Source organism: Sminthopsis crassicaudata, chromosome 2, assembly GCF_048593235.1.
Source record: "Sminthopsis crassicaudata isolate SCR6 chromosome 2, ASM4859323v1, whole genome shotgun sequence".
In the NCBI taxonomy this organism is placed as follows: domain Eukaryota; kingdom Metazoa; phylum Chordata; class Mammalia; order Dasyuromorphia; family Dasyuridae; genus Sminthopsis; species Sminthopsis crassicaudata.
Genome location: NC_133618.1, coordinates 144,963,167 through 145,107,345, shown reverse-complemented (window position 1 = coordinate 145,107,345; position 144,179 = coordinate 144,963,167). Strand labels below are relative to the sequence as shown.

Sequence of the window (144,179 nt, the reverse complement as noted above, 5' to 3'; positions counted from 1 at the left end):
AGTTTAGTATTTCATAATTGATCATTGTATAACATTGATATTATACACTGTTATACATGAGTACACGGTTCTCATGATTGTGATCACTTCACTTTGTATCAGTTTTTTAAATCTTCCTAAGTTTTTCTCAAAGCATCCTGCTCCTGGCTTCTTATAGCACAGTTGTATTCCATTACAATCAGATACACAACTTGTTTAGCCATAACCCAAATGATGGGCATTTCTTCAATTTCCAATTCTTTGCCACCACAAAAAGAGCTAGTATGAATATTTTGTATTTTCTATGAGTATTTGTATAAATAGGTCTTTTTCCTTTTTTTGTTTTGTTAACTTTTCTGGGATACAGATCTCATGGTGGCATTAGTGGGTCAAAGGGCATGCATAGTTTCACAACTCTTTGGGCATAGTTCCAAATGGTTGGAGCAGTTCACCCCTCACAGAACAGTGCATCAATGTTCTAATTTTTCCACATCCCTCCAAATTTTGCCATTTTCCTTTTATGTCATATTAGCAAAAGTAATTGACAAATTTGCATGCCATTCTTGTGCTGGAGCCATACTAATCAGTAATTCCCTTTGGTAAACAGGGTAGGGTCCTACTTTCTCTTTTCCTTAGATATCTATGATCTTGTGAACTGGGCTGGAGATTTTGGCCTGATTTTGCCTGTCCTTTTCAGTTCTAAGCACAAGGAACCAGGAGATTGCACCATTGAGACCTTGGAAGTAAGAGTTTCAGGACAGATGTTGCTATAGCTCATCAGGGATGGCCTGACAAGTCAGGACGCTGAGATACAGACCAAGGGAAAATGTGGTCTTAGAATTTGGTGGGACTAATGCCATGTAGCTAACATAGTAAGTTAATGTAGGAACATAATCTTCCTTCCTTCCCAAAGACTGAAATGGCATGGGAGGAGTATGTCCTGAGGAATCGAGGTGGGAAATGTTTGTATATTAATTCTTACTATCAGTGACTTGAAATATATCTATAACTCACATGGACTTACAAGGATTCAGGCTCAGTTGATATTTTTCACATAGAATTGTAATATAATAATTTACCTTTGAAGTAAGCATCCTTTGTCAAAGTAATCTGGCTGATCAAATGAAACTGGAAGGCTTAGAGTTCACAAATTGAGAGGAACACAATTGGCAGAGATTGGTAGAGATGACAGCATCCTATTCCCCCCAACCACCAGGCCCTCCACACACATACACTCAAAGTTATCCAAGAATCCTGGGTGGAAATGTAATATCAAGCCTTCAGGCAATAGGGGCCAGAGTAAGAATTATTATGACTCTATGTATGAAATGACTTTATAATCCTCTCTCACTTAAGTACAAGGTGTATATTCAATTTATTTAATCTCTTCCTCTGTCAATTAATCCTCCAAAATTGTTCTTCCTGGAACATTATAGTAGAAAGAACACAAGATTTAAGTATAATGGGAGGGAGTTTGTTTCTACCCTCTTTCCCCAGCCTGGTTGATGTAATCACATAAAGTAGAGGTATATGACAGAAAAGAGGAAGAGTAAATGTGTTTAAGTATAAAAATGAATCTGTGCCTGTTATCCCTTCATGAGCTGTGAAAAAGCTTTCTTTGAAGGAATTACAGAACAGCTAGCTATTGTTTGACCAAGGATAAGCCTTGCCACTGGCAACCTTTAAAAAAAAAAAAAACAGTGCACAGTCTAGAGACAGATGCAGAGAATTGGGAATAGGAAGCAGCTTCAAGGGAAAATGAACTCTAGCAGCAGAGTCTGTGGATTCAAGACAGAACTAGCCTAATTAGTGGAGAGTCAGGAGAGGAGCAGACCCAAAGAGTGCCATCAGCAACCTTCCCAGCAGACACTACACCCAGCAGGGAACTGTGTGAGAACATCCCAAAAGAAGAAAAGGTAACAGAGACCTGTGATACTTCCAGTCTATATGACTTAGCCTTATGTGTTTCATCTTGTTTCACCTTTAAAATGATCTAGGTATGTTCTTTCCTTTACCCACTCCAGGAGGTACACTAAACCCCAGCTAGCCAATTACACACATTCACAGGGGCGGGCCATGGAAATTCCCTCCAGTGAAAAATCACAATTTATTTCTAACTTAGTTTTAGACACTTGCCTGATCCAGTAGAATTAAATAATTTTGCTTTTTAAAAAAATAGTATAGAGATGGGATTGTATGGAAGGTCTTTCTGCCTCAGGTCTAAGACCAATATTCTAATCCCCCTAAATCTTAATCCCTCATCTTGGCAAAGAAAAAGAATCAAGTGTGTTTATCTTAGTTATTTGTATGTTGTCTTCCCCTATTAGAATGTAATCTCCTTAAAATCAGGAACAATGTTTTTGTCTTTGAATTCCCATAGCTTAGTGTTTGACTAAATGCTTTATGATTGGCTTATATACTGTGCAAAGACTTTCCTCAAAACCACTTTGTGAGGTAGGTAATGCATGTGTCTTCATTTTATAGTCCAGGAAATAACTTGTCCAATGTCCAACAGCTAGCAAGTGATGGAGATGGGACAGAAAGCCAGATGTTCTCAACCTTGGTCCACAAAACCATGGGGCTCAGACAACAAGAGTTTTAATCAGTTGGACCCACAATATTGGATTTCAGTGTAGGTGCCGTAGAGGAGCACCCAACACAGTAAGAAGAGGAGTTGTCAGGAAGAAACAGAGGAAGAAAGAGAGGAGGAGAATTCCAGCTGGTGGGGAATGGAAAGGGAAGCCAGAGAAAAAGAGATAAAAGAGCAAAAGGAGAAAAATAGAAGCAGCAGGAAATCCTCCAAGAGGTGACCACCCCAATGAGGAAAGGAGACTGGGTGGGTCGGCTGCAGAGGAAACTGCTTTGTGTGGGGTCTTGTAACTGGAATTTGAGACAGGAGAAAAGGCAAACATCAAGAGTGAGTGATTACTAGAGAATAAGGGTAAAGCAGAAGGAGAAAAGTATGTATGGCGAAGAGAAAAAACAAGACCCATACAAGGGACAAAGGGACAAACATGATCTAATGGAGCAAGCCAAATCAGTCAAGAAGTGGAAGAACATTGAAAGAAATATTGAAAGACTGATTTTATTCACAAACATCTGGATACACTGTGATAACAGTCACAGTTTAAGAACAGAACAGGCATAGGGAGAAAAGAAAAATTGGCTGACGGTAACAAGAGTAAAATTGAGTTGCGGCATCATTAGGGCTGAGAGAGACCTAGGCATACTGGTCCAAAAGAAGAAATAGTAAGAAAAAAAATCCCTTTCCTCCTAGAATCCCTATTTTCCTTCAAGGATTAGCTCAAGTGCTAACTCCTACAAGAGATCTTTCTTAATTTTTCCTAGTTATTAATACTGCTCCATGCCCTCTTACAGTATTTTTATGTATCTCATATTATTTTTGTATCTATATTTGTCTTTTTAAAAAAATTATCTTAGAATAATATGCTATTTTATATCTGTGCACATAATTTTCTCTTGAGAATAATGTAAGGTCCTTGGTAGTAATGACTTTTGGAAGCCAGGCTCAGAAGAGACACTTACTAAATGCTTGTAGAATTGAAGGAAGCAGGATAATATGGCAGAGATGATGAGGTAGGATATACATGTAGAAGGGTTTGCTTTGGCTAGCAGAAGAACCACCTCATTATGTGAAATCGGAGTGACAGAGGAGATAGTGGCAGAAGGTGTCTGAGCGATGTGAAATAAAGAAGAGGAAGAAGAGAGAGCTTTTGGGGAATGGCCTCATTGTTTTTTAGTGAAATGTAAGGCAAGGTCTTCAGCTAAGAGGATGGAGAAGGGGAAACTATGGGAGATTTTACAAATGATGAAAAGGTTTAGATTAAATGAATCTCAATGGGGGAAAGATTTCTAAGTGATGATGGTAATAGGAGAGTTAAAAATGGCAATGGAGAACTAAGAATATTCCAAATCCCTCAACTCAAACTGTGATTTGAGGAAATGAATAAAAGTGTAACCATTTCTGGAAAAGATGGCTAGACAGTAAAATTAATCAGGAGAGGGACTAGCAGTTTTACTGAGAATCAGAATATGAAAAGAGTAGGAAATAAAAATAATTCAAGATGATAACAAGTTTGTTAACTACAGAGCAAGTATTTAGGAAAGCACAATGGAAGGAATGATAGCTTTAGAGTGGGACGGTAATGGACAGTGGAGGGGTCAGGTAAAGAGGAATAGGGACATGAGAGTGGGTAGTAGGAAATGGAGAACGGGATGTTGAATAATGACAGAGGCTCAGAATAACTGTTATGGGCAGGCTATGACTGGATGGGAATTGTAAGACATTGAGGAATAAGTCCAGGTAAGTTGTCAACATCCCTCTAGAATGACCTTCTTAGGGCATTGGGAAAATCAATTGAGGCACAGCAGGGAGAACGGATTGAAACTTCCTCCTCTGAGGGCAATAGCTGGCCAGGTGAAGAGATTGGCAGGTGATAAAATGACCTGTATGTATGTGTATGTCATTTCCTGGAAACAGGAAGTAATTGAAATGTCTGTGCCCTATAACAGATAAAAATAAAAGCCCTATAATCCAGAATATTTATAGCAGCATTTGTGGATGGAAAGCAACTAGAAACAAAGCAGATGTATACTAGTTGGGATACAGCTAAACAAATTGAATATGATGACTAAGTTAAAATATTACTTTGCTTGTAAGAAATCACAAAAATGATGAATATAATTAAGTCTTGGAAAACTCATGAACTGATGCAAAGGAAAGTAAGCAGAAGAGGCAAGGGCTAGATCTAGTGATTACAATGTAACTGGAAAGAATACCAACAAAACAGTTTAAATGATGCTGAAAAATTATATTGACTAAGCTTATCCCTTTAAAAAATAGGAAAAAATATCTCTTATTCTACTTTATGTAGATGTGGTATCCTGCATATAATGTCAGACTTTTGGAATATGCTTTTGAAGAACTTTATTTTTGTCTTCCTTTTTAAAATTTGTCTCATCACCTAAGATGAGAGATTGCTGTCTAAGGTAAAAGGGAGAAAACTGAAAAATACAGGTAATGCAAATATAAATATCTATTTAAAACCTTTAAAAATTTTAGTATCACCTAGAGGACAATAGGAAGGTATATGGTGATTGGGAGCTGTAATATTTAGCTATGAAAAGACTGGTAATAAAAGATACTATAGGGGAAACACATGCTAGAAAGAAAATATGGGCTGGTCACGTGGCAAGGACAAATATCGATAGCTAAATAGTCCAAGTGTACCACTGATAACCTCATGGTATGAGGAGAAAGTAGAGAAAGTTTCTAGTATATTAAATAGAACTCCTGGAGCAGACTCATGGGGAAAACCAGGTACCATGGTCCCACAGGATGGGCAGGATGAATGAATTGCAATTTGCATCACTGGAAGAACATATAAATTAATAAGATCACAACCATTTTGAGTATTTGAATAGATAAAAGATGAAAGAAAAGTAGACAGTGGAGAAAAAATATAAAGAACAGCACTGATTCATAAGAATGGTGAGAAGAGAGTTCAAACTCATTCTGAGACTTGCCATGGATGCTAAGGTAAACAAAGAACTGCTTTTGTTATGTAGAAGGCAAAAGAAAAAAAAAACAATTGGTTAAACTATTGCTATGGGTGGATAAAGCAATATCAAGTGATGGAAATTCAATTCTCATACTGATCCTGTGGACAAGATGGTGATATATGGGCTAGATGGTCTCTTACCTATCAATAAAAATAGCTTCTTAGTTGTCAACATCCTCAAACTTTCTGTAGCCTTTGATGCTATTACCTGCCCTCTCCTCCCAAAATAAGTTCTTCGCTCTGGGTTTTGTAACCACGCACTATCCTCTATCTCCTCTTATAAGCCAGACCTTCTTAGCCTTCTTTGAGAATCACCCTTCATATACTACCCCCTAATTGTGGATCTTCCAATATGCTTATTCTGGGGTTTCTTCACTTTTCTCCCAGTGACAGTACATATCGGATCTCTAGACCTAGGTCACCAACTATCTTTTGGACACATCAACCTAGATTTCTTCTAAGTAGTTCAAACTCAACATTTCTAAAATTCACTTTCTTCCCCCCCAAAACCCCACATTTCCACTTCTATCCAAGGCACCATCATCAGGTTCCCAAGCTCAGTGCCATCTCTGACACCTCAGACTTCCTCACTATGAATATTGAATCAGTTACCAGACCTTGTCAGTCCTTTTCTTTACATCTCTCATTTGTGTTCCTTTCTCTTCACCCACACTACTATCCTGGTTCAGGCCTTTCACCTTTCACCTGGACTACTGCAATCATTTTCTAATTGATCCCCTTCCTTCGAGTCTCTCATCTCCAATTCCTCTGTCACCCAGCTACCCAAGGAAGCTTGCTTTAAGCCTAAATCGCTTTTCTACTCAATAAGCTCCAGTGGCTCCCTAATGTTTGGCATTTGAAGGCATTCAGAACCTGACCCTGACCTACTTTTTCTTCCTTAACATATACATACTCTTTGGGGTAGCTAGGTGATTCGACAACATGTCCAAAACAGAAGACAAGATTTGAACTCAGATCCTCTTGACTCCATGTCTAGCACTGTATATATACTCTGTATTATCACTCTAGCTACCTAACCTAAAGAAAGATAGTAAAGGAACCTTAGAAAACGACATGCTCCCCCAAAGGCAGCAACAAAAAGATGGCCAGAACTTGGTGCTGGGATGGCAGAGACAGGAGAGCAAAGCCCCACGGCCAAGCCCCGAATGCAGAAACCAGTCAGCTGGAATATTTTGTCTTTTGTTGTGAAAAGGGCAAATCTCTCACAAAAGGGATGTTCTGACATGCTAGAGAACTGGATTTAAGGGAGACAGAACTGTGCAGAGTGTGCAGAGCTGGGACCAAAGGTTCTGGAGAGCAGAGCATGCCCCATCCCAATGCCATACTTCTTCAGCATCTCCTACAGGGCTGGCAAGTCTATGCAATACTGATAGGCATTACCTTGGGGAGAATAGGACCTCACCTATGTCCCCCTTCTCTTGCCCCCAATGAAAGCCCATAGAAGAACAAAAGAGGTTGCCAGGTTCCTGATCAAGGCTAGATTCTGCTCTAGGGCAGCTTGAGGGTGCTGTGGAGCCACTGAATACAGAGAAGTGGCCACCTGCCCAGAGCCTCCTCCCTCCTCCACTTCCTCCATTGCTCTCAAGTGTCCTGAGTTTTTAAGTTCCTTTTCCCTGACATTCCTAAATGAAGTGTGAAGGGATTACACAGGTCTGAGTGTCTTTAAGAAATGGCAGGAGGAAATGGGAAAGGGTCGACTTCCCAGGAAAGGCAGAAGAGGTTGATCTTCTGGATTTGTTGTTGACTATAGATTCTCCTCATCCAGGAAGTGGGTTGTTCTGTCAATCAGTCACAGTGGAGAGAAAGGATGTGCCCTCGTGAGGGTCCTCCCCTAGCCCAGACAAGGGAGAAGCTTCAGGGGCAGCCTGTGCTGTTCTCACTCTGGACTGGAGCCGATTTCCTGTTTCCCCCAGAAAAACGAAGGAAGAGAGGCAAGGGGAAATCACCTTTGGTGTCAGACACCTGTTCTGTGTCAAGGAAAAATCAGAACATTGTGGGCTGGTGGAAACTCTATTGGGGGGGGGGGGGTAGCATTTATAATGGAAAGAGCAGCTTAAAACATTGTGTCTTGTATTTGTTCACATTTGAGCCAAAGGTATGAATTCCAATAGGCAAGTCAGATGTGAGACTTGGGATACACTGTGGAGAAATCCCCACATTCTACCTGCATACATATGCAAGGATATGCACATATATATGTGGAGATAGATGCACATAGGTATATATCTGTGTGTGTGTATGTATATCTGCATGCACACGTACCTACAAACACTGACCTTTCCTTCCACTCTCTCCAGGTAGCATACTTGCCCACACATGGACCTTCTAATGGCAGGAAACCTGAACCCAAGTTACTCCAGTGGTAGAAGTTTCATGCATGTGGAGCTTTTGGTGCTTTTCAAAGTCATTCCACGTGAGCATAGAAACTTTACCTACATAGAGGATCTGTCTAAAGACGCTTCATAACAAGGTCCTTGGAGGAGAAAAAAAAAAAAAAAAACCAAAACACTAGTACAACAGGAAATATTGTTGTTTTAACTGCTTTCAGCTTCCCCCCTTTGTCTTCAGTGTTATAAACAAGACAATTCCCCAAAGCCACATCTAATCACCGGGCTACAGAGGTCTTGGGTCAAGCAATCAGAAATGGCTCTTGCTTGAGATTAGGTAATTCAGGAGCTGGGATTTGGCATATGCTGTTGAATGGCTCCCACTAAAGAACTCTGGCTCTGAGACAACAGGTGTCCAGATGCACCATGAGAAAGCTGCCCACATCCTGTGTGGAAGGGGGAGAGTCCTTTCCATATTACAGCAAGATGCAGGTGAGTTAAGAGAGGCTCAAAAACACCCAGTGAGACAGTCTAATGCCCCAAATAAACCCCAGGACCTGACTTTTAGTCATCCGCTTACCTACAAATTCTTACAACACCTCATTAGCATCATACAAGCTTAAATTGCTATCATTTTGCAAGCATTTTCATAGATTTGATAGTCTATGAACTTGGATGGAACAAACTAGCAGGAAATAGTAAGATTCAAACTCAGGTGCTTTGACCCCAAATCCAGCACTAGGAGGTGAAGTGTATGGAGGGCCATGACCTAGAGTTGAGAAGATCAGAATTGAAATCAGGGTCAGACCCTCGCTGTATGAGCAAATCATTTAATAACCTCTCTCTGCCTCAGTCTCCTCATATATACTCTTAAAACAGGAATTATAACAGCAGTTAAGTTTCATGACTGTTGCAAGGACAAAATGAGGTAATACTTATAAAGTATGTTGTCAGTCTTAAAGCTATGAATAAATGTCATTTAATGATGATAAACATATGGACAGCTTGATGGTGCAATGGATAAAGCACTGGAAGCCAGGGGGACCTGGATTCAAATGTGAAGACAGCTACTTACCACTTCCTAGCTGTGTAATCCTAGGCAAGTCGCTTAACCCCAACTGCCTTGAGGGGAAAATAATAATTAACATTATTTAATATTACATATGATTCAATTTAAAATTAACTAATATTTGGTTATTATAATTAATAAAATATTATTTTTCATCATTCAGATAAAATGAAATTTAAGCTATTCTGCTTTAGTCCATTTTCCTTATGCATAGAGAAGGAAATGTAATCCTTCAATGAATCATTTTTGTGCTTCAGAATAAGACTGTGCGTATTTCCCAATCCCCTGCTGCTATGAAAGGGTTAATGTTGATCACATAAATCACTCCTTGTCTCCTAGGATATAGTATACTTCCTAAAGCTCAGTTACAATGTACATAGTGATATATAGAACAGGGATGGAAAGAGAGGAAAAGAATGAGGAAAAAAGAAGGAAAAGTGTGCCCCTTTAGAAGTTATTCAAGGACTTGCGGGACTTTCCAATACTCTGCATCCTTCTGATAAGCAACCATTTCTTGGAGATGACTTATCATAACTTTCAAGAGTACTATCTGCTGAGATAGGGACAATGTGTATATTATAGCTAAAGACCAGACCAAACATGCTTAAGTTCCACGACAGGAAAGGACAATTAGAAAATCCATGAATTGCAGCTTTGCTTATATTTCCTTTGTCAAGATTAATCCTTGTTAGTTTAAGAAATGGCTTGTGTTGGCCACAGGTGTCATGAAAATTTTAGTTAACCTTGTCTCCCTAAAGCAAACTATAATGTGTGTGAAATGAAAACATATTGGCAGGAAATTCAAACATAATTTCCATTTGTTCATGATTATTTCTGACCTGCATCAAAACATAATTCCTTAAAACAAATAACTAATATTGAAAATAAAAGTGCAAGTAGAATCATAATACCTCCTAGAACAGGAACTACATCTTATCATTCATATTCTGTATCTTGCCCAGTGACAAGCACAGTTGTGTAAACATAAGACATTTCTTTTTTTTCCTTTGGGATTTTGAAGCTATTATTAGCTTTTATCCATATTTTGCCACAGATGTGAAAGCACTTCTTGGGTTGTTCCTAAGTCATCAGTAACAGTAGGACTAACTGATACTATAGTGATCTGAAGCTGACAAACATTTTTAGGAATAAGTAAACATTCTTTGTTATTGTTGGTTATGACTTTTGTTGTTATTCAATCATTCTCAGTTATATCCTAACCCCAATTGGGGTTTTCTTGGCAAAGATCCTACAGTAGTTTATCTTTGCATTCTCTGGCTCATTTTACAAATGAGAAAACTGAGGCAAATAGAATCAAGTGGCTTGGACAAGATTATGACTACTTGAAAAAAAGTTTTATTAAGAACTTATGTTTGAGCATTAATACCAGCAATTAAATTTGCTTGATACTTATATTTTAATTAGTTTTAAAACATAAAGTCTTAATTAATGTTAAATCAAATCTGTTGAATTTATGAATTTTCCAATTGTTCTTCTTGTTATAAACATTAATTGCCATAGAGACAGTTTCATGTCAAAATGAAGCAGAGAATTAAAGCACTTCTCCTTTCCAAAATCAAACACTTTTTTTTTTCTTAATCATCTGGATATTTTGGCTAAAAATATTTCAACTATAGCATCATCAGAATAATGATAGTCTATAGATTAATTACATCTTGCAAAGAATGCTGGGCTCTGGAGCCAAAAGAATGAGTTCAAATCTCACCTCTGATACTTAACTACCTATGAGGTCTTAGGCAGTCTACTTAAGCTTCCTGGATCTCAATTTCCTTTTCTGTAAAATGAGTAAATCTGTAAATCTAAATGAGTAAAAATTAAATCAGATGGGCTCTAAGGTCCCTTCCCTTTCTAAAAATTGTGATGCTATGATTTTAACTACTTAGTCTGCTGACTCAAAACACCAAACAGATTTCCTGTAGCTCAGTGATGAACAACTGGTCTTCAGATGATTTTCATTAAATATTAAGTTTTCTTCAATGGCTGATAAAAATACTGGCTCCATATTCGGAAGACCTGAGTTCAGTCCAATCTCTGACATTGCCTTTGTGACCATGGGCATGTAATTTAATAACCATGGGCCTCAGTTTACACATCTATAAAATGTGTAATTGGAATTGGAATATAATTTCTTCTGACATTTGATCTGTTTCTGAATGACTATCATTTATTTCTATAATTAAATCTACATGATCCAACCATGTGTCCAATGACATTCTTGTAGACATATTATTGGTTGATTTCATGTATATATTGCCCATATAGATCTTTTTGAATTCCACCCTTCAGTCACAGCCATTTCCAAGGTTTCGTCTAGAAGTATCGTTTATAGTCACTCTTTAGTACTACAGTGAAATGATGTTCATTGTTCCAAAAGTATTTCTATAAATCTGTTTATGTTCCTAGAATAGCTATCTCTGCTCTTCTACCTTTTTGATGAGAAAGTAGTATTGCTGTTATTACTATTACTATTGCAATTATTATTATCTATTTTGCTGCATATTCCTCTGTTAGGGGTAAGAAAATATTTTTTTAAAATAAAAATTTCATCATTTTGGCTAAGATGACAGGAACAAATAATGACAAATGTTGGAGGAGATGTGGGGAAATTGGGACACTAATACATTGCTGGTGGAGTTGTGAAAGAATCCAGCCATTCTGGAGAGCAATCTGGAATTATGCCCAAAAAGTTATCAAACTGTGCATACCCTTTGACCCAGCAGCGCTACTACTGGGATTATATCCCAAAGAAATACTAAAGAGCGGAAAGAGACATATATGTGCCAAAATGTTTGTGGCAGCTCTTTTTGTTGTAGCTAGAAACTGGAAGATGAATGGATGTCCATCAGTTGGAGAATGGTTGGGTAAATTGTGGTATATGAAGGTTATGGAATATTATTGCTCGGTAAGAAATGACCAGCAGGAGGAATATAGAGAGGCCTGGAGAGACTTAAATCAACTGATGCTGAGTGAAATGAGCAGAACCAGAAGATCACTGTACACTTCAACAACGATACTGTATGAGGATGTATTCTGATGGAAGTGGAAATCTTCAACATAAAGAAGATCCAACTCACTTCCAGTTGATCAATGATGGACAGAGGTAGCTACACCCAGAGAAGAAACACTGGGAGGGGAATGAAAATTGTTAGCACTAATATCTGTCTGCCCAGGTTGCATGTACCTTCGGATTCTAATGTTTATTGTGCAACAAGAAAATGATATTCGCACACATGTATTGTACCTAGACTATATTGTAACACATGTAAAATGTATGGTATTGCCTGTCGTCGGGGGGAGGGAATAGAGGGAGGGGGGTAATTTGGAAAAATGAATACAAGGGATAATATTATAAAATATATATATATATAATAAATTAAAAAAAAAAAAAAAAAAAAAAGAAAGCCCTAAATGGGATCAACAGGAGTTGGACAGGATGGAAATGACAGAAAAATATAAATACATATGAGTATATGTGCGTGTGATATAAATGTTATAGGTATAAATGTAATTATAGATGTAGATGTAGAAATAGCATCTGGTGTTCAACCTTCTGGTGATGGATCTCCCTCAATTTGGTGGGGCTAAGTTTCAGATCAAGGGTACAAGTGATGTTGTCATCTAGTGAAAATAATTTTGTAGTTAAAAGATATGGATATGGATTTCAGCTCTGCTATTACTATTATTAAATATTATTTGAAAATCAAAAAAAAATTTCATCATTTAAAGGTTAATGGCTTTTTAAAATTCCATCTAGTATCAAGTAACATTAGTAAGAAAACAAAATAACTTGAGAAATAGTACCCAATTTACAGTGGATAAAAAAATCATTTTAATTTCATAGCAACACAGATCTAAAATTTTGCATCACATATTTTTTAAACACCAATATAACTTTTAAAAAATAATACTACATCTCTATAATGAACATTTGGTCAAAGAAACCCAGTCACTAGATTTTAATAGTAACATTGCATTTTTCCCCAAGATTGCACTTTGTAACATATTATGACAAGCAATCCCTTATTCAAGTAGGGAAATCTTTTCTTAACTTTTGAATGGCCTATGAGTGCACCATTTCATTCTATCATCAATCTAAAACTACTAGGGGACAAGCCTGAATCAAACAAGCCACAATTCCCTGACATATCCCCTCATGAAATGTACTATCTATCCCTACAGTTATTTTTATCCATATTTATCTCCTGTATAAGTGTAAAGAAACTTGAAAGAAACTGTCTAGCCTTTGATGGTTCTCCAAAAGGGAAAATAATCATCACAAAGAAGGGACTTTAGAAACCATCTAGTCCCACGTTTTTATGTTATAATTGAAGAAAGTGAAACTCAAAGAGAATGGATGGTATAACCACAATCACTCAACTAAATTGTGACAAGCAGAATTAAATTACTTCCCTCTAAAATACCTCTCTGCATCAACATTTTATGATCCTATTCCATATATTTGAAAGGGCAACTAGAATAGTTGTTAAAAAATAATAATACATGCTGAATTTAGAGCACTGAAAAGTGTATGTTCCAAAAATTCCCCTAGATTAGGCATTCAATGCTTACCATGGTGAGAATGCAAGAAACTGGATGCCTTTAAGCGGCAAAGACAGCAGTAGAAAATCCTACCTGAAGAAATCATGATGTTAACAAGATAATCAGCCTAAGATAATCAGAAAGCAAATATATTTCTAACAGAAAAACACAAGAGATAGAAGAAAAATATTAAACAGCAAACATTTAACATTCAAGTAGCTTATGAGGAACACAGGGATGGAAAGATTGATGGTAAGACATCAACCAAAAACTGTAACAAAAAATAACAGCTCACACATTCATTAGAGTTATAAAGCATTGCGTGCAAAATCTGAAGAAGAAATTATTTACCCATAGGGGAGACTTCATGAAGGACAAGGACACTTAGTTGAACTTTTAAAAATGGATAGAAATTTGATAGCCAAAAAGGGGGAGAAATAATATTCCAGGTTTAGGAACAATCTGAGAAAAGGTAAGAAAGCATGAGACCGTGGACCATATTTGAGGTCAGAGAGTCAAAGAAGATTGGAATCATAGATCTGTAGCTGAAAGGCACCTTAGAGGCTACCTAATTCAGTCTCCACATTTTAAACTTCACCAGGCAGGTGAAATAATTGGTTTGAGACCACATGGGAAATTAGCATCATTGGTGGAATTTGAACTCAGAAAGTATTTTTTTTTAGTTTGGCTGAATGTTAGACTTCATGGATGAAGAGTAATATGAGATATAGCAGATAATACAGTATAATGCTTGGGGAAGGGGAAAGTAAATATCTATGGAGTTTTCATTAAATCTTGTTTTTTGGGTTGTTTTTGTTGTTGTTGTTGTTGGTCTAGAGATAAAAAAAAAGGCTTAAAAATATGCAATCCACTTGTGTGCTAAGTCACTGTCCTCAAAACGCTTACATACTTCCTAGCAAGACAACAGATGAAAGTGATTTCTCTTTCCTTAAATTTCTTACAGCATTTTTTCATCACCCCTTTGCATTTATCATACTTTCTCCAATTAAAGGTGAACAAGCAGGGGTGTGCCAGGTGTGCCAGAATACACCATAATTGTTTTTAAAAAACTGCTACTTTGTATCTCACTCTGTATTGTTTAGTTATAAATTTTTTTCTAAATTAGATTTGGTTATATTTTAGTTTCTTTAGTTTGCCTACTGAATATAAACTCCTTTATAATTGACTCTGATTAATGTTCATCTTTAAATAACATAAAATTCTCTGATATACACCCTAATGAAATGTACTGTCTATCCCTATAATTATTTGTATCCACATCCATCCCCCATAAAACTTTTCTTGAAAGCAACTATCTTTATTCCACAGCTGCCTGTGATTCCCCATCACATTTTGCACATCATTCTAATATCATATTTTGCACATTACAGATGCTTGATAATTTTGGAAGCCGAATGAAATTGAATTCCTAAAGAAAAAGAAAGGTACAATGCAATGAAAGCTGGGTGTGGCATCAGAACACCTGAGTTTAAATTCCAGCTCTTTTGCTTACTGCCTGTGTGACCTTAAGCAAGTCATTTAACTTCTGGGCCTCAGTTTCCTTATCTGTAAACTAAAGCCATTGAAAAGTTAACTATCTAATGTCTTCTCTAACTCTATATCGACAATCTTCTATTAAACCCAAGAAAGGTACTTCCTAATGAGACACTTTTTTCCCCAGTAGTCCTGCCTTCCTTCTCTGGGAAAAATTTGGGGAGTCTCTTCTTTCTTCAGTGGCTGCTGGCTGCCCCTCACCTGAGCATCAAGGGTGTACATGTTAAACAATTTATTGTAAGAACACGTTGACAGATCAGAGGAAGCTCAGGGGAAGCTCAGAGAACGGCTGCAACAGAAATGTCTTAAGGGGTTGTGATAGACTGATTTATGAGATTCGAGTAATAAAACTGAGTACAGAATGTTACAGCTTGGGCAAACATGTTGTAGATTGGGCGGGAAGGGGGTGGGAGATGGGTAGGAAGAGAAGAAAACTCTTCCAACTTATGTAGACATGAGTACCGCCTTTTAATTGCTCTAGAGGGTGAAGAGGGCACATAGTTGGGGGAAGGGATTTGCAGTTTTAAAAATATTCAGCCCTCTTCCCCTCAGTATCCTGAATAACAGAGAATGTTCTTCCTCTACTCATTCTTGCACGTTTTCTTCTCAAGAGACCCAGTTCCAGAAGCTAAGGATTGGATGCTTAGCCTTGGGGGAAAAAAAGAAGATTTAAGAAGAATATAGTAGATAGAAATATTCAAATATTTGAAAGATTCTCATATGGATAAAGGTTTGGGCTGATTCTGCTTGGCCCCCAATGAGTGAAAATTATAGATAAAAAAAAGGGAATGATGTGTTCCAAACATATTTCCAGGAGTTCTTGAAATGGAAAGAGGTGCAATTTCTGGTGAAATTTCTGAAAAAAAAATAATCATGGTACATTTATTTAATTGAATATTATCATTCCTTTAAAAGTGACAGAAAGGAATATCAAAAATTTATATGGAACTTATATGATTGAAGTGAGCAGAACCTGGAAAACAGCAACAATGAAAAAAAAAGACAAGAAAGATTTGAAAAACCTAAGAATTCTCATCTATGTAATGGCTATCCATGATTCCAGAGAAATGATTATGAATCACCTCCTACATAAAAGTGCTACCCACCTGCTGACAGAGAAGTGATGGATTCAAAATATAGAAGAATACGTAAGCTAAGGGTTGAGTTTTTTTTTAAGAAGAGAATTGAACAAAGACTAGGAAGAATCACAGAAAAACAGGAAAGTTTGAAGGTTACTTGTTGAAATTATTCTGTGCTTGGACATATAAGCAAGCTTTACAAGGTAGAGAGTCATTTTCATGTATAAGCCCCTCTTTCTGATCTGTTAAATGTGTAGAAATAATCATCATCTGTTTATTTATTTGCATGTTTGTCAAATGCAGGATTGAATAAGATTTAAGAAGAAGAAAAAAGAATCAATCTGTTTAAGAAGCATCATGACTAAGTTGTCTAAATAAGGGTCAAACTCCTCTGCCTTGCATTCAAGGCCCCTTCCTCAGTATGATTCCAGTCCTATCTCTTTCCCAATAGTTTTCATATCAAATAATGTAGAGGTCTGCTAGTTCCTTGCAAATCTTAAAAGTTCTATAGAAATATCAAAAATGATTATGATAAAATTCCTCTCCATGTTCTCTGTGCTCCAATCAAACTGAAATAATCCCTATTAATTCAATATTCCATGATATTTCCTTCTTCCTTGACTATCTCTTTTCTCCAAGTCTCTGTTGCTCCATACCTGCACCTAAAATGGCCTCCTTTCTCTTTTTACCTATTGAATACGTACCTGTTCTTTAAGTTCTAACTCAAGTACCACATTGTCCCTGATCCCCTATTGTCAGGAGTGACTTTCCCCATGAAATTCATATAGCCCTTTGTCTCATACTTCTTAGCTCACACACTCCAGTGGATCCATGAATCTCTTTGATGTGGCCACTTCCCAGTCATACTTTCCTTTCCCGTGTGATTCCTATCCCTGTCTTCCCACCAATGTTCTGATCTTTTTTCTTTTGCTCCTTTAATATTGGGAGATTGCCAATGCAGAATTTAGCTATCCATTTGTTATCTCTTTCTGTTGAGACATGATTAGCGCATGTCTTTTTTTTTTCCTAGTCATACATCTCAATCAGCCAATTAATAAGCAAACCTACTATATGTCAGGTAGATGGTGCAATGGATAGAGCACAGGGCCTGGAGTTAGGAAGAATATTCCTTAGTTTGAATCTGGCTTTGGACTCTTATGAGCTAGGCAAGTCATTTAATCCAATTTAATCCAAGCCTCAGTTCTATCATATGTAAAATGTGTTGGAGAAAGAAATGGCAAACCATTCCAGTATCTTTGCCAGGAAAACCTCAAATGGAGGCATGAAGAAATGGTCTCAACTGAAATGAATGACTAACAACAGTTATGTGTCAGGCACTGTGTGAAGTGCAGGAATATAAAGAAAGGTAAGAAAGTAATCATTCTTAAAAAACTCAAAATCTAATGGGAGTGACAACATGGAACTAAGGATATGCAAACAAGATTCAAGATAAATTGGAAATAATCAATAGAAGAAAGGCATTAGAATTAAGAAGAGGTTTTTATAGAAGATGGGTTTTTAGCAGAAATTGAAGAGAACAAGAGGCAGAAATGAGGAAATGGAGTATTCCAGGCAAGGTGGGGGGCAGTCAGTGAAAATGCCTGACGTTAAGAAGGTTGGAAGGCCTGGTGCAAAGAACAGCAAGGAAGCCACTATCATTGGAGTAAAGAATATTGGAGATGGGGAGAGCTTTATAAGGTGTAAGAAAACTGTAAGAGGCTAGTATTAGGACTGTATATTTAATTCTAGAAATCTTTGATGAACTCTTTTTAAAAAATCATTTTCATTTAAAGTCAACGCTGGTAAAATGCTGAAATTTACTTCTATCCTCTGTGCATTTTTCCATTCCCTTATAAGAGAATTTATATCCTCCAGAGATCTTGAAGCTAAGAGTAGCAAAAGTTCCAGAGAGTCATCAATTTACTAAACAAGGATGCTATTTTCCAGGTATCCATCTTAGAATGAAGCTACTTATGAAGCAAACACAGTCATGAGTTCAATTTAACCTTCCCAATGCTCCAATTACCATCTCTTGCTCCCTTATATTTAGGTGATTCAAAATTGCTTTCTCCTGAAGCAAAAATCCTCTTCCCAACTACCTGTTTCTGCCTTCTCATTATCTCCTCTATAATCCATACCCTATTCTGCCCTCATATTCTATTGTGCTTTTTGGTATCTCAACTCACTTGCTGAATTAGATTAGATTAAATTGTTCATTAGAGTTAAATTTGTTTCTGAACTAGTAGACCTTTATTCTAGATCTTTTCATCTCACACTCTTTCTATCTTTAGCAGAACCCAAATCATACATATTGACTCATACACAAATTCAATAGAAGTTCTTGTCCAAACAAAATCAATGCAACTAAAATAAGGAAGTTACGGTAAGAAGGGGAGGGATCTCTTTTTATCACCAATAGAATTCTCACATCTCTATTTGTTAAGGAACTGACACAAATTTATAAGACAAAGATTAAAATGACATAATTCTAAAGCATTTAATCAGTGGTTAGCATTTAGTTCCCTTCCTTTCTTTCATTCCCCAATTTAAAAAAAGTTGTTAAAGAATATCAACAAACTTTTTGAATTAATTACAAACTATCAACAATCATTTGAAAATTTCTTCAAACTGCAAATTTAAAGAAAAATACAAATTGAAATGACACTGAGCTATTTTCATCTTTTGTCTATTAAATTGAACAAGATAACAGGTAGAAATCAATATTGAAGGGGCCATGGAAAAATAAATAAACACTATTTACTCTGTTGGTAAAGCTTTGAATAAAATTAATCATTCTGGAAAACAGTTTAGAATTTTACAAAAAAGGTGACATGGTTTTGATTTATCAATCCAGCTACTAGGTTTATGCAGTTGAAGAGTCTACAACAGAAAGGAACCATATATGCCAAAATATTCATCACAGCATTATTTGTAGTGGCCCCAAACTGATAATGTCCAGAAGTAATATGCACTGAAAGGAATGATATGAAGAATTTGAAGAAACCTTGGAAGGCATGAGTTGCAGAAGGGTGTCATGAACAACAGGATGGACCTAAAGTCAGTGGGACCTACAAATATTATCAGACTCTTATTATTATGTGACCTTGCATTAGTCACATAACCCTCTAAGACTTAACTTTCTCCTCTATAAAAGGGAGCTATTTATATATGTAGTATCTATATCACAGGATTGCTGTGAGATTTAAATGAGAAAGTGTGTATAAAGCACTTTAGAAGCTTACAATTCTATGTAATTGGGGCAGCAAGGTAGCACCAATGGATAGGATACCAGGTCTTGGCTTCAGAAAGACCTGAGTACAAATCCAACCTCAGATACTTACTAGCTGTGTGACTGCACAAATCACTTAACATTAAACAACAATAAGATTCAAATGGAATAAAAATGCTGAATGGCAATTTGATACCCAATGTAAAGGAAGATTTCTAAGAAGCCCTGATCAATTCAAGTCTCCTTGCCTTAATATACCGAATATGATTGCCACTGTCAGCTCTCTGAAACATCCTGAAGAATGGAAGAGGTATAACACAGATGGAGAAGGGCAAGTATTTTGATTCTTTATTCCCCAACCTCAAAAAGGAGCCTGTAAAACTACTGGCCAGGAAACCTGATTGGCAATTTTGGAAAAAAATTGGAACATATTAAAGAGATGGCTAGTGAACCATCTAGAAAGGCAGATGATGATCACAAAAAGCCAATTGGTTTCAGCAAGAATATATCATGCCTGTCTAATTTCTTTCTTTCTTTCTTTCTTTCTTTCTTTCTTTCTTTCTTTCTTTCTTTCTTTCTTTCTTTCTTTCTTTCTTTCTTTCTTTCTTTCTTTCTTTCTTTCTTTCTTTCTTTCTCTTTTTTTTTGACAAGGTTTAGCAACTGGTGAGGAGAATGGTATTAACATAGTTTAACTAGACTTTAGCAAAGGATTTGTGGTATTCTTTTGAAAAAGTGGAGCAATATGGGCTAGATGATAATTAAATTCAGAATGCATTGAATGGTAAAACCAAAAATGTAATTGTTAGTGGGTTTGATATTAACTTGGAAGAAAATATCTAATTTTTGTATGTGTGTGTGTGTGTTGTGCGCGTGCGTGACCCAGAGAAACTAAACATTTTCATCAATGACTTGAAAAAAGACATAGACAATACAGATAACATATCTGCAGTACTCTAAAATGTTTTAGGATAGCAAGTGCACTGAGAGAATCTAAAAAGATCTTGACAGATTAGAATTGGGATGAATCTAACAAAGAAATAGTTAATAGAGGAAAATTCTAAATTTCCCATTTGGGTTCCAAAAATCCTTTTCACAAATATAGGATGGTGAAGAGATATCCCATCAGTTGTCCTGAAAAAGATCTGGAGGTTTTAGGGAGCTGCTAGCCTAGTATAAGCTTATTATGGATATACCAGTTAAGTAGCTAATACTGCATTAAATGACTGCATTAAAAGAGGCATAACTCCTTCGAATAAGTTCCTGCCCTAGTTAAATCTCATTTGTAATATTGTATCAATTTACACACTATATTTTAGGAAGAACAATCATGAGCTGGAAGATTTACAGAGGAGGCCAATCAGAATCACAAAGAGCTTCAGGATCATCTCATATAAAAATGAATTTAAAAAATTATTATGTTTGCCCAGAAGAAGACTCATAGGGTTACCTAATATCTGTTTTCAAGTAGTTGAAGTCCATCATGAGGAAGGAGAATTAGGCTTTTCTAGTTAGTCCAGGAGTCAGAACTAAGAGAAGGGGGTGGTAGTAGTAAAGAGACATATTTAGGCTTGCCATAAGGAAAAGCTTGAGACTGCCTCTGAGGATCAGGGATTCTCTCTCAATGGCGTTCTTCAGTCAACCAACATCTATTAAGCATATGGATACAAAGAATAGAACCATCCCTACTCTAGAAAGACTTCATTCTAATGGAGGAGATGAGCATATATAATAGTATATAGACAATAAATATAAAGAATAATCACAAAATAGAAGAGTGGGTAATAGCAGTTACCTGGATCAGGAATTCCTTATATGTTTGTGTAGGTATATACACACATATATATATAGACATGCATATATAATACATTTCAATTCAATATATGTGCCTTGTATGTATATATAATGTATATAGATACAATATATACACAGAATGTTTAAGTCTATATATATACACACAAAAAGTTTTATCTATATACATCTTTCTCTGTATACATATATAATAATAACACATATACATATATAAAATATACATATATATATAATATACATGTGACATACATATACAAAATACATAAGGAATAGAAAAAAAGATCACTTTAGAGGGGAAGGCTCAAGGAGCTAGGAGCACCAGAAAAGATCTCTTGCAGAAGGTAGTGTTGGTATTGAATCTCTATACAGAAGCAAAGGATATCAACAGATAGAGTTTAAAAGAGAAAATAGTCCCAGCATGACATAGCCAGTCAGTATAAAAAGCACAGAAATAGGAGGTAGCATGACCTATGCAAGATAAAGCAGACAGGGCTGTGCTACTAGACCATACAGATCCAGGTTATAAAGAGTTTTAAATGTAAAAACAAACAAACAAACAAACAAAAAAACGTAATATTTCATTCTGGAGGTAATAAGGAACCAGTGCTGTTTATTGAAGGGGATGAGAGTGGTCAGATCTACATTTGGAGAAAATCACTAAAACAGTTTTGTGGAGGAAGGATTGGAATATTTGAGTCAGAGAGACCAATTAGAAAGTGACTACAATGTTCTGGGCAAGGAAGAAATAGGAGCCTGAACTAAGGTAATGGCTTTATGAGTGGAGATAAGAGAACACATAAGAAAGTTATTGTAAAGATAGAAGCACAAGATTTGGCAGCTCATTTGATATGTGGGGTTAAGAACACAGAATCAAAGATACTAAGATTGTCTGTAAAGTGCTTAGCAGAGTACTTGGCACATAGAAGGTGCTTAATGAAGGTTATTACAGAGGTGGCTATTGTAACACATTAGAGCACTAGATTATGAGTGCGAAAGATCTGAGTTCAATTCTAGTCTCAAGACACTTACCAGCTATCTGTGTGATTCTTGGTGAGTTGCTTAATTTCTGTCTGCCTCAATTTTCTCAGCTGTAAAGTGGATGTGATTATTAATAACACCTACCTCCCAGAGTTGCTGTAAGAACAGGACTTAGTATAGTGCCTGTACATAATAGGTGCTTAATAAATGCTTCCTTCCTTCCTTGTGAACCTTGATTAATGTTAGTTTAAAATAATTAATATCAAAACATACCTCCTTTCTGTTAAAGAAAAGTAAAACTATAAGACTGAACTTTTACATGTCAATTGCTATATTAGATGGGTGTGCTCAAGTGCTTATTTAAGTTTGGGAATTTGTTTATTCAAAAGTAACATTAAAAAAAGAAGCCATTAGAATATATTTAATGACTTTTTCTCAGGCCTCATTCTTTTTTTTTCTTCTAATCTTTCTGTTGTTTTGTGTACTATTGACCAACCCTTCCTCCTGATACTTGATTTCCTCAATTATCTCTTTTCTTGGTTCCCCTGCTACTTCTGTAGCCTCTTCTCTTTATTCTCTTTCCATCCCCATCCATCCCCAAAACCTTAAGCATCTGGTGTATATCAAGGATGTTTACCAATACTTCTCACTCTAAGTTTTCTCCCTTTGAAGATGTCATCCAATTCTTTGATTCAACTATCATTTCTAAGTGGATGACTCCCATATATATATATATATATATATATATATATATATATATATATATATATATATATAATTTATATAACCAGCCCTCTCTTTTGTGAATTCTAGGTCCAATTGACAGTGCCTCCTGGACTTCTTTCCAGTTGGAAACCTCATCAGCATTTCAAAATTAACATGTTCAAAATAAAACTCATCATTTTTTCCCCTAAGCCAAAGCTTCCTCCAAACTTCCTTGTTTCTACAAAGGGCACTACTATGCTTTAAAGCATCCAAGCTCATAACCTCAGAGGCATCCTTGACGCTTCCTACTTCCTTACACCTGATGTTCAATCAGGTGCAAAGTCCTGCTAATTCTGCCTCTATCATATCTCTCACATCTAACTCCTCGTTTCAGCATACATGGCCATAACCTTAATTTAGGCTTTCTTTCTCTCTCACCTGGACTCCTCTTTTTTTTTGTTTGTTCCCAGTGTCTTTTTGTTCTAATTCATCTTCTACACGATTGCCCCTCACATTTCCATCCCAAAAAATCTTCCTAAGACAGAAGTCTGACTATGTTACTCCCTTAATTCAAAAATCTTCATTAGCTCCCTATTGTCTCTGGGATAAAATATAAGATTCTCATTCTGATATTTAAAGCCACCATGTTCTATCTCCAAACTGCCTATATCAGATTATTTCTTTTCACAAACACAATGATTCTGCCCAGTTGGACTGTTAGATCTTCCTTGAGCAAGATAGCCCATCTCCTGCCTTCAGAAATTTTCCTGTACCTGGAATACACTCCCTCTTCCTCTTTACCTCTCAGAATCCTACTTTTCATTTTAGGCTCTATGCATGTGCCACTTCCTCCCTGAAGCCTTTCCTGATCCCCCAATTATTAATATTCTCCCATTTCTCAAATGGACTTGCACTCATTTATCTGAATCCATCTCAAATTCCTCTGGGTACAATATAAATACCCTAAGGGCAGAGGCAATTTCTTCTACTATCTCTACTCCCCAGTACACGATGTTCCTTTTGTTCATAGTTTGGGTTTTTAAATGTAGAATTAAACCTCTCAGAGAGAGAACTGATGAACTCTGAATAAAAATTGAAGCTTTATTTTCTGCTGTTTTTCTTGCTTATTTTTTTTGGGGGGGAGGAGAGCAACATGGCTAATATGGAAATGCTTTATATGACTTAGATTTATAATGGATATCACATTGCTAACTCTTTCAATGAGTGAGAAAATACTAGAGAGAGGGAGAGAAATTGAAATTGGAAATAAAAATGAATGAATGGATGGATGAATAAAATGTTGGATTGAATTATTAAATAAACCACAATTATCTTTATGGTGTTCTTTTTTTTTTCTTTCTTTTTTTTTTTCTTTTTGCTTATGTGCATTGTGAATATCCTGAGTCAAATCAACTACATTTCCCGTGAAATGATGTTTTTGAATCTTTTTAGGCACATGAAGAAACTGACCCTGCCAACTTCTTTATTTGTCCTACCAATCTTCTGAGTCACCTACTTAGCTGAAAATGCTTTAGTTTTTTCTTTTATAATAGCAGTAGTAACAAAGACATTGTGATATAGTGCCCCAAAAGTCTTAGTGCAATTTAAAGCTTTTAAAAGTCTGTATTTAAGAAAATTTATAACTATGTAAAATGCACTGAAGAAGGAAATGACAAATTGCTCTAATACCTTTGCCAAGAAAACCTCAAATGGAGTCGCAAAGATCTTACTGAATCAACTGAAAAATAGCAACAAATTTTTTTACAAAATATTACAATTTGCGAAACAGTTTTCAGATAGGACCTCATTTGGTTCAGTTCTTCTAGGAGCTAAGTAAACAATACACTGGTCTTTGGACAAAGACCTCACACTCAGAAAGGTGAGAATTAAGTTAATATGAGTAGATGATCTAAGAATTATGTTATTCTTACTATTTTCTTTCAGAGATACATTGGTAAATATAATGGATATATTGTATATACCAGCTCTTGGGGGAGGGGAAGATAATATAGATAAGATAGATGTTAAAGTTGAATCTGTGTTATTAAGCTTTGCGGCCATCACTTTTAAGTTCTCCAGAAGGGCAGGAGGCATCTCTCACTAAGCCAATGATGGTGTCAGAGTCTCAGGCAGTATGATCTTGAGGCCAGGACAAGAGGAAGAGAATCAATGATTATTAGAGCAAATCTCTCCAAACTCAGCAGCCAGGTTCATGCCAGGCTCCACTCCTTCCTCCCAATTCTGTGTGAGCACATCTGAGTTGTCCCATGGAATCAGGAAGATTGGCAGTGTGGGATGGAAGCCAGGTGTTTCACAGGGAGGAGTAGGGTTGATCTGAAACATGTCTGGTTGGTTTCTTGATCCTGGTGTAGCAGCTAGGTGCCAATAACAAGGAAGCAGGAAGTTTCTAGTGAGGAAGATTCCAGAGATGCAGAAGTCCAGAGAAGGGGCAGCAAGGTGATGGTGGCAGGCAGGAGAAGAGAGAGTGTTTAAATCAGAGACCAGTTGTTGCAAGAAAGGCTAGGTCCAGAACCACAGACCATATCTGTCTCTTTCCATGTATATCCCCAGAGCCCAAGTTTCTTCCACCTCATAATGAAGCATAAGACTTCTGTCTTAAAGAACTTATCCTAGTCCTAGTCATCTTTTCTGTATTCACATGGCCTCCCCTCTGGTTCAATTCCTAATAATTTCTCAGTTTGATTTTTATAATGGCCTAATTGATTTCCTTATTTCCATTTTCTCCTTCCTCCCATCCATACTTTACACAACTGCCAAACTGACATTCTTAAAACAGAAATCTGACCATGTAATTCTCCAGTTCAAAAAAGTCCTGCAATTTCTAATTGTTTCTAGGATAAGTTAAAAACTCCTCCATTTGATTTATAAGGACCTTCACAATCTACCTTTGTAGGATTACTGTACATTACTCGGCCTTGTTCATTCTAGGTTCTAGCCAACTGGCCTGCCTGCTCTTCTCCTTAAACAGTGTTCCACAGCCCAGGACTTTATTTCCCATTCTTATAAATCCTTCTCACCTCACCTTCACTTCAGGCAACGAATTCCTAACATCCTTAAAAATGTAGGTCAAGGGCTACCTTCTGTAAGAACCATATTAGAATTCCCTGGGTCCTACTGCCCTTCCTAACCAAAATAAATTTGCTTTTACTTTGCATTAATTTATACATACACATGTTATTTCCATTAATTGCATGACCCAGAGTCATACAGCTAGTGCATGAGGCTAGATTTGAACTCATGATCTCATGATTCCAAGACTAGGGCTCTATCCACTGTGCTACCTAGTTGCCCTTAGAATAAGGTTGTTGAGAGCAAGGATTGTTTTATTTTTTTTAATATCTCCAGCTCCTTAGCTGTCATATCAATCATTAAGTATTTAAGTGCCTGCAATGTTCCAGACATACAAAAATATCTTAGGTACTTAATAAGAGTTTGTAGAATGAATGAATGAATGAATGAGAATTATATCTGTCTTATTTTTTTATTAGACCATAACCTGCAAGGTACAAAACCATATCCTATCTAAAACCTTCCCTAAAACTTGTATGTGCTCTATCCGTAAGAATGTTTTACAGATGTTGAATTGAAAAACAATGATTCCTTTCTTAGAAGTAAACAAAGAGTCCTAAATGCCTTATAATTTAAACTAAAACTCCAAAATAATATTGACTTTTAAGAGTCATTTAGCAATTGCCTCTTTATCTAACGAAGTTGTTAGAACCTTATTTAAAAATCTCCAAACCCATTGCCCTTTCAACAGTACAATGCTGTTTTCTCTCTATGAACTTCTATTAAAGTTGAAGTTTTATCCTGATTTTGGCATTTAATTATATAATGTATTTCCTGAGTATGTACATTAGTGCCATTAGACTCTAAGGTCCTTGAGGACACAACCATATTTTTTGCTACTTGAAAACCTATATAATGCATCCCAGAATACAATTCTTTCCTTCAAACACTGAATTCTTCCATCTATCTTTCCTCCAACCTGAAATTTGTCCAGTCAAGCTAATCATATTTAAAAATCACTTCCATCACGTCCTTCCTCTCACTCAAAAATCACCTGTCCAATATGCCAACTCCTCTGCCTGGCTTTCTAATCCCTCTACAACCTGGCTCCACCTTATCTATCATGCCTTAGTTCTCACTAATCTTCAATGCTACCTCTCTGGTAGCCCTACAAGTCTCCTCCCCATCTCACAAACTTGCTACACTCATTCCTGCCTTCATGCCTTTGCTTGTGCGTGTGCGCGCACGCACACACACACACACGATATGATCTCTCTTCTCCACTTATTCCAAGTCTACTGTTTTTCAAGGAGGGGGGAAGAGATCAAGTCCCACATTTTACAGGTAGGAAACTGAAGTCCATGGAAATTGTGACTTTTTCCTTAACTCTGTCTCCTGACTTCAGTACTCAGCTCAAAAATCATCTTCCACAGGAGACCTTCTATCTCAATCCTCCATCCTTCCTCTCCTCCTCTAGACACATATAAATATAGTACTGGTGCTTTATTCTGAGATCATCTTCCATTTCCGCTGTACTTATTAAATAGCTAGCTGGCACAATACATTGAGTTCTAAATTTAGACATTGCAGTTAGGAAGACCTGAGTTCAAATTCTGTCTTGGCTACTGTAGCTCTGTGACTCTGAGCACTTAATGTTTCAGCCTAGTTTCTGCAGTTGTAAAGTGGGAGCAATAATAGCACTTATCTCATAGAAATGTTATAAGGATTAAATGAGATAAAGTACTTTGTTAAGCTTAAAGTGTTACATAAGAGTTAGCTATTATTATATAGCTTTCATGTATATATATATTTTTTTTTTGCATGCCGTATCCCTTATTAGAATGTTAGTCCCTAAGGGTAAGGATCATGTTTTTGTTGGGTTTTTTTCCTTTCTTTGTACCCCCCAGGACTTAGGACAGTGCTCAGCATACAGTTAGTATTTAATAAGTACCTAGTGACTGACTAACTCCTTAAGGTTACATAGATTATAAACATCAGGATTTGAACCCAATTCATCATGGTTTGACTGTCCTGACTTGTAAAGGGCTGAAACTCTTGAGTCAATGCACTGAGGTTGGACAATCGAGCATTGAAGCCAATTACTGATTGGGCAATACTCTATTAGAATATGCTTGGAAAATGGCCCTTCCCACTATCCTGTGCTGGCCCATTAGTTTGGTGTGTACAGAGAATTGTGGGAGGGACTAGGAGGTTCAGAGAGACTAGCCAGGGTCACTTCTTTGAGAGACGAGAAGGTAAGGTCACAGAGATCCTACACCTCGGCTCTCTTCATTTCTATCTCTAAAGACCAAGAATAGATTTTTGCTTATCCTGACTCCGGCTGATTCTAGGTATCCAGGGTGCTAACGTGGTTACCACACAAACCCATTATTTTTTCAACAATATCACGTTGCTTTTCTTTCCCCTTTTTGAACTTCTACTAAAGTTGAATCTATGTCCTCATTTTGGCAGTTAATCATGTAATTAACCTACAACAAATTTCCTGAGTATGTGCATTAGTGTCACTAGACTCTAGGATCCTTGAGGTCATGGCTATATTTCTTGCTTTTTCTACCTGTCCCACAGTGCTCAGCAATAATAAGAATCATTATTCAGTGCACAGCCTCCTCAGAAATACTCACTGAGTTAATCTCCCTTTTTCTTCCTTCTTGTGAAGCATTAATCAATCAACAAGCATTTATTAAGCACTTACTATGTGCTTAGGTGTTGAGAATCCAAAAACAAAACAAAACAAAATCAGTCTGCCCTTCAAGAGACGTTAGACAAGTTACTGGTTTCATGACTCTGGACAAGTCACTTAATTCTGTTTGCCTCATTTTCCTCATCTGTAAAATTAAATGGAGAAGAAAACAGCAAACCACTAATATCTCTGTCAAGAAACCCCAAAATAAGGTCACGAAGAGTAGAACACAACTGAAATGACTGAACAACAACATAAGTTTGGGTATTTAGACCTGCTAACATGAAAGTGGGTAGTAAGGGCTAACCAAATCCAGAGAGAAGTCGAGTCATTCATACATCTAAATAAGAAAGATAAGGCTCCTTAATAGTGTGTTAATTCTACACATTATAGTGACTGGAACTCTCCAGTAGTACATCTAAAGTGTGACATAATAAAGGTATGTGCCATTGAGACATTTTGCTGTTATCCCTTCAGATAAGATGCACGTCATTTTTTATGGTTATTGCATAACCACTCCTATATCTTTCTCTTCCTCTTCCCCTCCCTTCCTACTATATCTAATTCTAGGAACCAGAATAAAACCAACCCCAAATATTCTTGGAAAGGAGTTGTAGATTAATTAATTGCCTTATGGCTCTATTCAGCATCCATATGATTTCCTGGACCAACCTACCCTTCTCTGAACACTACTCTCTTGTAGTATTGATTTTCCTATTAGAATATAAGCTTCTCAAGGGCAGGAACTATCTTGTTTTCTGTATTCATCTTCCCAACACAGTACCTGGAAATAGTAAACACTAAACAAATAGTTTTTCATCCATTCATATTAGATATGTGATTTTGGACAATTTATTTCATTTCCTTAGTGGGATGGGAGTGTCCATTACAGGGTATGAAGCACAACACGAACAAAGATATGAAAATGGAAGACCACCGAACCAGAGTATAGTAAATAATCTAGTATGTCTAGACTATAGTCATTCAATCAGACAACAAATTACTTATTAAGCATATTATTTGCTAGATGTGCTAAATATTGGATTTACAAAGAGAGATAAAAATGCAGTTCCTCCTTTCAAGAAGTTTACATTATAATGGGAAAGACAATATAAAAAGTAACTATGTATATACAAGATATACACAGTATAAATGGGAGATCATTTCATAGGAGGGATCCAACAAAAGATTGAACCAAGAAAGATCTCCTACAGAAGATTGGATTTGAGCTGAGACTTGACAAAAGCCAAGGAAACTCTGGAGATGGCATCCAAGCCTGAGGGACTGCTAGTGCAGCAGTATGGAGCTAGGAGATGGAACATTACTGATGAGGCCATTAAATTATAGGTGCTTGAAAGGGAATAAAGTTTAAGAAGACTGGAAAGATAAGAAGGGGCCATGTTATGAAAGGTTTTAAATGTCAAAAACATGACATTAATCCTTAAAGATCCTTAAAGTAAGAGTGAGTTAATGGCATTCATTGCATTGGTTGGTGACACTCTCAGATATGAGCTTTAGAAAAATCACTTTTGCAGCTGAGCAGACATTGTATTGGAAAAGAAAGATTTGAGATGGAGAAAAGTTTGAAGGCTAGTTCAATAGTCTAATCTTGATGAGGGCCTGTATCACAGTGATGGCTATATGAGAGAGGTTTGGCCAGTTGCTTTTCAGTCATGTCTGACTCTTTATGACCCAATTTGGGAATTTCTTGGAAAAGATACTAGAGTGATTTGCCATTTCCTTCTCCAGCTTATTTCACCAGTGAGGCAAATAGGATATCGTAAAGGTAGAAAGAGGACAGATATGTGGCAAAGTAGATAGAATCCTAGACCTGAAGTCAGGAAAACTCACCTTCCTGAATTCAAAATGAGCCTCTAGCTACTGGGCAAGTCATTTAACCTTGTTTACCTCAGTTTCCTCATCTGTAAAATGAACTGGAAACCAAAAGGGCAAACCATTCCCCTGTCTTTGCCAAGAAAGCCCCAAAGATTCAGACATGACTGAAAAAAAACAACTGTACAACAACAAAAAAGGTAGAAATGACAAACCACAAAAGAACTGAAGATAAATGTAGCAAAATTACCCCCCCCAAAAAAAGCTTGGTAGTAGAAAAACAAATATGAAAAAATACCTCATCCCCTTCCTTTGCAGAAGTCTGTGGATGTAAGTGGGGAGGAATATAATACATATTGGTCATTTTTTTCAATATGTAGATTAGTCAATGATTTCTTCTCTACTTTTTCTTTTAAAATATTTATAAGAATAGCTTGTGAGGAGAGGAAACAAAGGGAAATTTAATCAATGTAAAAACAAAAGATACCAATTAAATTTTCTTTTAAAAAAGGACTATACAGCCCTTTTCGTAGTGGCAAGGAACTAGAAACTGAGTGGATGCCCATTAGTTGGGGAAGAACTGAATAAGTTTTAGTATGTGATGATATGGAATATTATTGTTCTGTGAGAAACGACCAGCAGAATGATTTCACAAAGGCCTGGAGACACTTACATGAACTGATGCTAAGTGAAGTGAGTAGAACCAAGAGAACATTATACACCGCAACAATAAGATTATGTGATGATCTTATACATGACAACAACAAAACTATACAATGATCAATTCTGATGGATGTGGCTCTCTTCAGCAATGAGATGATTCAAATCAGTTCTAATTTTCAGTGATGAAGAGAGCCATCTACACCCAGAGAAAGGACTGTGGGAGCTGAGTATGGACCACAGCATGGCATTTTCACTCTGTTGTTGTTTGCTTGCATTTTGTTTTCTTTTTCAGGTTTTTTTTTCCTTCTTGATCTGATTTTTCTCATGCAGCACAATGACTGTAGAGATGTCTATATATATATATATATATATATGTTGGATTTAACATATATTTTGGCATGTTTAATATGTATTGGACTTCCTGACATCTGGGGGAGGGGTTGTGGAGGAGGGAGAAATTTGCAACAGAAGGTTTTGCAAGGGTCACTGTTGAAAGATTATCTATACATATGCTTTGTAAATAAAAAGCTTTAATAAAAATAAATAATGTGATGATAAACATGGCTCTTTTCTTTCTTTCTTTCTTTCTTTTTTCCTTTCTTTCTTTCTTTCTTTCTTTCTTTCTTTCTTTCCTTCTTTCTTTCCTTCTTTCTTTCTTTCTTTCTTTCTTTCTTTCTTTCTTTCTTTCTTTCTTTCTTTCTTTCTTTCTTTCTTTCTTCCTTCCTTCCTTCCTTCCTTCCTTCCTTCCTTCCTTCCTTCCTTTCTTTCTTTCTTTCTTTCTTTCTTTCTTTCTTTCTTTCTTTCTTTCTTTCTTTCTTTCTTTCTTTCTTTCTTTCTTTCTTTCTTTCTTTCTTTCTTTCTTTCTTTCTTTCTTTCTTTCTTTCTTTCTTTTTTTTCTCAGGCAATTGGGGTTAAGTGACTCGCCCAGTTAGGACGTATTACATGTCTGAGGCTGGATTTGAAGTCAAGTCCTCCTGATTTCAGGGCTGGTGCTCTATCCACTGTGCCACCTAGTTGCCGCGACATGACTCTTTTCCACAATGAAGTGAATCAGACCAATTCCAATAGGTTTGCGATGGAGACATCCATACCCAGAAAGAGGGCTATGGAGACTGAGTGTGGATCACAAGATAGAATTTTCACCTTTTTTGTTGTTTGCTTGCTTTTTTTTTTCTTTCTCATTTTTTCTCTCTTTGATTTAATTTTTCTTGTGTAACATGATAAATGTAGAAATATGTATAGAAGAATTGCACATGTTTCACATATATTGGAATACTTGTTATTTAGAAAATGGTAGAAAGGAAGGGAGAAAAATTGGAACATAAAATTTTGCAAGGGTGAATGTTGAAAACTATTTTTGCACATATTTTGAAAATAAAAAGCTATTATTTTAAAAAGGACTATATTATGGAGGTTTTATGATGTAATAGATAGCTGTCTCTGCATTCAAGTTTCACCTCCACCACATCTTGGCTTATATCACCTCCCAGAAGATACTTAGCTTCTCAGGACCCAAGAAAGTCTCTTTTAAGACTATAAATTGCAGAAGAAGATACCAAAATACATTAGTAAAAAAAAGTTCTTCATCTTCTGTTACCTACACCCATTTAGATTCAATTAAAAATAGATTATGCCAGACTAGTCTCTTTTTTTGACAGCTTACTAGATTAGGAAGATCAGGAAAGTATGGCATAGATTAACTAGATAATAGTTGAAGTTTTGGTCAAAATTGGTGATCCAAAGCATATTCGGAAGACAGCCTCTAGGAAAGAGAAATAGTAGTCTCGATATTTTATTCATTGAAGGAAATAGGAATGTTAAGCCCAAAGAGCAAGCTGGGCAAAGATAGATAATAGCCTTCAATGATTTTAGGGATTGTCATGTGGTTCCAAAATATAGAATTTGCCCTAAGAGAGTAGAAGCTAGAGAGAGGCCAATTTCAGGGTAATGCAAGAAAATTTTGCATGAACTAGACCATTCAGTATTTAATAATGAGCATGATTAATGGTTATCATGATATCTAGCATTTATGTAGCACTTTAACGTTTGCAAAATAATTTACAAATCCATTTGATCATCATAACAATACAGAAAGACAGATGTGATTATTCCCTTTTCTCTCCATTTCACAGATGAGAAAACTGTTAAGTGACTTGTCTAGTGTCACATAGCTAATAGGCATTAAGATTACAGTCTTCCTAATACTGTGTAACTTCTGATAAATTTCCCATCCAAGGAGATTAAGCTTAGGCTGGTTGTCCATTTCTCAGGACTATTGTACAGAGGTCTGCTGCTCATGAGCAGCTGGAACAAGGAGTCTCTAAGATCTTTTTCCATCACTAAGGCTCTGTAATATTTCTGAACATTGTAGTGTCGAGGACAAATTATATATTAAAAAGATGAATACTGATTAACTATTTGTCTTTCACCTGAGAAGTGACAAGCCTCTCTCTAGATTGGCCATAAAATGATTAAACAAGATTGTCTTCTAAGTGTTAAGATGGAATGAGAAGTGGATTTCAGAAAAATCTGGAAAGGGTTTCATTAGCTGATGCTGAGAAAAGTGAGCAGAATTAAGAGAACATTGTACACAGTAACAACATTGTGCAATGATTAATTTTGATAATCTTAATTCTTCTCAGTAGAATAGTGATCTAAGACAATTCCAAGACTCATAATGGAAACTGCTATTCACATCCAAAGAAAGAACTATGGAATTTGATTGCAGATCAAAGTATACTGTTTCACTTTTTTGTTGTTGTTGTTGTTTTTTCCTTGTCATTTTTTTCGTTTTGTTCTGAGTCTGTTTTCACAATATGAGTAATGTGGAAATATGTTTAATATGATTGTAAATGCATAACTTCTATCTGATTGCTATCTTGGAAGGGAAAGAGGGGAGAGGGAAGGGAAGTGGGAGTGAGAAAAATGTAAATAAAATATTATAATAATAAACAATTTTTTAAGAAATGGAATGAGTACTTGAAACAACCCTGGGATGCCCCCTACAAAAGGAAAGAATTTGGTATTACTGGAGAAGCAGATGAACCATTCCAAGTGCAAGACTATCTGATCTCAAGGACTGCCCTACAAACTTATAAAACTATTCTAAGTTTTATTCATTCATCCATCCATTCATTTGTTTATTGTAGAACTACCAGCACTATCCTGCAAAGGGACACCCTGATGCATAGCCCCCAAATTCAAAGTACTAGTGGAAATAATCTGGACTTGATCTTCCACATCATGATTTTGACCTTAGATACAGTTTTAACTTGGTTCAACAACTCCTCTATTTGGTCCAGGGAAAAGAGAATCATAGAGTTGGAAATAACATTGGAAAGCATCAAGTCTAACCCTCTCATTTTATGGATGAGGATTTGAATTCAGATCTTCCTGACTCCAAGTCTAGTGCTCTATTTACTATGTCAGCTAGCTCCCTTTATTTGAAACTGAGCTAGGCCTGTTGCTGGTTCCCTCCATCTGGTTATTGGTACCTCAATATATAGAGTTCCCTGACCCACTTGCTTCTCTAAAGCACAAGGCTTCTCAGAGAGGTTGTACAGTTCACCGGCTTATCTCCAGAGAGCTGAGTCTCAGTGTGGGAAACCCGCTTCCCCCAATCCAACCTTTCACCCTCTGATTAGAAATCAGAAGGCTCCTTCCTAGAATTTTCATTTAAGGAGGGCACCTAAGCCAGTCACATCTTTATTTCGCACTTCTATGCTCTGCATCATACCTGAGAGATCTCTTTATCCTGGAAGATCACTCATATCTCAAAAGTAGCCTCTGTCCTCTGACTGGAGGATGAAATTACTCCTCCCAGAATCTCCATTTAAGAAGGATGCTCACATCAGTCATCTCTTCATTTCCTTCCATCTCTGGACTTGTCTAAAATTCTCTCCATCCTTTTCAGCTTCCTTTTATGCTTTCTTCCTAATTAGAATGTAAGATCCTTGAAAGCAGGAACAATCTTTCTTTTCACTTGTATTTTCATTCCCTTTATCACTTAATCTAGTTCCTAACAAAGGCTAAGAATAAGAATGTAGTGCACAATATATGAAATGGTCATGATTCATCAGTAATTAGCTGAGTATCTTCAGTGTGGTTTCAGTAGAATTAACACGTACTTTTTATATCAAAGTGGCATTAATGCTGCAATATCATCCTCATTAGTAGGGTGACAAGGTGGGAATGGGGAGAACATTTTCATCAAACCAAAAAAGTATTAGCCTTCTTTCGTCTCTATCATCTGATACTCTGTGAACTTTTCCTATCACTAATCCCCAAGGATGATATAATTGTGTTGGAAAAGATCCAAAGAATCACAACTAAAAGTATCATAGAGATAGAAGGGTTTCCAAATGAAGATGAATATAATTTTTTAAAACTTAGAAATCTTCAGTCTAAATAAGTAAGGATTGCTGAGAAGGAAATTGATCAAAATCTCTATATTTATGAAATATGCAAAGAGTAACTATGGGTTTGTTTACCAGATTCCAAGAAACTAGTTGCCTCCCATCGTGCTTGTAAGAGGTGGTTTTAGGCAAATACAATTCAGTATCATTTGAAAATGTGGAAATTGATGCAATGGTGTAAACTAATGAAATTTACTGTTCCTCTATCATAGGTTCATAGAGCTGAAAAGGGCCTGAAAGTCTGCTTATTTAATTCCTCTTTTTTTTTTTTTTTTACAGATGAGATAACTGAGGTCCAAAGATCACATATACATACATACATACATACATATATACATATATATATATATGAAACATCAGAGTAAATATCTGAATAAAGATCCTTTGATTCTAGACACTCTTCAGGGTCCTAACTAAAAACATGCATCTCTATGATATGTGTGTGTGTGTGTGTGTGTGTGTGTGTGTGTGTAGAGAGAGAGAGAGAGTCAGAGACAGAAACAGAGACAGAGAGACAGAGAAGAGAAAGAGAGAGAGAGAGACAGAGAGACAGAGAGAGAGAGAGAGAGACAGAGACAGAGAGACAGAGAGAGAGAGAGAGAGAGAGAGAGAGAGAGAGAGAGAGAGAGAGAGAGAGAGAGAGAGGAGAGAGAGAGAGACACAGAGAGAGAGAGAGAGAGAGAGAGAGAGAGAGAGAGAGAGAGAGAGAGAGAGAGAGAGAGAGAGAGAGATGGGGAAAGGGAGGGAAAGAGTGGGGAGGGAGGGAGAGAGGGAGAAAACAGACACAGACAAAAACAAAAACAGAAAGACAGAGGCAGAGACAAACAGAGACAGCAGAGAGATATGATTGTAGAGAGAAATGTAGGTAGATAGATAGATATAAATGTAGATAGAAAACTGTATTTGAATATAATTGCTTTGCTTTGTAATCCTATATGTTTTTGTTACATGCATTAAACAATATGGTTTTGAAAATGGGTCCATAAGTTTCACCAGAATGTAAAAGGAGTATGACACCCCCCCCCAAAAAAAACAACTAAAATCTAGTCCACACTTCTTCCCATTGTCAGATAAGAAACTAAGGGTAAATGATTTGCCCCAATTCATACTCTTGTTATTGGTAGACGACACAAGAATTTCTGGCTCTTATCTCTGTAGCCTTTTTATGATACCAGTCTGACTTTCAATAACCATCTCTAAGCATAAGAGAGGCACATTGATGGATAACAAGCAGCCATTCTCTTTCCTTTTTGCAATCATAACAAGAGGAGAAAAACTAAAGGATTGCTATGGATGGAAGAATTTCCTGAGAATGACAATTGCTAGTGAATGGAGAGAACTCCATTCACTAAAAATAGTGAAGTTAAAATCTTCATAGTGGGAGCAAAAGGACCTAGATCAGTTCCATTTGTGACCCTGATCAAATGATCTGGAGTAAAAATCTCTAAAATTTCAATCTTTTAAAATGAGAACAATACTGCCATCACTCATTACACAGACTAGTATACACACACACACACACACACACACACACACACACACATGTTGTTTCATAGAATGTAGGCTTGTTTAAGTCTGGGACAGTTTAGTTCCTAGCAAATACAATTTATTTAATAAATACTTATAAAAGCACTTTATAAATTTCAGTGTCATGTAAATGCAAACTTCTTGAAGGAATGAACTAGAAACCATAGTACCCAACACAGTCCCTTAAATATAGCTAACTGAAATTGAATTGAATGTATTATTATTGTATTTCATGAAGTATTTTGAAATAAGATCAATTATTCTTCTGTGATATTATCCAGCTGTCCATTTTGGGCAGCTTGCCATCTCCCTTAGCTGGAACAGCAGCCTACAGATAGGATTTCTACAGACCATCCTTGCCCTTGACTCCCAAAGGAGTTAATCCCTTCTGCTTTGGTACTGTAATCTGGAGCTGAGCTGTTCTGATTGGTGAGGGAGTGAATACAAACTCATTCAATGTACTAGGATATGTAGCTAGTCAACTACAGACCATGTTTCATGTTCTATTTAGCCAATCTACTCCTACCATCTTGCTGTCTATCCTGACCATAAATGGGTTCCCCTATCTCTTGCTTTGCAAATAGTGGTCAAATCAATAGTATCGTTGCTTCAGGAAAGGGCTTGACAATTGATTGCCTTATGATTCATTCACCATTCCTGGGACTCTCCTTTTCTAGACACCATTCCCGTGTGTGTGTGTGTGTGTGTGTGTGTGTAATATATTTCCATTTCCTATTAAAAAATAAGCCACTAGTTCTGAAATGATCCAACCATTCAGAAGAACAATTTGGAACTCTGCCCAAAAGGCTTTGATCCAGCAGTATCACTACTGGATCTGTATCCCAAAGAAATCAGAAAAGAGGGAAAGGCATTCACATGTTCAAAAATCTTTGTAATGGCTCTTTTTGTAGTGGCAAGGAACTGGAAACTGAGTGAACGCCCATTATTTGGAGAATAGATAATTACGTTTTGATATCTGATTGCAATGGAATATTACTATTCTATAAGAAATGATGATCAGGCTGATTTGAGAAAAGCCTGGATGAACTGATGCTGAGTGAAGTGAGCAGAACCAAAAGAACACTGTAAATAGTAACAATAAGATTATGTGATCATCAACTGCCATGGTCTTGGCTCTTCTCAGCAATGCAGTGATTTAAGGCAAATCCAATAGATTTGTGATTGAAAATGCCATCCACATAAAGAGAGAGAACTATGTGGATCGAAGTATACTATTTTTACTTTTTTTGTTTGCTTACTTTTTCTTTCTCAAGGTTTTTTTCATTTTGGACTGATTTTTCCTACATGACATGAGATATGGGGAAATAGGTTTAAAAGGATTGAACATATTTAACCTTTATCAGATTGCTTACTGTCTTAGGGATAGGGAAAGTAAGGACAGAAGGGAGAAAAATCTGGAACACAAAGTCTTACAAATGAATGTAAAAAACTATTGTTACATGTAATTGGAAAAATAAAATACTATTGAGAAAAAATGTTTAACATTGTTTTAACATATAACTGGAAAGATCAAATATAAAAAGTGAAGTATAATTGTTAAAAAAATATATATAAGTCCATTGAGGACAAGGACCATATTACTTTTGAATCTGGATCTAGGGGATTAGCTGGGTGGTACAGTGGATAGAGTACTGGGCATGGAATGAGGAACACTCATCTTCTTGAGCTCAAATCTGCCCCCAGACATTTATTGCCTGTGTGATCCTGGGCAAATCACTTAACCCTGTTTGCTTCAGTTTCTTCATCTATAACATGATTTGAAGCAGGAAATGGCAAACCACTTCAGTATTTTTGCCAAGAAAACTTTAAATGGGGTCACAAAAAGTTGGATATTACTAAAAAGACTCAGTAACAATATTTGTATATCTGTTTTTAGCACAATTCCTGGAATATTACAGATATTTTAAAATGCTTTTTATTTTATTCATTAAATGTAGGCCCATCTGGAAATTAATTAAAGACAATGTGGTGCACAAGACAGAAGAAGAAATGAAGTCTTAAAGATCTAGGTCTAAATCTCAGTTTTGCCACTTATTACTTAAAAGAGCCTGAAGACTACGTTTAAATCTCATTTCTAAAACTGAACATATACCACTTCTCTGGGGCTCAGTTTTCTCATCATAAAATGGAAAAGATTGGACTAGATGACTTCTGAGCTCTCTTGCAGTTTTAGATCTTTGGTTCTAGGACCACTGGAGCAGCTAGGCCGCATAGTGGATAGAGCACTGGACTTGAATTAGAAAGACTCATCTTCCTTGAGCTCAAATCTGAATTTAGCCACTTACTATCTGTGTGACCCAGGTCAAATCACTTCACCTTGTTTGCCTTAGTTTCCTCCTCTGTCAAATGAGCTGGAGAAAGAAATGGCAAATTACTTCAGTAACTTTGCCAAGAAAATCCCAAATGGGGTCACAAAAAATTGGACACAACTGAAAAATTACTGAACAACAATTAATTTGTATATCTGTTTCTAAGTGCCTGGAACAGGGCAGATATTTCATCAATTTCTTTAAAAATTTTACTCTTTATGACCTGTATGGGCTCAAGTTTCTTCCTCTATAAAAGGGGGAAGTTGGACAAGATTATCTATAAAGAGTCTTCCACATTTGAATGCTCTGATCCATCTCAAGCTAATGATTCTGTGTCCCATAATAATAACTCCAAGCCTACAACCCAATGGCCCAATTCTTTGCCCCTCAGGCAGAGAGCAAACCCTTATAAAGCAGTTCAAGCGCTTAGGAACTGTGAAAGAGGATGTTTTCTCCTTAGGAGGGAGTTAGAGGAAGGGAGTTGTCTGGTGGTGAGGTGTGACCTAGAGTGGGAAGGGCAGGGAAGAGACAAGAAGGTGCAAAGCCAATGAGGGTCATTTTAATTTGACTATTCCTTGATCGAGCTGCCCCTGCACAGTCAATTGCTTCTGCATATTTCCTTTCAGCACACACACACCCCTTCTGGCAATGCATTCACACAGCCAAGAGTGTATATAATCTATAGGCATTCTGCAATAGCCACAACTCCTCCTTTCCCTTTAGAGTCTGAAAAGGGGGCAAAGGGAGGATTTTCTCTAATGACTGGCCCCAAGACCTGTATTATTCCCCTACAGACCCAGGAAGGACAAGCTCTGTTAATATCCTGCAAATCAGCATGCAGAACCTGATAAGTTTTAACAGAGTACTACCACGTTTAAACATGACCCTGTACAATACCAGCCTATATGCTATAGGAGGATAGAAATTATCTTGCATAATTTCAAACATCCTGCAAAATTCATTCCTCTTTGTTTCTCAAACTCAGTCCCAATTGCCTGAGACTTCTCCAACCCGGAAAACATTCTATCCCCTCCAAGGGCAGGACTCGACAGTACAGGTTGGCAGCTAACTTACCGTCTTCCCGACAGTCTCAGGAGCATTACTCCATGTCAAGCTGACACTCCGGCCCAAACTTCTGCTCTTCAGAATCACTCTCAGAGGGAGGAATCCAGGCCGATCTCAGCTGTGTCCTGGTCTAGAAACACTGCGTCAGGCACTCACGCCTAGGGCCTGGACCCAGCCGCCCCCAGTTGTTAAGCCAGCAGGTCACTGTTCCTGAAAGGCCCTATACCTAAAGGCCCATAGAGCAGTTTGTTTTCTTCCTCCATCCAAGGAACCTCTCACTGTACCCTAAAACCCTCCATAAGACATCCGGCCCAGGCTGCAGGAGCTGGCCAATATTAGCTCAGAACTGGATTAGGAAAAACACAAAGAGGATTAGGGCTGCATGCCATCTGCAGGGGGAATAATTAGCTTAATGAGGTTATGTAGATTGTTTTGGCTGCTCTGTACCAGGATACAATTGCTGAGGCTATGAAATTGCAGGCCCCTGTGTCTCAGAGGAGCATCTGCCCAGGAGAGAGGGAGGGGGGGAGGGGTCACCTCTCATTATATTCCTGCTATAAAATTGGGCTCAGGTCAGCAATTGCTGATTCTTTGTGTCAAGATACAGGATGTTAAAATTACACGAGGAGGTAAATGGAGAAACTGACATGTAAGGTTTAAACCACTGGCTGGAAATTGAACATATTAGTCAGACAACCAACTATTTTGTCTCCCTGAGGCCTAACGAAGTATTTTCCTACTTGTGGGACTGAGCCAACTCATTTCTGGACTGAAACAGATTATTTTGACATCTTGTAGACACCACCTGTGAGAGTCAGTAAACACAGGCTTTATCAGGAAGGGCTGGTGCAAGAGAAAGAAAATTGCTTTCAGAATCAAAGGATCTGGCTTCAAATCCTGCCTCTGACAATTAATACTTGTATGACCCTTGTTGAGTTAGTTCTTTTCTTTTGCCATTGGTTTCCTCAACTATAAAAACAGATAGATAGATGTATAGACAGACAGACAAATAAATTAATAGATAGATGCAAAGATAGATATATCAATGAAAGAATGAATAAATAAACAAATTGAAAGATGGACTAGAGGGTCCTTGAGGTTCCTGCCAAATCTAAATCTAAGAGCTATTTTTGAGTGGGTTTCAAGATAAATCTTCCAGGAAGCAGGTAAGCCACATGATTTTTAGGGCATGAGTTCTTTGTATTTTTGTTTTAATTTTTAATAGCATTTTATTTTTCTAAATACATGTGAAGATAATCTTTGATATTCATTTTTGTAAGACTTTGTGTTCCAAATTTTTCTTCTTTCCTTTCTTACCTCCCCCATCCCTAAAACAAGCAAGCAATCTGATATAAGTTAAATATGCATAATCCTTTTAAACTTATTTCTATTTGTCATGTTGTGCAAGAAAAATCAGACCAAAAGGGAAAAAAAATAAGATAAATGAACAAACAAAAAAGGTGAAAATATTATGCTTCTCTCTCTGGATTTGGATGGTATTTTCTGTTCTAAATCAATTCAAATGGCCTTCAATCTCCTCATTATTGAAGAGAGTCAATTCCATCACAGTTGATCATCACATAATCTTGTTGTTAATGTGTACAGTGGTACACATTGGTTCTTCTCACTTCACTCAGCAGCAGCATTTCTTATAGAATAATAAGATTCCAAAATACTTATATACCATTTCTTATTTAGCCATTCCCCAATTGATGGGCATCTACTCAATTTCCAGTTCCTTTCCACTACAAAAAAAGAGCTACCACAAACATTTTTGTAAATGTTTCCCTCTTTTATGATCTCTTTGGGGTACAGATCCAGTAGTGATATTGCTGGATTAAAGGATATGAACAGTTTGATTGTCCTTTGAGCATAGTTCCTAATTGTAGAGCATGGGCTCTTAACCTGGAGTCCACAATAGATTTCATGTGGTCTATAAACTAGGTGAAGAAAAAAATTACATCTTTAGCTTCACTAATATCGAATACAAATTTAATATCTTCTTCAATTATTTAAAAATGTTATTTTGAAGAAGGATCCAGAGGTTTCACCAAATTGTTAGAGAAGTCTATGACATACTCCCAAAGTACTAAAGGCTCTCTTTAGAAAATAAGTTAAGTTTTTAGTGTTACAGAGGCCAGGACAACTATGGTTTTTCTGATGTTGTTCATCAGTTTCAGTCTATCGTGCCCAATTCTTCATGGCTTAATTGGGGCTTTCTTGGCAAAGAGACTTGAATGGTTTGCCATTTCCAACTCCAGCTCATTTTACAGATGAGGAAACTGAGGCAGAGAGGATTAACTGACTTGCCTAGGATCACACAGCTAGTAAGTGTCTGAGGCAGAATTTGAACTTGGGAAGATTAGTCGTTCTGACTCCAGACTTAGTACTCTATCCACTCTGTCCCTTAGCTGCCCCATTATCCTCAAACCAATGGGCAAAACCTTAATTCTGTTTACAAAATAATTAAATGACTAGGGAATTCGAAAAAAGCAAGTCCAAACAGTTCTTTGAATTGAATTAAATAACAATTAGATATTAGAGTTTAGTGGAAAGAACCTTGGACCAGCTGTCAGGAAACTGAATTTGGATGTTAGTCCTGGTATTTATTAACTAAGTCACTTCATGCAAGTGGTTTAACTTCTCAGGGTGTCCTCATGCTGGAAGCAGCTAGGTAGCATAGGTAGCACAGTGGAGAGAGTGCTGGGCTTGGAGTCAGGAAGACTTGAATTTGAACCCTGCTTCAGATACTTGTGACTCTGGGTAAGTCATGTAGAATGCTATCTGCCTCAGTTTCCTTGTCTTTGAAATGGGACTAACAAGAGCACTTACCTCTCAAAGTTATGATGAGGACCAAATGATCTTTGAGAATCATAAAATGCAAGGTATTATTAGTAGTAGTACCTAGGCAGAGTATTGTGAAGGAAAGTGCTTTGTTGAGTGAGCTCACATATCAATATGAGCAATTATTATTAATAATGGTAATGAGGGAGGAAGGCAGTATGATGCACAGTAGAAAGAACACTAGATTTAAAATCATAGGAACCACATTTGAATCCTTGCTCTGCCATTTATTAGTGTTATTGGGGTTAGAGACAGCTAGATGGTGCCATAGTGCATAAGAGTACCAACATTGGAGTTCAAGAAGAATCATTTTCCTGAGTTCAAATTTGCCCTCAGACACTTACTAGTTGTGTGACCCTGAGTAAGTCACTTAATCCCTGTTTGCCTCAGTTTCCTCATCTATAAAATGAACCGACTCAGGAAATAACAAACCTCTTCAGTGTCTTTGCCAAGAAAGTACTAAAGTGGGTCACAAAGAGTCAGGCACATCTAAAAAATAACTGAAGAAGTGTTGTTAGATAACAGCTAATAGCTAGCATTTATATGGCACTTTAAAGTGTTTTATACATATTGTGTCATAATTATGCCTGGGAAGTAAATGCTATAATTATCCCCATTTTAAGGATGAGGAAATAGAGAGATAGGGCTGGAAATACAAATACAAACAGAAAGATAACCTTCCCTCAAGGAGTTTATATTCTAATGAGGGAAGACTACACATGAAAGGAATATGGAATGGAGGTGTGAGGGGAAAGGGAGGCACCCAGTAGCTAGACATAATAGCTAGACACCTATCTCAGAGAGCAATCGTGATGATCAAATGAGACAGTACTTATAAAGTGCATAGCACAGTGCCTGGAACATAGGAGAAGCTATATAAATATTAGCTTTTTCTATTATTTATTAGAGAAAATTTAGAGTCACAAATGCAGCCTAGATTTCTTTGCCAATAAACAGAAAACAGACCCTCACTTTGATCTTTTTTGCATTTCCACCCAACCTCCCTTTCAGTGGTTGACACACTGACACCATCAAAGAGGGATGACTCTCTCCATAACCTCTGAGAAAATTATTCTATTACAATACAATAATTGATGGTTATAATGAACTAGATATATCTAAACAAGTCAAATTATGTTGCTTTACCCTGCTTAAAAAGGGCAGAGCAGTATGCAATTTCCATCAAAATAAAAATAATCTGGGTATTTAAATTTATTTTATATGTAATATTTTATTTCCTTGATGGTTCTGGATAAATACTTTTAAAAATTAAAATATGGAAGCCCTTGTGCCAAAGTAAAAGTGAGCATCATGTTTTTTGCTTATTGTTTTTGTCAATTTTTAATCAGTCAATATTCTGAACCATTATGTAGAAAAAAAGTAATAATCTAATGGAAACAACAACAACAAAAAAGAGTATAGCCAGGAGAAGGATAAAGATGTGGCTAGTTCAGGCATCCCCCTTAGAATAGAAGTTCTGGGAAGAACCAGACAATCAGAAGGAGGGGTGGAACAATATTTCCAATTTCTGAACTTTGCAGAGATGGGGGGAACTTCCAAGGTGAAAGGATTTCTGAAGTATTACAGATAAAGACCAGGAACAGAGTCAGAAATGAAGCCTGATAAGGAATGACTATATACTTGTTGAAGGATTAAAAAATCAATAAAGGAATAATAAATGCTTTTTGATTGATTGTTAAATTAAGTTAAAATTTAAGTTTATCTTGCAGACAATGCAAAGACATCAAAAGTTTTTAAGCAGAGAAGTGACACTATTTGGACCATAACAAGCACTAAATAAATACTAGTCAATTGATAAGATTGGTTGGTTGATATATAACGAAAGTGGTTTGGAGGAGAACAGTCTGGGGACAGTGTAGAAGGGACAGAGAATAGAGACAGGAAGACAGCAAAAAGACTATTTCAGAATTTCAGATTGGAATAATAAGGGTAGGGGCAATGGGAATAGAATGAAAGGAAAAGAAATAAGGCAAAATGCTCAATAAAGAATCACCATGACTTGATTACTTGGATATTGAAAGAAAGGTTCTAAAAATAAACCAAAATAATAAAAAAGGGGAAAGGACCCATATGTGCAAAGATGTTTAGAGCAGCTCTTTTTGTAGAGGCAAAGAATTGGAAATTGAGTGAATGCCCATCATCTAGCTATGGCTAAATAAGTTATTAGATATGAATGTAATGGAATATTATTGTTCTATAAGAAATGAAAAGCAGGCAGATTTCAAAAAAGCTAGAAAGACTTACATGAATTGATGCTGAGTGAAATGAGCAGAAGCAGGAAAACATTGTGCACAGTAGCAACAAAATTATGTCATGATCAACTATACTGGACTTGGCTGAAACAGACTTTGAATGGAAAATGACAACCATCCACACTGTGGCGACTGAATGTGGATAGAAACATTGTATTTGCTTGTTTGATTTTCTTTCCCATGACTTTTTTCCCGCTTTTGGTATGATTTTTCTTGTACAACATGAGAAATATGGAAATATGTTTAAAAGGATAGCATATATATAAACTATATCAGATTGCTTGCTCTCTTGGGGAGAGAGAAGGTTTGGGAGGAAAGGAGAAAATTTTTGAACACAAAGTTTTACAAAAATGAATATTGAAAGCTATCTTTAAATGTATTGGAAAAATAAAATATTACTGAGCAAAAGTGTTTTTTTAAATCAAAATAACCTCAAAGATTTTAGGCTTATATGACTATACTATGAATAGGAAGAAGGAAGCTAAAAAGGGAATAAATTTCTGTGAAACACAAGCATCTCAGTCTTTGACATATTGAGGTGAAGGTGAGAGCAGGATGTTCAAGTGCAAATGTGTCATCCACCATGCATACACAATAGATGCTCAATGACTAATGAACAACTGAATTAAATATCTAGCAAGACATGAGAAATAAGAGACTGGCACCTAGGAGAGTCCCTGTTCTTAGTCATATCCCACTTCTTTGTTCCGTTGATAGTACTTGATTTGCACCTCTCTCTTATTGTTTTTATTGTTATTTAGATATATATGGTCCTCTTTAAAATTCAAATTAATTATTTTAAAAAATTTCCCCTAGTGCTCTGCACACTGTATTTCAGTGTGACCTGTGATTTTGTTAGTGTAAGGAATGCTCAGGGAAGAACCTACAAATATCAATGTAGAATAGCTTCTGTTTTGCAATTTTTTATCTCAGAGCAGAATTCATAAATTCTATGACTACAGTCTATAGGCAGATGCAGCCTTCCACATGTTTTTGTGCAGAAAGCAAGCTAAGAATGGTTTAAATAAATTATTTTTTAAAATTAAAGTTTGCTGATCTTTGTTTAAAAGAGTCATAAGTCACTGAGAAGCGGAATTACTAGTCCAGGCTCACATAGTTGATATCTGGCAGAGCTGAGAGTAGAATCAATCTGGGTCTTTCTGCCTCTGAGATCTCTTGATCAATTATACTATGATTAATCTTCCTCATAGAAACTTGACCAATGTCTGCAGAAAAGAAGGGAAAATCAGAATCATAGGCAGAGGTTTAAGAGTCATCTCTGGATATGGTTGTTGAAGTCATGGGAATGGATGAAATTTCCAAGAGACAGAATAAAAAGAAAAAACTGAGACCCCAAGGGCTAAAATGTAAAGCATGCTGATGTTTAAGGAAGGATGAGGGAAATAAGCCATAAAAAGAGGCAGATGAACAATCAGGAAAAATGACATCCAGGTGTAGGTGGGATCACAGAGTCTAAGAGTGAAGAATTTGGAATGAATGAGGGTGTGTGATCAGAAGGGTTAAGTAAGATCAAATACTTAGGAAGGATGAGGAAAATCCATTGGATCTGGAAGTTAAGATATGACTTTTGGCAGAGGAAGGAACAGAATTTCAATAGAGAGGGAAGAAAAGAAGCCAGAGTTCAGAGAGGTGACAAGAGTTTGTGTATGAGGAAGTGGAGGCAATGAGGAGAGGCCATTTGTGTGAGAATGTTGACAGTGAAAAGGAGAAAAATAGAATAGTAAACACAGTGGGGTAGTATGGTCAGATGAAGGTTTGTTTCAACATGGGGGAGATTTGTACTTGTTTGAAGGTAAAGAAAAGACCAAAAGAAAGAAAAAGGAAAAAAATGGAGGGAGCAAAGTCCTTGGGTTCTTTGTAAGTTAATCAGCCATTAGGAAAATCATTCCAATGACCAGGGTTTATAAATGGAAGGACTTTAAAAATTCATAACTGAAATGTTAGAGATCAATTGGTCCAAACTTCTCATTTTACCTATGAGACAACAAAGGACTATAGAAGGAACACCACAAGACCAAATTTAAGTGGTCAGTCAGTAAATAAGTAACATTTTAACCTAGATCCTGTCACTCCAGATCCCATCCAATAATAACCTTCTATAACTCCAACATGTACCCAAGTTACCTAAATTGTGTTCAGGAGTTCCCTACTATTTTATACCATGAGTATCAGATTTTCAGTGGGACAATTTCAAATCTGAAATAGTCAATATGAAATTAGTTATGGATCAAATAATGCTTATTATATGCAGCACTTTTCAATGTAAAATTAAACTTAATTTCATCTATCTTTGCTCCAAATTCTTCTTAAGCCCTTTTCCCCCCAAGAACAGTTCATGCTCCTAGAATCTTTGTATTTATGGGTCCCATTAATATGCTCAGAATTTCCCTGAACCCAATTACCTTGAAAAACACTTGGGTGGAAAGCACAAGTCAACTTTGTAAAGTTGGAGCAGGATTCTCCAGTTTTTCCCTTTAAATGATGTCTTATTCATTAATATAACAGAAGTTTGGGATAGAGGGTATGGCAGGGGAAGATTCCACGACTCTCCTTTCTGGGGAGGCAGGGAAAGAAGGGGACTAGTTGATTAAAAATTCACAGAGATGCCAGGAAAAAGAGTCATGGTCTTATGGGGCCATAGAGCTGGAATAAATTGTAGAGATAATCTAGTCCAATATCCAATAGCCCAATATCCCCCTGATTTTTGTCTTTATCTTTGTCCTCTGTCTCTGTGTCTGATTCTGTCCCTCTTTCTCTGTGTCTATCTTTCCCCTCGGTGTGTGTGTCTTGGTCTCTGTCTCTGTGTCTATATCTGTGTGTCTCTCTTCTTCCCTCCCCCCCAACATATAGAACTGTGTCTGGGGACACAAAATCTGATTTAGAGACCCTTTGTCCCAAGTACTAAGTGACTCAGACAATAGGATCATAATACTTTTGTATATGTGTGTGTGTGTAAATACATATATAAAATTATATATTATGTGGTTATATAATATGCACAGAAGTTTCACATTATATGTCTATTATATATATATATATATATATATATGTATGTATAACACATCCACACACACATGTATATATCCAAGACATTCATGTATGGGTCTATGACGGGATCTTTACATCTAGATGTGTTCATACATATTATCATGTATTTGTACATGCATGCATATATAAGCTGAGAATCCAGAAGGTGAAGTGACTTGATAGACAATAAGCATAGCCAGAATTTGAATTCAGGCCCTTTTCTATGGCAAAATGTGGTAGAAATAAAGGCCAGCTCCTTGATTCAGAAAGTGTTAGCCAATAGTGAGAGAGTGTTGAGCTGTGACTTGGCATGGGTGGCCCGAGTATGGGAAGGAGTAGGAAGAACTGAGAGATTAGTGTGACCCATTTCCAGCATTTCCTTGTGTTGAATCACCATGGAAGGGGAGAGAAGAGATAGGAAAGGGAAAGGATCACAGGAGGCAGAGTATGTGTGTTGATGGCTGTGTGTCTTGGTGGAGGTTATGGATCCATTGTTCTAAGACAGTTTCTTCAACTCAATTATATTTTAAGACAGTCACTAATAAGCTAGAGAACATCAAGAGAGGGAGCAGCCAACAGGGTAAAGGGTTTCTAGTTCATAGCACATGAAAATCAGTTTGAAAAACTTGAGATGTTTATCCAGGAGGAGAGAAGATTTTATGGAGATAGGATAGCTTCCTATAAAGAAGAGGGATTGGATTTGTTCTGTGTTCCAGAAGACAACACCAGTGGCAATAGGTAGAAGATACAAAAATTTAAGCTTAATAAAAGGGACACTTCTTTAGGATCAGAACCATTATCCCAAAATAGAATGCTTGACAAGGAAGGTAATGAGTGGCCCCCTCACTACAAGTCGTTAAGCAAGGATGGATGGTTATTTGCAGGTCCATCCTGGAAGCAGGAATCTTGATAAGATATGTCCTGGACCAGATGACCTCGGGGGTCCTGTCCAACTTTTAAGTTTCCCTGATAATGTCATTTCCTTTCTGTTCCTCATGTGAACATCTGGATCAGAATTCAGTACACAAGGTACTCAGAAATACTGATGAAGGTCACTGGAGAAGAGATCTTGTTCTCTGTTGATTTTTCACAAGAAGAACTATTCTCTGGGGACATAAAGTGCTGATCTTAAGAGACCTCCTGTTCATAACACTCAGTGATTCAGATAAGGTCATCTCTGCCCCAGTAAGGACAAGGAAAAGTTTGTACTCTGAGAACTATGATTACTCTGCCATTTTTGCTGGCAGGAGACGAAGCCGCAACTATAGCTACCCCTAAAGTATCCCCTATATCTCTTGACTTTTGTAAACTACTTCTGCTTCTCTGTCATTCAGTTATTGGACACACACACACACACACATACACACACACACACACACAAACACTCACACACACACACGCACACACATCCCATCTCTATCTTTCAAAATAGCAAACAGTCTGTCCACAATCTAAGACAGAATGTTAGAGCTGGAAGGAATCTTAGATATTATTTACTCTAACTCAGTCATTTTTAATAATATGAGAACTTAGGTCTATTATAACTACCTTTTTGTGACAAAATTAATATTATTTCTAAACTAGTCACTAAGATAGAAAGCCATATGTATTTGTGATATGCACATATATAAACATATAAGCACACTGTGATTTTTATTTTAATATATACATACATATAAGGATATAAAGATATTATATACTGTGATGTAGTGAAAAGAACATTGGATCTAAAATAGTTAGGACAGTGTGAAGTTGAAATTTTGCTTCCACTATTCAGTACCCTTAGTTTCCTCACCTGTTAAATAAAGAGACTAATTCCTATGTTAGCTAGCCCATAGAGTTGTTGGGAGGAAAGCACTTTATCAACATGAAAACACTACAGAAATGTGGGCCGCTCCTGCTATGACTGCTGGTCATGGTAAATCACTGCCCCTTCCTGTTCTCTCTCTACTCACATACTGCGGGAAAAATCAACACTGCCCTTGAAGATAAGGGTCAGGCTGACTTGGGCAGGAAAACCACAATGCATCCTGTGGAGTCTAAGAAAGCTGCCATGGGATTAAGGAGCTTTGAAATCAAATCCTTTCTGTGGTGCTTCTAATTCCTGGGCCTGCCTCCTTCCTTCCTGTCTCCACCCACTTTAAAGTGGAGAAAGATCCCTTGATATTTCTTGGGTGCTTTGCCTAAGCAAGGTTCTCCACAGATAATCTCTTATCTCTTTCTCCCTGTCATCCCTAATATTAATCTTTCCCTATCTATTGGTTCCTTTCCTGCTACTTACAAATATACCCCATTCTCCTCCATCTTCAAAAAACCCTCATTTGATCCAACCATTTCTAATAACTACGATCATCTATTTCTGCTACTCCCTCTCCTCTTCCTGTCTTCTTCTCTCCTCTCCCCTCCCCTTCTCTTCCTTCCTATCCACTTCCCTCCCCTCTTTTCTTTTCCCTCCTCTCTTTTACTCTCCCTTCCTCATCTTTTATCTCTCCTCCCCTCTCCTTTCCCCTCACATCTCTTTCCTCTCTTTCTCCTCCCCTCTCCTTTCCTCTCTTCTTCTTTCCTTCCCTCCCTTTTCCCTCTTCTGTCCTCCCTTCTCCTTTTCTTTCCTTTCCTTCCCTCTCTTCTTGGAACTCACATCTCTTATGGACTCCAGGCTCTATATACACTTCATCCTGTAGATGCTCCTATAGACACTTAAAATAAAGGAAGAAAAAAAAAGGCTTCACTTTTAACCAGAAAGCTTATGAGATTATAAATGGTTATGTTTCAGTGAAAACTATTAGCTCAATACACAAAAACAAAGTAAACCACAGGGATGTGTACAGAACCTGAGCTAGGACTCTATTGAGCTAGGAGTTCTCAGTAAGGAATTAACCAAGACAGGTCCATATCTTCTCTAAAGTTTATAGTCTTTGAGAGCTTCCTAATGTGCTGGGCCTGAAACTGCGAAGACCTGAATTCAAATCTGAATTCAGGCACTTATTTGCTATGTAACAATGGGCAAGTCACTTAATTTGTCTCAGTTTCCTCAACTGTAAAATGGGGATAATCATAGTACCTAATTCCCAGGATTATTGGGAAGATCATATGAGATAATTGTAAAATGTTTTGCAACATTAAAACATCACAGAAATGCTAGCTATTGTGGTCTTTTTTACTCGTGTATTTATCACCAAAATTTCCCTCCTGTCTTGGAGTAAAGGATGGTTCTCTTTTTTTTTTTGTAAGGTTTCTTCCAAGGTCCACACATGGTCTACATCCCATTCCCTCTCACTTTCCCCAGACCTTAGTTTAATTAATTATCTCCATTCTCATCTTTGATTCCCAATTAAATGCCTCCAAACATACTCAGCATCCAAACTGTAGCTTGGATGTCTCAATCCAAATCAATCTCTTTAGTGTCTCAATCATCAGTGTCAATTATGAGACTGGAGAAGTGGTAGAACAAAGGAATCAGACTAATAATACATAAAACAATAGGCTTTTGTTGTAGTGTACTTTGACTCAGGAGGACTGGAGGAAGGTTCTACCACTTTGGAGGGTTTCCAAGAGGACATGTCAAGACAACACATAGGACAGATGAGCATGGATAGGTTAAAATCTGAATCATTGGAGGGAATTCTCACATTACTGAGCTCAAAGATATGCCAAAGCTTCCATGTAAAGGGGTATTCAAAGCTTAAGAGAAAATATCAAAGAGATGGGAGAATGAAGTAATAAGGGCAGAAAATTGGTCACTTGAACTTCAAGTGTTATGATGTTCAGGTCACAAAAGAAGAAGGAGGAAGGGGACTGACCACTATCCTTCATAGTAGTACCTTGGACTCACCAAGTTTTCCACACTCTTTCTTGTCTGGATGAAATACCTGAGTCCCAAATCTTTTCACCAGAGCAGCTCCAGAGGAAGCCCAAGATCATAGGTAAGGTTTCCCCTTAGGAGATAATGTCACAACAAGGCATGCAAGATATTGACTAAGGGAAGAGACCCTGCTCAAAACCAGCAGAAGTATATTCACAGCTTTCAGATGTTTCCAGGAAATGACAGGGCTGTGGAGAGGGCAGGAAGAAGTCTAGCATCCAGAACACAGCTAGCAAGCTGCAGATAGAGCCTCAGAGATATAAGAAATGTCGATAGGTTTGGGGTCTTTGTAACTGTCACACTTGATGACAAGTCTCTTTGGAGTCATAGGAATTAGGTGCAAATGCAAGTCCCTAAAGCCTATGTGACCCTGAAGAAGTCACTTCTGCTGTCTAGGCATCCCTTTGCCTACAAAATGAAGGGATCTGATCTCTAAGGTTCCTTCCAGCTCTCAATTCTAATACTCTGAATGGATTAAATGAAAGCAAAGAGTCAATCTCCCTCCCTCTAGTGAGTCTGCTCGTGTGTATCCCAACAAGGGCCAAGGTCTGTTACTCAGTACTTTGGGGCATCCTTCCTCAGGGTGACTAAGGTCCTGTGATTTATCCTCAGCAACTGTAAGCTCACCATGGGGTTTCCTCACTTAAGATGTTGGCTGATGCCCAACACATGCTAAATTCTTAATAAATGCTCATTTCATTATTCCAAGAACTCTGATCACTGAAAACTTTTTAAAAAATTCATTCTATTTATTTTAAGAAGGTTTGCCTGGAGTACCTTCTCTTCCTTCCAGTCTTGGATTTGACCAGTACAGATGGCCACCCTCTCTAAAGCCAAAGGCTGAAGCAGGAAGATGGCTGGAGCCAACTCCAGGTTTTGGCAAAAAAAAAAAAAAAAAAAAAAAAAACCTTTGATTCTGTGAGTAAAGACTGTTCTCTAGTACCTTCCTTCCCAAAGTACAAGATTAATTGACCATTTTTTTTTCATCCTCCTAGAAGGAAATATTTCAGTTTCACATGAATTCCTATCTGAGAGTCTTACAACCAAGCTAATATCTGGTCTCAACAAGTACCACCAGCCCTTTTCTCCAGGCACTCCTAAGTCTTCTTAATCTGTTACTCAAGCCTGGAGATGCCCAGGGTCTAAAACCCTGCGCAGGCAGAGCATGAACTCAGGGAGATCATATGAAGCAGATATTTCAGGAGGTTTCACCCCTTCCCCTCCCTTGGACTCTCTCCAAGCATAACTTTTATCTCTTTTTTGGGTTCATTCTTTCCAATCCCATTTTTGGGCCCTATCACAATCTTCAAGACCTTCCACACCTCCCACTTCTTTCAGTCCATCACCCCTTTTCTGACTTTGCTTTTTTCACTTTCTTGACCCTCTAGTATTGACTGTCTCAATGATATTCTACTATATACTTTTGAGTTCGTTTCCCCCTTGTTTTGTGGCTAATTGTGTCTTGTCATATTCCAACCCTGAATTATTCTTACCATCTGCCTTCTCTTTTCCTACTGACATAGGGCTAAATGTTGCTAGTGAAAGCTGGGCAACCATGCCAACAGAGAGCATAACGAGCTTATCTAATGTGCTCCTAAATGGTCCCTCATTGCTGCACAAAAATCATTTTTCTTTTTCTTACTATGTTGGGACAATTTTCACTCCTTTCAAATTTCCTTCTTTCTCAAGTCTCCTATGTTATCTCTTCTATTTCTCATGACAAAATACCCTGACAACTTCTCTGAAAATGTAGAAGCCATCCATCATGAACTCTCACTTCTCCTCTACTACATTGTTTCAAAACCTCTCTTCTTCAGTTCTCATTCTGCCCTCCTTTGCTCCTTTTTTTTTTGGTAGCTTCTTATACACTATACCCTTCTATGTATTCTACAATCCAATTACATTGGTCTGCTTGTGTTTCTTAAACATGGTAGCGTTATCTATAGGAAATATAGAAGTTTCAAGGAGATAAAAGTTTTAGGAAAAAGGTCATGAGTTCATGTCATGGTGAAAATAAGATGCCTACAGGAATCTTAAGGAGGAAAGATGGAAGAGGAAAAAATGATCCTTCTTCTGACCAAGGCCAAACTCTCTACTTATACTCCTGATCCTGTTCACTTTTCTCTTCTCTGGAAGTTCACTCAATTATTCTCTCTTTTACCTTCCATATCCACTGTCTCCTTCCCTACTACCTACAAATATGTTAAAAATCAATTCCTTCAAGATAATATTGTGTATCTTGTTTGCCTTTTACAATCAAACTCCCAGAAAGGACATCTATATTCTGTTTCCATTTTCTTAGGTACCCATTCACTTTTTTTCAATCCCTCACAATTTGGCTGTCAGCACCATCATTTAATGTTCACCTCAAGGTTACCAATGATTCAATAACCACTAAATCCAATGATCTTTTCTCAGATATCATTTTCAGCCTTTGGCACTAGCAACCACCTTCTTGTGGATACTCTCTTCTTTTTTTGACTTCTAGGATACTCTCAATTTTTCTCCTATGTACCTGACAACTCTTTGGCTTCCATTGATAGATTGTCTTTCTCCCAATTGCCAAGCTTATGAGGCCCCTAAGACTACGTCCTTAGCCTTCATTTCTTCCTTTCCTTCATTCTCTCTATGTCCTCATCATCTCCCAGGTATCCATTCATCATTTTTATGTATATTCCTGCAAAATCTAAAGATCCAGTAGTAACCTCTCTACTGAACTTTAGCACTGACCACCTATTGAACCTCTTCACCTGGATGTCCTGTAGGAATCTTAAAACTGACCATGTCCAAAGCAGAACTCATTATCTTTTCCTAAACTTTTATCTCCTTGAAACCTCTATATGGTGTTTGTAACACCATGATATTTGAGAAACACACGTAGGCCAATGTAGTTGGATTGTAGACTACGTAGAAAGGTATAATGTGTAAGAATCTAGGAACTTTGAAAGTTATAAGGAGACCCATTATGAAGAGTTTTAAGTGTCAAAGAGAAGATTTTATATTTGATTCTGAAGTAATAAAGAAACACTAGAATTTGCTAAATGAAAACAGAAATGTAATTAAAAAGTAAGGAGTAAAAGGCCAGATAAAAGACCATGAGCGACTGAATTATGGGGTTGTGTGAATGGACAGTTGAGATTATACAGGAGAGACATTTTGAATATAGAAGCAACAAAACTTCATAATGCACCAGGTTATGTGGGATAAATGAGACTGAATATTAGTCAATAACTATGCTGAGTCAATAACTACACTAGTCAATACATATACATTAGTCAATAACTACACTAAATTCAGGCAACTAGAAAAATAATGCTATGAAAAAGGGGAGGATTTGGGATAAAAGACAGTGAGTTCTGTTTTTGAGTTTGAGATCTGTACAGAAAACATCCCAATCATGAAGTCCAGTAAGATCTGGAGCCCAAAAGTCTTTGTCTAAAGATGAGCTATATAAATCTGAAAGTCATCTGCATAGAGATATTTGAACCAAAGGGAGCTGATGAAGTTACCAAATAAGGTCATATAGAGATAAAAGGGCCAAGAGTAGGAATTTAAGGAACATTCACATTTAGTGGGAGTAACATGCATAAAAATCCAACAAAGTGAACTAAGAAGATACAATCAGACAGATAAGAGAAGAACCAAGAACCATAATCTAAAAACTTAGAAAGGAAATACTATCCAGGAGGAACGAGTGACCAATTATATCAAATATTTCAATTAAGAATGAAGAGAATTAAAGAAAGAGTATAGGAAAGAAGGCCAAGAATGAAGAAGTATCAATGAGTAGAGGGAGATCTGTACAAGTCCTAAGCTTCTCTTTCTCCCAGTCCCACTCCTTCATGATCTCTGAAGTATAAGGAAAGAAGCTTACATCAAAGGCCCTACATTCTGACATGGTCATCATCATATAGCCATGTTAAGTGACACAATAAAGCTGGCCCATCCCCTAAAAGGATTCCAGGAACTTTTATATTATTCCTGGTAGAGTTTCTTAGCAACCAGATTCTGGGATCATGGCGGATTTTACAGCTCAAGAAGTGAAAGACATCTTCCAACTTGAGGTGAAGATATAATTTTTTAAATAAACCAAAACCAAAAAAGATCTATATATGTAGATCTAATTGGTTTTAAAGGATGGGTATTAAGTTTTAGAAACAATTCATATCATTCTGATATTTGAAATGTGGAACTTGGATAATCCATACTTCCTAGGATCCTGTTTATAAATATTGATATTTATTTTAACTCTGTGAGTACTGTCCAGGTACTAAGTCAGTGACTTTTTCAAACTCTGAAGGTGGTTGTAGTGTTTTTGTTGAAATAGCATACATATTAAAAGTACCACCTAACCCACATTCTCTGGGGAATATCCTTCATAAAAGTCATCTTGAGCCTTGTAGTTTATAGTTTGATAATCACTGTACTAGAATTCAGAAGCAAAATTTAAAGCAGGAAAGCGACTAGGCCTGGGGAAATACAGGATAATATACCTGCAAAAAACAGGGTGCCCTGGGTCTGGAAGGTATATGCAAATCTATTTCTTCTTCTTGCCCTCATATATTGTATGTCCTTCAGAAGATAACTCCTCAGCAAAAAGGGTTTGTAGGCTTTTGTTTAAGAGGTTGTTTAAAATGATCACTTTTGAAAACAAACTCTCTTGACTGTGGGGATAAGAGATGAAAGGGACATTGCCCTTGACTCTTTGAGGTGACATAAGCATGATTTACAATGTTTATATATATTTTATTTTCCCCAGTTATATGTAAGACAATTTTAACATTCATTTAAAAATTTTTGAGTTCCAAATTTTCTCTTTCACTCATTTCCCCCCTTCTCCTTGAGACAGAAAGTAATTTGATATACATATTTAATCATGGAAATCATATTACTATATTAATCACATTGTGAAAGAAGATATAGATCAAAAGGAAAAAAAATTAAGAAAAACTACAGAAAGTGAAAAATAGGATGCTTTATTCTGCCTTCAGACTCTATCAGTTCTTTTTCTGAGTTGGTGAATACCAGTTTTCATCATGAACCCTTTGGAATGTTTTGGGTTATTGTATTGTTGATAGCTAAGTCATTCACAGTTGCTCATCATATAGTACTGTTGTTACTGTGTATAGCATTCTTTTGGTTCTGCTCGATTCACTTTGCATCACTTCATATAAGTCTTTCCAGGTTTTTCTGAAATCTATTGGCTCATCATTTCTTATAACACAGTAATATTCCATTATAATCATATATCACAATTTGATCAGCCTTTTTTTCAAGTGATAGAATTACCTTCATTTCCAATTTTTTGTCACCACAAAGAGAGTTATTATAAATATTTTTGTACAAATAGATCCTCCCCTTTTAAAAAATCTCTTTGAGATACAGACCTAGTAGTGGTATTGCTGGATCATAGGTTATGCCCTTTGGGCATAGTTCCAAATTGTTCTCCAGAATGATTGGATCAGTGTACAATTTGACCAACAGAGTATTAGTGTTCCAGTTTTTCCTTTTTCCTTCCAACACTTATCATTTTCCTTCTCTGTCATATTAATCAATCTGATGGGTGAGAGGTGGTACCGTGTATTTCTCTAATCAACAATGATCTAGAGAATATTTTCATATGACTATAGTTAGCTTTGCTTTCTTCTTCTGGAAAATTGCCTGTTCATATCCCTTGACTTGCATTTGATTTGTATGGAATGACTTGTATTCTTATGAATTTGGATCAATTCTCTATATATTTGAGAAAAGAGGCCTTTATCAGAGACACTTGCCATTAAAAAGTATTTCTTAGGTTCTGCCTTTTTTCTAATCTTAATTGAATTGGTTTTTGTTTGTGCAAACTCCCTTTTAATTTAATATATCAAATTGTCCATTCTACATCTTGTAGTATGCCGCTCTCTCTCTCTCTCTCTCTCTCTCTCTCTCTCTCTCTCTCTCTCTCTCTCTCTCTCTCTCTCTCATACACACACACACACACACACACACACACACACACATACACGGTAATAAATTCTTCTCTTCTCCATAGATCTAACAGATAAACTATTTATTCCTCTCTTAATTTCCTTATAATATCACCCTTTCTGTTTAAATCACATACCCATTTTGTTCTTATCTTGGTTTACAATGTGAGATGTTGGCCTATACCTAGTTTCTATCATATTATTTTCCAGTATTACCAGAAGTTTTTGTCAAATAGTTCCTGTTCCAAAAGCTGGGACTTTGGGATTGTGAAACACTACATTACTATGATCATGCACTACTTCTGTGTTTTGCCATACCCCTAATCTATTTTACTGAGCCCACTACTCTATTTCTTTCTTTTTTTTTATTTAGAATTTTTTCACAGTATATATGCATGAGTAATTTTTTTATAATATTATCCCTTGTATTCATTTTTTCCAAATTATCCTCCCCCTTCCTCCACTCCCCCCCCCCATGACAGGCAATCCCATACATTTTACATGTGTTACAATAAAATCTAGATACAATATATGTGTGTAAATACCATTTTCTTGTTGCACATTAAGTATTAGATTCCGAAGGTATAAGTAACCTGGGTAGATAAATAGCACTACTCTATTTCTTAAGAGTGCCAGATAATTTTGCTAATTATTGCTTCATAGTACAGCTTGAGATCTTTTCATTAGCTTTCATCAATTCCCTCTATATTCTTAATCGTTTGTTCTTCCAAATAAATGTTATTTTTTCTAGCTCTATAAATTTTTGGCAGTTTGATATAGCACTGAATAAATAAATTAATTTAGATAGGATTGTTATTTTTATTATATTAACTTGGCCTATCCATGAATAATTTTTCATTTGTTTAGATCTGATTGTATTTGTGTATGAAGTGATTTTTAGTTGTGTGCATACAATTCCTGGGTTTGTTTTAGCAGGTAGATGTCCAAGTATTATATAGTATCTACAGTTATTTTAAGAGAAATTTCTTTTTCTTTATCTTCCTACTGGACTTTGTTGGCAATTAATAGAATGCCTGATGATTTATGTAGATTTATATCTTGCATCTTTGCTGAAGTTGTTGTTTTAACTGTTTTTAATTGATTCTTTAAATATGCTATCATGTCATCTGCAAAAAGTGCTAGTTTTTTTTCCTCATCACCAGTTTTTATCCTTTCAATTTATTTTCTTTTTCTTATTGTTGTAGCTAACATTCCAATTCAATACTGAATAATGATGGTGATAATGGGAATCCCTGTTTCACTCCTGATCTTATTGGGAAGGCTTCTAACTTGTCCCCATTAAAGATAAAGCTTGCTGATGGTTTTAGATAGATGCTCCTTATAATTTTTTATTATAGCTTTTTATTTACAAGATATATGCATGGGTAATTTTTCTGCATTGACAATTGCAAAACCTTTTGTTCCAATTTTTCCCCTCCTTCCCCCACCCCCTACTCCAGATGTCAGGTAGAACAATACATGTTAAATATGTTAAAGTATATGTTAAATATAATATAATAATTGGACTTTGAAATAGTGCACAATTATCCTGTGAAAGAAATAAAAAATGCAGGCAGACAAAATGGGAATTCTATGTAGTGGTTCATAATCATTTCCCAGAGTTCTTTTACTGGGTGTAGCAGGTTTAATTCCTTACTGCTCTATTGGAACTTATTTGATTTATCTCATTATTGAAGAGGGCCACATCCATCAGAATTTATCATCATATAGTATTGTTGTTGAAGTATATAATGATCTCCTGGTACTGCTCATTTCACTCAGCATCAATTCATGTAAGTCTGTCCAGGCCTCTATGAAATCATCCTGCTGGTCATTTCTTACAGAACAATAATATTCCATAACATTCATATACCACAATTTATTCAGACATTCTCCAATTGATGGGCATCCACTCAGTTTCCAATTTCTGGCCACTACAAAGAGGGCTGCCACAAACATTCTTGCACATACAGGTCCCTTTCCCTTCTTTAAGATCCCTTTGGGATATAAGACCAGTATGCTCCTTATCATTTTAAGGAAAACTTGTTTTATTCATACATTTTCTAATATTTTTAATAGGAATGGGTGCTATATTTTGCCAAATCTTTTACTGCATTTATAGAGATAATCATATGATTCCTGTTTGGTTTTTTTATTGATATGATCAATTATACTAATAGTTTTCCTAATATTGAACCAATCCTCCAATACAGTTATAAATCCCACCTGGCCTATGATATATGATCCCTGTGATATATTATTGTAATCTCCTTGCTAGTGTATACTTTAAAATTTTGCACCAATATTCATTAAGGAAATTAGTCTATAGTTTTGTTTCTCTGTTTTGGCTTTTTTTGTATTACATATCCACAACATATTGTGTCCTAAATGGAATTTGGTAGGATTTCTTCTTCATCTATTTTCCTAAATAGTTTATAAAGCATCAGAATTGATTATTCTTAAAAGGTGGATCCAAGATGGTGGAGAGAATACACACTTCATTCTAAGCTCTCTTCTACCCTCACTACTAATTACCAAATTCAGCCTCTGAATAGTGCTTGATTGGTAAAATCCACGAATATTGGGAGTACAACAAATTACCAGCTGAAGAAAATCTGGAAGATCGCCAGAAAAGGTTTGTCCTGATAGGAGGGAGGAGGCCAGCACAGGCAGGGAGGCAGAACATGGAGACTAGCACACTGAGTGGACCAGGGCGGGGGAGGTCTTTGTGGGTGGGGAATTTGCAGGGAGGACTATACCACAAGTTGGCTGCTCTGCTTTGGTTGCAAAGCAGTAGATCAGCAGAGAAGTAACACAAATGTCAAAGATAGAGTGTACTCAAAAAAATACCAGACCTCAACAGGACCTGGCCACACCCACCCAGCACCAGGAGTGACTCAGCATGGACCACAGCACACCTGTGCAGCTGCAACAGGAGGGGGGAAAGGGGTCTGCCCAGGGCAGTGCCACTTTTGCTGCAGGGCTCTTCACAGGGCACTTCCTCAGCTCCTCTTTGCAGCCCATTTGCAGGACAGCTACAGTCCATCTATCCTTGTTCTATAGAGGAAGCTGGTAACCTCTGTCCCCTGAAGGCAGACCCTAAGGACTTTTTAAAAAATGATTAAAAAAGCCAAGTGAACTCTTAACTATTGATAGCTTCTATACAGAAAGAGCAGGTTTCCAACTCTGAGGAGACTAATAGCAGATAGTCTCCAGACAAAACCCCAAAGAGGGAGATAGCCTGGTCCCCTTTACTCAAGGCTCTCCTAGAAGAAATTATAAAAGATCTTAAAAGAGAGCTAGAAGAAAAATGTGGAAAGGAAAGAGAAGCTCCACAATAGAGCAGGGAAAAGGCATATAATTCATTAAAAGAAAAATTTGATAAAATAGAAAAAGAAAACAACTTCCTGAAATGTGAATTGGAAAAGGTAAAGAATTCCCAGGGAAACAGAATTTGTGAATTGGAAAAGATAAATAACTCCCAGGAAAGTAAGATTTGTGAATTTGAAAAGAAAATAACTCAGTAAAAAAAAATTAGTGAAATGGAAAAAAATTCCATAGAGCAAAACAACTCACTTAAAAACTCAATTGGACATATACAAAAAGAAGTAAAAATCTAATGAAGAAAATAACTCATGAAAAATCAGAACTGAACAAATGGAAATGAATGAGTCATTGAGACATCAAGAATCAGTCAAGCAAAACCAAAAAATGAAAAAAATAGGAAAAAAATGTTAACTATCTACTTGGAAAAACAACAGACCTGGAAAATAGATCTAGGAGAGATAATCTGAGGATTGTTGGACTTCCTGAAAATTATGATGATAAAAAAGAGCCTAGACATGATTTTACAGGAAATCATCCAAAAGAACTGCTCAGATGTAAAAGAATCAGAAGGTAAAATAGGCATTGAAAAAATTCATTGAACACCTTCTGAAAGAGAACCCAAAATAAAAACTCCAAGGAATATTGTGGCTAACTTTCAGAACTATAAGACTAAGGAAAAAATATTACAGGCAGCTAGGAAAAAAAATCCAAATACTGAGGAGTCACAATAAGGATCACTTAGGATCTAGCTGCTTCCACATTAAAGAATAGAAGGGCCTGAAATCTGATATTCAGAAAGGCAAAAGAATTTTTCATATTAATTTTCTTCTCAGCAGCTCATGGACCCTATACAAAATTGACCATATATTAGGACATAAAGACCTCAAAATTAAATGCAGAAAGGCAGAAATAGTAAATCTTCCTTTTCAAATCATGATGCAAGAAAAACTACATTCAACAAAAAGCTAGGGGTAAATATACCAAAAAGTAATTGGAAACTAAAGAATCCTAAAGAATGAATGGGTGAAACAATAAATCATAGACACAATAATTTCACCCAAGAGAATTACAATAATGAGACCACATGCCAAAATTTGTGGGATGCAGCCAAAGCGGTAATAAGGGGGAATTTTATATCTTTAGAGGCTTACTTGAATAAAATAGAGAAAGAGATCAATGAATTGGGTTTGCAACTTAAAAAGCTAGAAAAAGAGCAAATTAAAAACATCCAATCAAATACTTAACTTGAAATCCTAAAATTAGAAAGATAAATTTATAAGATTGAAAGAAAAAAATATTGAATTAATAAATAAAACTGAGGTGGTTTTATGAAAAAACCAACAAAATAGATAAACTTTTGGTAAATCTGATTAGAAAAAGGAAAGAGGAAAAATCAAATTGTTAGTCTTAAAAATGAAAAGAGAGAAATTAAATGAAGAGGAAATTAAAGCAATAATTAGGAGTTACTTTGCCCAATTTTATGCCAATAAATTTGATAACCTGAGTGAAATGGATGACTACCTTCAAAAATATAGGCTTCCCAGATTAGCAGAGGAGGAAGTATATTGCTTAAATAGTTCCATTTCAGAAAAAAGAAATAGAACAAGCTGCTATTAATCAACTCCCTAAGAAAAAATACCCAGGATCAGATGGATTTACATGTGAATTCTACCAAACATTTAAAGAACAATTAACTCCAATGTTATATAAACTATTTGAAAAAATAGAGAATGAAGGACTCCTACCAAATTCCTTTTATGACGCAGACATGGTACTGATAACTAAACCAGGTAGTTTGAAAGCAAAGAAAGAAAATTATAGACCAATCTCCCTAATGAATATTGATGCTAAAATCTTAAATAAAATATTAGTAAAAAGGCTACAGAAAACCATCTCTGAGATAATACACCATGACCAAGTAGGATTCATACCAGGAATGCAGGGCTTCAATATTAGGAAAACTATTAGCATAATAGAATATATCAATAACCAAATTAACAAAAACCATATGATCATCTCAATAGATGCAGAAAAAATATTTGATAAAATCCAGCATCCATTCCCATTAAAAACACGAGAATATGGAATAAATGGACTTTTCCTTAAACTAGTAACATTTATTTCAAACCATCAGTAAGCATCATATATAATGGAGATAAATTAGAACCATTCCCAATAAGATCAGGAGTGAAACAAGGTTGCCCACTATCACCATTACTATTCAATACTGTATTAGAAATGCTAGCTTCGGCAATAAGAGTTGAGAAAGAGATTAAAGGAATTAGATAGATAATGAGGAAAACAAATTATTGTTCTTTGCAGATGACATGATGGTATATTTAGAGAACCCCAAAAATTCCACTAAAAGCTATTAGAAATAATCCACAACTTTAACAAAGTTGCAAGATGCAAAATAAACCCACATAAATCATCAGAATTCTTATATGTAACTAATAAAATCCAACAGTTAGAGATACAAAGAGAAATTCTATTTAAAGTAACTGCCAATAGTATAAAATATTTGGGAATCTATCTGCCAAGGGAAAGTCAGGAACTATATGAGCAAAAGTATAAAACACTTTCCACACTAAACAATTGGAAAAATATTAAGTGCTCTTCGATAGGTCGAGCAAATATAATAAAGATGACAATATTACCTAAACTAATCTATTTATTTAGTACTATACCAATCAGACTCCCAAAAAACTATTTTAATGATCTAAAAAAAATTCATCTGGAAGAACAAAAGGTAAAGACTTTCAAGGAAATTAATGAAAAAAAAAATCAAATGAAGGTGACCTAGCTGTACTAGATCTAAAACTATATTATAAAGCAACGGTCACCAAAACCATTTGGTATTGGCTAAGAAATAGACTAGTTGATCAGTAGAATAGGGTAGGTTAACAGGAAAAAATAGTTAATAACTTTAATAATCTAGTGTTTGACAAACCCCCAAACCCCAGTTTTGGGGATAAGAATTCACTGTTTGACAAAAACTGCTGGGAAAATTGGAAATTAGAAGAACATAGGATAGTTTATCTCTCAGACCTGGAGGAGGAAGGAATTTATGACCAAAGAAAAACTAGAGATCATTATTGATCACAAAATAGAAAATTTTGATTATATCAAGTTGAAAAGTTTTTGTATAAACAACTAATGTAAACAAGATTAGAAGGGAAGCAATAAACTGGGAAAACATTTTTACAGTCAAAGGTTCTGATAAAGGCTTCATTTCCAAAATAAATAGAGAATTGACTCTAATTTATAAGAAATCAAGCTATTCTCCAATTGATAAATGGTCAAAGGATATGAACAGATCATTTTCAGACTAAGAAATTAAAGCCATTTTTAATCATATAAAAAAGTACTCTAAATCCCTATTGATTAGAGAAATACAAATTGAGACAACTCTGAGGTGCCATTTTATACCTCTCAAATTGGTTAAGATGACAGAAAAAGATAATGATAAGTGTTGGAGAGGATGTGGGAAAACTGTGACATAAATACATTGTTGGTGGAGTTGTGAACTGATCCAGCCATTCTGGAGAGCAATTTGGAACTATACCCAAAGGGCTATAAAACTGTGCATACTCTTTGATCTAGGAGTGTTTCTACTGGGTCTGTATCTCAAAGAGATCTTAAAGCAGGGAAAAAGACCCACATGTACAAAAATGTTTGTGGCAGCCCTTTTAGTAATGGCAAGAAACTGGAAACTGAGTGGATGCTCACTCACAAAATAAATTATTTTGAAAGAAAAAAGCAGGGATAATTTTTTTTCCCTGAGGCAATTGGGGTTAAGTGACTTGCCCAGGATCACACAGCTAGGAAGTGTTAAGTGTCTGAGGCCAGATTTGAACTCAGGTCCTCCTGACTTCAGGGCTGTTGCTCTAGCCACTGTGCTACCTAGGGGAGTGGCTGATAAGTTATGGTATATGAATGTAATGGAATATTGTGGCTCTATAAGAAATGATCAGCTGGTTGACTTAAGAAAGACTTAAAGAAACTTACATGAACTGATGCTAAGTGAATTGAGTAGAACCAAGAGAATATTGTACACAACAACAAGAAATTATGTGATGATTAACTGTGATGGATTGGACTCTTTTCAAGAATGAGCTGATTCAAGTCAATTCCAATACACTTGTAATGGAAAGAAGCATCTGCTCTATGACTGAAAGTGAATCACAACAAAGTATTTTCACATTTTTGTTGTTTGCTTGCTTGTTTTTTTTTTTCATTTTTTCCCTTTTGATCTGATTTTTCTTGTACATCATGATAATATGAAAATATGTTTAGAAGAATTGCACACATTAACCTATATTGGATTATATGCTGTGTAGGGGGGAAAGAAGGAGGGAAGGAGAAAAATTTGAAACACAATGTTTTGCAAAAGTGAATGTTAAAAACTATCTTTACCTATATTTTGAAAAATAAAAGGCTATTATTCTTTTTAAAAAAGAAATTTGAAGGCCATATCTTTTTGAACTTACAGGTTTAGTTTTTCAGAATTGTCTTGGATCATTCTATCACTGAGAATAGTTGTGTCATTCATAGCTGATCAACTTACAATATTGCTGTTTCTTGTACACAGTACATTTCACTTTGCAACAGCTCATAGAAGTCTCCAGATTTTTCTGAAATTATCCCACTCACATTATACATTTATTCAGCCATTACCCAATTGATAGGTAATTTCCAGTTCTTTGTTCCCAGAAAAGAGCTGCTATAAAGATTTTTTGTACATATAGGTCATTTTCTTTCTTTCTTTTATTTTTTTTGTTTTGTTTTGTTTTGTTTTTTTGTTTTTTAAATCTTTTGGGATATATGTATAAATTTGCCCAAGTCTAATTTTTAAGAAATTATTTTCTTGGTTTAGCTTTTTTCCCTCATTTTTCATTTGACTGATTCTATTTTTAATGACTTGTTTTCTTCAGTGAATTTTATCCATCTTCCTTCCTTTTTGATGCTTCCTTTACTAAGCTTTTTTTCATGATTCTCTTGCATAAGTCTCATTTCTTTTCCAAATTTTCCTTCTACCTCTCCTATTTGATTTTTTAAATCCTTTTGTGCTATTCCAGGAATTTGGGGGGGAGGGAAGGCTGAGAGCAATTTATTTCTCTTTGAGTTTTCTTACATAGGCATTTTGATGTTGTTGTCCTCTTCTGAGTTTGTATTTTGATCTTCCCTGTCACCCTAGTAGCTTTCTATGGTCAGACTTTATTTTTGCTTGTTTTTTATCATTTCCCAGAATATTTCATGGTCTTTAAAGCTAAGCTCTGTTCCTGGGGCACAAAGGCACTGTCTTAAGCTTCACTGGCCCTTGGCTTGCTTTACCAGAATCTCTGGGTTTGAATTCTTGTCTATTGCACTAGGGCTTCTGGGGCCAGTGGCTTACCTGCTGCATGTGGCCTGCTGGGCCTGTCTGCTCATCTGCTGTGTTGGGATCTAGAGGCTTCATATATGGCTCACTATGTGATTAGCCTGCTATACTGGGGGCCATGAGGCCTTGGCTGCTAATCTTTGCTGGGGCTAAGTGCCTCCCACTGACTTACTCAGACATTTTCTCTGCTGAACTGAATACCCCTTTTACTCAAATGAGACAAACCTTTCCTGCAGTCCTTCTAAATTATATTTGGATGCAAAAATTTTCACCCCATCATTTTGTGGATTTTATTTCTCAGACTTCATTTTGGGTCATGATTTATAATTGTTTGAAGGAGGAATTTGGGAGAGCTCAGGCAAGTTCCTGCTTTTCTCTGGCATCTTGTTTCCACTCCTATAAACATTTTCAAGATGCCCTTCTGGAGACAAATTGGTAGAAATTTCAAGTTCTAGAAAGGAAAATCATTGCTACATGGGATTTTTTTAGTACTACTCAAATCACATTGAATAGGTTGGGTTATATCTATAGCTATACATCATTAGGATTATTTCTGTAATATCTAGATGCCCCATCCCTAATCCAAGGATGATATTGCTTACTACCTTTGATAGGGCTTTACTTTCTAGCCAACCTTCTTTCCTTGCACTATCTTTTTCCCCCTTTTACATAGATTCTTACTTCTCAGAACTCTACTTGTTCAACAAGAAAAGTCTTCTGAACAAGGTCAGACCAGTATAGACTCTCAGGGTTGGAAGAGATCTTAGAGATTATTTGGCCCAACTCCTTCCCTCCATATCCATCTGCAATACAATATAATGGATATGAATAGAATATTAGAAAAGTTAGACATTATAGACATCTGGAGCAATTTGAATGGGAATAGAAAGAAGTATGTCTTTTTTCCTCCAGTGGTACAGGGCACCTTCACAATAATTAAATATTTATTAGGACATAAAAATTTCAAACAAATGCAAAAAAGTAGAAATAATAAATATATTCTTTTGAGACCTTAATGCAATAAAAATGATATTTAATAAAGGGATGTTGGAGAATAGATTTAAAAGGAATGAGTGAGTAGGTCAAAGAACAAATTATAGACACAATAATTTTATTAAAGAGAATGATGAGACAACACACCAAAATTTGAGGGTTTCTGCCAAAGCAGTACTTAGGGAAAATTTTATATCTCTAAGTGCATATATCAATAAAAGAGAGAAAGAGAAAATTGAAGAATTAGACATAAAATCAAAATAACTGGAAAAAGAAAAAATTTTAAATCCTCAATTAAACACCAAAAATAGAAATCTTAAAAAGAAGTGATTAATAAAATTGAAAGTAAAAACAAAAACAAAAAACACTATTGAACTAAAAAAAGCTAGGAACTCATTTTGTGTATGTGTGGAAACACATAAAATAGACAAAGCATTGGCTAATTTGATTTTTAAGAAAAAGAAAAAAAGAAACCCAAATTGCCAGCCAAATTGCATGAAAAGGTTGAATGCACCACCATTAAAGATGAAATTAAAGTGATTATTAGATGTTATTTTACCCAATTATATGCCACTAAAACCGACAATCTAAGTGAAATAGATGAATATTTACAAAAACATAATGGTTTAGATTAAAAATAAATAGAAAACTTAAATAACTTTATCTTTAAAAAATTGAGCAAACTATAAATAAGCTATTTAAGAACAATCCCCCAGGACCAGATGGATTTACAAGTGAATTCTACCAAACATTTAAGGAATTATTAACTCTAATACTATATAAACTATTTGAAAAAATGGAAAAGAGGAGTCCCACTAAACTTCTTTTATGACAAAATAGGATTTTTATACCGAAAGTAGGAAATACAAAAACAGAGAAGAAAAATTATAGTTCAATTTTCCTAAAGAATATCAATGCAAAAACAACAATAATGATTTTTTAATAGTGCCAAGGAGACTATAGCAAAATACCATAAAGTCCATGCGCCATGACCAGATGAGATTTCTTCCAAGAATGAGGAACACTGGTATTTGAGGAGGACTTGCACCTCTGGCATGAGGGCTTGTTGAGCCCCTTTCAAGGCTGCTAATTCACCTTTGAAGTTCATCTGCCACTCAACTCTTACCTGTGGCTCCAAGAAGTTCATGTTCACCAGTAAAACTATAGTGACAGATTGAGGGTAACCAACAGGCCTCAAATGCATTGGTGAGTTATAGGGAATCTATACCAAGCATAAGAAAATACTTTCCCCAGTGGAATGGGCAGATGAGAATAGTTTGTCCCAACAGCCATGAAGGTGGCTGAAGCAGCAGCTGTGGAGCACTGAGAACAGACATTGAAATCATCAACATCATCTACTGCATCCTGAGCTATAACCAATTGCTTTAACTTTTGTCTTGTCACTGGATATCAATGACTCTGGAAAAGAGAGTGACTGATTGATGACTTTGTGCAATTCTAAATCCAATTTATACAAGTCAAGATATCATGTGTGATGTCATTGGTCTTCAAAAGTGAAAGACAACAATAATACCAAGAATAAAGGATTCCTTCAATATTAGGAAAATTATAAGCAAAATTTATGACATCAATAACAAAAATAACCATGATAATATGATAATATCAATGAATGCAGAAAAGGTTTGGGAAAAATATAGTACCCATTCTTACTAAAAATATTAGAAAGCATAAAAATCAATGAAGCCTTACTTAAAATAAGTTGTTTTTATTTAAAATCAAAAGCAAGAATTATATGTAATGTGAATAAGCTAGAAGCCTTCCTAACAAGATCAAGGGTGAAGCAAATATTTCCATGATCAACATTATTACTCAATATTGTAGAGTAATAACCTGCTTTTGAATCTTTCTGGATCAAGTTTTTTCCCCATTCCAAAACATCTTCCACTCAGCTACCAAAGTGATTTTCCTAAAACATTTCTGTCTATGTCATTCTCCTACACACACACACACACACACACACACACACACACACACACTCAATAAACTCCAGTATTTCCTAATCACCTTCCAAATCAAATATAAAATCTAGTTTTGATTAACACAAATATTTGATTTTTGGGGGGGCATGAACTCATTATTTGACAAAAAATTGCTGGGAAGGGTGGAGTATTTGGCAGAAACTAGACGTAAAGCAATATTTTCACACTATATACCAAGTCAAAATGGGGGACATGATTTAGACATAAAGGGTGTTTATCATAAAGAAATTTGTGAACCTGGAAAATTTTATTTGTCGGATCCATGGATAGAGAAAATTTTATAATCAAACAAGAGATAGAGAAGATAACAAGAAATAAAATGGATTGTTTCGATTACATGAAATTCAAGAGCCCTTCTTCAACTGATAAATTAGTTAAAGGATATGAACTTGGATTTTCATAAGAAAAAAATTGAATGTATAAGTAGCCACATGAAAAAATATTCTAAATCATTTTTTAATTAGAGAAATACAAATTAAATCAATTCTAAGATACCACCTTACACTTATCAAATTGGCTAACATAACAGAAAAGGGAAATTACAAAAGTTGGAGATAATGTAGAAAAATAGGTACACTAATAAATTATTGGTAGAGCTGTGCAATGGTCCAAACCATTTTAGAGAACAATATGGAACTATATCTAAAGGATTATTTTACTGTGAATACCATTTGACCCAGGTACTAGTTCTATATCCTAAAGAGTTCAAAGAAAGAGAAAGGACCCATATGCACAAAAATATGTATGGTATTTCTTTTTTATGATAATAAACAATTAGAAATTGAGGGAATGTCTATCAGTTGGGGAATAGATGAACAAGTTTTGATACATGATTGCGATGGAATACAATAGTAGCATAAGATATGAGCAGGATGCTTTCAGAAAAACCAGTGAAGACTTAATATGAACTGATACAAAGTGAAGTGAGAAAAACCACTAAAACATTATACATAGTAACTGATATTGTAAGACAATCAATTGTGAAAGATTTAGCTACTCTGAGCAATGCAATGATCCAAGACAATCCAAAAATACTCTCTTCCTCTACAAAGAGATTTGATGAACTCTGAAAGCACAATGATACTTTCCCTCCTTTCTTTATGTTTCTTGCTTTTTGTTTTTTACTTAAGTATATAAACTCAAAGTTAAATAATCTTTATATTAATTCAAAGTGATATCATATATTGTCATAATATCAGTTGTTTGTGTCAATATAATTCATTTTGGCTAGCACATCTTAGTGTCAAAGTAACACCAAAACTTTTTAAAACTTGAAATAGATTTATTAAAATTACAAAATGTTATAAATATACATCAATGCATGTTATATGATCTTATTGTATACTTGAATATTATAAAATTATATTTCATAATAAAATTGTAATTTATTTTAATAAAGTACCAGCTAAGAATATAATTTGTATAAATTATTTTCTGAAAAGTGGGGAAGTAGGAGCAGCTAGGTGGCACAGTGGATAAAGCACCAGGTCTAAAGTCAATAAAACCTGAGTTCAAATCTGGCCTCAGACACTTAATACTTCCTAGCTGTGTGACTCTGGGTAAGTCACCTAATCTCAATTGCCTCAGCAAAAAAAAAAAAAAAAAAAAAAAAAAGTATAGGGAGTATATGTGTTGTTTTTTTTTTTTTTAAATGGGGACATTGCTACATAAAATTTGGAAACAATTTCCTTAGTTAAATGATGATGATGATGATAATAACAGCAAGCATTTGTATAATTCTTTAAGATTTGCAAACTGTTTTATATACATTTTCTCACTTGAAGCATCTAATTGTCCTAACACTTGGATTTTCACTGGAGAAATATTCCTTTTATTAAATTACACTCCCCCAACTGTTTCTATACTACTCTTTGCTATTAAAACTTCAGTATGAATTAATTTGTCATGTTTGTTTCTGGCATAGAAACCTGTTGACTAAGGAAAAGAGAATTTTGATAGGGAAAAAAGGCACAATATTAGGAAGAACCTGTTAGGGGTACCATAGTGGTTGTAGTGAAGTTATCAAGCACTGTGAGAAGAGGGAGAATCGAGAGAGAGAACAGGCTAGTAAGGAGCAATGGGAAGAATCATAGATTTGGAATCCTAGAACCCAGATTCAAATCTCAGCTCTACCAATTGGCAGGGTCTATTTGATCTTGGGCACTTAATTTCTCTGAACCTCAATTTCTCCAGTCTGCCAAAAAAAGGAGAGTTGGATTAGATGATCTTGAAGGTCTCTTCCTTCTTCCTAATTTTATGTTTATCGGGAAGAGAGACCTAAAGAGTTGAGAGAAAAGGAAATCAAAGATAAATGTGCAATTAGTTGTACCTGGGATTGGCTTTGATTTCTAACAGGGAGCTCCATGAGAAGCCAGCACAGACAAGACAATGGCATTGCAATGTGGATAGGACCCTAACCTGCCTGTGTTTTTTGTTCCCCCAGAAGCAGGAAGGTCTAGAGCTTCTGAGAAGACTGACAAAATGGAAAGGTTTTGAAGAAATGAAAGAGTCCCGGAAAAACATCTTACTTGACATCCTCTATGATGGTATTGTATTTGCCGTAGAGAAAGGCTTCCCCTGGTCATCAGTAGTAGAAGTAGCCCGATTCACAGAAGAGCTATTAGAAGAAACCAAAGGTATGTCTTGGTCCTGATGGAGCTAACAAAAGCATGGGTAATGCCCCAAAAAGTCTTAGTGCAAATCTGTGCTATTAAAGCTAACAACTCTATTGTGGTTTAAATTGTACTAAGACTTTTGGGACATCCTCCATAATCAATTTGGAGGAAAGCAATGCTACACAAATAAGAATATAAGTTAAAATTCTCTATCTCCCTCACTAGTCTGATAACAATCTGACATCCCTCTACTCTCCACCCCCTAAAAAAAACTTTAGTCCTTTTCTTTTTAAAATTTATTTAATAATTTCCCTAGTTATTTCAAAACAATTTTTTATATTTGTTTTTAAAATTTTTGAGTTCTAGTTTCTCTCCCTTATTCTCACCCATAATTAAGAAACTATAGGTAAAGTTATACAAAACATTTCCATAAAACTCAAGTTGTGAAAAAAACACACATAAATCTCCTGCCCTAATGAAAATAAAAACTCCCAAGAAAAACTAAGTTAAAAAAAAACAGAGCAAATTAGAAAGAGAAATAGAGAATACATCAATCTATATTCAGACTCAATCAGTTCCTTCTCCAGGTATGATTAGGATTTTTCATCATAAATCCTTCAGAATAGAAGTGGATGATTGTATTAGTGAAAATAAGTTATTTATAGCTGGTCATCCTAGAACATTGCTATTACTTTGTATATTATAGTACATTTAACTTTGTTCATGAAGGACTTTCCAGGTTTATTTTTTTTTTCTGAGATCATGTTGCTCCATCATGCTCCAGAGAACAATAATATTCCATCAGAGAAACTTGCTTTGAATTTTTTTTTACAGTTACTATTGTTAATTGTATTTTCCCTCCATTTAGTCTGTCTCCTTTTACCCTGTCCCTCCTCAAAAGTGTTTTGCTACTGACTACTCCCTCCCCCAATATTTCCTCTCTTTAACACCCTCCCTCCATCCCATTTCTCTTCTATTTTCCTGAAGTCAGATTTATTTCTATATCCCTATTGAATATGTATATTATTTCCTATTTGAGACAATTCGGATGAGAGTAAGATTCACTCACTCATCCTCTCCTCTCCCTCTTCCCCTCCACTGTAAAAGCTTTTTTTTTTTTTTGCTTCTTTTTTAGGGCAGATAATTTGTACTATTCAACTTCTCCCTTTCCCTTTTTTCACCCCTTAATTTCATCATTTAAAAATATATATTATCCATTCATATTCAATTCACATCAGTACCCTCTGTCTATATATACTCCTTCTTTATTGCCTTCATTATATCCTTCATTATTGCCATAATGAGAACATTCTAATGAGTTACAAGTATCATCCTCCCATATAGGAATGTAAACAGATAAACCTTATTAAATTCCTTAGGATATCATTTTTCCTGATTACCTCCTTGTGCTTCTCCTGAGTCCTATATTTGAAAATCAAATTTTCCATTCAGCTATGGTCTTTTCATCATGAATGCTTGAAAATCCTCTGTTTCATTGAATGACCATCTTTTCCTCTGAAGGATTACACTCAGTTTTTTTCTGGGTAAGTGATTCTTTTTTGCAGTCCTAGCTCCATTGCTCTCCCGTCCTTTAATGCAGAAGCTACTAAATCTTGCTAACTCTTATCCTGACTGTGGCTTTACTATATTTGAATTGTTTCTTTCTGGATGTTTGCATTATTTCCTCCTTGACCTGGGAGTCCTAGAATTTGGCTATAATATTCCTGAACTTACCCTCATTTTAGTCAAATACCATATAACTAATGGGTCAGTTACTTCACTGGTTCCCACTTAGGAAACTATTTCCTTTTCAAATTCTCTCTTTCTTTCTCTTTACCCACCCTTTGAGAATACAAGCAATATGGTACTGATTATACATGTGAAGTTGTGCAAAACATACTTCTATATTAGCCATGTTGCAAAAGAAAACTCACACAAAAGCCCAAGAAAAATATAAAGTAAAAGAAAAAAAAAACGATCTTCAATCTGCATTCAGAATTCATCAGTGTTCTCTCTGGAGATAATGGGCATTTTTCCTCTTAGGTCATTTAAAATTTTGGATACATTTTTAAATTCAGTCTGCATTATTAACATTTTCATCACTTTCTTAAGCCTAGGCAATCCACAAAATAATAAGTTGAGTCCTGATTTGAGATGTCAGCAGATTTCTGAGGTGTAAAGACTTATACCGAAAAATTATTGAGAACCAGTTCAAAATGGCTCCTTCACCCTCCTGCCTGCATCACATCACACTTCTTGGAAAGTGACTTAGGAATTTAATTCCCATTAAATTTAATAGCAAATCAAGACTGGTAGAAAGAATGCTAATAGGTGATGGTCAATTAAGTTTCTTTCAGAGCTGAAATACCTCAGGGTTCCTGAATGTTAAACTACTTGATCTCAAGAGGTTACCAACCTTAAATCTCCATGTCTTGACTCCCTTCCTTTCCCATCATTAAGGTCCATTTAAACCCACTTCCACATACCCCTAAAAGAAAAAAAAGTCTTTCATTTAAAAAAAAAGTTCACAAATTTAGGTTTGGGATGATTTTTCTTCTTACTTTGTCACAGGCACAGAGGGTGGAGACTATTATTAAAAGTGTCAGATGTATAATTCCCTCTGGCTGTAGTCTACACCTGTTGCCAAGCACAATCTTGGTGAGAGCTCCAAGGTCCTATTTATTTAAGAGCTTATTGAGTTAGTTCAAGTCATTGAGGTGTGTCCTAGGAGCTTACCAAACAAAGCTGACAGCTGGCTTTTTCAGATATCTTCACAGTCAGGAGAAAGGTAAAAAGCTCAACTGAGATAAGAAGCAAGAATATGAGTCAGTAGTTACTGATGTCATCTTTGTGGACTTTTATGATCAATCAAAATGCATTTATTAAGGGCCTACTAAGTCACAGGAACTGTGCTAGGCTTCTAGGGATATAAATTCAAAGAATGAAACCTGCTCTTAAAGAGCTTACAATCTAATGGGGGAGAAAATGAGTATATAGAAAAAGATATATCACAAATTGTATGAAATTAATAAATATAAAGTTAGATAGATAAGTAGATGATAGATAGATAGATAATAAAATACAAGGTTATTTGAAAGAGATTTGTTAGCTCCTTGAAATCAGGCAGTAATATTTACCAGTATGCTTAAAACTTAACGCAATGCCTGATAAACAATAGGAGCTTAATAAATATAGACCAAATGACTAAGAGGATTTTTATTCTTTTAGAATCTTCTCCTCTCTAAAATATATAGAAAATGCATCCCTGGGAACTTTTAAAATAATAATAGCATTTAAAAACAACAAACTATTCCAGTATCTTTGCCAAGAAAACCCCAAATAAGGACATAAAAACTCTGACATGAATGAAACAACTAAACAACATAGAGTATTTTACAAGTATTATCTCATTTTATCTTCACAATAATCCTGAGAGATGAGAGGGTTCTATTATAATCCCCATTTTTAGATGCAAAAACTGAGGGCAGACAGATTATATAACGTGCCCAGTTGCATTGCTAGTAAGTGTTAAAAGTGGGATTTTAACTCATATCTTTCCCTTCTTCAAATCCACTGCTCCAGCCACCACACAACCTAGCTATCACTTCCAACAACATTTTTTTTCTGTTGGAAGAGAGATTGAGAGATCCTTCCCAATCTCATTTTCTTACCACTTTTCCATATAGAACATCAGTGAAAAGCAAATGGATTCACTCACTCCTCGTGTGCTGGCTCCTAGGGCTATAAAAATAAATTTTTAAAAATTTAAAAGAAATTGTACCTGTCCTCAAGGAACTTCCAATCTACTTGGAGAAAATAATTTACATATAAAAAAGTAAATACAAAATAGGGGCCAAAGAAATACATTGTAATTGGAGAGTGGGAACTAGTAGTTGGCAGATGAATCTCACATTGAAGGCAGACCAGTTGGAGGCTATTTCCAGTGAATAACAAGAGTGAATGAATATCCAGAGCTAGGTGGAAGATATGCTTTGCAATCTCTATTTATTAATCTAAGCTAGTGTTACATTAACAACAGTTACCTTCAGATGATGCTATATACTTTCCAGGGTTAATGCATATGCCATACTTTGACATTTCAATTTACCTTAACTAGCAATAACAAGATATCTATAATAACAGATCATCAATAACAGAAATTATCGATAGTAAGATATTTATCAAAACAGAGTTGTAAAAAGCAGAAATTGTCAATGGCAAAGTATTGGTCAAAAGAGAGTTGTAAATAGCTTAGATGTGATGTTTTGTTCCTGTCACATGCACTCTTCATCAAGATTATTCTAAATTTATCCCCAGTATGTTTTTCAAAAATTGTTAAGGGAGATGGTGAGCCAATAGTTTGAATGCCTAGCCCTAACAGAGAGCAAGTCTCAAGTAACACCTGGACCAGATTCTTGCTGTTCATGGACTTATTTAATACTGATCCTCTACACCAACCCGAGCTTGAACATTGAAAGAAGCTGGGGATTTTAAGAGATAGAAGTTAAAAGTGAGAAAATTCCCAGCATGGGACAATCTGGGCAAAAAGAGATATGAGATGGAATGATAGTTTTTCAGTTTCAAAAAGATGAGGGTACCTCTTGAGATATGTTTGCTTGGAGTTCAAGAATTCAAAATCATACCATAATATTTGCAATTTTACCCTCTCTCTCCAGATAAAAAGAGAGAATTCATTACAGTATAGGTATTCATAAAATTATTTGTAAATTTTAGAGTACCATAAATGCTAGTTATCATTACTGCTATTTCTGATCACACCCACTTACCTAGGATAGGAAAAAGAGAAGCTGAACAAAGTGAATGATATAAAGATCCTGGGGGGAAAGAAGCAGCAGCAGTAAGGTCTAGGGAAGAATTTTAGAGACCCCCAGACATGAGTGAGCCTATAGAATGAAAACTCTTGAGATCAATCAGTAAGACTTTATAAAACATTTACCATGTGTCAAGCACTGAAAATACAAGCACAAAGAATGAAACAATCCTATTCTTAAGGAATTTATTTTCTATTGTGGGAGAAAACATGGACATAAATTAGTATATACAAAATAATTTGAAAGTGTCAGCTTCTCTATAGGAAGAAATTATAGATGAACAAAAAACTGGATTTTTTACTTCTCTAAAAGAAAAAAAGGAATTTTCAGATGAAAAATAGTTTCAAGATATTACCTACTTGACTTCATTGCCTACAGGCTGAGTCCATGAGATTGTCCAAGGAAAATCTGCCTATAACTTCTTCCCCAGTAACCTAATCCAGCATATTTCAAGGCTTAGTCAAGTTCAGTCATGTCTTACCTGTTCAAGTTATGTTCTCTGCTGTTTCAAGTTTAGTCCTGGTTCCTTTGCTGAATATTCACATTGGAATTCTCAAATTCTCAAAATGGAAAGTAGCCAGTCACCATCTCTGGCCCAGAAGTCTATTTCATACACTATTTATTTCACTCTTCAACCTACTGTTCCCTAAGTGGATCACCTCAGTAACTTCAACTTTCCCTTTTAAAAAAAATTTCACATAATGATCCATTCTAGCCTTCTACTCTAGAACTCATTTAAATGATTCATATAACCTAAGAGAAGACCATGCAAGGTTCTACAATAAATTTTTGAAATTTAAGTAGGAGATAGAGAGCTAGCCATTGGAGTCTGGAAGACTTGGCTTTAATTCTGCTTTTCACACATACTAGCAATGCAGCAAAGCATTCTCAATAATTCCAGGCAAATTAAGTTCTATCAATCAAAAATTGTTGATGGAAAGAATTCCCCCATTGAGAGTTCTTGCACTGATGAAATTAAGGATTCAGAATCTCAAAAAAAAATTTTTTTACAGATGAGTGAACTTCAAGGCAAACTTTCTATTAAAAAAAAACTATGATGCTTTCAAGTAAATTGCCAATAAGCTATTTATTGCAACAATTTTAAGACTAGAGTTAAAATTACTAATTCAAGAACAGTAAATTGCTGGAGGACTAATTAGAATTCCAAAACATAGTGATGGCAGGTTATATTTTACTGCAGTGCCCACATTCCAACCCCATGTGTAATTTGCCTTCAATTTCCACATTAACTTCAAAGATGGATAAAACAAGCAACAAATCAATTTCGGGTCAAACTGTGCTTGTTAGGAAGACCAAGATAAAAATAAAACAATTCTTGTGCGAAGTGGGAAAAGAAGGAAATAGAAACTTAAATACAAAATGCATTTACCAAATATTCCAGGAAATGTGAATTATGTAGAAAGAAATATATGTTCTTAGGATGGAGAAACAAAACAAAACAAAAAAGAAATAAACCTAATAATCCCTATTAACATGGTAACAGGAACCCACAAAGAATATCCCACCTTTACCAAGCTACTGGAATTTTATCAATTGAATTTTGAAGATAATGCCTAAGCATATACCTAACAAACCAGCCAGAGATGAAAAATAAAAGCTGGTACTTAGAAGAGGTACCAAGAGATCCAATTCCATCTGTTGAATCAAGCAATCTGTCATTTTCTCTAGTTTCCTTCCCTCCATTTTCTCCATCCCCTGCTACAGCAGCACTAGCAGAAGCTGCACCCAACCTACTCTGTGATTTATGGGCCTCTTTCCCTTCTTTCCCAGTCACTAGGTAGGCCATGTTTTATCCTATGTTTTATAGGATAGCTTCTATAGAAACTCTGTTTTCTAAAGTCCTCTCATCCGAACAGCACCAACGGGCAGTTAGCACATGGAGAGAGCATTGGACCAAGGTCAGGAAGACCTGAGCACAGTTGCTACTTCAAAGAGTTTACTAGCTGTATGATCATAGGCAAGTCACTTAATCTCTGTGTACTTCAGTTTCATCAACTGTAAAATGGTGGTCTAGCACCAGAGTTATAGTGAGGAGCAAATGAGATGAAATATTTCTTAAAAAAAAAAAGTCTCTGCCCTCAAGAAACTTACATTCTAATTTGTTGTAACAATATATTTACATAAGCAAGTAAATAGAAAATATATAACATTTAGGGAAGGGTATTAGCAACAGCAGGATCAATAGTAACTTTATGTTAGAGATAGCAACTGATTTGAACCCTGAAAGAAGCAAAAGCTATTAAAAGGCAGAAATAAAGAGGATAAACATTTCAGACGTGGGCTCACACAAAAATGCCCATTTGACTGGAATGCAAAAGTGAGTGAAGAATTGAATGCATTGTCTGTCAAGGTAAACTGGAAGCAAATCGTGAAGAGCTTTAAATACCAAATAATTTTTTATCCAAGAAACCAAAAAACAAAAACAAAAAAAAAAAAAAAAGGAAAGAAAAAAGAAAAAAGACATGGGACTTTGTAAGCAGGGAAGTGACTTGGTCAAACCCATGCCTTAGGAATATGAATTTTCAGCTATATGGGAAATAAAGTGAAGAATAGAGACACTAATTGAAGAGCAATTAGGCGGCGATCTTGAAGAAAGGTGATGAGAGTCTAAAGTAGCTGCTTTAGTAGAAGCATAAAGTAGGTGAAGATTGTGGCAGATATTGTAGAGGTAGAATCAATAAAACTTGGCAACTAATTGTGTCTGGGAGGGTAGGGGAAAAGGGAAGAGTTGAGGTTGGCTTGAAGTTTCAAGATATGATTGAGAAGAAACTTGATGGAATCTTCATCTGAAATAGGAGGAAGAGAAGAGTTCTGCTTTGGACATGTTGAGTTTAACATGCCAACAGCCATGCAGCTAGAAATGCTGGCAGCTGATAATTTGAGACTGGAGCTCAGGAGAGCAGCTGGATCATACTTGTCACTTGCATATTGTTGGTAATGGAACTCACAGAAGTTAATGTAACAAAGCTCAATAATATATAAAGAGGAGGGAAGAGGAGAGAAGAGAAGGAAAAAAAGTGAAGAGAAGGGAAAAGAAGAGAAAAAAGCTCACTACAATGCTTTGGAGTATAGTACACATAGGATAGAACTTGGATGAAGATAAAGCAAAGTAGACTGATAAGGAGTAGCCAGATAGGTAGAAGAAGAAATGGGAGAAAGTGCTTTCATGAAAGCCCAGATAAAGAGAGTATCCAGCCAGAGGGAGGGATTAATCAAGGTAAGTATTATAAAGAAGGGAATAAAGATGCTATCATCAGGTTTGGTTATTAAAAGGTCACCAGTAATTTTGGAGAGAGCAGTTTCAGTTCATATTGCAAAGGGTTGAGGAGTAAGATGGGGGGAAGAAAAGATAAGAAGTATGTATATATATATGTGTGTGTGTGTGTGTGTGTATTTTTTTTTAAGTTAAATTTTTTTAAGAATGAAAATCTATTTTATTTCCCTCTTACTCACTGGGGAAAAAAAACAGAACTTTTGTTAACAAATATGCATAGCCATGCAAAATGAATTCCTACATTGAACATATTCAAAAAATATGTCTCAATCTGTACTCTGAGCTCATCTTTTTCAGGAGATGGTTTCACCCTGAGTTTTCTGAAATTTCAGTTGACCATTGCATTCATCAGAATTCTTAAGTCTTTCAGAGTTCTTTTATTTTTTTAATAATTCTTTTTTTATTATAGCTTTTTATTTACAAGATATATGCATGGGTAATTTTTCAGCATTGACAACTGCAAAACCTTTTGTTCCAACTTTTCCCCTCCTTCCTCCCACCCCTTCCCCCCGACAGCAGGTTAAATATGTTAAAGTATAAGTTAAATACAATGTATGTATACATGTCCAAACAGTTATTTTGCTGTACAAAAAGAATCAGACTTTGAAATAGTGTACAATTAGCCTGTGAAGGAAATCCAAAATACAGGCGGACAAAAATAGAGGGATTCGGAATTCTATGTAGTGGTTCATAGTCATCTCCCAAAGTTCTTTCGCTGGGTGTAGCTGGTTCAGTTCATTACTGCTCTATTGGAACCAATTTGGTTCATCTCATTGTTGGAGAGGGCCACGTCCATCAGAATTGATCATCATATAGTATTGTTGTTGAAGTATATAATGATCTCCTGGTCCTGCTCATTTCACTCAGCATCAGTTCATGTCTCTCCAGGCCTTTCTGAAATCATCCCGCTGGTCATTTCTTACAGAACAATAATATTTCATAATATTCATATGCCACAATTTATTCAGCCATTCTCCAGTTGATGGGCATCCACTCAGTTTCCAGTTTCTGGCCACTACAAAGAGGGCTGCCACAAACATTCTACAAAGAGGGCTGCCACAAACATTCTTGCGTATGCAGGTCACTTTCCCGTCTTTAAAATCAGAGTTGTTTTTTCTAAAAGGCACTCTAAAGTGTTGTTGTTATTGAATAAAATTGTTCTGGCTCTTCACTTCATTCTCTACCAGTATGATTAATAATCCATTGCATTCATACGTGACAATTTATTTGGTCAGCCATTTTTTAATTGATGGGATGATGGGAACCTTCTTATTTTCCAGTACTTTGCTGCCATAAAAAAAAAGCTTCTATAAATATTTTGTATATATGGTTCCCTTTCCCCTATCTGGATAGGCTTTTCTAAGAATTTGGTTATAAAACAGAGGATATTTACAGGACAATAGATTTTAAAAAGATGATAGAATAAAATGGAAATTTTGAGTCGTCTAAGCAAAAAAATTAGGGGAGACTAGACCATGTTTATAGACAGGGGAGAAATAGATAAAGATGATTCAAGCATCTGAAGTTCTGTACTATGGGATAGGGAAAAGATGACTAAGGCTAGAGCCTGAGCACCAAAGGAGATGAAAGCACTAAGGATTGGGGTTTGAGAATGGAACCTATACTCACTGGACCACACGCACAGTGCCTCTGGCTGACCTGGGTGGTAGAAGATAAGGAGATGAGTAAGCTTTGATTCTAGGTGTGACTCAAATGGGAAGGCAGAGGGCAATATATACTGGTTAAAAACAACAACAACAATCATAGGATCATAGATTCAGACTTGAAATGCTAGGACAATTCCATTATTTGATAGATGAGAAAAATGAGTGCCTGAGACATTTATTCAAAGCCTCATGGGTAAAAAATGGCAAACCTGGGCCTTAAAGCCAGGTACCATGACTTCAAAGACAGCACTTTTTCCACTCAGCTTTCCTGGCTCCCCCTAGGCTAAATGTTGGGAGACATCTGGTTCTGTTGATACATGTTTTTGTGAACATGAACAAATTATTTCAAATCTCTGGAGTTCTGTTTCTTCTTCTAGAAACAGCTGTAGAGTACAAGGTATCTGGGGAAAGCCCCAAATTGGAGTGAGAAGGAAAGGGAACATTGGTACTGAGTGCCTCCAATGTGGAAAGCAGAGGGCTAAGCACTTTACAAATATCACCTCATTTGATCTTCACAAATGACCCTGGGAGGTAGGTGCTAATTATTATCCCCATTCTTCAATTGAAGCTGAAGTATAGGTTAAGTGACTTGCCTACGGTTACACAGCTAGTAAGTGACTGAGGCTAGATTTCAACTCAGGTCTTCCTGACTATCTAAACACCAGATTTAAAACCTAACTGCATGATTTTCCACAAGTCACTATTCTTCTCCATAACTAGTGGTCTTTATCCACGAAAGAAGTGTGATAAAAATAAGAATTCTTCATATGGAGTTGTGAGGAAAGTGCTTTGTAAACCTAAAGGTACTATTATCAGCTATTATGAGCTATAAAAAAAGAGAGTTGGACTAACTTTATAAAGTTCCTTCCCACTTATAGAATTTTATGAATCATACCACACACATTTGTAACCTTAGAACTATTTTTTACTCCTCCTCCTTCATTCCTCTTTATCCAATCAGTTACCAAGTTCCATCAGTTCATTTTGTGCATCATCTCCCAGATCCAATTCTTCTTCTCTATCCCTAGCAGCCTCACATTAGCCCAGGCATTCATTAATACATAGCTAGAATAATAAGACAACCATCTATCCATTCGCCCTGCCTTCAAGCCTTCCCTGAGTCAATCTGCTCTGCTTCTGGAATGAGTTTTCTCTAATATTCTTTTGTTTAGTTTTTTTTTTTTTTAACATTTTTTTCTTTATATTTTGAGTTCCAAATTCTCTCTCTCCCATTAGCCTTTTCCCCACTCACTAAAAAGGCAAGCAAAATGATATTAATGTTATACATGAGAAATCATGCAAAAACTATTTCTGTATTAGCCATATTATGGGAGGGGAAGCAATAATAATAATAATAATAATAATAATAATAATAACAATAAAGTGAGAAAAATATTCTGCAACTTGATCCAGAGTTTACCAATTCTTTTTCTGGAGGTGCATAGAATTTTTTTCATCATGAGTCATTTGGAATTGTCTTGGATTATTGTATTGATCAGAGTGCCCAAGTCTTTCACAATTGATCATCATTACAACAGTTCTGTTACTAGGCACACTGTGATCTTCCAATTTTTTTGCATCAGTTCATGTAAATCAAGTTATTTTGCTGAAGTATAATAGATTCTGCTCTAGCCCTTTTTTAACTCTATGTATGTCTTTCTATTTCAAGTATATCACTTATAAACAACATATTGCTGTATTTTGGTTTCTAATCTATTCTGCTATCTGCTTCCATTTTATGTCACATTCATGATTATGACTACTATGTATTTTCCTCCTTCCTGTTTTCTTCTCTTTCTTAGCCTTCCCCCTTCCTCCCTCTTTCTTTCTCTTCCTCTCTCTTCCTCCCTCCCTCTCTCCCCCCTCTCTCCCTCTCTTCCCTTCTCTCCTTCCTTCATTCTTTCTTTCTTTCCCTCCCTCCCTTTCTTTTTCTCTTTCCCTCCTTCCCTCCCTTTCTTTCTCTTTTCCCCTCCCTCCTTCTCTCTCTTTCCCCCGTCTCTCCCTCTCTTTTTCTTTCCCTCCCTCCCTTCTTTATCTCTTTTCCTCCCTCTCTCCCTCCCTCTTTTTCTCCTTCCCTTCCCCCCCTCTCCCTCCTCCCTTCCATGTTAATATTTCTGTTTTGCTTCTGGATACTGCCTCCTTTAATTTGCTCTCACTTTTATAATCACCATTCCATATTTATTATCCCCTTCTTTCCTCTCCTATTTTATACTGGGTGAGATAGATTTCTATACCTCTATGTGTGTGCTCTTCCCTCTTTGAACCCAATTCCAATGAGAATGAGGTTCAAGCATTGACCACCTACTCCTATTTTCCCCTCCAGTATGCACCCTTTCTTGCAAACCTCTTTTATGTGAGAAATTAACCCCCCCTCACCTCTCCTTTCCCCCATCTCCCAGTACATCCTCCTTTTTCACCTTATCTTTTTTTTAGATCATCCCAACATAATCAACTCATTCTATGCAAAGTCCTTCTAACTTCCCTAATAATGGTAAAGTTTTTTTTTAATTACATATATCATCTTCCACTATAGAGACATAAACATTTTAATCTTACTGAGTCTCTTATGATTACTCTTTAATATTTACTTTATGCTTGTCTTGAATCTTGTTTTAGAATGACAAATTTTCTATTCAGTTCTGGTCTTTTCATTAGGAATGCTTGAAACTCATCTATTTCATTTAATATCCCTTTTTTCCCTTGAAGAATTATACTCAGTTATTCTGGGCTTGTTATTCTTAGTTGTAATCCTACTTCCTTTGTCTTTTAAAACATAACATTCAGTCTCTCTACTTCTTTGATGTGGAAGCTAGTAAATCTTGTATAATCCTGACTATAGTTCCACGATAATGTTTTCTTTCTGACTGATTGTAGTATTTTCTCCTTGACTTAGGAGCTTTGAAATTTGGCTATAATATCATGGCGGTTTTCATTTTGGAGTCTCTTTCAGAAGGAAATCAGTGGATTGTTTTAATTTTTATTTAACTTTCTGGATGTGAGCTATCATATCAGTTTTTTCAATTTCTTGAGATAAGATGGCTAAGCTCATCATTTGATCATGGCTTTCAGGTAGTCCAATAATTCTTCAATTATCTCTTCTCAATTTATTTTCTGTCAGTTTTTTTTCCAATGAGATATTTCACATTTTTTCTATTTTTTCATTCTTTTGACTGTTTTATTTTTGTCTTGATGTCTCAAAGTCATCAGCCTCCAGTTTTCCAATTCTAATTTTCGATAAATTACTTCCTTTAGTGAGCTTTTGTGCCTCTTTTCCCATTTGACTAATTAAGCTTTTTTAAGGAGTTCTTTTCTTCAGTAAATTTTTATATTACATTAGGCCAATCTTGTTTTTAAGTGCTATTTTCTTTAGTATTTCTGTGTCTCTTTTACTATTAATTAATTAATTACCATTAATAATTTACCAATAATTACCATTAATTAACTATCATTGATCTCCATTAATTCCCTTTTCATAATTTTCTTAAATCACTTTCATGGGGCAGCATCAGCCCTGATGTCAGGAGGACCTGAGTTTAAATTTGAACTCAGACACAATACTTTCTGGCTGTATGACCCTGAGCAAGTCACTCAACCCCAATTGCCTCAGGAAAAAAAACAAAACAAAACAAAACAAAACACAAAAACAAAAACAAAAACAACTTTCATTTCTTTCCCAAATTTTTCTTCAACCACTTTGATCTCTCTCTTTTTTTTTTTTTTAACTCTTCTTCTCTTTTTTAACTTTTGGGTTTGGATCCAATTAGCACTTTTCTGTGAGGCTTTTTTGTAGCTATTTTCATATTATTATATTCTGAGTTTGTCTTAGTCTTTTTTATAATCAAGTTCTTTTTCTGTTATTTGCTCTGGGGTTTTTTGCATGTTCTTTCTTGGCTTTGAAATTTATGTCAAAGTTGGTCTCTACTCACCCAGGAGTGAGAAGGCATTGTCCCCTGCATCAGATTTTTTCATGCTGTTATTTTCAGAGCTAATTTTGGGGGCCTGCAAATCTCAGTGTTTCCAAGATGGTGTGATCTGTGAAGAGGTGTGGTCTTCATTCTGGCCAGAAAGAGCTCTGCTCCCTTGCAGTCACAGGTGCTAACATCCTCTTCCGACTGGAACTGTGACCAGGTCCCTTGTTCTCCTCTAGTCACAAGTGCTAGTGCTCCTCTCTGCTTCAGAACTGTGACTGAGACTCCTGGTACCCTGTATTGACCACAAGTGGTCCTCTCCATCTGAAACTATAACTGAGAACATTTTATTGGCAAGAGAGTTGCCAATCAGCTGTCCCTAGGAGCAGCAAACAGTTTCTTGCAATCTCTTTCTAACCACTTGTCTGACCCCTTTACTGTCTCTGGTCCCTCCTGACTCCTGTGGCTGCTGCTGCCCCGCCATCACTGCCATACCACCTCCAGAATCCACTGCTGGTGGTCTTGACATGCTCTAGCCTGTTCCTATCCTTGTTCCATAGATCTCTGCTGCTGACCTCCTAAGCTGCTTTGGGCTGGAAGAATGTCTCATTCTGACCTGTTGTTTGCTGTGTTATTCCAAAATTTGATTTGAGCAGTAACTTTAAAATTGTTTTTGGGGGAATGTTGGGAGTGGTCAACTGGGTTGCTGGATGTCAGAGCCATCTTATTTCTGACTCATAAACATCATTTCTAATGTGCTTCTCCTCACTCATAAATTTATTTCTTATCAGATTAGATTTGAACTCCTCAACTTTTATAACTCAACACTCTCCCTTACTAATCTAATTTTATCATCATTCACTTATTCTCCCCATAGCTTCCCAGCCCTAATCTTACTCACTTCCTTAGCATCTTTGTTTTTGCTTGTCTTCTTCTCATGCTTGCCCACCTATGTCTGCGCAAATTTATAGGATTAGAACTGGAAGAAATTTGAAGGGTTAGCCAATCCAACCTACTCATACTACAGCTATGAAAACTCTGGCAGGCTAAATAACTTGTCCAGTGTCACACAGGAAGTAAGGATGGTCACTGTGTGAGTAAAAAAAAGATATATGAAAGCAGTCTTACAGAGGAAGAATCAATAGCTTGGCAACTTACTGGACAAAGAACAAAGAAGAATCAAGTATGATTCAATGTACCTTGAAACTTGGGTGACTGGGGTAGAGAGGAGGACAGGAGAGTTGCAAGGCATGCCTTCCACAAAAAATAGGGAAGTTACCAGGAATAGAAGGTTTAGGGAGAAAATAATAAGTCCCATTTTGGATATGTTGATTTTGACACACAGGCAGAGATGTTCTGTAGGTAGCTGGCAATGAAAAACTGGAATTTGGAAACTGGAGATTAGAGCTGCAAGTATAGATCTGAGAATTATCTGTAAAGAGATTATAAGTGCGCCAAGAAGAATGTATGAGATCACCAAAAAGAGCAGAGGGAAGAGGAAACCTAGGACAGATCTTTAAAGGCTGGGACAAGGATGCTGAGCTAAAGAACCTGAAAAGAAATGATCAGATAAGCAGGAAAAGGACTAGGAGAGAGGGGTGACATAAAAACCGAGGGAAGAAGAAGGAAGATACAGCCACAAGCCGCAGAGAACTCAAGCAGAATGGAGACTAAGAAAAAGCTAAAGAACTTGGACAATTTGAGATCACTGCAAACTTTTGTAGCCCTTGAAAGGATAGGTGAGATCAGGTTATGGAACGCTGCTCTTTAATGTTTGCCAGTCTGTTTGTTCGTCGCTATGTGGCTGCTCTGTGATATATTTTAGCTTCCCGAGGGATTTTGTAAGGCTGGGGTTAATGTTGGTTGATCCCTGTTTGCTAACAAGATAACAGGGTTGGCATAAAGAATTTAAGGAGGGTCATGTTTGCACAATTGCGATTGAAAGTTGTGCCAGGACAGGCTGCTCTACTGGCTTGCCAACTCTGCTTATCTCCTGCACTTGATCTGGGCTGCTGCTGGAAAGGGAGAGGACTGCCAATACTGCGGTTTATTCAAAAGCATAAGCTCACTGGGCCCCACCCTCTTGGGGGACTGAGACTGGAAAAAGGTGCATGATGATACCCTGAGCATCCTTCTATGCCCTGATCTGAGCTGGAAAGAAAGCACTTTTCTCCTGTGACATTAACCTGATATCCTCCTTGGTCTGGTATCCCATCAAGACTAGGGTGGAGACCTTTGCTGTGGAGCAGTGAAAGGGGGGTGGGTGCTTTCCACTCCAAGGGGGGGCAGTGTGCTACCTGTCTGAGTAACTTGCAAAAAAACGTAAAAGTTTTGCAAATCCTTCTCAGGAAAGATACTGAGGGTTTTGAGGGAGAGAGCGTTTCTTCCATGCTTTTAGTTCATTACTTGTAGGTCATTGATCTAGAGCTGTGAAATTTCTTAGCTTGAAGCCTAGAGAGGCAAAGTCACACAAATAGCAAATGTTGGAAACTTGAACAGCTGCTGAGATGTAGGGTGTTGGAAGGACACTCCAACTAGTTCTGATTTGCAAAATCCTATACATGTCGAATGGTAAGGGAAAAGAGAGGTGGTGACTTGTAGCATAGCTTAGGGCAAGGAACAGGGGGGAAAGAAGAAGACTCATTTTCCTCTATCCTTTAATTCTACCATAAATTTTAAGACTAGCAAGGTTGAATTGAAGGAAAAGGGTCAGAGCTTTTTCTGAAGCTTCTGATTTCCAAGAAACTTGACTCACCCAGATCTTGTGAACCTAAGAATCAAAGAATGACTGTGTTAATTCTCTTTCCCAACAGAAAAGTCTCAAAGCCTGATTTTCACCATCTTTCCAGGAATGTTTTGCTTTATTTGCCTTTATATACTCTATATTCCAACCAAACTGTGCTTTTATCTATTCCCCAATCTCACTATTCCATCCTCTAGCTCCAAGCTTTCAACCAGTCACTTGAAGATCCATGAGGGAAATTGTCCTTCTTGCCTCAGAGAGAAGAACAAAAACGTTAGTCCTTCCTAGCTCCTGAGAATCTGCATCTGCTTGGGGTATGAAGAAGAGAGTAAGGGAATGAGTGACTGAAAAGAGCTCTGATCTTAAGAACCAGATTGTCTGGTTTCTGGGTTCTGCCTTACAATTGACTTTGTCACTAGTTATGTGATAATCGATCAGTAAATGCTTTTTAAGTACCCTCTATGTAGTGGGCGCTGTGCTAAACTCTAGATAAAAAAAAAAGGTTCAATAAATAATACTTCCTTTCAAAGAGCTTGAAGGGGGAGATAACATACAAATAACTGTACAAACAAGTTACAGGTAGGATAAATTGCACACAAACAACAGAGTGAAAGCACTAGAAGTAAAGGGGAAAGGGCTACATGGGAAAATCTTCCTGTAGAAAATGAGATTTTACCTAGTACTTGAAAGAAGGCTAGGAAATCAGAAGGTAAAGATGAGGAGGGAGAATATTTCAGGCATGGGAGGCAATGAGTGGAAATGCTTAATATTAGGAGGCAGGAATGTCTTGTGCAAGGAGCAGCAAGGAGGGCAATGTTACTAGATAACAAAGTACATAGAAGGGAGGGAGAAGGCTTAAGAATAAGGGAAAGTTGAGGGGGGAGCAAGTTGTGAAGGGCTTTGAATGCAAAAGAGAAGATTTTGTATTTGGTCCTGGAGATGCTAGGGAGCCACTAGAGTTGATTAAGGGGGTAATGTGGTCAGACCTGCACTTTAGGAAGATCACTTAAGGAGATGAGTAGAGGAGGGACTAGAATGGGAAGAAATGTAGCAGAGAGAACCACCAGCAGGCTATGAGGGCTGTTCTGAGGTTATAATAGTGTTCCTTCTCCTTGATATGCCTCAATTAAAAATCTGTAAACTGTAATCTGTAAACAGATGTCATCTAAGGATACTTAACATTCAATAACACTAAATGTCTTCCTCCTCTCTCAATAGTCCCTAAAACCCCACAATATCTACATCAGCAAAAATAAATCAGGTAGCAATACACATTATGTTCTTCCTTCTTTCATAATGTTCTCAGTAATGTGAAATAATTTCTACCACAATGTGCTCAGAAATCTAGGTTTTGAAATCAAGCTAACAGGGCTAAGAGAAAAGCTGTCATTCTTTATTTTTTGAGGCAATTGGTTATGTGACTTGTCCAGGGTCCCATAGCTAGTAAGTATCTAAGATTGAGTTTGAACTCAGGTCTTACTGACTCCAGAGCCAGTACTCTATCCACTGCTCTGCCTAGCTACTTCTTGGGCTATCATTCTCCAGGGCATCATGGTGCAGGAAGAAAGAATGCTGGCTCTAGATTTAGAGCTTGTCTCTGTCATTAATTAGTTGGGTGACCCAATTTTAAATCCATGATCATAGATTGTTGCTATAATCTTCCAAGATAAGCTAGATCACAGCAAACCTCAAGATGGTAGGAGACCCCCTCACACACACACTTTGCTAGTGAGAGGAGCCTGAGAAAAAGGGGGGCAAAAGCACTGAAGCAAAAGCAGTTATAGGCAGCCTGTGTTTGAGGGTTGGCTCTGCCATTTACTAACCATGTGACATTCCCTTTGGGACCTCTCTGAGAGCTAATTTCCTCATCTTTAAAATAGAGGTACTAGTGACTTCTCAGGGTTGTTATGAGGAAAATACTTTATAGATATTAAAAGGCTATATAAATCTGAATGACTATTTTTATTATTGTTTTTGTTATTGTCATAAGTGGCCAAATCACTAATTCCAATAGACTTGTGATGATCTGCAACCAGAAAGAGCACAGTAGAGACTGAATGTGGATCACAATATAGTATTTTTACTGTTTTTGTTATTGTTTGTTTGCTTTTTGTTTTCTTTCTCATTTTTTCCTTTTTAATCTGATTTTTCTTGTGTAGCATGATAAATGTAGAAATATGTATAGAAGAAGTGCATGTGTTTAATATGTTGGATTCCTTGCTGTCTAGGGGAGGGGGGTTGGGGGAAAGGGAGGGAAAAAAATTGGAACACAAGGCTTTGCAAGGGTGAATGTTGAAAACTATCTTTGCATGTATTCTGAAAATAAAAAGCTATTATTTAAAAAATAAAACTATCTTTACATTTAATTGGAAAAAAAATACTATCAAGTGAAAATAAAAAATAAGTAGCCAAATAGGAATTTGGACAATAATAATAGTTAATATTTATGTAGAACTTGTGCTAAGCATAACAATTATTATTTCATTTAGTCCTCACAATCAACCCTAGGCAGTAGGTCCCCATTTTACAGATGAAGAAACTGAGACAAAAAGAAGTTAATCATCACAAAAATTAGCATGTGTTTGAAGCTGGATTTAAATTCAGATATTTGTGACTCCAGGTCTCAGTGTTCTGCACTATGAAAGCCCTTGGACGTCTGCTATTTGGCTCCAGATACATAAGCCTCATTTAACTACTTTTAATTTGCTAAACGAACCCATATCTATTTGTAAGGACAGGAGGGGTTGATTTGGGGTTTTAGGTAGGAAAGAAAATACCTAGTACCCTACAAGGGCCTTCCTCAAACTTATAGCCACAGAAATAGAAATACAGGTTAATCTATGGTCCCTCCAGAGGTGTTGGGCTTCTCTGGGGAGCAGATCCTATCTTCAACAGAGTCTCCCATGAAGTCATGACTACAGAGTTGCAAGGTTGGCTGCCTCCATGGCCTGAGACACACAGAGGATGACCTCCTTCCCACCCCAAAGCCACCTAAATAATCCTTCCTGGAGAAGCAGGAACTATTTATGGGTGGAATGACAAGATGTCACCACAGAGACTGGGTCTCACAAAGACACCTGGATCATTTGTACAAGTACACAGCAGCCCTTCCCATCTGGCAGCTGCCCCGGGCGACTGAAATCCCCCAGTTTCACAGTGAATATGTTCATGCCCATCCTGACCCAGGTCCCAGGGTAGCCGCAGGCTTCTGATGGGCTCAGCAGGCTCTACAGTCTCACCTTTTTTGCCTTGATGCTGATGGGGATTTATGAATAGGACTGGTGCACATACAGAGTATCCCAAAAGTCTTAGTGTAGTTCTTCTAAAGTTGCTGAAGTTTAAATGTTCAAGCTATCAAAGCTTAGAACTACACTTACATTTTTTGGGGGGTGGGCACCTGCAAAGAACAGTTTTATAGGATTATATATTTAGAATTTAACCTTAGGGGTCCATTTTAAATGACCCTTTAGGGGTCATCCCTACAACTAGCTCCAAAAGACCTGGGAAAGAGCAATAACTTGGGATGCATGACTCTCAAAGCTGAAATGCCAGACAGCTCTGCAGAACAATTCTCCTGGTGAGAAAATGAGTATGTAGGTAAATCTTGGAGACAGGGCTGCGCCATAAATGCCTCTCCCCTACTTTTCCTGCCAGGAGAAGCTACTGGATTACCTAATATACATTTTCGGTCATTGTTGTTCAGTCATTTTAGTCATGTTTGACTCTTTATAACCCTATTTGAGTTTTCCTTGGCAGAGATAATGCTATCTCCCTCTCCAGATCATTTTACAGATGACAAAACTGAGGCAAACAGGATTAAGTGACTTGCCCAGGATCACACAGCTAGTAAATGTTTGACACTAGATTTGAACTCAGAAGATAAATGTTCTCTGACTCCAGGTATGGAATTCTATCCATTGCCCCAATTGCCCCAACTATTTGCCCAGTTTACACTTAAAATTCCAGCAAGTGGGGAGAAAAAAAGAACCTCGAGAAATAAGATTTTTACCAACCTCTGAGGCATTCTCTTCAAAACTAAGAAAATGTGGGTAAGAACTACTAAGAAAAAAAGACAGTTAAAGCATATTCAAAGATGGAGATGAGGAAGTTGAATATGAGTGATAAGCATCTGGCTGGCATATTCCAGACTTGTATCTGTTAGTGTAATTACTATTCATGATAACATCAAGGATCCTATCTCTTGGTACTGTTTCTAGGAAAAGTATTAAAAGTAATAGAACAGGCCTAGTCCAGAAAGAATTATTCAAATGTTGGCCAAAAAACAAAGTTTGGGAGTTGCTTGCAGGAATAGTAGAAAAAACCTATTTGTCTCAACCCAGTCTTCCCCCAAAAAAGAAAATATCAGCTCACATTTATATGGTACTTCATACATTGTAATACAAAGAATTTTGTTTATAGCAACCCATTTTATAGATGCAGATATTAAAGCTCAGAGCAACTATGTAACTTGCCCAACTACTTGGAAGCAGAACTAGAACTAGATTCTCTTGATTCCAAGGTCAAAACTCTGCCTAATGAGTCACAGGCTAGCGCTATATAGCACATTAGATTTATAAAGTCCTTTATGTATTCCAGAATCTCAGGCTAGAAAGAAAACCAAAGGTCAGCTTGCATTAACTCATTCAGGATCAGAAATTATCTTTATAATATAGTCTTCAACAAGTGGTCATAGAGCCTTCCTTTTAAGAACTCTAAGCAGCTCATTATGTCAAGTCTGAATTTGGCTCTCTACAACTTGCAGACACAGTGAATAGCCATTGGAAATGTCCAGAGTTCAGATATGGGTGTCTTGGTGAAGAACACCAGAGGCCAGTGTCACTGAATCACAAGGTTCATAGGTAGGACAAGGTCATTTTATAATTACAAAAAGACTGGAAGACAGGAAGGGTCCCGGTTGTGGTCCTGGTTCTGTCTTCTGGAGTCAAATCCCTCTCTTGCACATGGACCACTTTTCAAATGCTTAAAAATGTCTGCTATATTCATTCTTAAAGCTTATGTAATTGAAATATTCCCCTTTCTTCAGTGAATCATTTAATACATAATTTCCAGGATTTGACTCACTGGGTCATTCTCCTTTTATATCCTTCCAGAACTCAGCCCTCTATATGGAAGAGTAGCACAGACTATTATACTGAGGTCCTGAATATTTGCCTTCCAATGTTACTAGTCTCTCCAAAGTTACCAAAGTTATATCAGGGCCAAATCTACGGGCCTTTTCTCAGGCTTTTCAGAATTGAATGTTCTTTAGGCATCTTAAATTCAACATGCCCAAATTAAACTTATTTTCTTTTCTCTCTTGCTAATTTCACTATTACTGTTGAAAGTACCACTCTCCTCTCGGTTACCCAGGCTAACAATACAGGTGTCAATCATCCCTCTTCTCCTCATTCTTAGTCATCCCTCATCCACCATCCCAACATAGACCTCCAGCATCTCCCAGATGGACTACTGTAATAACCTACTTTTTGGCCTCCCGGTCTCAAGTCTCTCCCTACCATAGGATATCCTTCACTCAGCTGTCAGTTGATCTGACCAACACATACACACACACACACACACACACACACACACACACACACACACACACACACAAATTCAATAAACTCCAGTGACTCCCTAGTAGCTTCTTTGGCATTCAGAGCTCTGCACCACTTGGTCCCTTCCATACTTCCCACTCTTCTTACATTTTACTCCTTTAACTTTGCCCTTGATTCAGTGACTTTGCTGTTCCTCGCACAAGACACCCTATCTCCTAACTCTAGACATTTTCTGTGCCTATCCAATATTGCCTAGAATTCTCTCACCTCCTTATCTCTTTCTCCTGATTTCTTCATGTTACATTTAAAAATCCTATCTCCTATAAGAAGCTTTTCTTGACCCCTCTAAGTACCAGAACACTCTCTCTCTCTCTCTCTCTCTCTCTCTCTCTCTCTCTCTCTCTCTCTCTCTCTCTCTCTCTCTCTCTCTCTCTCTATCTCTCTCTTATTACTATACTGTAAATAACTTGTTTTTACATAGCTGTTTGGGGCAGTTACATCATAACAGTGGAAAGATCTACAACTCTGGAATCAGGAGGGCCTGATTTAAAATCTGTCCTCAGACACTTACTAGCTATGTGATCCTGTTTGCGTCAGTTTCCTCATCTGTAAAATGAGCCGGAGAAGGAAATGACAAATCACTGTTTCTTTCAAGAAAATCCTATTGGGGCCATGAAGAGTCAGACTGGCTAAAAAATTACTGAACAACAACATGGTTTTTTTTTGCATTGTCTCAGCTTCTTGAGAGTAGAAAAAGATTTTTGCCTCTTTTTTTTTTAATCCCCAGACTTTAGCACAGTGTCTAGAATATAATAAGATCCTTTAAAATGCCATTTAACTGCCTGACTGACCAAGATTATTTTAGAAATGTTGTCTAATCATATCTTCTCCATTTTGTATTAAAGAATTTGGTATTTTGTGTATATCCAAACGTAAGGCTATTTATCTCTATTGAATTTCATCTCATTAAATTCAGTCTTTTCTTACCTGTCAAAATCTTTATTGAATCTTGATCATCCAGTGTGTTGGTTATCCCTCCAGGTGTGTGTCATTTAAAAACTGGAAGGGGATACTATCAAGTCACTGATAAAAATGTTAAACAATATAAGACCAAGCATAGGTCCCTAAGGCTCTGTATTGGGGACCCTTGCCATGTCAACAATAAACCATTAACAGCTATTTTTCTAAGTTTGGCATCCTACCAATTATAAATCTAATTATATATCTAATTGAATTATCATATAATCTGCATACCTTCACAAAAAGAGTAAGAGATACTTTTATCAAAAATTGTGCTAAAAGTAGGTAAATTATAATCATTCCAGGAACAATGGAGGGATAGAGAAAGAGGAGACAGACATATAAAGACAGAGACAGAGAAAACTCTACCAATAAAAATAAAATTGTCCAGATAATTGAAATCTGCCATCATACCAATATTATGCCAGATATATGATGTTTTCTAAATTCATCTCTTTCCTCTTTCTGCACAGATATTCTGGAGTAAACTTCAATGACAAAACCATTTTTATTCTCCCTCTACTGACACTCACCTAAATATTATCTATCATTTTCCCTAACCCCACCTCCATCCTGGTTCCTGGATTTCCTCCAAAGAATAACTAATCATTTAGTTCCAATCATTTAATCATTTCTGAATCCATCTATTCATACTGTTATCTAGCCCACATTTATCCATCTTGTCCATAAAGATAGCCTGATAGCCTTTTTCTGTGCTTTATCAAAATCCAAATAAACTATATTTATAAAATCCTCCCCATTAGCCAGTTTGGTAATCCTTTCAAGAAGTAAAGTCAGAAACCCAAAGATCTCAGCTTTTGGGATAACAATTCACTATTTGACAAAAACTGCTGGGAAAATTGGAAACTAGTATGGCAGAAACTAGACAGTGACCCACATATAACACCTATATCAAGATAAGGTCAAAACAGATTCATGATGTAGATATAAAGAATGATAGTATAAACAAATTAGAAGAACATAGGATAGTTTACCTCTCAGATCTGTGGAGGAGGAAGGAATTTGTGACCAAAGAAGAACTAGAAATCATTATTGATCACAAAATGAATAATTTTGATTATATTAAGTTAAAAAGATTTTGTACAAACAAAATTAATGCAGATAAGATTAGAAGGGAAGCAATAAACTGGGAAGAAATTTTTTACAGTCAAAGGTTATGATAAAGGCCTCATTTCTAAAATATATTGAGAAATTGACTCAAATTTATAAGAATTTAAAACATTCTCCTATTGATAAATGGTCAAAGGATATGAACAGACAATTCTCAGATGAAGAAATTAAACTATTTCTAGTCATAGAAGGTGCTCTAAATCACTATTGATCAGAGAAATGCAAATTAAGACAACTCTGAGATACCAGTATACACCTCTCAGATTGGCTAGGATGACAGGGAAAGATAATGATGAACATTGGAAGGGATGTGGAAAGACTGGGACACATACATTGTTGGTTAAGTTGTGAATGGATCCAACCATTCTGGAGAGCAATCTGGAACTATGCTCAAAAAGTTATCAAACTCTGCATACCCTTTGATCCAGCAGTGTTTCTACTGGGCTTATATCCTAAAGAGATCTTAAAAGGAGGGAAAGGGACCTGTATGTGCAAAAATGCTTGTGGCAGCCCTCTTTGTAGTGCCCAGAAACTGAAAACTGAGTGGATGCCCATCAATCGGAGAATGGCTGAATAAGATATGGTATATGAATGTTATGGAATATTATTGTTCTGTAAGAAACAACCAGCAGGATGATTTCAGAAAAGTCTGGAGAGACTTACATGAACTGATGCTGAGTGAAATGAGCAGAACCAGGAGATCATTATATACGGCAACAAGACTAAACAATGATCAGTTCTGATGAACATGGCTCTCTTCAACAATGAGATGATTCAGACCAATTTCAATTGTTCAATGATGAAGAGAGCCATCTACATCCAGAGAGAGGAATGTGGGAACTGAGTGCAGTTCACAACGTAGCATTTTCACTCTTTTTGTTGTTGCTTGCTTGCATTTTATTTTGCTTCTCTCTTTTTTAAACTGGTTTGATCTGATTTTTCTTGTGTGGCATGATAATTGTATAAATATGTATGCATATATTGGATTTAACATATATTTCTATCATGTTTAACATGCATTGGACTATTTCCCATCTAGGGGAAGGAGGGGAAAATTGGAACACAAGGTTTTGCAATGGCTAATGTTGAAGAATTGCCCACGAATATGTTTTGAAAAATAAAAAGCTTTAATAAATAAACAAAAAAAAAAAGAAGTAAAGTCAATTCAGCAAGATCTGTTCTTGAAAAAAAGTCCTATTTGTGTACATGATTTTCTTTTTTAGATGGTCACTAGTCATACATTTTGCAAAGTCCCAGAATTTTGCCAATAGTAAAAACATAACTGTCATTATGCCCACTTTACATTTCAGGGTCTCAGAGAACTAATAAAATAACTAGTCAAGGCAGAGTCCAGACTTGAATTTACATTTGTCAACGCTAAGCCCTTTGTAATGAAACAGAAAAGTATTTATTATGTACTGACTCTGAGGAAAGCTCTTTGCTAAGCCTTGTACATAGAAATGGACATTTGAGTCTCTTTTCTTAGGGAGCTCATATTCTAATTTAAAAACATAATATGTAAAGCAGGGAGAGCTCATTCATGTTCATATTCAGTTCGTGGTGATTAGAAATCACAGACCTTGTGCAATGCTTGGAAAGAAATCCATCATAGCTTACCACCACCCCAAAGATATATGTTTATATTTTATTTGAAGGTTCTCAAATCACTTTCTATACATTTTTTCATCTAAGGAGCATAGCAAACCAACCAGGTAGGCATTACACTTATTATTATTTCCATTTTATATATAAGGAAACTGAGGCTCAGCGAAGCTAAGGAATTTGTCCATACACATACAAATAGTTAATGTCAGAGTTGTCATTTGCACCCATATCTTCCTGATTCCATAGTGTGCCAGCCTTCATGTGCTCCAGCAGTCAAACTAGCCATTAGGAAGATGTACTGAACATAGTATGTGAAGGGATATTTCTGGCCATCTCTCCACTTAGCTGTGAATGAGAATGGAATAAATATAGCCAGATGTCACAGTGGAGAGAACTGAGCTTAGAAGCAGAAAAACTTGACTTTAAATCTGGACCCAGAAATTATGTGTGATCCTGAGCAATTCATTTAACATCTGTTTGCCTCAGTTTCCTCAACTGTAAAGTGGGCATAATAACAGTATACACCTTTCAAGATTGTTGGGAAGATAAAATGAGATAAAGTACTTACTTAAGTAAGTACAATGCCTGGCATATAGTAAGTGCTACATTCTTACTTCCTTCCCTTTCCCTCATTTTGAGTAGAAACAGGATACCACACAGAAAAGGATTTTACTTTTTTAGTCAGTCAAACTAAGGTCTCATCTGGGGCAATTTAGTCCTCTTTCTGAGTTCCTCCTACATGTCACTCACCCTAATTAAATTAATATTTCCCCAAAAAAAAATTACGTGCAAATTTAGTTTGTAAATTTTTCTTTTTATTTTGTATGCATATATGTTATTTCCATCTCTTTCTGGAAGAGAAGCTCTTCTCCTCTTTTTGTTATTTTTCTTTTTTCTTATTCTTGTTCTTGTTTTTTTCTTGTTTCATCTTTTCTCCCTCCTTCTCTTCCTCTTTTTTCTTCTTTCTCCACCTTCTCCTTCTCTTCCCCTTCCTTCTCCTCCTCCTCCTTCATTTGTTGCCTTAGTGTCTAGTACATTCCTGTATTTAGCACAAGTACTTTGTTGAATGAACAAAAGAATGATTTTGTTTGTTTGTTGTTTGTGAATGAATCTCCCACACTGGCCTGTAGAACATTAATTTCTTTGGACAAAAGTAAATATATTGTAAATAATGGGAAAATTTAGGCATCCACAGGCTGAAGGTCCCTTGTGCTTGGAAAGCATTCTTTCCACTTCTCCACTTGTTAAAATCCTTCTCATCGATGCAAATTAAGACAGCTCTGAGATACTATTACACACCTCTCAGACTGGCTAAAATGATAGGAAAAGATAATGATGAATGTTGGAGGGGATGTGGGAAAACTGAGACACTGATACATTGTTGGTGGAATTGTGAATGAATCTAACCATTCTGGAGAGCAATCTGGTACTATGCTCAAAAAGTTATTGAACTGTATATACCCTTTGACATAATAATTGTATAAATATGTATGCATATATTGGATTTAACATATATTTCTACCATGTGTAACATATATTGGATTACCCACCATCTAAGGGAGAGGGTGAGGGAAAGTAGAGGAAAATTTGAAACACAGGGTTTTGCAAGGATCAGTGTTGAAAGATTTTCTACTCATATGTTTTGAAAATAAAAAGCTTTAATAAAAATAAAAAAATAAAATCCTTCTCTTCAGGATCCTTCTGATGTACCATCTACTCATAAGATAGAGAAGGCATGGAGAAACAGCTGTTGCTTTGAAAAAGATCTAGAAGTTTTAGTGGACTCAAAGCTCAGTATGATTGATCTTGGAAGACAATTAAGAGAGGTAGAGCTTCAGAAAGAGGGGTCCAATGATCACTTTAGACTTTGCCTTTACCAAACCTCATCTGGAAGATTATGTTCAACTCTGCATGCTATAGTTCAAAAATTCTTAAACTAGGTGGCACTTAGGTGGCATAAAATATTAGAGTTGGAACCAGAAGTACCTGCGTTCAAATACTACTTCAGATGTTAATTGTATGAAATTAGATTAATAACTGATTTTCTCTTATTACTATTTCCCCATTTGAAATATGGGGATAATAGTAATACCTATATCATAGAAGGATTGTGTAAATCAAATTAATATCTAAAGCAACTTGTAAATATGTATTTATATACATTAAATATTTATGTATTCATTAGCTATCATCATCATTATTAATTATTATTATAATTGGATAGTATCCAAAGGAAAGCAACCATACCCAGAGTCCATATCATATAAAGATTAATTTAAGGAATCTGGCACATGAAACCTGGAGAAGATTCAAGGCTAAGGGGGTGTGTGTGCAGGGGAAGGAACAAGATAACTATCTTCAAGTTCTTAAAGATCTGTCATGTTAAGGAGGACCTAGTCTTTGTTCCATTTGGCCCATGAAAGACCATGAGCAGGGGCTAGAAGTGGCAAAGAAACAAATGTAGGTTCCATATCAATGAAAATTCACTTCCTAATAATCAGAATCGTTTTGTAGAATGAAAGCAGAATGAGCTGTTTTGGAAGGTGGTTAAGTTTCTCTTTCTTGGAGGTCATTCATTAAGCAGTATCTGGACAACTACTTGATGAGTCTGTTATAATTGGGCTTCCTTTCATGTATGAGTTAATTACTCAAGTCCTTTCCAACTCTCAGATTCTGTGACATAAAGTTTCTCCTGATCCATCTTTCTGGCTGCCTTGACTCTAGACATTTTCCTTATCTTTCCTCCACTCTCCATCCCCACTACACACACATACACACACACACACACACACACACACACACACACACACACACTCACTTTGGTTTTCAATCCTAGGTTATGAGGCTGTTCTAGGTGAGCTCCTGTCCTTATTTTGCCCAGAATCAACCTCCAAGCTACTTCTATATATTGTGCCATAGTTGTTGAGCTGTTTTTCCTAGCTCTCCTTTACATGTTGTTTTACCTTATTAGAATGTGAGATCCTTGAGAGATTTTTCTTGTTTGTTTCTTGTATTCCCAGAGCTTAGCATAGTGCTAAAACACATGGTAAGAGATGCTCTCTCTGTCTAGCTATCAATTAATTACAATAAATTGATAAAATAATTAGAGGTAGGATCAAAGGGGTGGATTTTCCTGGGATTATGTCCACTTAGAAAGACCACTGGAAGACATGATGATTTCAGGACCCCCTAAGTGAGCCAAACTATTCTTTGTCAGTTCAAGCTCCATTAACCATTAAAGTCATTTATTCTTAGTTCATTATAAAGGGACCTTAAACCTGGGGAACAAGGCACCAGCATCTTCGTAACCATCAGTGACCTAGGACCATTATTGAATGGCAGTGGTCTTCCCAGACCTTTTGATCTTCAGATGAAGATGGACTTGCTACTACTGCAAACTCTCAGGATAGTCAGTTAAAGGTTTAAATTCTTGAATCTCCAAAACAAGATCCCTTCCCTTTGGAGAGGGATCAATACCATCCTAACATTGCTAGGTCATTCTCACTCACTACTCAGAACTGGATCTCCTACTCTCCTCTTCCTGGGGCTAACTCTGCAGTTTCATTCACAGGGAGAGTGTGAGGAGAGTAGTTTCCTAAATAATAATAAGAGGGATGATTTACACTTCAATGGGAAGAAGCAATAATCAGGAGTCAATGGAGTGATTTTTGGTGTAGAATTAGGCAGTCTGGGGGGCACCAGTGAGGTGATATATGGGAAAGAGCAATGGAAGGGGCTGCATATGGAGACAAAAGGTAGAAATCAGAAGTTTATTGGAGGTCTTAAAAGAGGAAGAAATTGGAAGGAAGGATAGAGACCCAATTCTAGCATCCTCCTACAGAGGAATATCCTAAATTCAGAAATGAATCTATTATATCTAACAGCTCTTCTGTCCCAAAGCTACTCCTGTCCTGCACTCTGACTCAGAGCAGCAATGCAACTCTTACTTGGGTTTGTTCTCTGCATCCAGTGTGAGACAAAGGACTGTGTGCAATGGGTGAGAAAATATTAGAGAAGCATGTTCTTAATCCTTGCCTTTATCCTCCAGCCTAAGATCCCAGAAATATAGTAGCAGGGGTGATATGAATGCCATTCAAAGGAACTCTCTTCTCCCTGATTATTCTTCAAAGAAGTTTGTAGGACTGAAGCTATAGGACTGAGGAAACTTTTTTCCTTGTTCTGTGAACCAACCTCATCATCAGTTTGATCTTAGATCCCATTCGCTACAAAGCAAAATCAGTACCTCATAGTTTGTCTCCAGAAGGGTTTGGAACAAAACTTTAATTTTCCGGGATATTTCTAGAATCCATCAAAAAGCAGAATTCTCCCAATCAGATAAGGATGCCTGATCATTTTATGATTATAAAGAATCTCATAACCCTGAAATATTAGTTGAGTTTCCATAGCTTCAACCTAAATTTGAGTGACAGGCAGTACTGTCGTATAGTAGAAAGAACCTAGAATCTGGAGCCAAAGACCTGAATTCACATCCTTCTTTATTTTTGTCATTTGTTGCTGCTGTTTTTGTTGCTTTGTCAACTCTTTTTTCTTGATCCAGTTTGCTTGGTGGAGAGACTGGCGTGATTTGCCATTTCCTTCTCCAGCTCATTTTACAGATAAGGAAACTGAGGTAAATAGAATTAAATACATGCTATCTATATGACCTTTAGACAAGTCATTTATCCTTAGCCCTAAGATAATGGGAATGAACTAGAAGAATCAGATCTATGATTCTATAAATCAGGACAGGATCCTTCCCATGCATAAGGGTAGAGATCAGGCTAGTCCTTGTTCTCCTTCCCTCCTAAAACACTTTTTCTTCAAAGTTGCAAAATTTAATTTTTACTTTCATTTTAAACTCTGGCCTTTCCTCTCCCAAACTCTCTTGAACAAGCTGATGGAAACATCTCTCTAAACACTCCAGCTTTGACCTGAAATCTATTCTGATGATTCACACTTTTTATATAAACAGTAAATATTTATTTAACGAATTAAGGTTTTCAAAGCATTTGAGCCAGTGAGATGCATAATATATATATATTATTACCTCTTTTTTTTCTGATGAAGAAATTGAAAATCAGAGAACAGCAGGAAAGTCAACATCACCGGATTACAGAATATTGAGGGAAGTGAGGATTGAGAAAACTAGAGAGGAAGGAGAGGAGTTATAAAGGGCTTTGAAAATCAAGCAGAAGATTTTATATTTGTGCTTGGAGAAAATAAGGAGTCTCTGGAGTTTCTTGAATACAGGGGATAATATGATCAGATCTAAATTTTAGGAAGATTAATTTGACAATTGAGAAAATGGATTGGGAGAAATGGAGTTTGGGATTGGGACTGTGGAGCAATGAGGCAGATAGACCAGCCAGATCGTTGTTGAGGTAGGTTGTCACTTTCTCATGATCAGATGGCTTGTAAGGATCAGAGAATGAAATTCAGGTCTTCCTGACACTAAATCCGTTATATATCATGCAGCTTCATGTAGACAATGTCCCTCAGGTCCTTGGGGTTCTAGAAGATGAGTCCTGTTGGAGGGTCTAGATCAGCACTTGTTAAAATTTCCCCCTTTTCCCCCTGAAATTTTTGCATGGCCCTGGATATATAGTTATACAAATCAAACATTCATTGATACAAAGTCATAATTTCACAACCCCCACTTTCAGTTATGTGACCCTAGGCAATCTACAATTTAAGAAGTTTTGTTCTAGATCATACAGATAGATGAAAAAGATTTCAGATGTTTCTATTCTAAACTCATTCATTTTACATATGATGGAAACTAAAGCCCATTGAAGTGAAGTCATTTGCCCCAAACCACACAGAAATGGGGTTTAACTCCCAGATCTTCTCACTCCAAATTCAGTACCTTTTCCACTACACCTCAATGCTGATTCAATTCTGCAGAATATTAATTTCAGGGGAAAGGAGGAGAGCAGCATGGTGCAGCGATTGATGGATTTGGGGGCAGAGGATCTGGATTAAAATCTCAGCACTGCCACTAATTTCCTATGTGACCCTCAGCAAATCACTTAGGTGTATGCTGATCAGTCTCCTTATCTGTAAAATGTTGTTATTGATCTTATTTGTCCTTTGTTTTCAAAGAGAACCATGATGAAATCATGACATGCAAGTGAATTGGATTTGAGGGAAGGCTGTGCAAAATCACCTGCCTCACTTTCCCCTCCAGACCCATTTGGGTCTAATAGCCAAATATTGATCAGCAGATGGCCCTGAGTGACCTATAAATATGGCTCCAAGGGGCCCTTTCCAGCTTTAAATCCATTATCCTAGGAATCTATCTTCTAGATGATTGAAAACAAGTTAAAGCCATAAGTAAGTTTCGACCCTCAAAATATCAGCAGTTCTGAAAGACAAGTCAGACATTCTATAACAGGGGCTTCCCTCTGCTTTCCCTCAAACACATTTAAGATTTAACCACTTATTACACTTTAATATGAATGAATTTCTTGGAGTTTGCCCCAAGATTAAGTTTTGGTGCAGGTTAAAGACCATCAGGACCCTGGATATGGGGAAAAGGGTAAAAAGGATCTAAAAGGTAACCTGTGCAACACTAAATCTTTATTCCAATTTTTTTTTTTATAAAGTAGAGCCTGATAAAGGCCTCCTGAACTGAAAGTTATGCAACTCCAAATTCTGCTTTGAGTCTCTTCAGTTAGAATTGAGGTGACTGCAACTAAACTGGTTTTTCAGGGGGCATTAGTGGAATCTGGTCCCCCATGGAGAGAAAGAGGGGGGCTTCCTTTCCAGTGGTTTTCTTGCCAGAGTCTTCAGAATTTATGTAGGGGTAATAAATCTTACAAAACCCTGAGTCCTATTCAGATGTATTTGGGGATAGGTGGTGATAGGAGGTAAGTTTAGCAATTCTTACAATCCAGTGTCTTTTCAATCTCGATTTTGAACTTCTATGTTGTCTTTCCAGTACTCTCCTCCCCCTCCTCCTCCTTCTCTCCTACCCCACCCAGTCCCCATGCCTCCAGTGTTCTGTGCAGGTGCTGGCCTTCAGGGAGTTGGGGGGGAAAGGGGGCTGTCTTCAGGAAGTTCCCAACAGCCAATGCAAATCAAGACAACTCCCTGATATTGAAGTTGAACCTGCAGGCACAGATCTGTCTAAGGAAAGCAGCCTGGGCTTCTCCCAGAGATTTAATCCATGGGTTTCTGAGTCACCAGTCCTAGGCTTCTCAACATATGGTTTATGGTTTCCATGGGCCAAGAAACTGTTCCTATTAAGCCTTAGGTTGTCCCATTCTGTAAAATGAAATCAAATCAGTGCCATCTCTCCCTTCAAAAAGAAGTTGGGAACAGTCAGAGAAAACTAAAGACCCAATGAGTCTACAGATATAACTCTAACTCCAGCAATGATCCAATATGCGACCTCAGACAACTTCTGGGTTATGGCTTCATCATGTGTCAAGAGGGAAGCAAAACAGAGAGAACATTAGGAATAATAAAAAGACTACAAAATATTTGGCAGGTAAAATGAACATGACCAATAATATACACTCTCATTATGGTTGTCCAATCCTTCAACCTATCAGTCAATTAATAAACATTTATTAAGCACCTACTATATGCCAAGCACTGTGCTAAGTGCTAGGGAAACCAAAAGGGCAAAAGAAATTCCTATCCCCAAGGAGCTTAAAATCTGAGAGGGAAGACAACCTGCAAACAGATATAAATAAAGCAAGTTATATACAGGATAAATGGGAAATAATTAAAAGAGGGAAAGCACTAGAATTCACAAGGGTTGTGGGAAAGGTTTCCTATTGAATTTTAGTTGGGACCTCACAAAACCAGGTAAGTAAGTAGGATTCAGAATTTCAGTGGGCTGGAAGCAGACACCCATCTTACACAACTGCACCAGTTCTATCCACAAGTATATTTCTGAATACAGATCTTTGGGGAAGGAGACAGGAACAGCCTATGGTCATTCAAGCTACAATGTGTATTGATATTGAGGATGCTTTCTTCAGCAAATGACAAAGGAAAGACATGCATTCAAATATTGCATGGTTGCTCTACATTGGTACAAAAAGGCTAAATCACCACTTCTCTCTACTAATCCATAGTGTGTGGGACAGGTAGGGTGCAAGACCCCAATTAATTAATCAGAGACATCATCAGGTACAAAGAGAAAACATTTATTTAATCCCTGCAGGGAGAGGCCCAGACACACCTGGGAGCCATCCCAACTTTGCCATGTGCTCCTGGAACTAAAAGCAAAAGACCCAGGCCTTCTCACTGTATATACTAAAAGGACGTAACCATTCTTGACCGTCACCAATGGTCATCAATGCTGGCTGCCTCCCACAGGTCTTATCACTTCCTGCAGCTTCCTGTATCTCCAGGTTCAAAGTTCATCCCTCCAGAAATCAAATGATCTCCCCAAGGTCCCATTCTGGGAACAGGGATCATGTGACTCAATACTGAGAAATACTTCATCCAACCAGTCCCATTCAATAAGCATTATTAAGCCCCTACTATGTGCCAGCTGCTGCACTAAGTGCTTTACAAATATTAGATCTCATTTGATCCTCACAACAATCAGGGTAGTGGTAGTGGTAAGTACTGCTATTAGCCCCATTTTACTTAATTTGCTTTAATTGATGAAGCTGAGACAGGCAGAGATTAAGATGACCTGCTCAGATGTAATAAGCTAATAAGAGTCTGATGCTGAATTTGAATTCTGGTTTTCCCAACTCCAGGACCAGCACTCTATGTGGAGACCTAGATTCATATCTCAGTATAGCTACTACCTAGGTGATCATGGGCTAATCAATAGAACTGACATCCAGTCCTTCCACTTCTCAGAACTCTGTCAAATTGATGTAATAGAACTCTTTGGTCCCCTGATCTTTGTGGGGGGCCTGAATCAGGAAACCCTGAATCTTCTGGCTTTGGAATACCTCTCCTGATTCTAACCACTCCCTAGCCCACTACTCTCTACCCTTAATTCACCTGGAGATTACTCCTTAGCTTTTAGCCTCAGAAAACTCCTAGAATAATCACCACCCTTAATTCACCTAGCCCACCATGCTCCACCCTTAATTCATCTGGAGACTACTCTCTAGCCTCAGACCTTAGAAGACTAGATAAAATTGAACTCTGTCTCTCAATGCTTTGTTGCTATTCCAATCAGGAATTCAGTTTGCTGAGAATTCTCAGTGTCAAAATAAACCCTTTTTTTTGCCAACTTAACTTGGAGAACTGGGACTGCAAATTCTTTCACAAAACCTGTGACACCAACCTGGGGACCCCCAAACACTATTAGGGTGTCTCATCCCTCAACAAAACCATTATCCCTACTCTGGGTTACTTTTTTTTTTCCTTCCCATTTTTAACTCTCCATTGTACATAATTTTCTCAACTCTTCAATCTCCTATTTCCCTATTTCATCACCACTAACAGTTTTCCAAAACCTACCCATCTCCTGTGGGAAAGTTAGGTGATAACAGTGAAAAGGGCACTAAGCCTGGAGATTGGAAGACTTGCTTTCAAATTCAGACTCAGACATTTCCTAGCTGTGTGACCCTGGACAAGTCTTTTAATTCTGTCTACCTCAGTTTCTTCATCTGTAAAATAAGCTAGAGAAGGAAATGGCAAACCTCTCCAATATCTTTGCCAAGGAAATCCAAAAAATGGAGTCACAAAGAGCTGGATGTGACTGAAACTATTGAATAACAATACATTTCCTCTACTGTTCCCACTCTCGGATTACTTACTGAATAGAACTTGGAAAAAAAATACATTAGTGTTTACAGAGACTTTACAGAGTCCACTACAAATTTCTGTTATCTAAACTCACCCAGACTATATTACTACAGCAAAGCAATGCATTTACATCTATTCACTCTCCCTGAATTGAATCTTTATCATACTTCCCATAGTGTTTTTTCCAAGTCTTCTCACCCCAAATGAGCCACACTCCCTCCTATTCCAAACCTCATCGATGTGAATATCACCTTCTACTTTATTGAGAAGATAGAAATCATTCACTCTGGCCTTCACACCCTTTTCTCCATGCTTTATATCTTAAAATCTGTTGACATTTTCCCCCATTCTCTCTCCTCTTTTATTTCCTGTGAAGAAATGGTCTTCCTCACCAACTCCAATATGCGTATCCTTACCTATATCTTATGGATTTCCCCAGCAAATAATCCTTACAACCACCCTTATCTACTAAGCCCATCTCTAACACAAATGCAATGACCACTGAATGGTTTGTCTAGTCATTAGAAATACATTCATTTTATTTTATTTTTCACTTGATGTTGAAAATCCTTGGGAATGTGGCACTTGCACTATCCTGGTTTTCTTTTAATAGTCATTGTCCCAGTAGCACTATGAAATAGGCAAGATATGTATTGTTATCCCCATTTTATCAGTGAGAAAACTAAGGATTAGGTCACAAATTAAAGAAGTCTGCATTGAAGTCTCAGGCCTCTGGCTCTTTCCACTTTATCATACTACCTGCTATACCTTGTTAGTTGTGGCTAATGCTCACCTGTCCTTTAGTATGGGAAAACGGGAAAAACCATCAATCCTTAAAATGAACAAGTTGATGCCAGGAAGGAGGGGATGGAATTTCCCAGGAGGCCAAACTGAGTCCAAACCATAGTTTAAACTGTTGGCAAAGTGAGGACCTGTTCCTGCCAAATCCTAAGGACAGAAGCATTTTCAATGTTGCATCTCCTTGGATGAATATTGTGACTTCCCCACCCTTTTTTTTAACTCTGAGAGAAGATTAAAGGTAAACATTGGCTCATGGAGCCAAGACAACAAGAAAGAATATCCCACAGGCACAAACAAGGGGGAGGGTTCTTTAAAACATTCCTATCACCAGGAGCTAATTGATGTAGCAGCTCCTTCCCGGAGAGGCCTATGGAACTTGACATTGATCATATTATCCTTTATCATGTCAGAGTTCAGAGTGATTCATCAGGGGACCAGGCAAAATTGGAAGAATTTGAGGAAAGAAATCTTGGAAAGGAAAAGACTCTATTTCTCCCCACAGGGAGCACATTTTGTCAAAAATTTGAGTTCCTTAAGATATGCCATCCATAACATCAGGATAAAATAATTAATCATAGAATAAGATAAATAATACTAGATCTAGAAGGGTCTAGAAAGGATCTTCACAATCATCATTCTGCTTTAGGTTGTAACCTCCTTGATACCAGGGACCATCTTTTGTCTTTTTTTGTACATCTAGTGCTTAGCATACTGCTTAGCACATAGTAAGTGCTTAATAAATATGTAATTAATAGATGGATAATACAAAGGCAGACTCTGATCCAGATCAAATCTTAAACTGTGGGTCACAATCCTATATGAGGTCACATAACTGAATATAATATGAAATTATGATTCCGTCAGTAAATGTTTGATTTGTATGCCTATAAATTTGTATAAAAACTTCTGAGAAAAAAGAGATTGTAAGTGGGAAAAATTTAAGAAATCCTAGATCTAGGTTATGTATATATTTATCTCCTTCATTTTACAGGTTAGAAAACTGAGGCCCAGAGAATTTGTCTGACTTGTCCAAAGTCATATAAAGTTCACAGTAAAGTTGCTTCTAGAACCTGGATTTCCTAACTTCTATTCCTCTACTTTTCCCCCATAATATTTTAAAAATAATTTTATCATGAACTTCACAGTCATATGTGGACATGGACATTTTCATACACATAGGACAAAAGCAGGAGATTGCCTCATGCCATTTTTCAGCTTCCATCTGTTTCTCTGACACAGATGCTGTTTTAAGAAGATCAACATTGAAGTCACTTCAACAGTCTTTGGGAGGAGCCAATTTTATGATCAGATGTGTATCAATCACAGTAGGGAAAACATTCACACACACACACACACACACACACACACACACACACACACACACACACTTCCACTTCAGCTCCAGTTTGAAAACTGACACAGTGAAAAGGAAGAGAGAGGAGGGAGAGCAAACTCACTCATAATGAACAAGTGACTGGCCATCTCAAGGTCTTCTCTCCAACAGCCAAACCCCCCACATTGTCTACACATACCCTGTTGTCTTCAGCATAGAATATTTTCTCTGGCCTTGAGGGAGATTGATGATTGGTCTGGTAACTCTTTGGATTCCTCTTCAGAAAGCTCATTCTCTACTTTTGTCTCTTTATGTTCTCAGATTGCTCCATTTCTCAGGCCTTAATGATACTTGGGAACAAGCTCAAAGAATATGAAACAAAGTTTAGTCCTCCCAATCTACTGGCCGTCTGTGACTATTTTCACAACACTTTCATCCGGCATTTAAAACTCTACCAGTATGTACTCTGTAAAGACCAGGATTTGTACCAAACCAAGGAGACCTTAGACTTCTGTCCTCCACCACTGCCCCTTCCATTGTCTGAGGGTGTTGACAAGGAGGTCTGGAAGTATCAACAGAAGTTAGCTGAGCTCACAGCTGCTGAGGTACAAAAACGGACCAATATGTTGCTTCTGAGAGAGACCCTGCACCTGGAAAGGGAACATACAATTCAGCAGATCTTTGAGGAAGTCACCCAGAAAGAAATGGAAGTCCTAGACCGAGAAGTAAGACAATATTGTAAGATATATGTTTAAGGACTAGCTAGGGAACTGGCCTTGAAGTTAGGAAAACTTGTGTTCAAATCTTGCCCCTGATATAAATTCCATTTCCTTTTCTTTTCCCTAATTCTTTCCTCACTCTTCCTTTCCCTTTCCCTTTCTCTTTCTATCTTCTCTCTGACTATTAATGAATCTTTGGGTTACTCTTCTTTCCTTTATATCCCTTTTCTTCTTAATGGGTCTCCCCTACTCTTTAATTGCTTTATTTTTATAGTTCTTATTGTCACTGGGAAAGCATATGGATTATGGATGTAAGACTAGAGGAGAATTCATCTAGCTTAACCATTATTTTGACAAATTTGAATAAATTTTATCACTTTGAGATGAGGTTAGAAAGGCTGAAAAGCATGGGAATAAAATAGCTCTTCCTAGCTTTTGAATTATAGGATTCTACCATGTAAGTGAAGACAAAATCACACTCAATATAAAAATTTTGTCCAATGGCCAACTAATAGATTATTCTACTAGGGAAACCACCTAGAAAGTTGCAAGGAAAGGAAACAACAAGGCTGGGACTAGAACTCAAGTTCATTGAATCCTAGTCCAATCATACTGATCTTTTATCCATTGGCCAGTGAATTATCCTGCTAGAGGAACCAAATCTAACATGGTGGGGAGTGAGCAGCTAAGTGGGATAGAGCACTGGCTTTGGAGTTAAATCTGGCCTCAGAAACTTGACACCGTGATCCTGAACAAATCACTTAACTTCAATTAGCTTGCAAAAAATAGTCATATAGGAAAGAAAAGACAAAGTTAGTTTTGTTGTTGCTTAGCCCAATCATACTTCCCTGGTTCCCTATAGAACTCTCCAAACCAGCTATATCCTGTTTCTCTCCAGGCATTGGAAAATATCATTCACAAAGTCATCCAAACACAGATTGAATCACTCAAGGAGCTCTTAGAGAATGAGATAAAGACCACTTATGCAATATTAGACCTAAAACTGCAAAAGAAGACTTTGAAAGCCCCTCCTCCTTACCCTCCAGATCAAAATCAGGCAGCTCAAATAGAATCCAAAAAGGAAAAAAGCAAGAAAACCAAAGAAAAGAAGAAAAAGTAGGAGAGTGGCACTCAATTTCAGAAATGCAAATTGAGAAGAGACCATTTCCTGTTGGCCATAGAAAACAACCTCACTGTACTTGCAAATACTGTGACTCGGACACTTCTTGAAAATTAAATGTGGTTGTTTTGTGTGTGTGTGTTTTTTAAAGCAACACCTTTAGCCATACTCATGTGTTAGATGTCAAGTTCTTTCTTGGGATAATAAGAGCTTCTTCTTTACCATCTACCATTAATATCATCATATAGCATCTGCTCCATAAATTATAATTGACTATTCTCCACTGAGGACAAAACCAATGAAAGTAAGCTCAAATTATAGCAGGGAAAAATTAGGATTCATGTCAGTAAAGATTTTCTAACTGGAACAATAGTTCTAGGATGCTGGAATGATGCCCAAGAGCTCTCTCACTCTGTGATCTTAGAAAAAAGAAACTGTATCAAGTGGGCTCCTGATGCCTTACATTATAAATCGAGGTAAAATCTTGGTGGAGTCCTCACAAAATCTCATTAATATATGCTCCTAATGAGGGTTTTTCCTAAGTATGCAAAAAAAGTCCACTATTCTGCATTCTCTTTCAAAGCTCGAATTCTTTTCCTCCCCCTCTTTCTCCAAATTAATCCAGCAAACACTTATTAAACAATTATTAAATATTCACAGCACTGTGCTAAGCACTAGGGATACAAAGTAAAAATTAAAATAGTCACTACTCTCAAGAAGCTTCATTATAGTGGGAGAAGATACATAGTGTAAGCAGAGAAATATAAACATAATTATTTGCAGAAAGAAAGAGTTTTCCATAGTAAATGGCATTAGAGCTGAGCCTTAAAAGAATTTTTAAAATCTGAGGAGCAGGGATGAAGGAGGAAGTGCCTTCCAGGCACAAACTCAAGAAGTAGAATCCATAGTCCTTGGTTGATTAGGGCATTTTGATCAGTTATAAGGTTTTTGCAATGGTACGCTTCCCAGCCCTTCCCCTCATTCCACTTCATATTGAGGATCCATCTCTTCATCTTCTGAATGGCTGCTCTGTATCTGTTGTTCCCTATGGATGCTGCATGGGTAGACAGAATCTTTCCCAGATCCACTCACAATCTATTTTTTCCTTCTGTATTTGTGACTGTGCTTGTGTCTGACTATGAATATGCATGTCTGTTTATTTTTTAGTTCCTTTTTAAAGATTAAGTCCAAGGACCACCTCAAATGAACTCTTATTATTTCCAAGGAACTAACTCAGTGATCTTCTCTGATGCAACCAAGAAGCTATGACCTTGAGCTTCTAGGGCCTTGAAGTAGAATTGCAAAAGCTTTGCAAAAAATTGCAAAAAAAAAAAAAGAGACAATAAGCATGTGACAAGAAGTTATAGCCTTTTTAGGAGCTGATAAGGGGAGGAGGAAACAGAAGGGGTTTGCTTTTCTTTCTCTGGCTTATTCCAAAATGGACCACTATGTATGTATGTATGTCACATGTATGTGATTATGCAAGTCTTAAGAGGCTACTTAAATTTTTGTAGTTATAATTATTATGTACTAAGATCATAGATTTAGAGCTGGGAGAGCTCTAATGTCCTCTCATTTTATAGATGAAAAATGGAAGCCCAGAAAGCTGAAGTGATTTTTTTCTTTCTTTTTTCTTTTTCTTTTGCTGATACAATTAGGGTTAAGTGACTTGCCCAGGGTAATACAACCAGGAAGTGTTAAATGCATGAGGCCAGATTTGAACTCTGGTCCTCCTGACTTCAGGGCTGGTACTCTATCCACTACACTAACTAGCTGCCCTTGAAGTGATTTTTTTTCTAAGGACACACATATTCTAAATTTTGTGATTTTTCTACTCTTTCAGAGCTGTAATGATGACAATGATGATGATGATAGCTCCATTAAAACCCAACCAGTTCACTATCCATGTCGTGGGTTGGAACAATATCAGAGTATAGGAATGCTAAGTAGGATGCTTTACAGCTTTACACCTAATAGCAAATGGCTATTTGGGCTCTGACAAAACCATTGGCTAGCTTGGCACCCTGACCAGAGTGATGAAATTATTACTATGAATCTTAGAAACAAATAGGGAGACAAAGGATTACAAGGTGTCCCTGGTCAGAATCATCATTGGTTATCACTTTAATATGAAGACAGGTGAATTCTCCAATTGATAAATGGTCAAAGGATATGAACAGACAATTTTCAGATGATGAAATTAAAACTATTTCCACTCATATGAAAGAGTGTTCCAAATCACTATTGATCAGAGAAATGCAAATTAAGACAACTCTGAGATACCATTGCACACCTCTCAGGTTGGCTAAGATGACAGGAAAAAATAATGATGAATGTTGGAGGGGCTGTGGGAAAACTAGGACACTGATACATTGTTGGTGGAATCGTGAAAGAATCCAACTATTCTGGAGAGCAATCTGGAATTATGCCCAAAAAGTTATCAAACTGTGTATACCCTTTGACCCAGCAGTGCTACTACTGGGCTTATATCCCAAAGAAATACTAAAGAAGGGAAAGGGACCTGTATGTGCCAAAATCTTTGTGGCAGCCTTTTTCATAGTGGCTAGAAGCTGGAAAATGAACGGATGTCCATCAATTGGAGAATGGTTGGGTAAATTGTGGTATATGAAGGTTATGGAATATTATTGCTCTGTAAGAAACCAGCAGGACGAATACAGAGAGGCTTGGAGAGACTTACATGAACTGATGCTGAGTGAAATGAGCAGAACCAGGAGATCATTATACACTTCAACAACAATAATGTATGAGAATGTATTCTGAAGGAAGTGGATATCTTCAACAAAGAGAAGATCTAATTCAGTTCCATTTGATCAATGATGGACAGAATCAGCCACACCCAGAAAAGGAACACTGGAAAATGAGTGTAAACTGTTTGCACTTTTGCTTTTCTTCCCAGGTTATTTTTACCTTCTAAATCCAATTCTCTCTGTGCAACAAGAGAACTGTTTGGGTCTGCACAGATATATTGTATATAGGATATACTATAACATAATTAACATGTATAAGATTGCCTGCTATCTAGAGGAGGGGGTGGAGGGAGGGAAGGGAAAAGTTGGAACAGAAGTGAGTGCAAAGGATAATGTTGTAAAAAATTACCCAGGCATATGTTCTGTCAATAAAAAGTTATAATTAACAAACTTATGAGAACAGGTGAGCAAGTGGTGCTCTTTGGACATCATAGGAAGGTAAGAAAAAATTTCAGAAAAAAAAATCAATGTCTGAACTTCGGGAAAGGCTTTGATGTAAATGGTGTCATGCAATAATATAAGCAGACCAAGAATGCAAATGAAAATTATACATATTTTGATTAAGAACTAATAGTACTTACTATCACATAGTAAAGTAGAAATAGATTTTGCCAATTAAAGGCAAAGATTCCTCATTGCTTTTAATAGCATTCTTAACTCAAATTCACACAATAGTGTATTGAAAATGCAATGTAGCTTATTCTAAGAAATAATTTCATTTCTAAACTCAGATCATATGAAAAGAGAGGAGAAATTGATCAATTGTTTAAATTTAAAGTGGGATGAGCTGAAGAAACTGAAGACATTGAAAACTGTTAATTAACACAAACTCCAAAAGTGATATCAAGGAATTGGATGATGAAAATAATACCAATGTTTCAAATGATTAGGAAAATGAGATGTACATATGTATTTGGAATAGAATTTTGAAAATCCTTCTTTCAGTTTTATAGTACAGATCCTATGAAAACTGAACTAATAGGTCTTTTTCCCTTTTTTGGATGTTCTTGGAATATAGACATAGCAGTGGTATTGCTGGATAAAATAGTATGTACATTTTTATAGCTCTTTGGGCATAGTTTCAAATTGCTCTCTAGAGCACTTCAATCAGTTCACAACTTCACTACCCAGTTTCCTCACATTTCCTCCAATATTTAACATTTTTCTTTTTTGTCATATTAGTCACTCTGATAGGTGAATTCTTTTAATTCTCTGATCAATAGTGATTTAGAACATTTTCATATGACTTCAAATAGTTTTGATTTCTTTGCTTGAAAACTTCCTGTTCATATCTTGTGACATTTTATCACCTGGAAAATGACTTGTATTTTTATAAATTTGGTTCTGTTCTCTCTATATTTGAGAAATGAGAGCTTTATCAGAGATATTAGTTGCAAAAGAATTTTCTCCAATTTTTTGCTTTTTTTAGATAATTTTGGTTACACTGGTTGTGCAAAAATTTTTAAATTTTATATGATCAAAATTACATATTCTATATTTTGTGATGCTATCTATGTCTTCTTTGGTCCTAAATTTGTCCTTTATCCATAAATATGACAGATAAAATATTCCATGTTGTCTTAATTTGTTAGGTACACCCATTATATGTACCCATTTCAACTTTATTTGATTTACAGTATGAGATGTTGGGTTATACCTAATTTCTGCCATATTGTTTGCTCTAGAAAATATTTTTGGGCAGTTTGATTTTTATGGCACTGAATAAATAAATTACTTTAGGTAGATTTGTCATTTTATTATATTGGTTTGGTATGGGCAATTGATATTTTCCAACTGTTTAAATTTGACTATACTTGTATGAAAAGTGTTTTATAGTTATGTTCATATAGTTCCTGGGTGTGTCTTGGCAGAAACTCCCAAGTATTTTATATTGTCTATAGTTATTTTAAATGGAACTTCTCTTTCTATCTCTTGCTGCTGGACTTTGTTAATAATATGTAAAAAATACTAATGATTCATGAGGATTTATTTTGTATGATTCAACTTTGCTAAACTTGTTAATAATTTCAATAATTTTTGAGTTGATTCTCCATTTTCTTTTTTAAGACTCTGGATCTCCTTTTTTAGTTGGTTGACTTTTCATAATCTTCTTGTTTTTCTTAGATAATATTTTTTAGTTTTTCTCAATCTTTATCATTTGATTTTTAAAGTCTTTTTTTTTGAGTTCTATAAGTTCTTTTGAGGTTTGGAGAGAATTTTTTTTACTTTAATATTCTCCTCTGAAGATGAACCCTGGTCTCCCCTATTGCCATGGTAACTTTCTTTCTTTCTCTCTTTCTTTCTTTCTTTCTCTCTCTCTTTCTTTCTTTCTCTCTTTCTTTTTTTCTTTCTCTCTCTCTCTTTCTTTCTTCCTTTCTTTCTTTCTTTCTCTCTCTCTCTCTTTCTTCCTTTCTTTCTTTCTTCCTTCCTTCCTTCCTTCCTTCCTTTCTTTCTTTCTTTCTTTCTTTCTTTCTTTCTTTCTTTCTTTCTTTCTTTCTTTCTTTCTTTCTTTCTTCCTTTCTTTCTTTCTTTCTTTTTTTTTTTTTTTGCTGAGGCAATTAGAGTTAAGTGACTTGCCCAGGGTCACACAGCTAGGAAGTGTTAAGTGTCTGAGCCCAGATTTGAACTCAGGTCCTCCTGAATTGGATAAGGGAAAGCCAGTGAAGTTATAAGAGAAATAAATAATAAAACAAAATATAAGAGTGAAAAAAAATAAAAGGAATGTAAAACACAGAAAAACAACATATCTGGAGAATTTAATCATGTTTAAGATTGAATTTGGTAATTGGGTAGTCCAAAACAAAGTTTGGGATATAGCTGAGTATGATGTGACTCTAAAAAGCAAAACCATATAGCAAAAGGTAAAAGTGATGATTATGCTATACAAATGGAGTGCAAAAGCAAGAACTGACATAGACAAATTAGATAGGGAAGGAGGGCTGGTAGTTCTGAAAACCTACTCACATAAGAAATGGGTTAAAGATGGGAACAAAACATACATATACCAAGAATGGCATAAAACTCTTCAAAATCTATAAAGAATTAGGGGGAGGGAATAGAATAAAGTGGGGTATAGGAAGAAGGGGGTATATAGATTAATGGGAATGGGATAAAGAGGGAGAAAAAAGAAGGTGGGGAGAAAACAAGGGAAGAATGGGGGATTGGTGAGGAGGTTAAGAAATAGCAAGGCATATTAATAGGTAAAAGTAAAATAGAAAAGTTAGCAGAGATAGGAAATAAATATACACAAACACAATAACAATGATCTGAGTAGGATTTATTAGGGAAAAAAGAGGTAGTAATCATTGAACTCAGATAAAACAAACTAAAAAGATTCAATTAATAAATCTACATTGTCAGCCATATTAATATTGTTTAATCACATGTTGCATGTATATGTATATGTATATGTTCATATGTGTGTACATACATGTAGGTGGATATAGGTGTGTCTGTATATTTACAAGGGTGTGTGTATATATGTATATGTAATATTCTTTTCCCCACCTTCCCTCCTCCTCAACTCTCCCAAGAGTTAAACAGGATATATGTATTTATAACATTATATATTGAACAGCTGAGAACAAAAGAAAACCTACACAGAAGCAAAGAAAAGATGGACAGTTATGAATATGATGTTTCTATTATTATATATGCTTTCTTGAAATGAAAATTATAGCATATTTTGAATCTTCCTTGATGTTCTGCTTGTACACATGACAAGTTTTTCCCTTTTTTTATTTGATTTTTTAAAAATTTTGCATTTAAGTTTTAAATAAATAAATTCACTTTTTAAAAAAATGTCCAGGTTTTTTTTATATAGCTTTCAGGTAAGTACCCAATAACTCTTATATTATCTCTTCTGGATCTATTTTCTAGGTCTATTGTTTTTCTAGTAAGAAATTTCATTATTTTCTTCAACTATTTTTTTTCATTTTAAAATTTTGTTTAATTGGATTTTGATGTCTCATAGAGTCATTACTTTCCAGCTGTTGAATTCTAACTTTTAAGGAATTATTTTCTTTAATGAGTTTTTTACTTTCTTTTCCATTTGGCCAATTCTATTTTTTTAGAAATGATTTTCCTCAGTAACTTTTTGTACCTTTTCCCTCATTCTATTGACTCTTTCCTTCTGATTCTCTTGCATTACTCTCATTTCTTTCCCCAATTTTATTTCTACTCCTCCAATTTCCTTTTAAAAATCCTTTGTAAGCCCCCAGGAATTCTTTTTGGTCCTGAAACCAAATTATATTTTTCTTTGAGACTTCACATGTAGCCATTTGGGCACTATTGTCCTCTTCTAAGTGTATGCCTTGATGCTCCCAATAACCATAGTAACTTCCTCTAGTCAAGCCTCTTTTCTGGTTTTTGCCCCTTTTTTCACCTTTTTTGGTGACTTGGTGTTTTATTTGTGCTAGGGTCCTGGGTCTTTCTGCTGGCTTTCAGTGGGCATTAGGGATTAGCTGCTTGCTTTCTCTGAGGGACAGGCTTTCCTTTCGGCTTGTGTTACGTGGTGGAGCCTCCCTATTGTTCTTCCTTTGGATGTGGGGTTTAACTGTTAGTCTGTTTTAGGAATGAGGTCTGCTGCCAGGTTGCTATGGAAACAGGGCCTCTCTTCTGATAGGCCCCAGGGACAAGGTCCCACTATTGGTCAGTGAGGTTTCACTACTGGTCAACAATGGGGTCAAGGCCTGACTATTGGCTTGTGCTGGGGAGTGGGGTTGCTGGGGTGGGGACTTTCTGCCCTGCACAGAGTGTTCACTTATCTAAAGAGCTGCTGGTTTGCAGGAGACAGGGTTTCCCTGGTGGATTTCCCTAGACTTTGTCCCTCTGCTGGTGCCGCAGCTGCTACTTTTGTACCTCCTTCTTCTGCTGATAAACTGCTTCTTGCTCCTCAATCAGTTTTGAGGTGATTTTCTAGTTGTTTGAGAGGAGCCCAAGGGTTCCTTGTTCACTCTGACATCTTGGTACTGGAAGACTTAAGTTTCCACCCCTCTAAAATGAAGGCACTGAATTAAATGGCCAAAGGCCCTTGTAATTCTGACGGTGTATGATTCTTCTTCTTCTTTTTTTTTTTTGGGGGGGTGTATGATTCTAATACATGACATAAGAATGAGTGGGGAGCTCAGCTCTTCTCCTCAGCTTGATGACAGTATCTTCTGCTTCCGTAGCATCCCTAAAACAATTTGATGAAGGTCAGGGTCAACGGATTTGTTCATATTGGGCACCTGGTGACACAACTGCATTAAACTGTGACTATCAATGACCCCTACTCTGACCTCAGCTACATGGTTTATATTATGATTCCACAGCATTATCAAAGTTTTCCGTGCCATTGCTGCTACTCAGAAAACAAGAGATTGCCCATTTGGCAAGCTGTGATGGGATGGGTGTGCTGCTGCTTCCCCTGGGGCAACTAAGGCTGCAGACAAGTCCCTCCTGAGCCTAATGGGGAGCTCACAGGCACAATCTTCTGTCTGTGAACTCCTGGGGTATCTGTCCACCATGTGGTGAAACTGCCAAAAAGGATGATATCTAGAAAGTGGGGAAGCGAGCTTCAGGAGAACCCTTTAAGGGTTACACAGAGGATCAGGTTGTGTCCTGTGTCTTTAACAGCAACAGATACTCTTCTGCTTTGGTGCTGGTATTACCCTCAACTACCATTTCATCAAGCTCTTTTCCTAGTATGACCAGTAGAGTTATAGCAACCCTGCTCTAGACTTCATGATTTACGTGATCTCCAAGATGTAAAGTGGAAAGCCAAGGATCTTCATCTTCAGCTATAGAAGGAGTTCCACCATTGAGAAGACCACATTTCTGACCCATGTTCCTGTTGGGGACTCCATGCCCCACTCACCTTCTTGCCCCAAAGTACCCTTGTAGTCATGGGAAGAAGCCTAGAGTCCTTCCCTTCTTCCTCTTCCCACTTAATTCCAGTGATTCGACCCCCAAATAGTCTCTGATGAGGAAAACAAAATATCGGCATCTTTTCAACCACCAAAGGTTGTCCTCTGACCTTAAGGATGAACAATAACAGTGATAACTGATATTTGTATAACAAAGCCTTTCCCCAGGTCCAAGCTCTTGCACCTATGTGACTTCATTTGATCATTAACAATAGTCATCATCCTTGGTGTCCATTTCTTCTCCAAATTGTTTTACAGAAGAGGAAACTGAGGCAGACAGGGGCTAAGTGACTTGCCCAGCTCCTACGTGTCCGAAGCCAGATTTGCCGCCAGATCTCCCTGACTCTAGCCCTGGCACTGTCCACTGTGCCACCTAGTTGTTCCATATATAAATATGAATATGAGTAAGACACTGGCTCCTACCCTTTGCTTTCTGTTTTTATGATGAAGCTCAGGGCTGTGGAACACCACCAGTGATCCACTTATCTTTCATCTCCAAATTCCCACAGGTGGTTTTTAAAATAATTTTTAAAATTAATTTTATAATTATAATTTTTCTTGACAATACATATGCATGAGTAATTTTTTACAATATTATCCCTTGTATTCATTTTTCCAAATTTTCCCCTCCTTCTCTCTACTCCCTCCCCTAGATGACAGGCAATCCCATACATTTTACATGTGTTACAGTATAACCTAGATACAATATATGTGTTTAAATCCAATTTTCTTTTTGCATGGTAAGAATTGGATTCTGAAGGTATAAGTAACCTGCGTAGAAAGACAATAGTGCAAAGAGTTTACATTCAATTCCCAGTGTTCCTTCTCTGGGTGTAGCTGTTTCTGTCCATCATTGATCAACTGTAACTGAATTAGATCTTCTTTATGTTGAAGATATCCACTTCAATCAGAATACATCTTCATATAGTATTGTTGTTAGTGGTCTCCTGGTTCTGCTTACTTCACTCAGTATCAGTTCATGTAAGTCTCTCCAAGCCTCTCTGTATTCATCCTCATTTTTATAGAGCAATAATGTTCCATAACATTCATATACCATAGTTTACCCAAACATTCTCCAATTGATGGACATCCATTCATTTTCCAGCTTCTAGCCACTACAAAAAGAGCTGCCACAAACATTTTGGCACATATTTGGCCCTTTCCCTTCTTTAGTATTTCTTTGGGATTTGGGATTTGCCCAGTAGTAGCACTGCTAGATCAAAGGATATGCACAGTTTGATAACTTTTTGGGCATAGTTCCAAATTGTTCTCCAGAATGGCTGAATTCTTTCACAACTCCACCAACCATGCATCAGTGTCCCGGTTTTCCCACATCCCCTCCAACATTCATCATTATCTTTTCCTGTCATCTTAGCCAATCTGACAGGAGTGTAGTGGTATCTCAGAGTGGTCTTAATTTTCATTTCTCTGATCAGTAGTGATTTGGAACACTCTTTCATATGAGTGGATATAGTTTCAATTTCATCATCTGAAAATTATCTGTTCATATCCTTTGACCATTTATCCACTGGAGAATGGTTTGATTTCTAATAAATTAGAGTCAGTTCTCTATATATTTTGGAAATTAGGCCTTTAGCAAAACCTTTAACTTTAAAAATATTTTCCCAATTTGTTACTTCTCTTCTAATCTTGTTTGCATTAGTTTTGTTTGTACAAAAGCTTTTTAATTTGATGTAATCAAAATCCTCTATTTTGTGATCAATAATGATCTCTAGTTCTCCTTTGGTCATGAATTCCTTTCTCCTCCATAAGTCTGAGAGGTAAACTATCCTATGTTCCTCTAATCTATTTATGATCTCATTCTTTATCCTTAAATCATGGACCCATCTTGATCTTATCTTGCTATATGGTGTTAAGTGTGGGTCCATATCTAATTTCTGCCATACTAATTTCCAGTTTTCCCAACAGTTTTTTTTCAAATAATGAATTCTTATCCCAAAAGTTGGTATCTTTGGGTTTGTCAAACACTAGATTGCTATAGTTGTACACTATTTTGTCCCCACAGGTATTTTCTAGAGCTCATCTGCAGTGATTTTCCTGAGCACTGGTGTTTGCCAGGGCACATGGAGAGTATTTGAAAAGCAAGTTTGGATTCAGCCACAGGAAAAGGTTCTTTCTCAAAGGGGATGTGGCCAGACCTTTTCTACCAGTGTTGAAATCCTCTAGAAGTGACTAATCATCTATCTGGCCACCTACCAATGGTTACAAAGCAAAGGGAAAATATTTTGGCTATACTAGAAGCCATGTAGTTGGGTAGAAGGCACGTATTTCTTAGAGTCAAAAAAAAAAACAAAAACAAGTTCAAGTCCTATATTCACTACTTATCAGTTTTCACATCTGTAAAATGGAGGTGATAATACCAAGCCAATTTACCTCATATGATTGTAAGGATCAATGAAATCATGAATATATATATTCGTATAAATATAAGGTATTGACATATTGGGGCACCATAGTACATGGAGGACAAGGCCTGGATTTAGGAAGACTCATCTTTTAAGTTTAAATCTGGACTCAGGCACTTACCAGCTGTGTGACCCAGGGCAAGTCCCTTAACCCTGTTTGCCTCAGTTTCCTCATCAGTAAAATGAGCTGGAGGAGGAAATAGCAAATGACTCTAGTATATTTGCCAAAAAAAACTCCAAATTAGGTAAGAGTCAGATATGACTGAAAAACAACTGAACAACACAACAACAAATCATTATATTATAGTTGGGATCATTTTTTTCCTTATAGTATTACCTTCTTTCCTCCCCAAGCCTCAAACTGTGTGATCCTGGAAGTTAGATGTTTTGGGAAGGTAGTATTTGTCAATATGGGAGAACTGATAAGATGGGACAGATATCAGAAAAGGAGTCAGGTTTTTGCCCCTGTCAATAATGTGCTGATGGCCACAAAAGAGAGAAAAGCCAAAATGGAGGTCCTAGAGAGCCCAGTCTATAGCTTTTCCACAACAATTAATTCTATTATCTTCTAACCCCAGAAACATTATTTCTAGGAAGTTCAATTTCTTCATCTATGGAATGGAAGTAATAAAATTTGCATTACCTATTTCAAAAAGTTTTTTAAATTAAAAAAAGCACTTTGTAACCTGTTAAGAAACATAAAAAGAGAGCTACTATTACCCTAATTGAATAGTGTCTCGTAGTCTTCAAAGTTCTTTCATATGAATCATCTTCATTTTATCATTTGCTCAGTTTCTGCAACTGTAAAATATAGACAATGCCTACATAGATTTTCTTTCAACAAGTTATTGTAAAGCTCAGATGAGAATGTGTGTTATGGATCTGATATACAAGATGGGGAACTAACATAAATACAGAAAACCAAAAGCCATTCTCCAAGTGGTCAAAGTGAATGAATAAATAATTCCCAAAAGAAGACATACAAACTATTAATAACCAAATGAAAGAATACTTCATCACAAATGATGAGACAAACAAATAGAAATAATTCTGATGTTTTATCTCATGCCCTGAAAATTAGCAAAAATGATAAAAAGTTGCAAATAACCCATTTTAGAGTGAAAAGAGATGTGTGACAAGGACAATTTCTACCAAGCCCAAAGGAAGTGAGGTGCTTGCCTTCTTTCTTTTCAGTTAACTTTAGGCCCACGTAGGTAGATCAGTTTCAGAACTGTATGTGTGTTGGGGGGGGGTGTTTAAGGAGAGAAACTTCATACCCATATGGCAGATGTCCTTAAAAGAGGAAAGTAGAAAGGAACTTAATTTATGATGCAAATTAGGAGGTAAGATAACTCTCCTCTATACAAAAGGAACATATAATACAAAAGACTCACAAGCACACATTGGCAAAAATAACAACACAACATTTTAAAAACAAAACAGTGATATAACAACCATATCCTTTTGGAACATCAACATATTATTTATTTTTAAGGGATTGCTAAATGGCTTGCTGATTCTCAAAATCTACCTGTCCTGCCCCAATCTCTCTGCTACCCTTCAATCTTCCATCTCCAGGACCGTTCAAACATCTCAAACTGGTTGTCCAGTAGACATCTTAAACTCATCATGTCAAAAATGGTACTCATCTTTCCCCTTACACTCTCTCCCCTCCCCGCCTTACCCCCATCTCTTCCCTGTTACTGTGGAGAGAGCAACTGGATCCTACCAGTTCACAACCTAGGAGTCTTCCTCAATTTCCACTCTCTCACTCAATATCCAATTTGCTGCTAAGTTATCCAGCTCAGGTTTACAATGTCTTTCATATACATCCTCTTCTCTTCTTAGACACTGGAACCACTTTAGTGCAGGCCCTTATTACCTTATACTTGGAGCCTGCTCCTGGATGCCTGCTCCAGCTTTCTCCCCTTTCCAATCCAATTCTGTAACACCCAGTAGCACTTAAATAATCCCAAGCTACACATGGGAAGCTACAAAAGGCCAAAAAAGCTTAGTGGTTCTCCATGAAGTGGTCCCACAGACCTAACACCTCCTACCCAGGAAAGTAATTAGTAGTGGAACTGTGAATTAGTTGACTACTCCAGAAAACAATTTGTAATTATTCAAAGAAAGCAAACTAAAATGTTCATATCCTATGGCTCTATATTTGCTGGGAACATACCCCAATTATGTCAATGACAAAAAAAGTATCACATACATTGAAATATGTATAATAGCACTTTTTACTGTAACAAAGAATTAGAAAAAAAAAGTTGTTGCTCATCAACTAAATAATGGTAAAATATGTTTTATATATGTATATACATATATATATATATGTGAATGTAATGGGATATTATTATGTTGTAAGAAACAATGAATATGAAGAATAAAGAGAACTGTGAAAAGACATACAAATTAATGCAAAGAAAAAATAATCAGAACCAGGAAAACAACATATATAATAACTACAGATATGTCGATAAAAATAACTAGGAATTGTGCAAAGTGACTAAAAAAACCAATATCCTTTAACCCAGAGATTCCACTATTAGTCATATCCTTCAAGGAGGTCACTGAATGAAAAAGGAAGGGAGGGAAGAAGGAAGGAAGGAAGGGGGAAAGGAAAAAAGGGAGAGGAAGAAAGGAAGGAAGGAAGGAAGGAAGGAAGGAAGGAAGGAAGGAAGGAAGGAAGGAAGGAAGGAAGGAAGGAAGGAAGGAAGGAAGGAAGGAAGGAAGGAAGGAAGGAAGGAAGGAAGGAAGGAAGGAAGGAAGGAAGGAAGGAAGGAAGGAAGGAAGGAAGGAAGGAAAGAAGGAAGGAAGGAAGGAAGGAAGGAAGGAAGGAAGGAAGGAAGGAAGGAAGGAAGGAAGGAAGGAAAGAAGGAAGGAAGGAAGGAAGGAAGGAAGGAAGGAAGGAGGGAGGGACGGAGGGAGGGAGGGAGGGACAAAGGAAGGAAAGAAGGAAGAAAAGTATAGAGGGAGGGAAGGAAAGGGAAGAAGGGGAAAAGGAACAGAAAGAGGAAAGAAGGAAAGCTGCATCTGTACTTTTTGTGATAGCAAGAACTGAAAACAAAATAAAAGTTCATGAATTCTGGAATGGCTAAAATAGTGGTCCATAAATGGAATAAAATATTACAATGCCATAAGAAATGAAAAATGTAATGGGATACAGAGAAGCAAGAAAAGATATATGTGGACAGATAAAAATTAGATAAGTAGAATCAGATACCTTTCAGATTGGCTAGAATGACAGGAAAAGATAATGCAGAAGGTTGGAGGGGATGTGGGAAAACAGGGACACTGATACATTGTTGGTGGAATTGTGAAAGAATCCAGCCATTCTGGAGAGCAATCTGGAATCATGCCCAAAAAGTTATCAAACTCTGCATTCCCTTTGATCCAGCAGTGCTACTCCTGGGCTTATATCCCAAAGAGATCTTAAAGAAGGGAAAGGGACCTGTATGTGCAAGAACGTTTGTGGCAGCCCTCTTTGCAGTGGCCAGAAACTGGAAACTGAGTGGAGAATGGCTGAGTAAATTGTGGCATATGAATATTATGGAATATTATTGTTCTGTAAGAAATGACCAACAGGATGATTTCAGAAAGGCCTGGAGAGACTTACGTGAACTGATGCTGAGTGAAATGAGCAAGACCAGGAGATCATTATATACTTCAACAACAATACTATCTGATGATCAATTCTGATGGACGAGGCCATTTTCAACAAGGAGATGAACCAAATAAGTTCCAATAGAGCAGTAATGAACTGAACCAGCTACACCCAAAGAAAGAACTCTGGGAGATGACTATGAACCACTACATAGAATTCCCAATCCCTCTATTTTTGTCCACCTGCATTTTTGATTTCCTTCACAGGCTAATTGTACACTATTTCAAAGTCTGATTCCTTTTGTACAGCAAAACAACTGTTTGGACATGTGTAAAGTTCTTGCATTATGAGGGTCCGGTTGTCTGCTCAATTATAATCCTTCTCTGGAAGGAGATCTGTAAAATCTTTTCCTCTGTGTGCAGGTTTCTTGGGAGCTCTGAATCTCCTCCAGCTCTTGTCCTTTCTCAAATCAGACTGGTCTCCTTTCAGCCTGCTTGGTGTCACAACTCTATCCCAGAGTCGATTCTCTCAGACCCGATGCTGCCCTTCTTTTATCCTCCCAGAGAATAGGCATGTGAGAACTCAATGGGGCGTGGGGAAATATTTCCACCAATGAACTTGCTCCTCTTAGAATTCCTAAGGTGTAAACTCCCTTTAAAGGCCGGAACCAAAGGTCTGATCCAGAGAACTGTCAAGTCAATCTGAGTTCTCACCTTGTCATTGTCCAGACAACCTGAGTTGTCACCTTGTAATCCTAACAGACATGTATACATATATTGTATTTAATTTATACTTTAACATAGTTAACATGTATTGGTCAACCTGCCATCTGGGGGGAGGAAGGAGGGGGAAAATTAGAACAAAAGGTTTGGCAATTTTCAATGCTATAAAGTTACCCATGCATATATCTGGAAATAAAAACTATTAAAAATAAAATAAAAAAATATAAGTAGAACCAGGAAAACGATATAAACAATGAACAAAAGATAATTTTTAAAAAACAGCCACAAAAAAAAAATTTTTTAAAGGAAGATTTTAAAGTTATACAGAACAAATATGGCCCCAAATAAGAAATTTAAGAAGAGACAGTCAATGGATGAGAAACATTGCATATATTGTCAGATTTTTTTTCAATATGTTGAGTGGTTTTGTTGATTTATTTTTCTCTTTGTTTTTCTTTTAGGAATTTTCATGTTATATGTAAAAGCTTGAATGGGGGGCAAAGAGGGTGAAAGAAATTTTAGATGTTATAAATGAGATTGCAATGAAATTTAATTAAAACAAAGCAAAACAAACAACAACAACAACAAAAAAAAACCCAGAAACCATCCGTAAATACTGTGGAATCATAATGATTAAGCTTGATTCCAAACATGTAATATGAGAATTCACCTTCCATGCCTCTTTGTAAAAGGGGGACTATGGGTTTGGGTATGGAATACCACATATAATATTGGACTTGGTTGATGTTAGTTTTTCTAAAAAGGGATTTGTGTCATTTTTATTTTTTGATGTAACAGATATCTTTTGGGGAGAAAAAGAGGTAGGAACATATAGAAAAGGACAGTGATATAAAAACAAAATATATTGATAAAAATTTAAATCGACAAAAATAGATCTTAAAGCTTGGTGGAGTCTTTTATTACTGCCACCTCCAAATACCCCTGAAGATCAGGTCTTTGTCTTTTGTTCTTCATTCTTAGCACTTTGTGCTGGGCATGTTCTGCCAACATATGGCACATAAAAGGCCCTTCAATTGTATCAAATTATTTGATTCTAGCAATGAGATAAGCAGAGCATTTTATATAGGAGAAATTGAAATTCAAGGAGGCTGGTGACTTGCCCCCAGAGTCATTACTAGTGTCCTACCAGGATAAACAGCTGCTGCTAATAAACTTTTTAAAATTGAAGCTGCTGGTCCCTTTGTATTTAGCACAGCTTGTTCTTGTAGTTTCAGATTCCTTCCCTGAGAATGTGATTTGTCCCAGGTCTCATAAGCCATGGTGTGAACTGAACACTTGAGTTTTCTCATAGTTCCCAATTTCCAATTCTGTGTTCTATCTATACACTAGTAGTACCTGTTCCTTGAACTCTCCCCACCCCCTTTCTTTAACTCCTAGTCTCTTCTTCCAGAGGGAAAAATATGTTTTTCTCAATGGGAGTTAGTGTGGGAGTCTGAAATCTCAATTCATGCCAAAATTATATTCCCTTGAGCCACGGCAACTTCAAACCTGCAGCTGTCCCAGCAGGCCATGCATGTGTGCCTTCAGCTAGCATATGGCATTAGGAGGCAGGTGGGCCAACTCACAAGTTAGCTGGAAACTGGAAGAACCAATGATTCAGCAGGAAAATAGCACCTTTTGTGACTTGTGCAGTGCAAAACTGAGAAACCATCAGCAGTTTCTCACAGACTGAAGAAATGTAGGTAAGAACTCTGCTAGGCTGCTTGGAAAATAGCATTATCTGCCCCATTTCTGTCCTTCATTGTGAAATCTAGTCCTTTTATAACCAAGCAGATAGCCACAATATAGTGAATTGTTGAAACACCTGGTTTCTGTTCCCCTTCCCCCCCCCCCTGTTCCATTTTAGAATCGTTGTGCCATAGTAGATACAGTGCTGGGCCTGCAGCCAGAAAGATGTGAGTTCAAATTCCATTTGTCATACTTATTAGTTGTATGACGGTCATAAGTAAGTCACTTAAACTCCCTAAGCCTCAGTTTCCTTATCTGTAAGAAGAAAATAATAATAGCATCTACCTTATGGGGTTTTTGGAAAGCTCTAAAGGAATGGATAATTTATAATGTAAAGTATATTGAAAACTTTAAAGCAGTTATGTGTTCAGTCATTTCAGTCATGAATGATTCTTTCTAACCCCATTTGGAATTTTTTTTTTTTTTTTTTTTTTTTTTTTTTGGCAAATGTGCTGAAATCATTTGCCATTTCCTTCTCTAGCTCATTTTACAGATAAGGAGTTAAGTGATTTGTCCAGGGTCAAACTACTAGTAAGTGTCTTAGGCTAGATTTAAATTCAGGCCTTCCTGGATCTAGGAATTAAATTAAATTAAATTTAATTCTGGCTCTTCCTAGCTGTCCTGAAGCAGGGTACAATTATCAATTATTATTTTTACCTCCTTTATTCTCTAAAGCTCAACTTCTTAAACTGTGAGTCATGACACTATATAAGGTCACATAACTCAATGGAGATCACAAAATTATGATTTATTATCAGTAAATATTTGATTTGCACATTTATTAGATAGATAGATAGATAGATAGATAGATAGATAGATAGATAGATAGATTAGATATAGATGCCCAATATCACGTAAAAATTTCTTGGGTGCTTCTGGAGAGCAATTTGGAACTATACCTAAAAGGCTATCAAACTGTTCATACAGTTTCTATTGGGCCTGTATCCCAAAGAGATCAAAAATAAGAGAAAAGGATCCACATGGGCAAAAAATGTTTGTAGCGGCCCTTTTTGTAGAGACAAGGAATTGGAAATTGAGTGGATGTCCATCAGTTGGAGAATGGCTGAATAAGTTGTGGTATATGAATGTTATGGAATATTATTGTTCTGTAAGAAATGAGGATAAACTTACTCAGAAAACCCTGGAAGGACTTAGATGAACTGATGCTGAGTGAAGTGAGCAGAACCAGGAGATCATTATACACAGCAACAAGATGATTATGAAATGATCAATTCTGATGGATGTGGCTCTCTTCAACAGTGAGGTAATTCAGGCCAATTCCAATAGACTTGGGCAGCTACATGGTGCAGTGGATAGAGCACTGAGGCTAGAGTCAAAAGTACCTGAATTCAAATCTGATCTCAGACACTTAATACTAACTTGCTGTATTTCCCTGGGCAATTTCACTTAACTTCAATTGCCTCTCAAAACAACAGCAGAATTCCAACAGACTTGTGATGGAAAGAACCATCTGCACCCAGAGAAAGGACTGTGGGGATTGAATATTGATCACAACATAACATTTTCACCTTTTTTTGTTTTTTTTTTGCTTGCTTTTTGTTTTCTATATCATTTTCCCCTCCTTTTTGATCTGATTTTTCTTGTGCAGCATGATAATTGTAGAAATATGTATTGAAGAATTGTACATTTTAACATACATTGGTCTGCTTGCTCTCTAGGAGAGGGAGTGGGAAGAGGGGAGGGAGAAAAAAATTGGAACACAAGAATTTGCTGGGGTGAAAATTGAAAACTATCTTTGTATATATTTTGAAAATAAATATGAATTGAAATGAAAAAATAAAAATTTGAAAATAAAAAGCTATGATTTTTTAAAGTGACTTTCAAATAATCAACACTTTACCTAGTAGATATTGGTATACCAAATTGGCAAATATTAAAAAAATAAGAATAATCAATGTTGGAGAGGTTGTGGAAAGACAATAAGCTGATGTATTGTTGGTGGAAAAAAATTTCTTGGGTAAAAAGGATCATGAGTGGAAAAAAATGTAAGAAGCCCAGCTAGCTCTAAGGATGCTTTCAGGGAAAAAAAACAAAAAAAAACAAAAAACAAAAACAAAACACAAAAATCTGGAAAGTCCTCCATGAATTCAAACAAAGTGAAATGTACTATATACAAAATAATAGCAATGTTCTAGGATGACCAGCTGTAAATGACTTTATTATTCTCAATAATTCAATCATCCATGATGACTCTGAAGGACTTATGATAAAAAATCCGATCCATACCCAGAGAAGGAACTGATTGTGTCTGCATACAGATTGAAGCATTCTCTTTTCCTCTATCTCTCTCTTTTTTTTAACTTAATTTTTCTTAAGATTTTTATTTTCATTAGGGTTGGTAAATCTATGGGTTTTTTTTATCAACTTGACTTTTATGGAATTGTTTTACATAATTTCACAAGTGGCTTCTTAATTGTGGGTGGAGATAAGGAAGATAACCTAGAACTCAACAATTTTAAAAACAAATATTAAAAAAAATTGTTTTGTTTTGAATGTAACTGGGGGGAAATATTAAATAAATAACATACCCAAAAAAAGTTGAAAAAAAAGTCCTGCTCTAAATTAAGCCCTTTGGACAAATTCCTCCTTCTGCCCACAGTAATGATTTCATAGATTTATATAGTGCTTTACAATGTTCAAAATGCTATTATATATATTACCTCATTTGAATCTTTTAAAAACCATGTTAAGTAAGTAGTAAGATTTCTATTTTACAGATAAGGAAATAGAGATGTTGAACAGGGTGTTTTGCTCAAGTTCATATAGCTAGTAAATGACAGATATGGGACTAGATCTAAAGTCATAAGAGCTGGATACAGAAAGTTAGCATAGCATGTGTTTCCTACCTTTGTGAAGCTTAAAATCTATCAAAGAGGTAAAATATGATAAACAAAATTGCATGAATAATATATTTAAGGAGTGCAAAATCAAGTGTACTTTGTAGTCCAAAGGGAGAAGAATGTTACTGATATAGGGACTGGGGAAGAGTCATGTAGGAGATGGCATTTGAGTTAGACCCTATAAAGGATGGGTAGAATATAGGAAGACATGTCAGTTAAATTCTTTAAATTCTAAAAGCTTATTAATGGCTTCTCCCTTCTGATGAGATTCTGCCAAATCTTCCCCTGTGTCCTCTCTCCAAACTGACTAACTCTGCCCCAGTTCTTTGCTGATATAGTATACTTGAGATGCATAAATTTAAGATCATAATGGATGGGGCACAGAGTTGGAACTTGGGAGACCTGAATTATAGTCTGGGCTATGCTGTTGACTTGCTATTTAAAGCTGAATGGTTCACTTCAACCCCCTTTCTGGGCCTGTTTCTTCATCAGTAAAATAAAGTGATTATTTAAGATGAAAACTAACCTTTTCTCCTCCCCTAACATTCTGTGAGACCACAAAGTTTTTCAAGAACCCAGGAAAGCAATTCCCAGAACAATTAATTATATGAAGCTCTTTCAAACCTGAGTTGAGGAGCATTTCAAGGTTCCTCTATGAAAGTTACATGTGGATCTTTGCCAAAAGTCAACAAGTTCCCAACTGGATCCCATTCTGAACCAGACATAATCCATAATAAGTGGGTGGAATTTTAGCTTAACAAAACTCATACCCCAGCCAAGCTGCCCCAAACAGCTTCTCAGTAGCTCCCCTGGGTCTTAAAACCTATGGTGTCTGAGGACTCTAGGAAATTTCAGCTGTTGTAAAGGGAAAGAGAAAGTCTGTGGATATGCTTTAGACCTGGAGGAAGATTCAAAAGTTGCACTGCCAAAGTCAAACGATCATATTCCAAGACCCTCACCATTAATCACAGGTGAGTGTTTTCATTCTAAAGCTAATGTTAAGGTAGGAAACTCGATGCATCATTGAAAGATATAACTGCATACAGAATAAAATATATATGGAATAAATACAGGTAGTTAGGGAAGGAGGGCACTAACATGGGGGGAAAAGTCAAAGATAGGAATCAGGAAAGGTTTTATATAGAAGAAAGTCCTTGAGCTGCATCTTAAAGGGAAAAAAGAGATAGCAATATATCCAAGCATGAAAGAAGGCCAGTGCAAGGACATGGAGACAAGAGATACAAGTCTATAAGTAAAGAACAAAGAGAAGGCCAATTTGGCTGAGCCACAGAATCCACAAAGGAGAATAATTTATAATGAAACCAGAAAGATGGGTTTGGAACCAGGTTGTGAAGGATTTTGAAAGATTTGAAACAGGGAGACCAATTAGGAATATGTTGCAATAATCTATGAGGGCCTAAAGAAAAAATTTAGGTGGGAATTATGAAAATAGAGAGAAAGGGTCAAATGGGATATATGCTGTGGGGTTATAAACAGCAAGATTTGGCATTGTGGTGTAATTTTGGCTTGATTCCTCATTCTCTTTTACGCCATATGTCCACCACCACCTTATTACTAGAAACTAGAAAAAAGACAGATAGGTTAAGGAATGATATCACAGCATTTTTTAAATGGAGAGAAGTGAAAAAGAGTATTCATAATATACATGGCTTTAACTTTCTCAGTAAATAAAGAGCCCATGTTTTTGATTGAGAGAATAGAAAGCGTAGAAGTATAGAAGACTTGAAGAAAGAAGAGATGATTTGATATAGCTTTTGTGGGATGTAGATGAGGGAATAAGTTGAAAAAGAATAAAAAATACTGCCTTGAGTTGAGGTTATAGATTTATAGTATACTCAGTAAGTTTAGTGGGCATGACTTCTTCTAGTGCCATTTACTAGTATATGACTAGGAGCAGAGGAGATAGTGGCAGCAGTCCAGGCTTGGAGCTTAGTGAGGGGTGAGCAGAGCTAAGAAGTGGGCAACAATTTGAAAGTAGACAGCAGTATGCAGTTAAATTGGTTAACTGTAAGGTGGAAAATGGGAAGAGAGATAATGTTCCAAGAAAATGCCAAGGATGGATGGATTGGAGATCACTACAGACAAAGAATAGGTGGGGAAAGGCATAAGGTGATGGAATGGTAAAAGGATATAATGAAAAGAATGTAAGTTTTTTTTATTATGGAAGGAGAACATGTTATTAATGGGGAAATCCAACATAGAAGCCCCTCTTTTTTCATGGCTAAAGTGAAATGGAAGAGCAGGTCATAAAGAAATTAAAAACAGTGAAATGTTTAACACATATTGGATTACTTGCCATCTAGGGAAGGGGATGGAGGGAAGGGAGGGAAAATAATTTAGAACACAAGGTTTTACAAGGGTGAATATTGAAAATTATCTATGCATATGTTTTAAAAATAAAAAGATTTAATAAAAAAAATTAAAGAAAATATTGTGAAAAAAATCTCATGAAAGAATTCTGCAATGCACTAAAATAAGAGAAGCACAGATCAAAACAACCCTCAGGTTTCACACCTTATAAATTGACAAAAATGGCAATAAGCAATGTTAGAGGGATTGGGGAATGATAGACACACTAATACATTGTTGGGGAAGCTGTGAAATACTACAATCAATTGGAAATGGATTGGGAATTATGCAAATAAAGTGACTAAAATGTCCATACTCTTTGAATCAGAGACTCTTTTGCTGGCTTTATACCTCAAGGAAATCATCAATAAAAAGAAAATCCCCATATGTGAAAATACCAAAATATTTATAACATAACTTTTGGGGGATAATGAAGAATCAGAAACAAAGTAGACAGCGATCAATCAGGGAATGTCTAAACAAACAAATTGTGGCTATAAGAAATGATGTGTGATAATTACAGGGAAGCCTGGAAAGATTTGTATGAGTTGATATAAAGTGAAATAAACAGAGCTTAGAAAATAATATACATAATATCTACAACAATATAAATGGAAAGAACAATGATAGGCCAAAAATATCAAAATTAAATAAAGATCAAGCAGGATTCTACTAAAGAGGCAAGAGAAGAAATACCTAATCCATTCCTTTATGGAAGTGGGAAGTTCCCAGTTATTATACATTGTGCATGTGTTCAGACTTTTTTCAATGTATTAATTAGTTATGGTGATTTTTTTCCTCTCTAAAGAATACTATTTTACATGGGGTACCTTTCTTGGATGGTTAACGAGAAGGAATACTTAGAATAATTATGCTCATCCCATACATATATATATATATATATATATATATATATATATATATATATGAAAGAATTGGAGAAGAGCAGATGAGATGAATTATAGATACTTGAGAAAGGAGAGAATGGCTTGGGGTTCCATATACAATCCCTACCATGATCTGTATTTCATAAAAAAATGGAGAGGTTGTTGAGAAATGGCAGTAAAAAGAGTGTCTGGAATAGGGAGCAAGGATTATTCCGACTACCTTCTAAGACAGGGGTAGGAAGCCTTATTTCTGCCAAAGGCCATTTGGATATTTGTATTGTTTGTGGGTCATACTAAACTATCAACTTATAGAACTCAAATAATGGGAGGTTGATGTATCTAGCTTTCAGCTCATTGTCAATGGTTGCCATAGCAGATCAAATGATTTTGTGGGTGCAGGCTTGCTCTAAGAGAATACTAGAAAGATAGCAAGTGTTATAGTGCCAACCAGGAAAATGCAAGTCTCTCTGAGGGCAAGTAGTTGGAAAGAGAATGAGAACAGGTCTGTGACTGAAAAAAAAGTCCATTTATTGTAGAATGGGAATTCCAAAGGGCACGTTAGAAGACATAAGCGAGATGGAGTGGGACATAGGAAGGAAAAAGTTGAGGAATATAAGGATAAGAGAATGGTGAGGACAGGGAGGAGGTTACTTGCTCCTAGGCAACTCCTAAGCAATTAAGAAACACAACAGTAAGGAGAGTAACTCCATAGGGGTAGTAAAATTGGAACAGTCAGTCTCAGATTCCACCACAGGATCTTGGTGGTTCCATTCAGAAGCACTTCTTGGCGAGCTCAAGGAACCATTTTACAGCACTTCTCTATGGATGCTGACAAAAGATTACATTTCTTTGGAACTTTATGATGTACAAACCAATGTACATACATGATCTTATTTGAATCGCACCACAATCCAATAAGGTAAGTATTATTGTAATCCTCATTTTACAGATGAGGAAATAGAGGTCACAAAGCTAGTAAATATCTGAGATAACATTAGTATCTCAGTCTTTAGCAATTTAGCCACTACGCTGTGCTACATCTCTAGCAACAGTCACTCACCCAATGATGTGAAGGTCATATTTGTCTGTGACTCTGAGTTTAACTTTCTCTCACTCCCAGGTGACTGAGCTTTTCTTACCTCTGCCAGAATCTGGTCTATAACTTCCAATGAGACACTTGAACAATTCCATTTCACAAAGACTTACTGTGTAAATGTTTCTGTGCTAGGTGCCAAAACTACAAAAACAAAACTGTCCCTACCCTCAAGAAACTTTCATTCTATTCAGGGATAGAACAGGCATATAAACAAGTAAATATAAAGCACATACAAAATGGTTTCAGAAGGGTGAGTTAATCACCAGAAAAAGCATCACTGCTTACCCCTTCCCCTTCTACCACCGGAGCAAACCAAAGAAAACCTCCCCTCCAAGTCTCTCTGAAGCCAAGCCAACTTTTCAAAGGGAAGGGGGCAGAGTCTATAACAACTCTGGGCCAGTGAACTTGACTTAAATTCCTGGCAAAATTCTAGAAACATATTATTAAAGGATGTTTAGTGAACATCTAGAAAAGGAAGTAGTGATTATTAAGAGCCAGCATGGCTTCATCAGGAACAGCTTGCTTCAAAATAACCTCATTTCCTTTATGACAGGGTTACTAGACTGGTAGGTCAGGGAAATGCTGTAGATAGTTGCCAAGATTCAGCCAAGTGTTTGACAAAAAGTCATTAATGCTATACCTGTGAACAGGATGAAAAGATGTGAGCTGGATGGTTGTATAATTAGGTAGACTCAGAAATGGTTAAATGGTCAGACCAAAAAAAAGGAAGTCCTTTGTAGTTTGATATCTGCTTAGGAGGAGGTCTCTAATGAAGTGCCTTTAGGGATCTGCCCTTGGTATTGTGCATCTTTTGTCCATAACTTGCACTTGAATAAAGATACAGATAGCATGCTAATCTACTTTTCAAATGACACAAAACCAGGAGGGAGAACTAACACATTATAAGGCAGTGTCAGAATCCGTTAACATTTTAAAGGGCTAGAACAGTATCCCAAATCAAAGAAGATGAAACAATACAGATAAACGTAAAGTCCTCAGTTTACTTTTTTTTTTAATCAATTTGACATATAAATACTGGTAAGGGATGGCTAACTAACAATTTGAGAAAGAACTGAGATTGCAAGCTCATTCTTTCTATGCCTTCATTCAAGTCATAGATAAAGTGATGACCAGTACAGTTTCAAAGAAAAGGTCTCTACTAGAGACCTTTGAATTTGACATCAATCCTATCAAGGATGTTTTTGTATAAACTTTGCTATTTGACGTTTGAGCTATCCTTCAAACTAAGCTTCTTGTTATCTATAAATCTCACTCAGCCAGCCAATAGACATTTATTAAGCATTTACTATATGCCTGGAACTGTAATGAGTAAAGGCATAAAGCCACAAAAAAAGGTTAAAATATCACCTCTGCTCTCAAGGAGCTCATAGTTTAATGGGGGAGACAACATAGGAATAATTATGCACATAATTGGACTTATCTTTAGGCTCAACATCTCCAGGTCCCCCCTAACCATCCTGACTATCCTCTATCAGGTTCAACTTGTCAATATCCTTTCTATAATGTGGTACCCAGAACTTAATATACTAATCCCAAAGAAATCATAAAAAAAGGGAAAAGGACCTACATGGGCAAAAATGTTTGTAGCGTTTCTTTTTGTAATGGCAAGGAATTGAAAACCGAGTGGATGCCCATCAGCTGGGGAATGGCTGAATAAGTTATGGTAAATGAATGTAATGGAATATTATTGTATTGTATTGTATCTATATTATGATGAGCAGGCTGATTTCAGAAAATCCTTGTAAGACTTACCTGAACTGATGTTAAACAAAGTGAATAGAACCAAGAGAACATTGTACACAGCAACAATAAATTGTGTTATGATTAATTGTGATAGACTTTGCTCTTTTCAATAATGAGGTGATTCAAGGCAGTTCCAATAGATTTATAATGGAAAGCACCATCAGCATCCAGAAAGAAAACTATGAATACTGAATGTGGATTAAAACATAGTATTTTCATCTTTTTTTTTGGGGGGGGGGGTTAATGTTGTTTGTTTGCATGGTTTTTTTTCTTTCTTATGGTTTTTTTTTTCCTTTTTGATCTGATTTTTTCTTGTGCAGCATAATGAATATCGAAATATGTTTAGAAGAATTGAACACATTTAATCTATAGTGAATTGCTTGCTGTCTAGGGGAGAGGATTGGTGGGAAAAGAAAGAAAAGAAATGGAACACAAGGTTTTGCAAAAGTGAATGTTGAAAACTATTTTTGCATTCATTTGGGAAAAACTAAAAAGCTGTTATTTTAAAAAATGTAACATACTACTTAGGTGTGGTCTGGCCAGGACGGAGTGCCAGGGTCTATCAACAACCTGCAGTGCATACCATGATTCTCTTGATGCAGCCTAAGATTACCTTAGCTTTTATTTTTTACTCCCATGTGACATTTCTATCTTAATATCTAGTCCACCAACACCCTGTCCCTCACATCCCAACAGTTCCTAACCTCAAGTCTGTCCAGCTCCTCTCTTGCCCAGGCTGACATTCCCCGAGAACTTTCATTGTCTCTCTCTTGCTCAAAATCTTCCATGACTTTGTTTCTTTAACAGAAAGCCCAAAATGTGGATCAGAATCTACCATTATCCCACAGATGTAGGGGAAAAGCTTTAGAGATAAGCCAAGTCCAGTGCCCTCATTTTGCAGATAAGCAAAAAACAAAAAAACAAAAACAAAAACAAAAACAAAAGCAAAAACAAAAACAAAAACAAAGACAAAAACAAAAACAAAACAAAACAAAACAAAACAAAAAACAAACAAACAAACAAACAAACAAAAAACCGCAAAGTTAGTAAACTATTCAAGGGGATGCATGTGCAAAGCTGGGGTTTAAACTTGGGTCCTCTGGTTCCATGATGACTTTGTTTCTTCTGCCTCTCTCTTCATGACCTTACCTCATAGATCTCTAACTTGTTCTCCATGCTGCAGCTTTTGTCTGGTTTGCCTGCAACGGAGCCCCCTTTCTTACTCTCTGCCAAGTTATAGCTTTGTCCTTGCCCCCACTTTAGCTCCTCTGGGGTCATCTCACTCAGGAAAATAAAGGCAGCTTCTGCTGCCCTAAAAGGCATGAGGCCTTTGCCTAAAAGGACCATGTTTTACTCCCTTTTGCTTGTGTTTCCTGTTCCTTCATGAAATGAAAGCAACTTGATGACACAGTGGATAGAGCACTGAGCCTGGAATCAGGAAGAGCCCATTTCAGTCCAGCCTGGACACTCCCCAGCTGGGTAATGCTGGGCAAGTCACTTAATCTGATCTGATTCAGTTTCCTCAACTGTAAAATGGGATAATGATAACACCTACTTCTCAGGGTTTTTGTGAAAATTAAATGAGATAATATTTATAAAGTACCTGGTCCACAGTGATGCTTAATAAATGCTTGTCTCCTTTCTTCCTCTACATGGATACATGCTACATAACCATTCTTGTTATTTTCCCTCCACTCTAAGTAGACCAAATGCCTCCCTTTCTCCAGACCAAGTGATAATTATTCTTGATTAATTTTGTTCACCCTTTCCTCCTGCCTGGAATGTTTTCTTTCCCTTGTCCGTATGGAAATTCAAAGCCCCAGTCAAGACCTACCTACTCCATGAAGCCTTGACTACTCCAGAAATCAGCGATTCCCTTTCTCTAAATTCCTTCATTAGATTCTACATTGTACAATGCAGTATATGATATCCTGTTATTTCCTTTGCCTATGAGTTATTTCCTCAATTAGCTACTTAAGGGCAGAAACTGTATCATGTACTGCTATATCCCTAAAAGGGCCTGGTAGAGCTATAAATATGAGGTAAGTATTATCCAATAAATGATTTGGTGAGTGAGTAACTGAGGAGAGGAAATAGATTTGACTATCTACCCCAAGAGGAGAGATGTTTCTTGCTTTGAAAGGGAGAAAGAAGTGAAGTTGATTTCATGACATGAAATAAAATAAATTTAATTCCCTGATGAAAAGTGTAACTTTAGGCTTGGGCAAAGAAGAACTGGGTTCAGTTCTTACATACAAAACAGCTGTGTGACTATAGGTGGACACTTAACCTCTCAGATTCCCAAGAAACTGTCTAAGGCTAGTCATCAGTGGAAAGACTCACAGAATTTCAGAGTTGGAAGGAAAGCAGTAGAAAAACTCAAATAGGGAGAGATCATTTTTACTTAGGCATGGAGTCAGAGATGCAGTGAGAGGGTAAAATCAGAGAAGGCTTTATGGAGCAGGCAGCAACTCAGTGGGTACCTGAATGAAGAAATTCAAAGTACTTTCTTAACATTGTCACTTAGACTCACAACAATCATACCCAAGAAAGAGTTCATTCATTTCAGGTAGACAGACAAACCTGTGATTTGTGCAACCTTAAAGAAATCATTTCCAATTTTCCCAGCAGTTTTTGTCAAATAGTGAATTCTTATCCCAAAAGCTGGAAACTAGTATGGCAGAAAGTAGGCATTGACTCACACCTAACACTGTATACCAGGATAAAGTCAAAATGGGTTCATGATCTAGAAATAAAGAAGGATATTATAAACAAATTAGAAGAACATAGGATTGTTTACCTCTCAGATCTGTGGAAGAGGAAGGAATTTGTGACCAAAGAAGAACTAGAGAACATTATTGATCACAAAATAGAACATTTTGATTATATTAAGTTAAAAAGGTTTTGTACAAACAAAACTAATGCAGACAAGATTAGAAGGGAAACAATAAATTGAGAAAATATTTTTACATTAAAAGGTTCTGATAAAGGCCTCATTTCTAAAACTTATAGAGAATTGATTCAAATTTATTGATAAATGGTCAAAGGATATGAACAGACAATTTTCAGATGAAGAAATTGAGACTATTTGTAGTCATAGGAAAAGGTGCTCTAAATCACTATTGATCAGAGAAATGTAAATTAAGACAACTCTGAGATACCACTACACACCTCTCAGATTGGCCAATATGACAGGAAAAGATAATGACAAATGTTGGAGATATGTGGGAAAACTGGGACACACACATTGCTGGTGGAACTGTGAATGGATCCAGCCATTCTGGAGAGCAATTTGGAACTATGCTCAAAAAGTTATCAAACTGTGCATACCCTTTGACCCAGCAGAGTTTCTACTGTGGTTATATCCCAAAGAGATCTTAAAGGAGGGAAAGGGGCCCATGTGTGCAAAAATATTTGTGGCAACCTTTTTTGTAGAGGAGAGAAACTGGAAACTGAGTGGATGTCCATCAGTTGGAGAATGGCTGAATAAATTGTGGTATATGAATATTATGGAATATTATTGTTCTGTAAGAAATGACCAACAGGGTGATTTCAGAAAGGCCTGGAGAGACTTAAATGAACTGATGCTGAGTGAAATGAGCAGAACCAGGAGATCACTGAACACGGCAACAAGAAAACTATACAATGATCAATTCTGATGGATGTGGCTCTCTTTAACAATGAGATGATTCAAACCAGTGCCACTTGTTCAGTGATGAAGAGAGCCATCTACACCCAGAGAGAGGATTATGGGAAATGAGTGCAGATTAAAACTAGCATAATCACTCTCTTAGTTGATGTTTGCTTGCATTTTGTTTTCTTTCTCAGCTTTTTTTCCTTCTTGATATGATTTTTCTTGTGCATCAAAATAACTATATAAATATGTATGTATGTATATATATTGGATTTAACATATATTTTAACATATTTAACATGTATTGGACTACCTGCCAGGTAGAGGAGAGAGTTGGAGGGAGGGGGGGGAAATTTGAAACAAAAGAAAATTTGAAACATTGCAAGGGTCCAATGTTGAAAAATTACCCATGCATATGTTTTAGAAATAAAAAGCTTTAATAAAAAAATCATTTCCATTTTCTGGCTTCAGATTTTTTTTACTGTTAAAAAACAAGATTAGAGAAGATGACTTTTGAAGGTCTAGCCAAGGCCTAAAATTTAGCCTTTTGAATCTTGCATTGGCTAAGACCCCTTAGTCATGGTTTTGACAGAGCCAAGAATAGGATTTACTCCTCCCAGTGCCCATCTGATTGTCCCCACTGTCTGCTCCCCATTCAGGTCTTTTCCATCTGAAGGTTAAAGGATTAGATTCCATTATTCCAGATGGGGTTCTTCAGGCAGAGCTTTGCCCAGAGAAACTAGAGATTGACTTTCCTGTTGCATTTTATATTTCCAGTAGAGTTTAGACCAGCTCTCCTCCCAGTCACCTCCCTGACTTCCCTGGATCTAAGGGGGTGGGGGCACAAAGTGAAAGGACAAACAGAAATTGCCCAGAACCTGTCATATAAACAGGCCTTACGGGTTTCCTTCCTGAAAGCCCCAAATGCTTCTGATGTTTTTGTTAACGTCAAAACCCTCACTGAAGGGCTAAACCGCCAAGCCAGGCTCTGGTTCCAGGCCAGCATCTTAGAGGGGAGAGGTACAAACAGGAGCACAAATCTCTTGTCAGAGATTCACCTCTTCTGCACTCAGGCATTTTTACATGAATCTGTCCTGAAAGATCACAAGATGTACAGAGGAGGACTCAATACAAAAAGAGTATTTGGGAGAAAGCTTCTCTGGACCTCAGTTTCCTCAAATGTAGAAAGAGGGTAGTTCTGAATGACTTATAAGCTTCCTTTCACATCTAAATTTCTTTTATCCAACTTACCAAGCATAAATAAAGTATCTACTATGTTTGCCAGGTGCTGTGATAAAACTAGGTGGGGAAGAAAGGCAAGAAAAAAGAGGGAGAGGACGGACCCATTTGCTTCAGGAATGATAACATTTCTAGTAACTAGAAGGGGCTGTAAAAATCATCTACTCTCCAGAGCCTCTCATGTTGCTAATGAAGTTGTATTGGAAATTTTTTAGGGACCCAAGAGAGTCATCACTCACCAACGTATGTTCCTGAGGTCAAGGTTGCATAATAGCAGTAAGAAGTCAATTAAGAGGAAAGCAAATAGCTGTTTATTCCAACTGGTCAGGGCAGATTGCAAGAGTTGCTCAAGGTCACACACCTATTTAGGTACAGGGGTGGAATTTGATTGCCTGCTTTCCAGACTAGAGCTCTTTCTACTATATGAAGTTTGTTTTTATTTTTATTTTGTCTCCAGAGCAATGCAAGTAAGGTTGGGTATTAGGGCAGGATCCAGAGGATCAGAGGAGCATCACCATGCAAGGTCCTGAAGCCACTTACTGTTGCTCCTTCTTGTCCTAAGCAAGAATCCTTTACCCTGTCCTGTTATTTATTGGAGGATTTTAGCTGACTCCTGGTGAAGCAGGGAAAACTGGTAGACCTAGAAATTCCCTCTGAGTTTCTAGATTTGTTTTTCACATGTTAATATTTCAGGGCAACTTTCTTTAGAAAACTGGTGTCTTTAGGTGACTGAGACAATCTGCCCACTCAACTGGCCATTTTGATTGAATCACTTTGGTTAAATAAATTGTGTGGCATATACTTCCATGAAATTCATGTCCCATAGAATATGAGTTGGAAGGGACAATGGAGGCTTCTAGTCAATCCATACCAATACAGGAAGCTTCTCTACAACATCCTGAACAAATGAGAGTCCAGCCTT

The 144,179-nt window shown here is 36.6% G+C and overlaps 1 protein-coding gene across 1 annotated transcript; it reads left to right on the top strand.

Moving 5' to 3' along the window:
• Window positions 1-56,460: 56,460 nt before the first annotated feature.
• C2H8orf74 (chromosome 2 C8orf74 homolog) lies at window positions 56,461-112,356 on the top strand. Its single transcript, XM_074287548.1, has 4 exons — window positions 56,461-56,547; window positions 72,593-72,785; window positions 110,708-111,111; window positions 112,004-112,356. Exons 1-4 carry the CDS (start codon window positions 56,500-56,502, stop codon window positions 112,223-112,225), a joined length of 867 nt encoding a protein of 288 aa, XP_074143649.1. The 5' UTR covers window positions 56,461-56,499; the 3' UTR covers window positions 112,226-112,356.
• The last annotated feature ends 31,823 nt before the right edge of the window (window positions 112,357-144,179 follow it).

Coding starts and splice junctions, on each gene's coding strand:
- C2H8orf74 (XM_074287548.1), top strand. CDS start 56,500: ATGGCGGATTTTACAGCTCAAGAAGTGAAAGACATCTTCCAACTTGAG. Junction 56,548..72,592: donor AAGACATCTTCCAACTTGAG/GTGAAGATATAA, acceptor TTGTTCCCCCAG/AAGCAGGAAGGTCTAGAGCT. Junction 111,112..112,003: donor TGGAAGTCCTAGACCGAGAA/GTAAGACAATAT, acceptor GTTTCTCTCCAG/GCATTGGAAAATATCATTCA.